This window comes from Coenobita brevimanus, chromosome 94, assembly GCF_032717465.1.
Source record: "Coenobita brevimanus isolate Jiangsu-jjx chromosome 94, ASM3271746v2, whole genome shotgun sequence".
Classification (NCBI taxonomy): Eukaryota; Metazoa; Arthropoda; class Malacostraca; order Decapoda; family Coenobitidae; genus Coenobita; species Coenobita brevimanus.
Genome location: NC_137047.1, coordinates 3,219,798 through 3,361,948, shown reverse-complemented (window position 1 = coordinate 3,361,948; position 142,151 = coordinate 3,219,798). Strand labels below are relative to the sequence as shown.

The following is a 142,151-nucleotide window of genomic DNA, read 5'->3' as shown; positions in this document are numbered from 1 at the left end:
CATCTAATTGGAGACCGGAACTGAATATATAAATCCTGGTCACCGTGGTTTCAGACGCGGTCAAGTCTACGGTATGTTCCTTCACCACCGCCTCCTCATTAGTGATTTCTTTATGCTAACTACTTGCATTAAAGAGGGATAGACAGGCAAACAGGCCGAACGATAGACTGATAAGCAATTTGAGAGAAAGAGAAACAACAAGGATTCTAATATGTATTACATTACCCTCATCTCATCGACTACTTCTTTTGGAGGTTATTCTTCCCACCACCAGACAGTTTTATGCTATTTGTAAGAGATTTTTTTGAGTAGGAAGAGCCAGATATTGCTTTCACTGACCGGTTTACTACTAAGACATCCTTCTGAGCTCAGTATAATGGTTTGGCGGTAGCAAAGACACAACATAGTACCAATATGCTGCAGGGATTACACGATTGAAAGTAATTTTTAAAAAACAGGTGATTCTTGCACACTGGTTACACAGATCCGAAAAAAAGTGGAAAGCGATACCAATAAGCTTCAGCAGTATCGGTGCCTAGGGTGTGATTTATTGGCAGTATTTATCCCCTTGACGGATTCATCGACGTGTTTGTGTAGTGAGCGCGGGGGAGTGTGTCCGTCGCTCTGACCAGGACCCACCTATACCAGGTCAGCCAGCCAGGGGACGAGAATAAGCCCGTCTCGCGCAGGCTAGCTTAGTGACGTCATCTTCGCCTCTCCTCTCAATGAAGGGAGTTACAGGTTCCACACGCTCTCACTTCTCTTTGATCAGCTGTTGTTACTATCACATTTTTTTTTTTTTTAATAAAACATAAGGGTAACAAAAAAACAAGTTATTAATAAACTAATAAAATTAACAGTTTATGTCTATAAACTGAATACAAGGAAATGCAGTAAGAGAGTGAGACAGCCACAATGAACACTTAAGCTGAAACTAACCGTGTTCATTACTCATGGCTTATAAGACAAAATAATTTACAGAGAAAAAAATACACACAATATAATCCTGATAACTAACCTAAGAATGAAAATATATGGTCTAATAATAATGTGAGCTTGTACTGGTTAAACATAGCACAGTATTGATGCCGTGGCTCTGTGTCACAAGATAATTTATGACATTATTTTGCTCTTTTTTCTTAACAGGCTTCTACAGGCATCCTTTTGTTTGTTGAAGGTAATAATTTTATTTAAATGTTTCATCCTAAAGAATACTGATATTCTAGCAAAAAATTCAACTCCGTCTGATGGTAAACATATTCCAGTGCTTTCTATCTCTGAGGAGAGAGTCTTAACACACCTGGGACCTTCCCTCAGACCTTCACCTTGAGTAGATTTGAATACTTCTCTCATTATATGTAACTGAGAAGAAAACTCTTCTGATGGCATATAGAGTTGTCCTCTGCTAACCACTTCAGTCCATGATTTATCTTTTCCCCAGTCCCCTGCCCTATATCCTAAATGGGGATACTTGTGAGAGAATTTCCTAACAATGTAGCCACCTATATATAGCAAGGACTCATCTTCTATAACACTGCCAGTAGATATTGCATTTACCTTTCCAGGTGAGAGAATTTCATTATCTTCACTGATTTCTTCAGATATGTCATCATTTTCCTTATCAATATCTAACTCCAAATTCTTGAATACTAAACTCGTTAGGCAAATTTCCAGAGCCAGTTCACGGTCACTTGAATCAACATGTTTGGAGGTTTCACCTGGCAGAGTCTTATCAAACAAACATGTATCGGTCTCATCTCCTAGACTTATATTTTTTGCTTCACTGACCAACTGAATATCCCTTCCCAACACATACTTTCTCAGTCTATATTTAAAGTTGACTGCATCCGGGTGATCCTGAGGTCCACTCATTTGTTATACACCCAAAGAAATGTTCTTGGCAGTCCTGATTCAGTCTTCTGGTCATTATGAATTCAAGATTGTAGTTACTTCTCAACATATGGAACAGTCTTTTAAGTGAAAGGCTTGATAAAACTCTTCCTCTCTGAAAATTGTACAATGACTTTGAGTTACCTACTCTCATGGTTTCCATGACATCAATCATTTTATCTAAAATGTTTACCTGTGTTATTAAATTCATTCCATATGCACAACGCTCTTTTTTGTCACTGTACATAGACGAGTTCATCGCATCAAACCATTCATCTACCAATGAAATACATTCGGCAGTTGTTTTCCAATTCTTGCTTTCCAAAAGACCCTTGTCACCTAAATACTGTAGAGACTTTGAACAGGTCTTTGACAACAACTGTGCAGCATACTTAACTCTCTGCCGTTGCTGTCCATGTACGTTAAGATGAAGATCACTTAATTTATAAGCCAATCCATACTCCGTTTTAGTCTTTGCAAGCATTTCCCCTATGCATGCAACAGTAACAAAGTCTCCACTGTCCAAAACAAAACCAGAATCAAGAAAATTGTTTCGGACGAGCTTTATCAGGTGAGGCACATCAGCAAAAAGAAATATTTCCCTTTCAGCACATGGATTTTTGAAGGATACGCTCTTAGTTTTTATAGGATCAATACCAAATTCTTTCCATACCTGCATATTACAAGGTCCCAGATCATGCACTACTGCTACAACAGCGTATCCTGCTGACTCTACACTCTTACTTATTTCTAACAAAATCTTATGCATATTTGATTCATCAAATGCAAAATATATTGGCTGTTTCCATTTACTAGCTTAGCCTCTTAGCATGACAACTTGTACATTCTTGTACGGCTTATAGAGTGTGTCTGTTGCTTTATCGTAGCTCCACTGCTTAGCAAGGCTCATTTCATCAAATGATAAGATAGTAAGCTTTTCTACTGGGCTTAGCGGCAGTGCTGGTGGCCGAGAGGCGAAGCTGACGTCACTACACCTCACTCCCCCATTAATCCCCTGCGCGAACAGAGCAGGCTGGCTGACCTGGTATAGGTGGGTCCTGGCTCTGACAACACTAAACAGATGAACAGCCAGACACGGACAGATTAGCCAACATGCAGACCAACGAAGATGCTTCAGATACAACGAGTGACTGATTACTGCGTGTGTTATGTCTACCCTCCCCCTTCCCCTCCCCCTGGCTGGGAGTGTGGTAGGCAGGGGTGGTGGTGGGCAGGAGAGGTGGGGTGGTGGTGATACTTAGATGAGAGAGACAACGGGACAGTAAAGAGGGGGGAGGTGATGAGGAATGTTAGTTGGATGAGGAAAAAAACAGGAGAACTGAGAAAGAAGAAGAGGAGTGATAGCCTGATGAGAAGGCAGAAGGGAAGGGATGATGATTTTGTGATGAGATACAAAACTATAAGAACAGAGAAAGAAGAAGAGGTGATGATTATGTGATACAGTATAACAATAAAGAAGAAATGAGGACGGGGTGGTGGAAATAGTCACATGAAAGAAACAAGGGAGACAGTAGAGAGAGGAGGTGAGAGGGAGTGATAATTGATGAGAGTAAAGAAGGCAGGAGAAGAAGGATGATGATGGTTAGATGGGAGACAAATTAGGAGAGTACTGAAAGGTGTTGTGGTAAAGATTAGATGAGAAACAATACAGGAGCCTAGAGAAATCAGACGAGGGGGAGGAGGGGATGACGGTTGATCAGAAACAGAACTGGAGAATATAGCAAAGGGAAGCGAGGAATGATGATAAACGAAAGACAAACCAGGAGAACCGAGAAGGGAGGCAAGGAGAAGTGACTGTCAGATGAGAAACAACAGGAGACGAGAGGCGAAACCATAGAGTTGGTAAGTATAAGAGAAAGAAGGCAGAAATGAGAGAGAGAGAGAGAGAGAGAGAGAGAGAGAGAGAGAGAGAGAGAGAGAGAGAGAGAGAGAGAGAGAGAGAGAGAGAGAGATTAAATGTGCACGTACATTGTGCGATGGATATTGGTAGTGTTTAAAGAAGGAGAATTTTAGTAGTTCTCGAAAAGAAGATATGTATACAGGAATTGAGGTATAAATGAAGATATCCAGACACCAACTCATTCTTGAACCACTGTAGTAACCACCGCTGGGTCGTGATGTAGATAGCTATTAGGTTAAACAATAGATCGTTCAATGTTCTCCCCACTGCAGTTCAAGTCCTGAGTCAAGTTACGAATGGGCTCATTTGTGTGTATTAAGATGCTGCTTCGCGGTCACAAAATTTGAATGGAGTGTGTTAGTGGAATGAGAGAAGATAGACTTTATTCGCAGCGCTACAGTTTTTCAAAGTTAATGTATAATCCTTATTTATGATGCCGTTCCTTCGTCCACTTTCATGTCCTACTTCTGTTTTTCATCCTTATCATTTCATTTTATTGTGTGTGTGTGTGTGTGTGTGTGTGTGTGTGTGTGTGTGTGTGTGTGTGTGTGTGTGTGTGTGTGTACAGGATGCCTCACTCCTACCACATCCCAAAGAATGACTCCTTCGATAAGTAAAGATGAGGGCCGTGTCCTGAGTGGCCTTGGAGGTGTCGCAATACTTCCTTGTTGCCTATTATTCTGTAAATTTCATCTTTGCATCCCGTTGTAGGTTACTGATGCAAACTGTGTCAACACCAAAACGATAAAATTAACATACACGAAATATCAAAGTGTAAACATGGAAGGATAAATCGCCAAGGAAGAGGTGTAACGCAGCCTCCTATGCAAGGCAAAATATGGTTCTAAAGCCAGGGTACGAAGTGTTTTTGGAGTGATCTGAGGACCTGGAGTCGTATACGTAAACATTCTTGATCGTGACTCTTTCTGTGCGGTGGATTTATTTATTTATTTTTTTTTTAATAGGAATAATATCATCTATCGCAAACTGAAATGGAATATGAAGTACTTTATTTGTGTTGGCCGCCAGTATTTAGAAAACCTGATGTGTCTAAGGCTCCTTTTCAGCACGGCAAAAATGTGTGACAGTAACGAAAATAAAATGCAAAGTTGGCAGCTCGCATTTAAAGTGTAATTTTGTGAATGAGATATTGCGCTATGTATATCTTTACGCATATTTTTATCCTCAGTCATACAGCTACGACCTAGCAATCGCTTCACAGCAAAACCATAGCGAGTATTAAGTTGGAAATTTCAACCAAGAATACCGATTTCTGAAATACTGAACTGCTTTGAAGGCAATGAAGAAGGGAAAAAAAAAAGGTGATTGAGGTCCTGTATAATAGCTTCCACTGGGATTCATATTACTGCAAATCTGAGAAAACTCCTTGGCACCCCTTAATGGCTTAGTCCCACTTTGTTAATTTTCAACATATGTTAATATTCTTTTCTGTCACTTATGCAAATTTGTCAGCATTAATATGATATATATAAAATGTATTTGAATGTTGATACTAAATTACAAGAGGGTTGCCATAAACTAGATAAAATCGACGCCAAGAGCAAAATCTATAGCGTCTCCGTATGTAAAGTATTCAGGTTTAATGTGCAAAATAATCGCTTAGGAAGAGGTTTTAGACAGAGTACGATAAGTCCACGAGAATACGGACCCATTGGCGTATCTTCTAACACTTCCTCCTCAACATGTCGGCGGGAATGACGTACAAGCGAAGCATTAACGGGTGATGGGGGTTGGAAGGTCGTGGAAAGAGGTGTTAGAAAGCGAGAATGCGGCTTAGCTGGTGTACCTTCTAAGTACATCCTCACCAACATCTAGGCGGGAATGACGTACAAGGGTTTCGTTTAGCGTGTGATGAGGGTGGGAGGGACGTGGGAAGAGGTACGAGAAAGCCTCATTTAAGCCCAAGAGAATAGGGTTGTGTGTCGTAGTCTTGAGCTGTGTTTGGGTACTGTCTTTGTCATTCACGTTTGTATGTATCTGGAATTGTCCCCGACCCATAAAATATTCCCGGCATAGGTTAAGCCCAACACTTGTGCCTTCCCCTAAAATTCAGTTTCTCACCATCGTAGTCTTTCCGTTTCCCTTCCTCTTTCCAGCAGGTCCCACAATATTTTTCGATGTTTTCCTTGTGGTGTACACTCTATGCCTTCTCACCAACAACTGACATACAAGCAGAGCGTTAGCGGGCGATTGCGGGCGGAAGGAAGGTGTAGGAAGAAGTGCTGAAAATCTATAAACCGACGACAATACGTCCCCATTGGTGTACTATGAGCAGCCAGAGTTCCTTCGCCTTTCCTGTTTCCCAAGTCATGGTCTTCATAAATCATTCTGGTGAATCTGCAGCAGCCCGCACTGATGGCGTTGATTTGTGGTCAGATAAAGATATCAGTGTAGGTTGTCGCACATGCTCGAGGCCGATTTTCAAAGAGAACTGAGAGTACATTCCAAGCTCTTTTCACAAATGTGCAGGCGGATACGACGTAAGCAGCCGTCTCGTCAACGGTTGATGAGAGTGGAAAGATGTGCTTCTGAGTTGACTTTAAAACTCAATAACTACGAATTACGTAGTTTACCATTTTTTCAGGTTACTTCTGACCCTTTGATTTATTTTAGAGCAACAAAGCAAAGCAAAAAAAGGTTAAAGAACTTCGTGGACTGGCGAGATGGTCAAGAAGTTATATGCTTTGTATTATTTCTTACTTTCTGGACCCTACCACCCAATCCATAGGTGACATAAGACGTTGAAATGCTGCTACTGTTGCTGCTGCTGCTGCTGATGATGATGATGATGCAAATGATGTTGATGATGATGTTGAAAGGAGAATAATGGTGATGATGACGATGATGGTGATGTATTTGATCAAGACAACTCCGGACGACTTGGATTCTTCTCAGAGTAACCCCTCCGCACTCAAAGGCTTAAAACCCCTCAGCGCCCGGCAAGACAAAGCCCGCGATGCAATACACCACTGAGATTTCTTTTGTCAGGCCGGCATGTCTGTGTCAGGGGAGTAGGAATGCTCATTATTAACGGCGGGGGGATGGGATATGTACGCAGGACCAGATAACGACTGCATTCCTTGTGTCCGCCCCGGGTCTTTGGGTTCATCATCGTTCAGGCTACGTTGGTTCTCTGCATTGAGTTGGTCAGACAGTCGACTATACTCATTATACTTTAACTCGGCCCTGGTTTTCTTCCTTTTGCAGCTTATTTCACGTAGATCTGTAACAGAAAGTGTTAACGCTTCACGTATTATCCATAACACTTCTTTGTGATTAGCATTATAATTTACTGTTAGCCTATTCAAGCAACTCAATGTTCAAAGATTGAGAGATCAGAATTTTAGGTCCAGACAGAGAAAAAAAAAGAGCATAATTCCCCTAAAGAACACATATCTTTTATTGATCTTTTGACAACGCATAAACGTCTGCGTTTCGATATACTAGAGAAGAGTTTAATTTTGGTACCCTCTTATCGAAGTAAACAGGTTTGATGTCCCATATACTAGACAGCAGTTTCATCCTAGTGACCTCATGACGGAGTATAGTCGTTCGAGGATCGATATACCAAAGCATACCATTGTAGGATAAAGTTCGGGATTCGATATACAGCACTAGAAGACACATTAGGAATTACATTTGCTGTTCGATATAAAGGAGTTCTCTGTTGATCTGGTCAGGCTGTCCCTCTGGAGAACGTAATTTTAATGATGTAAGTATTAAAGTTCGCAGCTGGATTTACAAAAGATCACTTTCATATGAGTGGCCTGACAATTTTACAAAGCTTCGTTGCTCAAGATACTGTAGCTCTTTCACATGAACTTGACCCAGATTTTCCTTATTTTCCAGCTTATTTCATGTAGCTCAGTGGCTGGAAAAAATAATACAACGGCTCTAAAACCCTTCCACAACACTTTTTGTAACTAGCATCAAATTCTAGTGTAAATCTATTCTTACAACTCAGTATTCAAGACAGAGAGATGGCAGTTTTAGAGCAAGCTGGAGAGGTCAGGCAGTCAGTCCCTTTAGAGAACACTTTCATTTTTACTAACCTCCTGACGATGTATAAGATTTCACTGTTCGATATTTTGGAGTACAGTTTCATTTTATTGACATCCTGACAAAAAGTTCCCTCTTCGCTTTACAAAAGAACAATTTCATTCTGGTGACCTCCTGACAACGTAATAAAAGTTTCGCGGTTCGATAAACTAGAGAACTGTTTCGCTTTATTGGCGACCCCTTGACTACAGTAAAAAAAAAAAGAAGGGTGTCTCCATTTACCCCGCCTTTATTTCTCCACCTTTAGAGCTTTTAAATGTCACGATGGATTATATGTGGGCTGCACGCGTCGTCCACTGCTAGGGTGCCGTGTCTCAAAAACACCAAAAAAGGGAAGCCGAAAAACTATTGGCGTTAAGTGGAGGAACGTGTGGAAAATGTGGGTGAAAGTGAACGTGCGTGTCCACCGTGTTCGGAAGAGACCAAGAGCCACGACCCGACGCCGCTCCTCTGTCGGGGGGTTTAGAGGACAGGGGTTGGGGGGACAGAGGCGTGGGTTGGCTGGTGGGCAGTAGGGTTTAGGACAAGGGGTTGGTTGTTGTCTGATGGGGGAGGAGGTAAGAGGTTTGTTGGTAAATGGGGGGGCGGTAAAGGGTTGGCGGATGGGTGAGGTGAGGGGGCAATGGGTTTTTGGTTGGTGGGTGAACTTTAGGGTAGTGTGAGTCGGTGGGTAAGGGGTGATGGGGGGTGGCAGTGTAGATAGGGGTAAATGCAAGTCTTCCTCTTCCTGCTACTCTTCCCAGTTCCTGCAGTCCCCTTTTTTCGTCTCTTGACTCTTCTCTCGTACTCATCCCTCACCTCTTCTTAGCTCCCCTTGCTTCCTTTCTATAAGCGAGGGCTCAAAAATTCTCTCTTGTCTCGTAGATTCCTAGCTTCTCATTGTACTACATGATGCGCCGATTCTTACGACCGTAGTATTTTAACAGAGTGAGCTGAGGTGCAGGAAAACAAGTATTTCATGATTATCTGTTTCAAAATACCAGTGAGGACAAGAAATGCTTAGACTTCACTCCTTTCCATAACGCAGTCAGCACCCAGTTAGAAAATTCGAACATCATTTTTTCCCCACAGTGTATTTCAGTAGTTAAAGATGGAGAGTTCCCTTCCCGTCACGATTCCAGGTTTGATTATAATGTCCTTTAGAATCTACCTGAGTCCTCTTGGTGTAGTCAAAACAGATAGTTGAAACAGTCGCTCATGTAGACGTTTTTCTTTTTCAGCAACCCATCCTGAAAGTGTAAATTATATTCCTTTATATCCTTACTGACGCCCATATCCATCTCTTATTTATTTCCTTTTTTTTTTTTATTGACGACTTTCTCCGGGATCGACACATCAATTCGACTTTGCCTTCCCGTAATGCCTCTGATGATATCCTTGCAATGACAGAGGTGCTGGAGAGGGGCATATGCAGGCTCCAGTGTTGACAGGGCTGCCATCCTAAATATTTCTTTTGTCCTCTGCTGCCCTGAATTGTTGATGGTCTTGGTGTTTAATATGAGAGTTCTTTCGCTCTCTATAATTTTCTTGCCCCTTCCAAGCTAAAAATTTCAAATGTCAAATAATGTGAGAATGCTGACCGGTCCATAAAGAATTCGACTCTCCCCTTCGTTTTCTTTTTACCGTCCTTTTTGCTATACAGTACTTACATATATCGACAGAAGGTGAAATAATGTTCAAAGCAATCACACGTCCCAAGAAAACCCGTGAAAAAGGCAAGTTTGTCATATTACAATTTATTCTTGTTGCTTTTGGATAATTTTACTGACGAACATCCTTTCATACTGAAGAATTATCTAACCCTTCTTGTTCGAAAAGCCTCATAAGCTAAATAATAAAAAGATAAAAATCCATCCCATTATCATTCCTGTAGTGGAGCAGGAAGGGGCGGGGTGTAGGCTACGATGATTTGAGGCCGAATTACTGTAGTCCTGATCATTTGAGCCGTAGGAGACCACCCAACGTTTCTGACGGTGTTTCACAGATGGAAAAGCCTCCGGTCACCCATTGAATACGAAGCATGGAGAATTAGCTCAACCACGTAAACGACCGTAGCGAAGTGGTTAAGCTCACTCAGTCGCCTTCCTGAAGCCTCTACCCCGGGAGTCCCTTTTCACACGTAACAAGAATACGATTTAATCCCATCACCACCACCATCACATCCCTTCCAACCTCTGGAACCCTGGGAGTCACGCTGTCTCTATACTCATCTTCCTCCTCGTCACAGAAGCTTCATCTCCCCTTTTATCCAAATCCCGGCTTGTTTTTATCCACCCCTTTCTCGACTAGCCCGGGCACCTCAATGGGTCGTTACCTGGGCATTACCTGGTCGTGATGGCTTGGGGAGACGACCCTCTTCCTCCGCCACAATGCATGACTGGTGCTCCTCCAAACAAGATATTATGCCTTCGCCTCACGATCCCTAAATAAAACTCGCCCCATTAAGGATTATCTCGAGTGCCTTTTTGGGGGTCGGGCCAGGAGAGGGATTTAAAAGTCACGGGGTGGGCGTTCTTACGGTCGGTGGTCTGGCAGGGTGAGGGTGGAGTTTGGTCCCTGTGCCTGGCTGTATCGCTGAGTAAACCTGCACACTCATCAGCGTATCCATAACAGCCTCATTAATCGGTGGGCTGATGACTGACACTGATTGTTGGAGTGTGAATCAGGAGTGAGGAGATGGTTACTGTCTCACCCTTCTAAAGAATCAAGGCTGATGTGAGAATACATTTTTCTCTTGAGAGAATGGTGATGGTCAAAGGACGCAGCACATTTATTGAGACAAACTATTGTGTCTGTGTCGATAGCTTATCAGTGTCATTATGAGTCTATTCATGTAATGCCTAACATTTAAGTATTACGATTATGACAGAGCTCAAATCACAAACAGTTCATCCATCATTAAGTACCAAATATAATGATGAACCTACCTGACTTTAGTAAACGATGTATTCTCTGCAAATAATTACGAGAAACTGAATTCCCCAGCAAAAGATGAAAATTAACAGCTGTTTTCATACGACCAAATTTTGGTGCTTGATAATCAGACGTTTTAAGGACGCACAGAAAAAAGAAAATAATAATAATAGGCAAAGCGTAGAGTGGTCTTGTGGTCATTTATGTTAGTGAACAATGAAACGATGCAGGAACAACAAGGAAGGCTAATATTATCAGGAACTGTTCGTAAGGAGAAAGAAGGACGAGTAGGTTGGTGATTATCATTCCTCACTCATCCTCACCTATCGGAAGACCCTTGGAGTCAGTAACCTAAAAGATGTATAATACTCACTCAACTGAAATCTTTATTTATTTTGGTCTTCATAGTTTCAGAGCGTGAGTACAGTATAATTCATTCACGTGCCACAGTCCCTTGATACAATAAGGAGAAAGTGCATAATTTGACACCTCACTCTACAACTACCACAAGTTCTAATGATGATAACAACAACAATAATTAATAATAATAATAATAATTATAATAACAAGTCATCGACACCTAGATTTCATCCCTGTGTAATGGCGGATATCAGGTGCACTATGATTCAGTGACTTTCTTAGCTCCCCCACCACGAGAGGTTTGCCACAAGTTGAAAAAAATGTCTGTTGGTAACAAGCATAAAATTATAAGGCGTTATTATAGTGGAAGGATTAATGGCTTTTGTTTTAAGGATGATGGTTCGAAGCAGAGAGTACAGATAAGGACGGACGGACGGACAGCTGCCGGGGGTTGGAGGGCAGGGGTGAAGGGAGGGGGGGGCTTCGCGGGCCCGGTCGAGTCCTGATTGACAAGTTCGTTGGCTTAATTCTCGCCTGGTCGGACAGTTGTTGCCGGGATTATATGGGGGACCCTTTATATAGCCCCCTCCATCCACTTCCTCTTCCCCCTTTTTAGACCCCTTTCCCATCTCCCCCTTTTTAGAGTGCCCCTCCCTCTTTCCCTCATTAGAAACTGTGCCCCTAGCCCGCCCTTTTTGAGCCCCCTGCATCCCTATTTAGAACTCCCTTCTCAATATAGAACCCTCATTTCCTCTCCTCCTTTTTAGAGCACTCGTCCCTCCTTCCTTTTCGTGTCATTCCTGCCTTTTTCCCCTTATTAAAGTTTACGTCCTATCTCCCTCCTATTTTAGAATTTGTACCCCTCCCCTTTTTTTAGTGATCCCATCCCTCCTTCCCCTTTTAGAGACTGTACCCTCATCCTTCCCTTTTGGATTTTGCACTCTCCTCCTTTTCAGAATTTATGAGCTCCCTAGCCTTTGTAGCATCCTCTTTTCCACTTATGAGTCTTAGACCTTGTAGCCCTCTCCTTCTCCTAGAATTTGTGCCTATTTCCCTCTTGCAAAGCCTCTACCCCAGAAAGGAAAGCAAACAGCAACAGACCCGTTGGTCCTTTCGGGGCTGTTTGATATAGGTAAAATTATAACAAACAAAAACTTTTCTGTCAGCGAAAGACAAGGAAAGAGTTTGTTTCCCCCTTCCCTTTATATTACTTTTTTAAGCAAGAAAGAAGGAACCAAAGACCACCAGAAGACTGCAAGATTGTTCCCTTCAAGAAAATATAATAGTAAAATAACAGGGCCAAATTAAAGATCTGTTCATTTGGAGATGCCTGGACACACTGAGTTTAAAAGACTGAAGATCATAGGCAGTAAGAAATACAGACAGGGGAAGACAGCTCCAGAGTTGGCCTGTTGCATACATGAAGGACTGGGAGTAACGGCTAACTCCTGTAGTAGAGATTTAGACAGAAAGGGGATGAGGGTTTGCTGTTAGACGGGTGCTACGCGCCGGCTGTAGTGTTGGAGAGATGTACACAGACAGTTCAGAGGAGCAGTGACCATTGAAGTAGCGATAGAAAAGAGACAAAGATGCAACAGCGCGGCAAAGAGACACAAGGTGAAGGGAGCCAGTAAATGGAGGAGAGCTAATAAGACGAAAATTCGTTGATTCCACCTTGCTGAGAACAGTTGTGTGTAGGAAACCTCCCCATACATGAGAGTTCTACTCTACACAGAGGCGAATAAAACCCCTAATTAAAGTCAACCATTTTGCAGGGGTAAAGAGGGCGCGGAGTCGGCACAGCACACCTAATCTCTTGGAGGCAGATTTAACAAGAAGGGGAATACGATATATCCAAGATAAATTCCGAGAGAATGAAATCCCAAGCATGTTAAGAGATGATGCAGGATTGAGTTGGACGTTGTTAAAAATTAGAAGATACTCCTGCGGAAGATTCTGAGAGGTCGAAAGATGTAAGAACTGAATATTGATGCATGAAAAACTACAAGCATGTCCCCTCCTCCCCTTGATATCGCTTGTCGTCCCTTTATATTTATAGAGTTCATTCCCCTCCACCCCGTTATATCGTTTGTGTCCCCCCTTTATATTGTTTGTAACCCCATTCCCATTTATATATACAGTTTGTTCCCCACTTCCGCTCTACATAGATTTTCCCTCCCTCAGTTTACCTATAGTTCGTCCCCCTCTTCTCATTTAAAGTCTGTGCTCCTTCGTTCTCCTGTTACATAACCCCTGTCTTCTCTTTCCAAAGAATTTACCATTACTCTCAAATTTTCCGCACTTTCTCAGTTATATTTCTGTGCGTGTGTGTGTGTGTGTGTGTGTGTGTGTGTGTGTGTGTGTGTGTGTGTGTGTGTGTGTGTGTGTGTGTGATCAAAGTAAACCCTTTTCATACTTTTAGCACTTTCTCTGTTCCTAATTTTTTTTTTTTTAACATTCAGTCTGACGTGTGTTGATTCTTTGTTTTTTTCATATCCTGTTCTATCTTGCTTCCTTACTTCATTAAAATTAGGTAATCCCTGTCATTCATTCTCGTTCTTTTTTAATTCTCTCTCTCTCTCTCTCTCTCTCTCTCTCTCTCTCTCTCTCTCTCTCTCTCTCTCTCTCTCTCTCTCTCTCTCATTCCATACGTATTCCCCGTCTCCCACTCTACATACACACACACACACACCCTCTCTACACCCTACCATCCTTCCATCAACACCCACTCGGTCGTATTTGGACAGACACATTATAGCCGTCCTTCCCAGCGACACCCCCCGCCACCACACGCACCGGCGGGAAGTGTATAGCCCCAGGGAGGTGGTCTGGCTGCGTGTGTGTGAGCCATCCGCGGGGCCTCACCTGTGCTGGAGCTGTTACCTAATGAACCACACCACCACCACACTCACCGCAGCCCACCACAGCTCCTCACGGCACGCCACAGACAGTCACGGCTCGGCCCAGAACACCAGACCAGAGCATTTTAGCAAGTCGCCGTACATACCACAGCTTGCCACACTACACTGTATAACAGCAGAGTGCAATGCAAGGCTTTGCTAAACAGTACAGTGTAGTACAAAACTTCTCTGACAACACTGCACACACTACAGACCATTATACGGCTCTGCTAAGCAACACGGCGTAGTACAGAACATTACAGATCAGATGAAATTATACACCAAACAATATTATACGGCTCTGCCAAACAGCACATCGTAAGACAAAGCATTAGATGCCACATTACACATCAAAAAGCACCATACGGCATTCCTAAACGACACAGTGTATTAAAATGCTCTGCAGGCCACACCGTCCATCTAAAATATCATACGGCTCTACTACACAACACATGGTAGTACAAAGCACAAAACGCCCCATTACAGGTTAAAAAACATTTTAGAAGTCAGAAACAAAGTGCGGTCATGGCTTTACAAAATAATGCAGCGTAGCACAAAGCACCATAGTCCAGATTCCACACCAAGAACCATTAAATAGTTCGACAGAAAAATGCAATAACGATTTTAGACAACATAGTGTAATACTAAGAATAATTATCCAGTATTCTGCGAACCACCACATCAGACCACAGCCAACCACAGACCACTCCGTCACACATTTATTGTTGACCATTGCGACACTATCACTGTTTCACCCTCAGGCACATATATTTTTCAGCTATCGCTATCATCCTAAAATGTCACAGACAAACGAAAACATTTAGAGCATCGTAAAAATACCACAACGTCCATCCAAATACCAGTTCTCATATACCTTTGCCAATTTTAACCCATTCAACCCAAGGACGTATTTTTTTATATTGCCGTTATTGGACTAGTTTCATCAGTTTACGAGATAATTATAGGAGTGAAAAGGTTAAGGAAGGTTTAAATCTACACTTTCAGTTTAAAAAGACTTTCCTAAGGTTAATTAAATCGTCTAGAGACAACAGGTCTCCCACCAGTACATCTTGCCATCCTTTGCACTCCATCTCCTACTTAAATTCTTCAATACTGCGACGTCCTTTTACGGTTTATTCTTGCAGCCTCCTGACGATTTTACTTAACTTAGGATTAACTTTTCAAACTAAAGTCTTTTGATGTTGCCTGAACAATCCATTTCAGTACCCGAGAATTTTCCTGAGGTGTATGGAAGTTTCAAAAGTAAAAGAAGAACGCGTCACAGGCCTCAAGAGATAAAATCACCCATGCCGACACGATCTGTGACCTCCACTTTCTCTGCTAGCACAGTCTGTCCATCATCTTCATAATGAAAACATTTAATACATTACTAAAATGTGAATCGAAGAAGAACTGAACCCCCCACTTTAAGGAACCCTGACATAGCTGCAATAAATTCCCTCAGCCAGATCTATATATTCACAGGCATAAAACTAAGCAAGAGTGCTACCGCTGTTTGCACTGCCATTATTCCAGGCATGTGTATCAGGAATAAAGACCGTGGGTGTAACTTCGCAGCAAGCACAAAAGCAAAGTTGGTCGATGCTTGGCCAAGTGGTTGAGTGAAATAGTATAAAGTGATATATGCGCTGCGGTTGACTGAGATTCCAAGTCAATTTGAGCAATTGAAGCCAACGACTCGTCACCCGACCACGATGACTGCCGCTCCCCCCTTTCAGTGGTACTCTGAGACGGTCCACAAAATCCCCAAGTACTCCCTTCCGACCTGTATTTGAGAGCCAGACTGCCTTGTAATGATGCCGTGAATCAATCTCACGGAAAAGGGCGCCATGAAAATCGAGGATATGTTGTTGTTTAGGTCATAACTTTCCCGCAGGTGGCCATTTCTAAGTGCTGTAAAGCAGGGACTTCACGGATGGGGGACTCCGAAGCACAAAAAAGGTGCCATACTCAACAACTGTATCCTTGCATTTCTACCCGTGTTGCTGTCGTTTATGTGATCAACTGCGTGAAAGGCATGAAGCACATGGATTTTTTTTTTTGTGAGTGTCTTTGTGAGAAACCGTAGGCCTCTTCTCGTAACCCATAAAAGAGAAAGTTTCTTTCCCTCCCCAGTGACAGGACTTACTCAGATTCCGGCCACCCTACAGTTACCTCTTGTTTTGTTATGCTTCTCTCGCCTCTGTCTCGTTATCCCTTCCTCTGCCCTCGCCGTTCCCCCTCCTACGTTTATCCTCCCTTCATCCGTGCCTCTCACCCTCTAATCCTGCCCCTGTCCGCTCCTCCATTAATCTTATTTCACTCGCTTCCCCTCTATCCTACGGTTCCCTCCAAGCCCTTTCTTTCATCTCGGTCCAGTAGTCCCTTCATCTCCCCCCTAATCACGTAACCATTTGTCTTCGTCGCAACCCCTTCTACCTCCACATCTTCCCCTTGGCTCTGTTTCCCCTTTCTCTTTTCTCCTCATTTGACCCCTTATCTTGCCTCTTCACGGCTACCTTGTTCTCTAATGAGTTAATCACAGGTTTTTATGCAGTGTACCTGCCCCAACGCTGCCTCCCCTTCATTCTCCTGTTAAGCAGCAGCATTTTCTTAACTCTCGGTTTGCTCTCTTGTTATCAGACGTTTAACGTTCTTGCTACATGTCTTCAGTTTCCAGTGAGACTTTTGTTTTCTTGTAAATTATACTGTCAGAGATTTATTTGTAGTTTCTTCTTTAATTTTAAGTTTCGACACGTGATTGGACTGAGCCTTCTTGTGTATATTGTTCCGGCTGATGTAGTGCTCCTTTATCCCTGCCTCTCCAAGTTGCATTACGAATCTTCATAATCTCTCATAATATACCCTTCTTCACCCTGCCCTCTCACTCTTACCCATTTTGTAGTCGCGCCTTCCCTTTGTCCCTCCTAATTCCCTCTCATCTTGTCCCACCACCCACTTCTTCACTCTCCTTTATGAGACACTGAGTCCGCTCTTATTGGCGATTCGGTGTCTGGACGAACCCCAAGGTAGTAATTCATGTAATGCGCCAGATTACACCCTCCGTTCTAACGCAGTCCCCAGATATATTACCCGGCCATCCCCCAGCCAGCATGACCTCCTCTGCCTCTGCCTTGGTTAGTTGCACAGAGGGATTACAAGGATGGAGAAATAACAGGCTCTGGGGTTGTCACGACCTTACTTATCACCAAAACCGGGATTTGTAGTCCACTTCGCCCTGTCGTTGCTGGCTAGGACTCCTCGGAATAAGGCAGTTTTTGGAAGCGAAGTGGGAGAGTGCGTGTGAAGGAGAGAAGTCGCCAGGCGTCAGGGAGGCGGGCAACAACACCTCGCTGATCGAACATTCACAACAACAAACTGAATCTTGTTTGCCCAGCAGATTGGGGTGCAGTCCCTGACAGAAAAAGATTGGCGAATCGTGATTACTGGCCTAATTGTTCCTGGTTTGGACGATTGACGCTTTATTGCGACAGTCCCAGTGGTGTTGTGTCCCAGAATTCAACAGCTGATGGAATGCTTTTAGCTTTTCATTGACTGGGTTAAAGTCCTCCCTTTTGTCTGACAGTGACGGTGAATACGGCACTCGGGCCTGTCTGACAGCAGCGCGGGTGTTGCCCAGCACTCCCTACCAGCACTATTTACCGCCCATAATTGACCAGACGCATCAAAAACCACTAGGACTTACGAATATCGATGTTAGTCTTCTTTTACTGCGATGTAGCCATTCTTGCTCTTGTCTAATGTGGTCCGTAGAGTATTATTTCATCATTTCCGTTCTCCTGTCTTTGCTTATTTCGCTTCAGCCATCTCTACTTGCTGTCAATCCGTTTATGCACATTCCCTCTTTCCCTCTTGTTTTCTTCTCCCCCTCCTCTCTCTCTCTCTCTCTCTCTCTCTCTCTCTCTCTCTCTCTCTCCTTTTCTCAGTTTGTGCCCAGCTCATCCTTTTTCTCTCTTTTCCGTTTCTCCTCTTCTGTTTTAGTCCATATATTCCACACTCTCTTTTTTTTCCCATTTCTCTGTTTTTTATCCCACCTTCCTCCCAGTTTCACCTCGTTCTCTTTCCATTTGCCCCTCCCTCTGCTCCCTCACCTTTACAACACCACTCCTTCGCCGTCACTCTTTTCCTAACGCTTTATATTCTTCCATCCATCTATTCCTCCTTCTTCTTCCAACCATTTATTTTACACTTCATTCGCCCCCATTTTTCCTGTGCCTCGCTCTTCACTTTCCTTGCTTAGGCATTGTTCCATTTCTTTTCATCACATCTTTTTCTTATCTTCTCTAATGGTCCTTTGTATTTCACCCTCCACACTTCCCTTTTCCCTCTGTTCCTCTAGTTTCCTTTTTATAACCTCTGCATAGCTCTAGCTCCCCATCCTCTCCCTCATTCTTCTCTCCCTCTGCAGTATCTCCCTCCTTCTCCCTCTACCCTTCACACCGCCATCCCTCCGCTGTCACTTACCCCATTCCTAACATTTTCTTCCATCTCTTTCCTCTTCCCTGTCAGTACATACGCTTTATCCTTCCCCATTCCTCTTGGCCTCTATCTTCGTTTTCCCAACTTTTTCCCAGTTCTGCCTCTTTCCTTCCTGACTTTCTTTATCGCTGTTTGTCCATTACTCCCCTTTTCCTTCCACCTCTCTTTCCATGATTCAGCTCAGCTCCATTCCTTTCTCTTTTCCTTTCCTCCTCCCACTGATCCCCTCCCCTTCATACCGACACTCCGCCGTCATTCACCGCTTTCCTCTCACCTCATATTATTTCATCCCTTGCCCTTTCTTCTTCTTTCTCTTTGATTTCACATACATTAGTCCTCCCTCTTCCATTCTACCTGATCCCATCTTCTTTTACCCAAATTCTGTCCAATTTCATCTTTCCTCTTGCCCTCTTCCTCTTTCTCCATCACTCTTCGTATCCCTCTCCTTCTCTGTCTCTACCTTTTCCTAAATTCATGCTATTTTGACCCATTTTTCTCGTTTCTTTCTCGTCCCCTCCCCCTCAAACCACCATTTCTTCACTGTCATTCACATTATTTCTTCTCACCCTTTATTCTTTCATCTATCTCTGCCTCTCTCTTCATTTTTATTTCGCAGTACCCCCTCCCTCCTCTCTCTCTCTCTCTCTCTCTCTCTCTCTCTCTCTCTCTCTCTCTCTCTCTCTCTCACATCCTACCTCCCTTCCTTTCCTCCTCCACCCTTCCTATCGCCACCCCTCCGCTGTCACTCAAACCCTTCCTTACACCTCTCTCTTCCTCGCCTCCCCGTGTCCCTTGCCTCCTCCCTCCCTCCCCCACGCCCGCAGCCCTCCATAAACTAGGTGTGGAGGGGCGTGGGTGTATTGGAGGCCCCGGGCGAGGTGTTTTAGCGTGACTCAGGCAACACCTCGAGCTACATGTGTGTGTGTGTGTGTGTGTGTGTGTGTGTGTGTGTGTGTGTGTGTGTGTGTGTGTGTGTGTGTGTGTGTGTGTGCATAACATCACTTACCTTCACATGCTCAGTTTTACCAATATCTTTATCCACACCAAGAGCTGTTTTCTTTTTGTGTTCTTTACTGACTTGTTACGCCATCTGCACTTTGAAATTCCCACTTGGCATTTATAGCTTTCTGATATCGATTCCGTGGCTAATATACAAGAAAATATTAACTCGTAAGCTCATGGGAATACTATCCTTCACTGACTCAGGCTTACCCAGTGTCAGAGGATAGTATTCTAATGATATATCACATCCTGACTCCTGTACCCTTTGGAAGACAAATTGACGCAGGACATGCATAATAATGAAGCCACAGATAAGAGTGAGCTGTTCTGAGTTCGTATATCAAATGCTTTCACTTCCACTTCCTTCATTAATATTTCTTTCCTTCACACACACACACACACACACACACACACACACACACACACACACACACACACACACACACACACCGCTCGCTGGTGTAGTGGTAACGCTCTCGCTTGCCAACTGGTGGACGGGAGTTCGCGCCTCGCTCAGGTTGCGAAAAAGTTTCACTGACGAAGTGGGTGGTTACTGTCCCCCTCGAGCAAGGGGACGGGTGTGTGCGTGTGTGCAGGTCACAGCCTTGCCCTTAGATCGGACTATATGAGCTCCCAGCTCCCTTCCGGGAGGGTAAAAGCTGACGATCACGACCATCAAGTGATCCTGACCGACCCGGTGAATTACACACACACACACACACACACACACACACACACACACACACACACTTCCAGCTGACTCGCCTCGTAATTCCAGTGTAACATTAGAGCTCGTGATGATTTGGGTTGACTGACACACACATGAATAAAAGCAGGTAGAAAAAAAGCAGACACGAACACATCCAAAGGCAAAACAAGTACGATATCTGGTCCAAGTAAATGTTGACCTGTTGATGAGCGGGTTTTTATCACCCTTTGCCTGCGAGTGAGGCCGGCGGGGGTGGGGTGGCGTGAGGGGCCCCGGTGGGATATAAACCTGTACCATTATTTGGGAACATGGCGTGTCTCTGGAGGTGTGAGCCGGCCGCTGGGGAAGGTTGTGTAGGAACGAAGATCTAAAATGACCACTGTCTGTGTCTTCTGTCGTGTTTCCTTGAGATGTGAGTGTCGTGTAAGCAGGAAATGTAATAAACGAAGAATGTATTGCTGCATAAGACAGTATGTATGAGGCATAAAGCAGACGACTTTGAAATGATAATTGGACTTGCAATAATTTCACTGTTGTGAAACATACTGCGTACCTTAGTAAGTTTACTAGTATTTTTTATTTTCGCTTATTGTAACCTAGCGATTATTCTCCTAATATAACTATGTATGTTATCCTAGATGTTATATATATATATATATATATATATATATATATATATATGTAGAGAGAGAGAGAGAGAGAGAGATGCTTTTGTGGATTTCATGTTAAATCTACACACTGCACCCCTGATATTGTGAAAAAATGGCTGTGCGTCATCTGAGTGCATTTTGGAATTGAGTTGTAATTTGTGCGTTGTGGTCCGCAGCTGGTGGTGTCGTCGAGTGGAGGCAGCGCCGTGGGGAGCCCCTGTGAGCCCAGAGACCCGCCCCCCCTCCCAGGTGAGTCACAACCCTTCTTTGCTCCCTGACAGCCCCCATTCCCCCCCCCTTCCCTACTGCCTATCCTTCACATCCTCCACCTCTTCTTCTCTCACCCCCACTGCCCCCCCCCCTCCCCACACCACTCACCGTCCTCATCCTCTCTCCTTCCTCTATGCTTCCTTGTACTAATGCTTTGCCCTACTTTGTGCTGCTGTATCCTACCTGGTCTTTTTTTTTTTTTTTTTTTTTTTTTTTTTTTAGTCATTCAGGACAAAGCAGCTCCTTTGACTCAAATGAAATCGTATTAAGGTAGCAAGAAATACTTAAACACACACACACACACACACACACACACACACACACACACACACACACACACACACACACACACACACACACACGTATAACTTTACCTAATGGGTCCATGGAAAATACGTAGCCTTTTCAGTACGAGGCATCTTTACCAAAATGCATATCATTGAGAGACAGTTAGGAAAAATATATAGTAACCTCACTGACAATACTAACAGTAAATTTTGACCTAACCCTTTTCCTTCCTAATGCATCTCATGTCCTCATACGATTCTTAGTTTTCACAACAATTACCTTTTTTTTTAATATATCCCTCTACCACCAAATTATATTACATGATTTGAGGGTTTTCGAACTGGGGAATTGAAACATAGCCCCCGTTAACCTTTCATCTACATGGGTCCTCTAAACTAGAAATTAAATATTGTGGTTAGTAGAATGCGTAAAATCAGAGTGACGTCCTCGGGCTGCTGGGGCAAAATGAACAGTGCACAGTGACTTATACTCTTGGACACCATCCCTGTTTGCGCTTCTTTCTAGGCTATCTTTTGTTTGTCCAGGCTGGTGCATCCTTCTCTTTGGTTGTTCTTATACCAGACACAAGGACGTATTTTCGTCGGCTTTAGGCTCTTGGGCACATCTTCCTTATATTAATTTATATCAGCATAATGCATGTTGATATACCCATCCCTCGTGAATGATTAACACAATTTGTATCGATGCCAAGAATATAATAAACTGAGGAGTACTAAGGTGTAATACGTAAAATAATGACAAGAGGTGCTGGACAACCTATCAAGCCCACTAAAATTAAGTCAACCGTTCTACCCTGAGCGTTGTTTTACCAGCCCTAATTAGTGTTTAACGTGGTAATTACAGCTTCTCTCGGATATATTTTGTTACGATTATTATATCTGGTAACTTTACTTCTCACCTCCGTCACGAAGGTCAAAGGTTATGTGTTTATATTTTGTATGAAATTTTGCATAAGCGTATATACACTGTAAACCAGTTAATGATGATGATTAACCAGCATAATGACGTTAGTTTCGTAGGTATAATAATGATCGCAACGATACAGTGTGTCATAACCAGTTATTGTAATATCTAAGAGTATGAGATCAGTTATGATGCACTAACACAAACACTAATCATTCTCAAAATATTCTCCCCCATTTCGTCAGGTGGTATGGGCGTGGGCGGGTACGATCTGATGACCTACCAGCGACTAGCCAGCGCCCTGTACGCCCACCCTCCCCACGCCACCCTCGACCCCGCCACGCCCACCTCTATCCCGCCCACCGCACCCACCACCCTCCTCGCCGCCCACGACCCGCTCCTGCACGTAAGTTGAGCCCTCTATCTCAGCCCCTTGGAAGTAACCTGAACTGGGTGCCATCGAGTCTACCTCTCCGCCCACGCTTGGCTGATTTGCCTCTTCCTTTCACCTCCTGCCTTATTTGTGCTCAACCTTCTTTATTTCTTGGTATCTTCTCCTCTGTCTTTGTTATGTATCTTTTCTATTATTTTCTCGATAATATTCTGCTTCTTTTTTTATCATTTCATCAGTCTGTTGTATTTAATTGTTGCCCTTTCGTCAGTAATATTTTTCTTCATTTCTTCACTGAGTTTTTTCCATTCCTTCGTACATGTTCTTTAATCATCACATCTTCATTTTTATCTAACTATTTGCATATATGTCTGTTTTATTTTCTAGCCTCCCTGCAAAATCCTTCCATTTTCTTCTTATTCTTTCCCTCTTTCAATTCACGCTCGTCCCCTTCCTCTTTCATCGCGTCTTTCCTTATTGCCCCCCCTTCATACCTACAGTACTGTATATAAAGTCCACCTGGTGTGTCTGCCGGAGAATATACCCCACCTAAATGAGCATCATCCAAATCCATCCTCGGCGTTCAACCTTGTCTGTATCTCTTCTTTGCTTCATCATCAATAACGCTTCAGCACTCCATTTATTAATCCTTTCAGTATACCGTGACAGCTGTTTTATTTTAACTGTTATTGCCGCCGAACCTTCTTATTTTGCTGTGGGACCACCTCCTGTGCTGAAGAGTTAAGACAAATCAAAGTCCGTCCAGAAATACCCACAACGGGACTCATCCACTTTTTTTTACCCCAAGAGGTATATGTGGTGGAATTGGGGGTAATTTTGCCTATTATAACAGAGCTCTCAGGTTGGTTAACTTACTTCAGGTACTATTATTTCACCTTCAGTCTTCTCCGACCTGACTAGGGAGTCAGACATATTCGACCCTGAAAATAGCCTACACTGTTCGTCGCTGAAGGTTCAACAGTGTTCTCACTTGCAAACTCATGGCTCCACATAAATTATCATTTAGCGCTGATCAGTAATACAGTGCGCATACATATTGTGTTGTGTGTGTGTCCACATTTTACCTCCTCGGACTTCGACGCCAAAAGACGCAGAACGACGAGCTGACAAAGATGGTGTAAATTATAACTGCGTGCGGTCAGTTGTGCACATTTTAGTACCCGATTTCTCCCCAGACATTGGAAACGCTCTCCAGGTCATACCGCTAGGTGGAATGAGCCGAAATTTCGCATGGGCACGCCCGGTATGTGTGTGTGTGTGTGTGTGTGTGTGTTTTAATGAATATGTATGTGTGTACTAGTAAGTTTTGTGTAAATGCGTCTGTGTGTGTGTCCGCGTGTCCCGTTTTCCAACGAACCCAAATCGCGAGACACTGACAAGAGATCCGAGATGTCTGAATGTCCCCAGATCCCTCCTCCTTACCCCAGTGCATTGGCCGGGTCCTTCCCGATACATCGCCACTTTGGAATCAAAATCGCCTTCTACCCCGCCATCACGAACGGCGATAGTGGGGAGAGGAGGGGCTGGGGGTTCCGCGTTATTCGGGACGACTGGGGTTATGGTCGTTTTTACCGTGACGACCTTGTTATCTGACACTGCGGCGGTCCCCTGCGGTCGTCACGCCTTTTGTTTATATTCTCCTTGCCTCCCTTGGCGCCGTAACTGCATAGAGGGGTATCGATTTGTGTGTGTGTGTGTGTGTGTGTGTGTGTTCCGATCTATTTGTTATTTTTTCCATTAGTCGAATTGTTAGAAAGAATCATCTTGTATTCTCTTTAATTTCCTTTGACATCGTAATTGCATTAGGCAGTCCTCGATGTTTACGTTTTTATTTTCCTTTTTTTTTCTGGTATTTTCCCGTATTACTGAGCTGCTGACGTAAATGAAACCATTTTTATTTACTGTACCTTCTCTTTTACCTTCCTTTGTATCGTACCTGCATAGAGGGTCATCTTTTTTCTCTTTCTCTTTGCCGGTTTCATCCTGTGAGTCATATTGCTGAATTATTGATATGACAAGCTCCTGGCGTTTTCTTAATGATGTTTGAGTGTAAGAAAAACAGGAGAAATATTTAAGGGAAAAAAATAAGAAGAAAATAGTAAGCAGTCGTTCCTCTCTTATACCTTATTCGACTACTAATGCCTGAAGTATGGTAAGTGAATAAAATTTTTACAAACGCCTTTTTCTAAGTAAATGACAAAATTTAGTCAAACCTTTTTTCTTCTCCACCCTGAACACAACAAAGGGTTTTCCTGTGTGTACCCCCCGGCCTCTCTCCACCCATTAACCATTAGTAAAAATAACTGAGCAGCACTTGTTGGACGCTGACGCATTTATGTGAGTTGGTGTCGAATTGTCGTGAAATTCTGGCTTAAAGAGCGAGCCTACCCCTCCCCCGCCATGACACCCGTTCTTCTTTCACCACCACCACCATATCCACTCCTTTCACCATCACCACTACCAGCACCGTTTCACCCATTACTATAATTATCTCATTTCTTTTTCTTCCTACGCCTGGGCCACAATATTCATTCTGTTTCTCCTCGATCTTCACCTTTCCCTTTCTCTTCATTTCTGAATCTTATCTTTTACCATCACCATTGCACCCTTTTTCCCCAGCCTTCACCCTGCTCACTACACTGATTCATTCTCCATAGCATCACCACTGGACCCTTTAATCCAACAGTTTAATCACTACAACTTTCTCTTCAATCTCCTCCACCTTTACTAAATCAGCACCATCACTATCAAACCCTCCTTCTTCATCCAGTATTATCAACATCGCTCCATCTTGCTTCATCCTAAACCTACACTGTCACCATCCCCGTTCAGTTTGCTTAACACTGTCACCACCACAACCCTCCTCTCCACTTTCACCAGCACCACTTCACTCTGTCTCTCTTTTCCAGCATCCGTTTTTACTACACCACTTTCAGCACTTACAACCGACATCATTAGCCCCATTCATCTTCACTACGCGCAGTTACCCCACTTTCTCAGCCCAACATCTCTATCGCTCTTCTACACACAGCATCTCCTACTTTTCATCTTTTGCTGTACAGTTTAACCTCACCTTTCCATCTCCATCTAACTCCTCTAGTTCTTTTAATTCTCCACTATAACCATCTTTTTTCGTTACCATCACATCCAGCCTTTCTCATTCTCCAATATTTTATTCCTTAAATGCCTGCCTTCTTCACCACTATGACTACCACCTTCTGTAACCATTATATTATCCCTCTTTTTTCTTTTCTTTTTCATCTCTACCCATTCCCTTCACCATCACTGCCGCCACCTGCACCACATATCCCTACCCAGCATTTTTCCACCCCACCACCTGCCCCCTTATGACCACTACTGTCATCACCACCGCTTTTCCTATCCATTAATTATCATCTCCACCACGTACCACCATCACCACCACCATACCACCACCACACCATCTTTCTACTGTCCTCACCCATCGCTGTATCACCACCACCGCTTTCCCAACCCATTATGTTTATGCTTCCACTATCTGCTCCCTTCACCACAACCCCCTCTATCACCTCCTTTCTCCCTACCCATTATTTTTCCACCCCACCACCTGCCCCTTCACCACCACCATCACGCCCACACGCCCCGCCAACTCACCTTACCCAGGTCGTGTGTCACTGCCCTTGCGTAACTCTGGACCCTATACACTCCTCCCCCCTCCCACACCCTCACAGCCCATACTCACACCCTCACACTCACACCCACACCCTCACAGTCCACACTCTCACAGCCCACACTTTCGCAGCCCACTCATAGCCCACACCCACATCCTCCCAGCTTACGCCTTCACTTCCTACATCCTTATATCCAACACCCTTACAGCCCACGTCTTCACAGGCCACACCTTAACAGCCGTTTCCACAGACTAACAGCTCCACACTCTCACAGTTCACATCATCACAGCTCACATCTTCACAGCGCACACCCACCATCTTCACAGCCCACACCCTCTCAGCAACCACATCCGTAAAGACCACGCCCACATCTTCACAGTCCAAACCTTCAAAGCCAACACCTTCACAGTTAACACCCTTGCAGTCCACATTCATACCTTCACAGCCCATTCCTCCACAACTCTCACCATCACATCACACACTCTTCACAGTCCACAACCCTACAGCATCCTTCACACACAGCACACACCTTCACAGCGTACACCTTTACAAGCCACATCTTCACAGCCTGCTTTTTCAGCCTACCCACCCACACGCGTACCTGCACAACTAATAAATTCACCTTGCATGCTAACACCTTCACAGCCTAGTCACCAACTTCTGTTCTGAGTATGGGCGTTGAGTAGATATTTTATGTGTATGCCATATTATAAGAGAAATTTACCGTTTCATTATGTTACTGCTTTTTTATTTTGTTCGTACTGTTTATTGTTCGATTTCATATAGATTCGGAAAGACTTCTTGTAATGAAAGGGTTACCAAATAACTTCCATTAACTCCTTGATTACCATAACAGCCTTTTTATTTTGTTCGTGTTATCACAGGATTATTTTATTAAGTTTTGGAACGATCCTTCGCCGCATAAAGGGTTAGAATATTGGAGCTTTGTTGGATGGGATATAAATGTTGTACGAGTATATTCCTCCGGGTGGTGATGTGTTGGAATAAGCAGCCTAACCTAACAACGATTTTGCACCAACATTTTTCTTCCAGTGAACAGTGATTGACAATAACAGTAGGTTGAACAGAAGCAATAACAACAGCAACAACAACAGCGGTAATAATAATAATAATAATAATAATAATGATAATAATAAAAACAATAACTGAGTACTAATAATACCGACAGAAACAATGACTTAGAATCAGATTATGGACCGTACTTGTATATTTCCTCTTCATTAATGTTCACCTGATTCTATTCCTTCTAACCAAAACAAAAATATAAATGACAATGATCCAATATCGAATTTATGGACATCAATATTATTCTCCCATTGCATTCATCTTCACCTGACCCAACTACCCAGACCACAGCCACATCATCCCTTTATGAGCGTCTGTAATTGCCAGTAACACTAGTCACAAGAATCAGCCGGCATGCGAGGTCACAGGGCAGGGGTCAAAGGTCAAGCGTGTGGGGGTGGCACTCGGTGTGGGGTGACGAAGAGTGAGAGGCGGAGGGGTAGGGGGTGATAATGGCCTTGGGGAGGAGGGGAGAAGAGTAGTAAGAAGGGGAGAGATGAGAATGAGTGGGAGGGAATTAGTGGGGTTGGGAGGATGGGAGTAACAGGTGAGGGGATAGGGGATAGGGGAAGAAGAGTAATATGAGGGGGAGAGGGGAATAGCAAGTGGGGAAAGTTGAGAGGAGGGCTGGCACTCTCTGTATGATGGTGAGGGGAGAAGGGAGAATGTTGGAGGGGAGAGGAGAAGGAAAATGGAGGTAGTGAAAGAGAAAGAAGACACGGGAAGCAAAGGGGAAGAAGAAGAAGGGGGGGGGGAGGTACGAGAGAGAAATATCAAGGGGGAAATAGAGATGGAAAGAGGGAACCGACATAAAATAGCAAAAAAGAGATAGAAAGGAGAAAAGAAATATGGAAGGGGGTGGGGGAGGAGAAGTGAACCGGGAGAGATAGAGATAAAAGGGGATAGAACGGTAGAATGGCGGAGTGGGGGAGGAATATAGGAAAAAGAGGAGACGGGAGAGAGAGTAAAAGAGGATAAGTGAGTCAAGGAAAGTGTGTGTTGTGTTGCCTCCCTCTTAACACTGTGGGTCAGGTGGCGAAGGAAATATATCTTATGGTGGCTGACCCGGACTAGGAAAGGTCACTGAGGGTCTAAACTGGCATGGAAAATAATGCCTCTGAAATGATGTGCAGTGAAAGTGTAGGCAAAAGCATCTGAAGCGAGATGTGATTTTGCCGTTTCTTTTCCTCCCCTTGCGAGGAGGAGGAGGAGATGAGAGATGGGGAGAAGGAGGAGGAGTAAGAGAAGCAGTAAGAGTAATAGAAAGTATAAGTAGGAGGAGCTATAGTTGCTGAAGAAACATAACAGGAAAAGCTGTAGCACTAGTAAGAACAGTAACAATAGGAAGATCATTAGAAGTTGGAATACGAATACGAGAATCACTAATACAAGACTAGCAGTAGAAGTTTTGGAAGGAGCAGCAGTAGCAGTGATAGTACAAGTAGCAGTAATGGGAAAAGATACAGTAGCAGTGGTGGTAAGAGTAGCAGTAGCAACAGCAGTAACAGCAGAAGGCATCGAGAACCAGAGGACCAACTACGCATGCCTCTTAATTCTGTCCCCGCGTAACAGTGTCAGGTCTTTCTGCTCCCCTGTTTCCTCCCCTACCAACCATTCACTCTCTCTCTCTCTCTCTCTCTCTCTCTCTCTCTCTCTCTCACATACAATGTTTATCTCTCTATCTACCTATCTATTGCCAGACGCCTCAGTCCCTAAGGGGTGGCCAGAAACAAATCGCCTCCATGTCTCCCTGTCCCCAGCCTTTTCACTGCCCTGCTCCCACCTCACTGAAAAATGTAGTCCTTAACCTGTCATAATTTTTACCTGGATTTGAAGACAACAACCCTCATCAGAGCAGAGAGTCACCTGTAAGATCCATGTTCTACCGATCAGATTCCCTTGTGTGTGTGTGTGTGTGTGTGTGTGTGTGTGTGTGTGTGTGTGTGTGTGTGTGTGTGTGTATGCGGCGTGTGTGGGTGCGTGAATGATGCAGGCTCATGACACTATGTACGCCGCCATGCATAGTTTCATCAAACGCGTGTTCACACCTCCACCATCCATGTATATTTATCACTCTCCGCTTCACATGTATATTCCATTGATGGCTCGCCCGATTTAGAGTTTTCCGTGCGTAACGTTTTGGCTGTTACTGTTGCTTCTCTCTCTCTCTCTCTCTCTCTCTCTCTCTCTCTCTCTCTCTCTCTCTCTCTCTCTCTCATCGTTCTAAAATATCGATCCCATTCGTACTTCGGGTTACGGTTCAGATTTGTTATGTGTCTGCCTGTGCTGAGGGGGGTCCTGAGTACTGTTTACTGTTGCCGTGGTTATTGTTACATTACAATATATGGTGGAGGGAATAATGTCATTGCTTTTTAATGACTGACTACATTTCAGTGTTGAAGAGCTATAAATCTGTGTCTTTATCTATATCCCTATCAGTATCTATCAGTCTGTCTATTCATGTACATAGTGTGTGTATGTGTGCCATGATATTAATTTTAAAAGGACGGAAAGGCAAAAGAGTGCTGTATCGCTGCAGAACTGATTAGTAAAACTGATTTTGGTATGTCTGAAATCTATTATTTTATCAGTTTTCATACAGTGTACCGAAGCTGTGTTTATGATACTGCCCTCCTCCAATGAAGAACTGAAAACACGATATATATCCATCTCATCTAGGAAAGCCTTACACTTCTTATTTAAAGTATGAGGTTTTAGAAAGGGTGAAAATGCTAGCTGGGGAATCTGTCCGTCAGAGAACTCAGTAATTTACACATACACAAAAAAAAAAAAGAAAGAAAAGAAATATCATAACAATTTCTCCATTCTTTCTCTCTCTCTCTTGTGTATTTTGGTAAGTATGTAAGCATCTTGGCGAGTGCCTGTTGTGTACATGTCTTTGTGTAAGTATCTGTAGTGTAAGTCTCCCTGTGTAAGTGAATGTATGTGTGTGTGTTTGGTTGTGTACGTGTCTGTCGTTGCGGCGTCACGGCAACACAGACGTTCCTTCAAATCCCTCCACGACCTGTCTCGCTCTTCTCCTCTTGAGTGCCGAGGCCCCAGATCCCTTCAGCGCCTAGGGAATGGCTTTTGGTCTGATCCCTAGTGTAAACCTCGGCTTCTCCTGGCCCGTTAACTGCCCAGCCATCAATATACGACCTAATTGGACCACTTAGAACGACCTCCGGCGGGCGCGCACTCCCTAGTATACCTGAAGAAGAGAGGGACCTTTTTTTTCACCTCCGCCATTTCCCCGGAGTCACTGTGTTTGCCACGCGTCCCATAAATTTCAATAATGCAGAGCCGGAGGGAGTGGGGGGCCTCTCTTGACACCTCCCTCATAATATTCCACCTTCCTTATGTCTTCTAAGTAGTCTCGAATATTCTAAATAGCCCCAAATAGCCTGGAATCACACCCTGTAGCCCCTCAGCAGGAAGGGTGTGAAATCGGAGCGCATTTTTCAGCTCAGCCAGGGACTCACGCGGCGCCTAAACCGTCCCTTGTTGCTAGTTAGCCTCCTCGTCCACATGCTCACCCACGACTCCGGCTTTGTCTTTGATGTTCGGATGCCTTCGCGATTTTGACCCTTCACTCTCCCTCGGTCCTTCTCCCTGTATCCCTCCCTTCCTACCTCTCTCTCTCCCTCATGTTATATCTCTCCATCCCTCCCTGTCTCAGCATCCCCCCGAATCCCTCAACAGTCTCAGCATTCTGACACCACGAGAGAATCCCCTGTTCATTCTCCGTTTCACACACATTCTAGACGCTCAGAAAGAGTGTAGGGCGAGGAGGGGGAAGAAAAAGGAAATATGGTAGAGCCCCAGTCAATATTTCGTTTACATCGCTTCGCAGCCGTGTCATAACTCCGTGGGTTTTTGCTTAACTGGTCATCAATAAAATCATATTAGTTGGATTATCCCTTTATTCTTTCGACACCCTAAATTTGTAGAGGAATTATTGATTAGAACTGTCCATTCTTCTTTGCTTAGGTTCCTACAGTCAGTCTGACAGAAGAGAGAGAGAGAGAGAGAGAGAGAGAGATGACAGGGCCGCTACCACATTTTTACAGTATGGCTTAGTGACACTGTTTGGCACTTGGAAGAAAAACAGCCTTGGCGGGCACATACGCTATCCTTCTCTCTCTCTCTCTCTCTCTCTCTCTCTCTCTCGTCTCCAAGGTGCGCCGCCCCTTCTTCCGTATTAACCCGATCAGAGAGCCTCAAATTGAATCGGCCGTCATTAAAATCCACTTTACCGAAGCGGCAAGGGGGCTTCGTCAGGCATAAAGAAGGAGGAGAGGAGGAGGAGGAGAAGGAGAGAAAGAGTAGGAGGAAGAGGAGGAGGAGAGGGAGGGAAAGAAGGAGGGAGGTTGGCGGATTGTTTATACAGTAGGAAGGCTAAAAAGTGGTAATGGCGGCCGAGAGTGAGTTTTATTGGCCCGTAGACGCTTGTTAGGTGAGGCACGAGAGCGGGTCACGGCGAGAGGGGTGAGGGAGAGAGTGAGAGGAAAGGATGGCTTTATTAACTTTTTTACCATGAGACGCCACTCCTGGACTGAATAAAATCATGTGGCGTTAGAAAAAATATATTTATTATAATTCCTTTCGTCATCATCGAATTAGTGGTTGGTTGGATGCAGTGCGGTGGAGGTTGGATAGAGTGGAAGTGGGTGGGTGACTGACAGGTAATATGGAATGAAGTCAGAGAGATCTCCTGTCCTCAATTATTCTTTCCTGTGGTCGCCTGAATGAAAAGGTAAACACGTGCTCTTACTGAAGTAGAGAACCCTTTGGCCGCAGTACACAAACGACGGACAATTTGGCTTACTGTATATATACCCTCTGTAGCAATAGGAGCTGTATATATAAACACTTTGACTGGGAATTACGAATTTTGCATGTGCTTTGGCAAACCCTTTTGGGATTAAGGCGTCTGGCTAGAAATAGATAGCATTCGTTTCCCGGTAATATCAGATCATATTGTGTAGCTAAGAAGAACACACTCTCTCTCTCTCTCTCTCTCTCTCTCTCTCTCTCTCTCTCTCTCTCTCTCATCAAGAGCGCCTCATTAGCACTTCCTTTAGCGTCGTAAATAATTTTCTTGCTCTCGTGGCCCTATTTTTTATTTCCCTCTCACCCCTCACGCCTTTTAAAGAAGCATGATCTAAATACCAAAATACCGTAAACCGGGGAGGAAACATCGTCAGGGCAGACACAGAAACCTTTTAAAACTTCACGGCGTAAGATTGACCCTATAAATCGTGGTGGTGGTGGTGGTAGAGGAATGGTGGTAGGAGAGGGATGGGGTGGGATGGGAGGCTGGAGTGGTATGAGGGGCTGGTTACACTCCCTGCACTTTCTGCTTACCCCATTCCACCCACTCCTGTTGGTGAGGGATGGTGCTGGCAGAGAGATGAGGAGTGGGGCAAGGATGGATGGGTGGAAGACTGGAGAGAGATGAAGTAGGAGAGAATGGAGTGGTATGGGGGACTGTATACAGTATACACTTTATCTGCTTCAGCCACTCCTATTTTTTTTTTTTTTTTTACGGAGGTGCAGGGGACAGAACAGAGAGGCTGGAGTGGTGTGGGGAACCGGATAAACGCCCTGCCCTTTACGCTTTCATTTCAGTTCCCCCCATTTCTGTGCCTTCAGTTTTGGATGTAAGAGAAATATGGGAGTGGACTGCAGGAGTGGGAAAGTGAGGGATTAAACATGTGCCCTCTCTGCTTCTCCCGCTCCAGTTCCTCCCACTCCCGTGCGTTTGTATTTGGAAGGAGAAGGATCGGGCTGGGCAGGGATGAGAGTGGGAGGAGAGGCTGTAGTGGGATGTGAGACTGTTCATGCACTCTCTCTGCTTCTCCGACTTCACATCCTACTGCTAATGCTGAAGGGGGATGAGAGAGTCTTATCTACTTCCCAACGCCACTTCCCACCCGTATAAGTTCTCTTTTGAAGGGGGAAGAAATGAGTTGGAGAGGAAAGACGGGTCGTAGTATGTCCATCGGCTTCCCCCACTCACGTATGATGGAGGTGGGGGAAGATTAAGTCACTCCCCTTCCCCATTTCCCACTCATGTACGCCCATATTTGGAGGGGGAGAGAGGAACTACTGAAAGAGAGGGACAGGGGTTCTATTCCTCTACTCCCATTTCAACTTGCAGATTTATTTATGGGGAAAGAGGAGGGGGAAAGAGAGGGAAAAGCGCTTGTAGTGTGGACTAAACATAAACCTCCATCAGTCATTTCCACTACATATTTAGAAAAGAGGGAGAGGGGTTGGAGGTTGGAGTGGGATTGAATGCATCGCGTATACTCTTCCACTCGCTCCAGTACTAGCTTCCACCACTTGTCTCACTCATATTTTGCTCTCCTTCTTTCACATCCCCACTAACACTGTGTCATTTTAGCCGATGATTATTTCATTTTTACTCCTTTCCACTCACATTGTTCCATAAGACTGTCAAGATCGTCTCCACCTGTGCTCACAGTCTTACTTATACTCACTCAAATTTACTCAGTTCCTCCAGTCTGCCTACAGACCCACTCAAATCTACGCGCAGGTGCACTCAAATATACTCGCAAAATCATTCAAATATAATCACACTCTTACTTAATAGGACAGACGCCACATGTGACGGGAAAGGGAGGAGTGTCATAGTTGAGGGAAAGGTGCCAAAGTGGAGGGAGAAGAGATCAGTGACACGGTGGAGGGAGAAGTGTTATAATGGAATGAGGAGAGAGCAGTGTCAAAGTGAAGGGAGAAGTGGCACAGTGAAGAGAGGAGGGAAGAGTGCCACAGTGGAGGGAAGAGGGAGGGTACAGGGGAGGGGTAGAGTGCCACAAAGAGGATCCGAAGGTGCCATTGTTGGCATTCCTTTCAGCCTTGTTAGCCACCGAAGGCGATAAGTCGTGAGGGAGAGATGGAGGGAGAGTGAGGAGGTGGGAGAGAGGCGTGACGAGAGGAATGTAGGGAAGGAGAGAAGTGTGGAGAGGCGGAACAAAGTCTTACAACAGGTTATTGACTGGAGAAGGGTAAAGAAGTATGGAGTGTAAAATAAGAAAAATTAATATTTATAGTACTTGGGCCTCACATAAGCACCATAAAATATGAACATGGTAAATTACTGCACCTATAAAGTTGGAAAGGTTTACTTCTGTGGTGGGCTTCACAGTTCCTTTACAAAAAGTTTAATGTAGTTTTAAGAAGTAGCATGTGTAGGTGCGTTTTTGAGCATTATGAATTATATGCATACATATATATATATATATATATATATATATATATATATATATATGTGTGTGTGTGTGTGTGTGTGTGTGTGTGTGTGTGTGTGTGTGTGTGTGTGTGTGTGTGTGTGTGCAAAAAAAAAAAATCACGACGAGTATGATCTCTTTTATGATGCACCTAAAACATTGTGTCTAGTCAAAATCACGCCTAATAACGTGGTGCTGCACTGTTACCCGGCAATTCTGTACGGATTTCTTTTGGCTGGAACTAAACCTACCAGGGATGGTTGAAAACCGTGGAATTTTAGATAATAATGGGAGAGAGAGAGAGAGAGAGAGAGAGAGAGAGAGAGAACGTGAGACGTGAGCGAGTAAATGAGTATACTGAAAATCGGGTGCTAGAAGAGAGCAAGAGAATAAAGGGTAATAAAAGCGAAGGAGGCGTTGGAGTGAAGTGAGCAAAAGGAGGGAGAAGTGTAAACTGAGAAAGCAAGTACGGGGCGAGAGTGATTGTGGGTGTGAGTGGTGAGGGTGAGTGTGCGTGTGAGAGTGAGGGACAGACACGTAAATGAGTATGTGAGAGGTGTGATAAATGAAGAATTGAGGTAGTGAAAGGTGAGTAAGCTACAGTGAATAAGGGCGTAAGAGGTGAGGTGATAATTTAAGAGGTGAGTTAGTGGGGGAAAAGTAAGCTGAGCTAGAGAATATTTGTAAGAGGTGATGAGTGAGGCGTGGAGTATGCGAGAAGTTGGTGAGTGAGAAGGTAAGGATCTGAGAATATGGGAATAGAGGAACAAGAAATGAGTGAGTGTGTGACGGAGCGAAGTAAAAGAGGATTTGAGGGGACAAGGAAGTGAACGAGTGAGAATGTACTGAGAACATGAAAGTGGAAGTATGAGAAGTGAGTGAGTGAGTGTACGAGAGAGCGAGGTGACGCAGGACCTGAGACAGCAAGAAAGTTAGTGAGTGAGAATATGTGCGAGATGGAAGGTGAGAGAATGAGGGTGAGTGAGGGTGGTCTGAGTCAGAGGAACTGATTTGAGAGTGAAGGGATGAAGTGAGTGAATATGAGGCTGCCAGAAGAAAGAAGATCTGAGGGAGTGGGCAAGTGAGAGTTTGAGAATCCGTGGGAGGTTAGGGGGAGAGAGAGAGAGAGAGAGAGAGAGAGAGGGAGCGAGTGCGTGCCAGAGTAAGACTTGTAGAATCAGAGGGAAGCGTATGTGAGACGATAAGTGTAAGAGAACCAGATGAAAGAAGATCCAAGTGAGTGAGAAGATGAAGGTTTTAATGTCGGTGCGAAATGAGAGGCGTGAGGTGAGACTGGAATGAGAGGGAGAACGAAGTAACGTTATTATTTTTTCTTATATCAAGGCTAGTATTTTTTTCTCTCACACCTCATTTCAGTTACATGAGCTCAGGACGGTAAGTAAAAAATTAAGTGGACAGTGGACACGCAATGTTTGTTTTTGTATACAGTATTAGTTATCTCATTGCAGAAGATCAACTTTTTTCTTCTTAAAAAAATGGGTTAACTTGAGAAGTGAGCATGAGAGCGCCACACGAATGAGGATCTAGAGGAGTGAAAAAGTGAGAGTTGAGGATGAGTGAAGATGAAAAGAGTGTGAGGATTGGGGGATGAAAACTGAGTATGAGGGAGCCTGTCGAATGAGGATCCAAAGCAATAAGATAGTGAGATATAATGGAAGAGTGGGTGATGGTGCAGTAAGTACATGTTAGAGAGTAAAAGTGTGAGAATCTGAGAAAGTGAGAAAGTGAAAGGTTAGAGGTGAGGGCGTGAGGGTGGGGTGAGTGAGGGGGCGGGTGTGGGGCCATAACTCAGGAGGGAGGGGAGCAGGGCGGCAGGTGGACACAAGTCGCCCACATGTTCCTCTCCGCCGTGGGATTCCAACACCAGACTTCTTGTTTCAGGGGCGCCCTTCTCACCCGTCCTACTTCTTCAGTTCTGGGACACTGGATCAGGTCTCTGCACCGAGTTAGATTTGTGCACTGAGTTGAGCCTGTGCACTGAGTTGAGCCTGAGCACTGAGTTGAGATTGTATGCTGACTTGAACCTGTGCACTGAGTTGACTTTGAACCTGTATGATGAGCTGAGTCCGTGTGCGGTTTTCAGCCACTTTAGTAATTTTCAAGAGATTTTTATACATTTTAGCGAATATCTGGAGAATTTAATAGTGTTTTTGCGATACTCTAGAGATTTTTCTGTAATTTAGCAATTTTCAAGAACAATTTTGCTACTTTTTCCATAATTTGTTCTTATTTTTATTTTATTTAGTGACATTCTATTGTTTTTTAGTGCAATTTTAGAGATATTTGTGATTCTGGATTAGGCTACACCATAGCCTGTGGTGTGGACTGGACATGGGCGCCTTGGTTCCCCAGGTCCTCCCAAGAGAGTTTTTATCGTTCTTTGTCAGCGGGTGTGGCAGCCGCTTCTGTCAGACCGAGACCCCTATCGTCATTGGTAGACTCTCTTACATCTTTTCCTCAGTCACTTATTTTGCATGTTATACTTCGATAGTTCATACCATCATCATCATCATCATCATCATCATTGCGACTTCTTTTTCCCACCCAAGGATGAGGTGAGGCATTATCGACACGGTTTGCCTCAGTAAATTAAAGGAGGATAAAAAGGTGTTAAGTAAACAATAAATCACCATTCTCGTCTGTTCAGGAGGTGTTCTCGTACCTCTTCCATAGCGATTTATTATCCATATCTTGCTTTATTATTCTTTTATGTGCTGTTTGGATCCGCCTAACACCGATACAGTTTGCATCATTAACATAAGAACATCGACAGAGGCAGAAATAAATTGGTAAGGAAGAGGTGACAGGGAGCAAAGGTCATATTGTTTTAGACCTAGGAGGCTTTAGAGCACCTTTTCCATACGGGTATATTGTACTTACTCTACCTTTGTACTTGTTTGTTAGTCATGTAAAAGAGATGATTAACGTGATTACTGGTATGGGAGAGGTAAGTATATCATCCCCATGATATCACTTGCCATCTGTTATACGATTTTTTTCCCTAGCTTTAGAGAGTTTTTCATACTGCTGTTATGGGAAGCTTTCATTAACTCCTGCAGCAAAAGGGGGTCTTCCTTAAGTACCTTCATTTTTCCGAAGAAGTTATAATTCTGCTTCTAGTATTAAAATTGTCATCAATCAACCTTGAATTATGCTCTGCATTAAGAGAGTAACGCTAGAATATGATGCCAGTAACAAAGAATTCTGCCAGTTAGTTACGCGATATAAATTACCAAAGAATGTCACTCCGGGTCAAGTTCAGGAGAAAGGAGTATTACTGAGGAGAATACGTCCACGAGTGTTAGAGTAAGTGGCGGCTCCTCCCGACTCTCGAGACACGGGGACATCTTTCATGAGGCATCGGCCGCTTTGTCTCCCCGGCTTTGTCTGTGTGGTGGTGGCGGAGTTTCGTGTGAATTGCTTAGTGGGCGATTTTTTACGATGGTGAGTGGCACGAAGGGGCTGTTTGGCGCCGTGTCCCGTTTGATCAGTGCCTTTTGTCTGACTGACGCGGCAGATATTCTGAGTAAGATTGACGTGCTAACCCTTCTCTCTATATTACTGGCCGTCTACGTGATTGATTTATTGATGATTTATTGACAATTTGACTAAATGCACATGGGAAACACGAATATGACTTTCGGCGAGTCTCTTAATTTGTCGAGCAATTTGTTACTGTCTAAGACAGTCTTAACCTGCACATTGGTGTGGTTTTCCCTGTGTTGCTTTAAGACGTTTAGCATTAGCCAAAATAAAATTCTTAAGTGTACCTCGACAACTGAAACTGTTAAGAAAACTGAGTTACTCTTTTCTCATAATATGACGCACTGATAATATGCTCAGGACTAATAATATACGATACATAAGACAGATTTGAGATTACCGCATAATGATAACGAGGCAGATGGAAACGTCCCAGTTCCACTCAGCCATATTAAGTGATTTGATATGATTTCCACCACTGGGCCGCAGCGAAAAGCTTAAACGAAAATCAGAGAGAAAAACAGAGAAAAACAGGAAAACACTGAGCACAGACCACCCAGTTTCAATAACCTTCGTGTTCAGCAGGCGGGGTAGCGGTGGGGTGAACATTTGGGGTCGTTCCGGGAGCCAACAGACCTGAGGTGCGAGACAAGATGCTCCCTAACACCGGCTGTCTCTGTCCTCTTGGAAATTATACGCTGCTCTGGATCTTAGAGTTATGGTGCCCAGGATCCGACTTTCGGCTCTATGGTCCTCCTCCCTAAGACTCCTATTGCCGTGCTGGCGAGGGTGCCGCTGGGTGCGTTTGTCAAGCCTCGCGGAGAAAAATCGCAAATCACGTCGCAAATATCAGGATTCGCGATTGATCTTGGTGGTGTTGAGGGTGTGTGTGAGGGGGGTGGGGGGAGACTGAGAGAGAAAGAGAGAGATCAGGTGACACGTGTAATGTTACCTATAGAGTCACGAAGGTTCTAAGAATTACCAGAATAAATAATACCGCTGTGGATAGAAAAAAAGAGGGGGGGGGGAAATACATTGAAGGCGAGCACGGTCAGTATTTCAGTATCCTAAATAACACATGTAGACTGCTATTGCCTGTAGGGTCACGAGGGTTCAGAAAGTTACTAAAACATAATTTCTCTGAGGTTAGAAGGAAAATAAGGAAAACAATATATTCGAGGCAGGCAATTCAGTGTTCTGTATCCCAAAGGACGTATGTTGTAATGCCAGTACAGTCACGAAGGTCCTACAGATTATACGAACATTATTCCTTTAAGGTTTGGAATAAAATGGAAAAATATATTGAGGTGAGCCAGTTCAATTTTTTTTTATATTCCGTCACCCTCCCTTTCGTTCTCCAACAAATCACTTTAAAATATTCATAAGCCCGCAGGATATACAGCGCACATGTATCCGCACACGTTTTCTCCCCCATCCATGTATACCGAATCCATGGGTGAAAAAAATCGCTCTGAATTGAACAGCACCGTCAGGTTAGCAATGCATTAGCCGTTGTGAAAAAATATGTGTAGGTGAAAGTGGTCAACCAGCGATGTGAAATATTGACTCCCTCAACCAGAATGTCACCCGCTGCAAAGTCTGAAATGTTTGACGGTGGTAGAGTCGTGCACAAAAGAAAGAAATGGGCGAGCAAAAGAAAAAAAATGGGGGGAGGGTGGGAGGGAAAAAAAAAAAAAAATAGGGTCGACCGATAGAAAAAAGTCTTGTGTCACGAAGCCTGGACATCGACACGGAGGTCAGGGTGGGAGAGAGAGACGGGTGAGCAGAGAAAGTAAACAGTAGAAGGGAGCTGGGGAGGCGAGTGACAGCAGACAGGAGGGTGGAGAAGGGCTGTACAGGGTGGGGGGAGATATAGGAGGGGAAGGCGTATGGAGGGGTGGTAGGAGGGGTAGGAGAAGGTGACAGGAGGGGTAAAAGGGTGAGAGTATTATGGAAGAGGCATGAGGCGACAGAGACAGCGTAGAGTTAGAAGTGACGGCTTTGGAATGAGAGTAGAAGACAAAGGCCTGTTTTTTGTGGTCATAGGATGCCCCTGTACACTTTTTTTTTTTAGATTTGTTTCGTACATAACTCACTAGTGTTTTCTTTTGTGTTGTTCGTATATTATCTTTCTTTTTATTGATATGGTTTGCATAACGAAGCGTACCGTGGAATGCAGCCGTGTCATATGCAGAAACAGTTTGATAAGAAAAAGATACTGGAGAGCCTTATAGACTGCAACCAACAGAGATGACAACAGACAGCAGAGGAAACAGAAGGAGGTACACAAGACAGCGAGAACGTAGGTGACAGAGGACAGTAAAGTGGCGGGAGTAGACAAGAAAACGATCAGGTGAACAAGAGACTTACATGAAAACAAGGAGTCGGTAATGCAGTCGACTAAAGAAAGAAAAAGATAGCATGAGAGACAGTGGCGGGATACTGGTAATACGTCAGACAATATCAGTAGCGGATGGTACAACAGAAAACAGTAGGAAACGGGTATTGCAGCAGACAACAGTGATGATATGGAATTTGGTGAGTATTAGAAGACAGAAAAAATACACTACCAGGAGAAGCAGCGATCGAGAGAACTGCACGTGTCACCTGTACTACGTCGCAATCAGAGCAGTTGCAGGCATCATTACAAAACTGATATCACCACTAAGCTATCATCACAACTGTCACCGCGAAATCGTCACTGCCACCACCTAATTACAGTCATCGCTGACGCCATATGATTATCTCCAACACCACCGCCACCACCTCCACCACACAGTCACTACCACAACAGTCACCATCACAGTTAATGTCGTAGCAGCCACCACCACCAGTCACCACCACCGACAAAAGTCATCACTATAACAAAATCACCACAACAGTACAGTCACTACTACCAACACACAGTCACCACCATAACAAACCCCAACACACAGTCACCACCACCACCACAGCAACAATCACACAATCACCACCACAGCTACAAAACATTCACCTTCCAAAAAATCGTCATGCCCACACAGTCGTCACCACCACACCACAGTGGCCACCACCACCACCACATAGACACTACTGGCACTTCCATCATCATTATTACCATCACCAAGAACACTACCATACCATTACCACCTTCACCACCAAGTCATCACCAACAGTAACCCCACCATTGTCATCACCATCACCATCAACAGTCACCACCCCCACTACCACCAGTCACCACCCCCACTACCACCACCACCACCACTACCACCACCACCACCACCACCGCCGCAACACAGTCACCAGCATCACAGTCACCACCACCACTGCTACCACTACAAAGTCATCACCACCACCACTGCTACCACTACAAAGTCATCACCACCACCACTGCTACCACTACAAAGTCATCACCACCACCACACAGTCACCACCACCATCACCACCACCACACCATCACCACCACCACGGGGCTGCAACAACAAAATGGGTAATGTAATCTCAGTCGTATGCCATTAATTAGCGCCACACAACACTAATGGAAGCAATTTCATTTTATTTCACCCCAGCTCACATTCTCTCGCTCCACCTCCCCTCTCCTCATACCCCTTCCCTCTCCCATACCACTGACATCCCCCGACCTCCCATCCTCTCCCATCCTTGACCTCACTCTCCTCTTCAATTCCCCTTTCCCCTAATTTTTTCCCATTTTTTCTACTATCCCTTCCTCATCCTCGGCCTCTACAGTAATTCGAGTTTCCTTTCCTATCACTTTCTAACATAATTATCCTGCCATATTAACACTTCCATCCACCGAAGGTTATTTGCATATTATATTTATTATCCACATTCGTCAGTTAATTTTTTTATCTAACCCACACTGTTTCCATATTTACTCCCATATATATCCACTTCTTGTTTCCCTCTTTCCTCATATCCCCCACCTATTTCATCCACTTCAAAAATTCCTCTGTTGACCTCTAAAACACTCCCATTTATACTCATCATAAACCGCATCTACTCATCAGCTTCCTTATTCGTGTAGAGAGTTTTTTCTAATTCACCCAAGGATCCATGCTACATATCCAATACCAATTCCCACTTAAATTCCTCCAATACCTTCATTCAGGTACGAACAATCTCTTTCAATAGCCCGTGTTCCATCCACTGCTTATCCACTCAGATCACCGTATAATCCACATGCTCTCCTCCCTTTCATGTGACTAGACCACTTCCACCTTCACCTATACTCCCCCTCCACTCCCTTCCAGGCCTTCCATTCAAGCCCACATGATTCCACTTTTTCCACCTACACTGATACCCCCCTCATCTCCACCCTCACCCTCCATCGTACTCTGGGAAACCACCGTAAACACCAAGACCCAGCAAAAATATAAACAATACCCATCGACCAGGCAGGCAAACACAATCCTATCCCATTGCAAAAACATCTATTCCCTCCCTCTCTCTCCCCTTCCCCCATCTCGCGCCGCTGGATAGACCGGCCCGCTTTATCCTTGAAATATGCCCTCACTTGTGAAGCTCATAACCAATAGAGTCGCATATACAGCAACTCTAGGCGAAGTGATATCCAATATTCAAATGTCCGATAGGTTCCAAATGGAGCTTTACAATGGCAAATATATTGTTTCCACATGTCGCCGCGCGCTCGAAAATGGCCCCGACATATGTTTGGCCAATTGGAAAAGTTTAAAATTGTGAAGTAACATGGATATAAATCTCTGGAAGCAATAACGTACTGGGAGCGAGGAGGAGAGGATCACCCCCTCGTCCTCACCCCTCCGTCTCTCCCCATCACTCCCTCCAGCCACATCCCCCCTCCCTCTCACTGTTTCTCTCCCACTCTCCAGCCTCCATATTCCCCACCCCACCCCCACCTTCTCCCCAACCTTTATAGCTTTCACATTCTCCCCACCCATCCCGCTGTTGTGCCCTCAATTCAGTGTCTCCCTCCAGCCTAACCCATTACATCCATCCCTACCCTCACACCCTCTTCACCCCACGTCCAATGTACCTTTTCTCTTCCTCAGCAGCATCTTTATACTTCTTTTCTACTTCTGACCTCTCCAGTACTTACATCCATTCCTTTTGCTGGCATCGTTTTTTTTCTCTCTCTCTCTCTCTCTCTCTCTCTCTCTCTCTCTCTCTCTCTCTCTCTCCACTGGAGCCCAGCTACAAGTGTTACTCTCATATTTATGTTACTCTATGAGTGTTTATTGTTGCCGTGCTTCCTCATTTATTGTTGTATTTGTTCTTGCATCCATTATTTCTGCGTTCCTCCTCCAACTGGGTGAGCCTGTGTGTCGCCGCGGCCATCACAGTGTAGTCTTGGGCTAAGGACAGTGACAGAGCCAACAGCTTTTGTAACTGCATGTACTTATTAGATCAGTAAATGACTTTTTATTCATATCCTACACATTTATAAAGACGGACAGTCTTCCCAAACGACGAACTGGTTCTGAGCTTCGAATGTTAGATTTCAGCAGGAAAAATCCAATGTAGATTTATGGACGAATGAGATTATATATACATATATATATATATATATATATATATATATATATATATATATTTTTTTTTTTTTTTTTTTTTTTTTTTTCGACAGAAACAAATATATATATATATATATATATATATATATATATATATATATATATATATATATATATTTTTTCTCGACAGAACCAAAGGCAGAAAGCTTAAAAATGTTGTCCTTCAGTAAGGAAATTGAACGAAAAGAAAGCTATAATAATAATTCGTTCATTTTGAGATGTCACACACACACACACACACACACACACACACACACACACACACACACACACACACACACACACACACACACACACACACACACACACACACACACACACACACACACACACACACACACACACACACACACACACACACAAGTATTTGTTGCTAATAGGGCAATGTGGATTCTGAAGGAGACATTGCTTCGATCCCTTGTCTCGTTGAGGAAAGAAATGTAAAAAAAGAAAAATTCCCAGACCCATCTTTAAAGTTCGTCACCAGTGTTTAGATAGTTTTGTTACCCAGGTTTAAGAATGTCTCCTAATTAAGGCCACTTGTTTATCCTCCATTTTATTGCAACTCAATTTCCCAGGCAATACAACTATCAGAATCGGTCAAAAGCTGCGCCGCCACCTCTGTACCCACGGCGCTCCTGACAGCTTGGCCATAAATATTTCGGCGCCTGTATCCCTGACAGCAACGACACCAAAGGCAGTATAAAAAATTTGAGAACTTCAGCATCAGTCACTAGCAGGAAAACAGTGGCAGAGACGATAGCCCGAGCAGTCTGGCCGGCCCGGAAAGTTATATATGACCTTTGACTTTGATGCGACAACAACACTAAGAGAAAACAATGCTTGGAGAGTGTGGCATGGGTTGAGTATTTTGCTATTGCGATAGTGTTGAATTTTTTGTCATTTCCTCCTGATATTGTGTAAATAAATGAAGTTATCAATATTAATAAAACAAAGGGAAGGAAGTTACGAAGTTAATCATAACAAGGAAAAAGCGTAGGTGAATTGAAGGAATATCTTTATGGATACCAGAAGGATCAGTTGTTTGAATAGAAGCAGAGTGTTTAGAGTAATACTGAGCAGGATTTGGGGTAGAGTTGGATCAGGAATTATTGTTAAGGCAGTGGCAGTAATGACTTCACTGGAGACGGGAGTGAGGTTAGGACTAACTTTGGAAATGATAATGGAAAAAACAAAAGGAAAGTAAGACAGAGGACGAAACAGGAACGTAAAGTATCGGTCGGGTGCATTCATAGAAGCACCAGTTAAAGAAAAAGTAGCAGTACCAGGAAAATCACCAGAAACAAAGTCAATAACTGCATCAGGAACTAGAACGATGCTCAGTAAAACTCGTACCTCAGCCATGCCTCAGTGAACTGGTATTTGATTAATGGTACCCCTGCCCTTGTCTTTTAACGTCGCTTTCTTCACCATATAATCATAATCATCTTTGAGCCAATTGGAGCACATCCCAAAGTTTCAGCATGATCTTCCTATCAGTTTCATCTGTGATATCGCTGGAAGACGTACAGGTAAAGAAAGGGCATACTTTTATCGAAATGTAATAAAATTATCTCTATGTCATTAGGAACATTTCAACAAACTTCAGCATGATGTACCCTCCCTCAGCTTTATCTGTAATACGGTATACAGATAGACAGGTGAAATAAAAATAGCATGCAATTTCTCCAAAAAGTAATTAAATAATCCATAGGTCAAGAGGAATAATATTTGTTAAAACAATTAGACAGACGACAGATAGACTGGAATGTAAACATCACAGTAGCAAAATCAGGAGTATAATCAAAGCCAAAGCAGCGACTGAAGTAGACACAGAAGCAAAAACAGGAGCAGTAACAGTAACTAGAATATCCCCCCCCCCCCACACACACACAGGAGACAGCAGACGAGAGCAGCAATCGAGGCAGGTGCATAAGACGAAGGCAAAAGCAATTATGTGAGGTAATATCTGAAACAGGGATGTGATCAGAAACAACAAATGAAACAAAAACAGAAGCAGACTGAAAGCAGGAGCAGAAGACGAAACTAACAACCCTTCAGAGTGGCATTAACAGAAGCAGGAACAGCAACAGCGACAGAGGAAGCAGAATCAATAAAGCAGCAGAGTATAGTAATGGCCATAAGACGAACCCAAAAACTTAGTAGCAGGAGTAGAAGCAAAAATCATCTTCAGGGACATTATCAGTAGTAAAATAAGTAACAGGAGCAATGATAGAAGCAGGAGCATAACACAAAGACGAGTCCAGAATCAGTTAAGAAGTAGTAAAAGTAGGGATGTGAATAGAAACAAAGGAAGTACAGAGACTTGAAGAAGAGGCAGGAGGAGGACCATAAGATGAAACTAGAATCAGTTCAGAGTGACAGTAGTGGAAGCAGGGAGGTGAGCATGAGAGAGAGAGAGAGAGAGCAAGCCGTCCTCCCTGCTTCTCCCTCCGTGTGTGGCGGTGGGGCCATAACGCCGGCAGCAGGGCGCCAGTAAACATCCCAACAGGAATATTACCAATACATGTATGCACGCACCAGCCAGCCGGGAATGACAGTCACCAAAAAGGCCCTTTCAAGAACCCTCATACCGAGCAGTGAGAGAGGGAAGGAAAAAAATAATAAAAAAGTGTCGTGCCCGCTTCCTGATCGGCCATAGATTAGCTCCGCCGACACCCCCGTCTCCTGGAAATGACAACCGAAAACTCAATTTTAACTTTGGAAGGTGCCGATGGCCATTTCAATCGCTGGCAGAATTTAATGACGAAGTTTACAACGGACCGAAACAACTTTTATGTAGGTCCTAGAGAATATATAAACATGCTTCTGGCGTTCCCGAGAATTTTTAAGGTGGTTTTATTGCGCCCTGAACCCGCGTGCCGCCGTCCAGCCTGGGGGAGATATGGAGGAATAATTTTTGCATTTCCACGATGACAATTAAAGTTTAGCGCGACCTCCTGCTGACTTTTAGAGCTTCCACGGTAGATTAAATCTGGTGGATGGGTTTTCGCTCTTACCTTTGCCACTTCCTCCCTGCCCCCTCCCTCCCTCCCTCCCCTCCTTCTACCTCTCTTCCTCACCTCTTCTCGAACTCCATCCCTCTTCCAGAAGTCTCTCTTTGACATACCTTCTTATTCCCTTGACTGCCTCCTCTCATATTACTTTTCCTGCGTTTACCCACCTACGCCTTTACATTCCCTCTTACCTTATCTATCCTTCTAACCTCTTTCAGTTGCCTAGCATTTTCTCTTACTCATATATTGAACTTCTCTGATATATCTCTCACACGCACTTTCAGTTACTCCTACACTTTCTGCCGTTTTCCCATTTATCTTCGTTTCCCCCCTCCATTTTGCCTACACTCCTCTGTACATCCGTTTTCTAATTCCTCTCATACCTCTTTCAGTCCGTCCTACTGCCTTGCCATCCATTAATCCACACAATCCTCGTTTTCATCCCTCATTTCTTAAATCATCCGGTCACACACACACACACACACACACACACACACACACACACACACACACACACACACACACACACACACACACACACACACACACACACACACACACACACACACACACACTCTCTCTCTCTCTCTCTCTCTCTCTCTCTCTCTCGCTCTCTCAACAGTTAGATTATGTCACGTCTGAATTTATGGTTACTACAAAGATTACCTTGATAGAAAAAAATATATGTGTAGGGTTTTCGAAAATATGATTGTCCAAGTCTTCAAACTGAGGGTTGTAATAGAAAATATGAACATGATAGTATTACATTATGATGGTCCGATGTTATATACAATCAGGAACGTCAAAGATTTCAATATAACTTGTTCTTAAAGTCTATAATTCTTCTAACACTGCAGTGAGGCGGTAAAGAATGCTGTTAAATGCTGGTCTTTATTAACAGGACTTTTTGCATTCACTCAGGAAATTACAATGCCATTATATAAATACTTAGTTAGGCCACACCTTGATTATGCTGCTTAGTTGTAGGATTCGAATTTACATAATGGTGTTGTTAAATTAGATGCAGCGCAGGTAATGGCTACCAGATTAATTCCATCACTTCGAAATGAGCCTCTGAGGTAAATTAATAGAATGTTTGGAAATCCCGGGAGAATTTAACCCTTTCGTTTGCTTCGGTCGGATTTTGACATCTTATTCACACTAACTTCAGACAATATTATTCCGCAAACAGGTACCATTCATCGTCAAAACGTTACCTAGTGTCTCTGAGTTTTTTACTAGCTTGGAAGAAAATAGATGTTTTTTTCCTGTAAACTTTGGAGGATTTTATTCGACAGAGATAAGCCATACGCTGTTAGGGAGTTGTTAAGATAAAGATAGAAAGCCTGCATGTCTTGCCTCCTCATCTTTCCATTATTGGTAGTGCACGAAGATACTATTGCACTAACCTCAATCCCTATTAACTTTACTGACCAGTGACATAATAAAGAAATATAATACTGTGAGTGACCATAGCAGTGTTTAACAATAAATTAGATTCCTATGTTTTAGACTCTGCCATACTGCGTTTTTTTTGGGGGGGAAGGGAAGGGGTAGGAAGAAGGGATAAAGACCACCCAGCCCCTCATGGCAAAGCAGTTCATCGTGCTTCAAGGTGATTGTAGGAATTCCAGTGAGTAGAGTAACCAATATTTTCACAGTCTATGCAGCTGTATTGTTTTCTCCACCCTGCTAAACAGAATCAGGATGCAGAAGGAAAACGAATATGACAGGAACCAATATTGTGGTGTCACGGCTCTAGGTTGTTTATAAGTACACTGAATAGCAGCAATATTTTAGTGTCAGATTTAATTGACGGCAGCACTGCAGTTCCAAATGGAAATCTGTTTGGCGTTGGTCATATACTAATTAGCCTTGTAGATTTGAATAGTTTCTGTATACAATTAGTGGGGTTTAATCGTGCTAGTCTCTCAGTGGTTCGTTTTGGTGGTGGTATTTCCGTTGTAGATTAGCCTGATGGTAGATTAGACTGGTAGCAATATGATAAATAGTGTGTAAAGAAAAGTGATGACAGCATAGTGTTTGCATAGGTAAATATTTTTGTTTGCCTCCCAGCTTTCCCACAAAATGCCCCATCAGGAAATTTCTCTTGATTCTGAGTTGTTTCTAATCTGTTTTTTAGGCGCGTCCTTTCTAGCGTCAGATGTGAAGGAAAAGCTGTCGTTCTATCATTTTCTCGGTTTGTAAAGCTTTCTTCGTAGGGCTTCTCGTTAACTATTGGCGTTGAATTATCTCGATAGGTCAGGGTGATCTGTATAAAGCACGCTCTCTCTCTCTCTCTCTCTCTCTCTCTCTCTCTCTCTCTCTCTCTCTCTCTCTCTCTCTCTCTCTCTCTCTCTCTCTCTCTCTCTCCACACTTCTGTATTCCATTGATTGTTTCATTTATCTTCCATTCTCTTCCCTTCCCCTCTCACTCTTACTCTGTTCCTCCCTCTTTCTCTCTCATCCCTCTGTATCCTTTCTCCTTCCCTCTGTTTCTCCCCCTCTCACTGAGTGTCCCCTCCCCTCCTTTTCTCTCTCTCTCCCCACGCCCCCCTTTCTCCTTCTCTCCCCTTCTCTCCCTCCGCCTCTCCTATCGCCTTTCCACACCCTGCGTCTCTCCTCTCCCCTTGTAGAGCCCTCATTTTCTCTTTCATTTTGTGGACCCCTCTCCTTATCGCCATCCTCTTCTAGTTCCCTCCGCTCCTCATCCTCTTTTGTTTGCCTTCACAGCTCTGCTTTGCTCTGCTCTCATTTTCTTTCCCAATCTCTCCTTTCCCTTTATCTCTCGTTTCCCTCTACCGCCGCCTGTCTTCTCTGTCTTGTCACTCTCCTCTCCTTCTCCCTTCTCTAGCTGGTTTTAATCCATCCATGCCTTCCTACTCCCTACCTTCTTTCTTTCCCAGGTGCTCCTCCTACCTCTCCGCTATTCCTTCATCCCTCCAGCACCTTCTCTCACTTCCCTAGCCTCACCCTCCCTCTCTCAACCTCTCCACTCTTTCCTCACCTCTGCCTTCCTTCGTCTGTCATCTTTTCTTCTTCAGCTACTCTTATGTCTCCTATCTCTTCCTCCATTTCTTCTTTTTTCTTTCTTTTACCTCCCCTCTCATCATCCAGCCCTTCTCTCTCTTCTCCAGTCCCCCCAATGCATAACTTACCTACATTCTCTTCCTTCGCCATTGTTTTTCCCACCCTTTCTTCCCTTTTCTCACCATTCCTATCTCCTACCTTCTCTTCTAGCTACTCTCCTTTATTTTTTCTCCTCATCCACTTCCCGTCTCCTCTTTCTCTCAAGCCTTTCCCCTTCTCCTCTTCTCTTCTCAGTCTTCCTCAACCCCTATACCTCTTCATTTTCATCGTTTACTCCTCGGTCTCTCTTCTCTTCCCCCACCCCTCAGCTTCTCTCTTTCTCCCCAGCCCCTCTTCACGTCCCCTCTCCCTCTCAGACTCCCTCTGCCTCCCTTCTCTCTTCTTTCTCTCTCCCCCACACTCTCCCCGCATCCCCTCCTCTCCCCTGCCCCTCCCCGCGTCTCCCCCTGCATATATCGACTGCGAGGTGTTCCCTAGGGCACAGTGGGATATTGCCTATGACATAAACAACGGCTGGCCAGCTTTATCTTAGCTGCTTTTTAATATTCATAGCTACCTTTATCTTTTTTGTGCTCGCTCTCTTGTGTTATCCGCAATATTATTTTTTTTCGCACCGGCCTTGGATGGTAAGAAAATTGTAATGTGTCCAAGGAGAAAATATTAAACAGAGGAGAAGTTTGGTAAGATGATGACAAGGAGGAGGGGAAGGGGAGGGGATGAGAGAGAGATGGGAGGGGAGGGAAGAGGGGAGAGGAGGTTGAGAGAGGATGAGAGAGAGATGGGAGGATTGGGATGGGAGGGAGGAGGGGAGCGGAGGTTAGGAAGGGATGGAAGAGAGATGGGTGCGAAGTAGGGGAATGGAAGGAGGCAGACTTAGTGGGGAGAAGACGGGAGTGAAATGGGACGGTAGAGAGAGGATGGAAGAGGGGAAGGGGTGGGAGGGTGAGTGAGGGGAGAGGGGCGTAAGAGTGATCACTTCTGGGGACCGCTACTTGATAAGATTGGCCTGTGTTGAGGGGCTGCCAGTGTGTCCTCTCTATTAATACACGGGTTTCATGTGTCCGACAAGTGAAAAGCAGACGACGTTAGGGCTAATAGCAGGAACCGGTCTCTTGTCACTAGGTATCGTTCACTCTCTCAGTCGCAGGATACATTTTATCATTATATTTAATTTTATATTCACAATAGAAGTGTCTTTACTAAGCCGAGAAAATATGGAATAACAAATTATGCCGAAAAAACAAAAGTATAACAAGGACAAGGAACAAATATAATCAAAATTTGTATTATCACTGCAAAAATGTTTTCTGTATAGATTTGTTAAAACTAGATGCTAAGTAATGTTGATGTTATTTTAAACAATTGTGAATGACAGTTTCCTTCAAGATTCATAGTTTTGTATGATAATTAGTTTCCTGAATGTTAACTGCTCACTGCACATCCCACATAGCTAAGGGCACACCACCGGCATATGCTGTAAATACGAACAAAACCCGGCTTATCATTTTGGGACACTGATACGTAGATTCCCACGTACAGTTGACCAAACTTGGAATAAACTTGTAGCACATTGAAGGCATCCACGTCTTAAAGAACATCAAACTGCAGCAGACAAATTCTCAGGCCTCCGTTCAGTAAAGATGTACAGTATGTTGTAAATGTCTGGTCTTACTACTTGAAGTATACAGTAAACTTTTGTGACCACTGGTAGGGGAGACAGGTGGGATGGTTGCAGAGGTGTTTTGTATTTATCTTTTTAATTTACAGTAATATGCAGGAATTCCTTGACAGACTGTATTGATACATGACTGTTTTCTGATCTATTTGTTTTCATTTTAAAATCTATGAATTAAGTTGGTAAAAAGTGCTATTACATGCTTAGAACTGGACAGAAATAAGAATTTGTGAATTTAAAGGTCGTGCGAAGTTCCTGATAGCTTCTTCTCCTGTCCTCGAATATTAACCGATTTGGACCACAGGGTTAAGAGAATGTAAAACAGGGAGCGAATTATATTGCCATAGTGTCTGGTGATATTCCGATGACATTCAGGATATTGGAACACTGTAAAGAATTCGGCAGGCTTGCTTTTTTCTCCTTCGTTCCTTATTTTCTTATATTACGGGACATGTTGCTAAATATGATAAATGTATGTATAGCCTTCGTGGTACGGGACCTGATGTTGATTATTTATTGCGTATATTGCTGTAGACAGTTATAATATCGACTGTTCCTGAGACGTATGCTTTATCATTTGCTGTGAAGTATATGTTAGTCTAGTGCTCAACTTTAACTTTGCCCATTTTTGTGTCTGCTTACTTTAAAAAAAAAAAAAAAAAAAAAAAAAAAAAAAAAAAGGACCTGGAGAGTGAGATTTGGATGCAGTAGTAGCAAAAACGATTTTTCCTCTTGGGAACAAATATTATTTTTTTTTTTGTCCACTTCAACCATGAGAATATTATAAATTAACATAAGTAGCACACAGTTCGGTATCTGTTTCTAGTATTCTCTCTCTCTCTCTCTCTCTCTCTCTCTCTCTCTCTCTCTCTCTCTCTCTCACACACACACACACACACACACACATTGCGTTTGGCTTGGGACATGAACATTCGTTTTAGATCTTCTTTATTGGTTTAATGGATTTTTGCCGCACTCTCTTGGATGAAGTAATGACAGTGAAACGGCGAATAACATTAGGTTTACACAGAAGGGTTTACGCAAGAGCTGAAATAATACGAAAATGGGTGACGTAATTTTCTCATACACGTCTTAATCGAAGATGGAGAGGGAGACGAGAGCGAGGTGGAGAGACATGGTTGAGTGCTTGTGAGGGATAATGGTGCATCATGGGAAGAGATATCAGTACTGAGTAGTGGCAGAAACGCCTGGAGGCCATTTGTCGATGGAACTCCTCACCGGATGCGGCGTTAGGAAGCAGATAAATAGTTTGAATCGAATGTATATAGCTTGATCTTTGTCTGTGTGTGTGTTAGTAGCCGAAAGTGTAGGTGCAACATTGACTTTACTGATTTCTACTATGTTCTGCATTAAATGAGAGTGTCTGTTTCTTCCTAAGCCTGTGCCTGTCCATCGTGGCCTAACCATGTCTTCTTCTTCCCCCACAGAGCGGCGGACTGGAACTGAAGGAGGGTCTGGGGGGCCTGGGGGGCGGTGCCTGGCCCTACCCCATGTACTACCACTATGATACCCTGGCAGCTTACCCATTCTCGCACGGGTGAGTCCTGAGGAGAGAGAGAGAGAGAGACTGTTTGTGTGTTATTATGTGCCTCTGTGTGTGTGTGTGTGTGTGTGTGTGTGTGTGTGTGTGTGTGTGTGTGTGTGTGTGTGTGTGTGTGTGTGTGTGTAAATGAGTCTTGTATAACAGGTGTTTTGTTGCAATATGTGTCGAGGAGAGAGGTACTGTTAATGCATATACTAAAGTGCACTGGGAATAAAATGTGTACACTGTATACTTAGTCTTGTGAAGGAGGGGATGTAATTGTTTAAGTGTTTGTGTCTGTGTACTCCTGCGTCGATACCTCCTGACACGAGTATATTTATGTACGTTGTAATCAATTTCTTTACTGAAGGGAAGGTGTACAGTTCTGAATATGCTACGGGAGGTACGGTATTGAAATGAATATATACGATAATATTATGTATACGATTGTAATAACTTTCGTTGTTGAAGTGATTGATAGATACTTTTTATCCTCTAGACGATGAGGCCATTCCACAGCTGAATAAAACTGTCTGGCGGTAAATTAAAAGTGAATTTTCTGTTGTCGTAAAGGGCTGATGAACACTATAATCTTTGGACAGCGAGAGACTATTTCCAAACTGACAAAACTCGTATGGAGGCAGCTATAATACAACGAGTTAAGATTTCTGTCGTTGCTAGAAGGCTAAGCGAAGTGTAAGTATTTGATAATTTGTGAAAAGGGTAGGAAGATATACTTACACAGATCCTCCTATATTCAATGATGTCCATCGATCCTAATATCTGTCAGTGTTGAGGACGTCCATGATTCATCCCACCTTCCTGTCGCTAATACCCGACCATTGACTTTTTTGTTTACATTATGAAATACCTATCGCTGGCGCATCCACCTGTCGTTTATAGCATTTCCTTGTTCCTTGCAAACTATATTAGTCAGCTCAGGAGGGTTCCCTGTTAGAGAGCATACCGTACCAAAAAACGGGTATATTGGCTCCTCCAGTTTGAAAGATATCCCTTGAACCGGGTAGAATTTTCAGGGAGCAGCAAAAATATAATGTAAATGACGCCCCCGGGCTGGAGTACTCGCCATTGGTGCGTCAAACGTCACCCCATATCTACATGACGTTAATATCGACCTAAATTGCATTGTCGAGAGAGATGGAGGGGGAGGATGGGGGCTGTAGTAACCAGACGATTTATGCTGAACAATCACTGGTCACCATAAATCCTGTGTAACTCTATTTAGTATACATCGATGTGTTTTCCTGATCGCCCCGCTAAAAATGCATAAAACATCCCGTGAAAAAGAATAGCGGTGTTCATTATAAAGGCATCCCCCGGGGCAGACCTGAGATCACACTCCCGATTAGCACTCGCATTTACAGTTTTAATAAGTACTAAACTGCGATTGGAGTAAATAATGATTTCCGCAATTATCCCGTTCAGCTCTTGATACCTCTTGGCGTTTTTACTCAGTTTTGGAGAGAATTTTCGGACTGGGAGGGTTAGATGTACCCCTCATTAATCCTTTCAGTTCAGACGATCTTCCTGGAGCTGATGCAATTAGTTTAGGTGTAACAAGAATCAAATAATAATTACCCTTCTCGGGATCAAAGGGTTAACCTGGCGACTTTTACTCTCCTCGCCAAGTACGTCAAGGTCAATGGGAAAACTGATAATCCGTACAGAATCAATTGTTTGCACAGATCCGACAACAGACTTGCAGGCAAGGGTATCAACATGCATAATGAATCTCTGCGAAAGTTAGTGTGTGTGGCCTCGCGACCGTCGCCATGCAACATTGATCACCAATTATCTCTTTTTTTTTTACCTCCGCCCCTGGGAGCCCCGCACACTGTCACCGCACCGACACACCACCCTTTCTTCCTCTGCATGGGCTGAGGGAAATTAACCCGTTTTAGTTCGGTGGCGCTATTTTTGTTCTCTCCATTTTTGGCTAGCGAACACACTACTTAATGCAGCTTTGGGTTGAGGTATGGTAGTGAAAGGGTTAGTAAAGTCAGTATCTAACCCATCAAGCTTTAAAATTCTCTTATCAGCTGCATAAAATCAAGTGGTACTAAGAACAGATTGCAAAATATGTCTTCGTAGTAAGAGGTTAACTCGGGCAATGGGAGGTTTCTTATGTTAGAGATAATCGTCCTGCACAAACCAGAATAAATTACTTGATATGTTCAGCCCCTTCTAGAAGCTAAGGCATTCATTACTTGAACATTCGCTAATATTGGAGAGGGAGTTTTAATTGTTCAACGTAGAAAGGTAATAAGTCCCGCTAATATAATAAACAGGTTGAGAACAACATCATCTGAAATGTTTAAAGAAGTTCTTTCCCTCAAGGAATGTCTTTAATAACATATTTATCATAATTGTGTCATATCCTGAGAGACCTTATCTCATCACACTCTAATAGTTTAGTAATTGTTCCTTGTCCCAGAAACAGCTGTCTGATATTCGATATTCTTCATCGCTTCATAATCAACTGTCAGACCTCACCCAAAAGTATACTATCATTTCGCAAAACAGAACTACAGTAGGTATCTGAACGAACAGATATTTTCCCTATCCTGTTATTAATACTAATAGTCTGCACCCTTTCACACTTCCAATAATAGTGTCGTATCCATAAAACACCTATCATATTATCATAAAAAAAAAAAAACTGGCATCACCCATTAATATATACTTTCATAAGTTTTTTTTCTCCCTAAAATACTGTCCTCTGATCCATGAAATAGCCAGGACTCAACAATACTCTCATAATCGTTTCGTACTCCTAAAGTATTCCGCCAGCATAATACTTTAATATCCGTTTCGTGTTCCTAAAATCCTGTCCGCTCAGCCCTAAAAAATAGCTAGCATCCATTAATACAGTCATAATAGCCTCGCGTCCAAGGAAAACTATTATGACCATTTACAAGCCTTAAAAATAGCAAGCACGGACTAATAACTTTCCTAATCGATCCGTACCCTTAAAATACCTATCTGATTACCCCATTAGCCCAAAATATAGTCAGCACCCTCTACTTTTTTCCTGTTTGTTCCACATCCCTAAAATACCTAAAAACAGCTGCGGTCCCTGATTCTTTCCTAATCGTTCCGTATCCCAGTATTACCTACCTGCTAAGTCACTGTCTTTAAAAATAGTCCCGTATAACTGTGCTGCGGTCTGAAAACACACACACACACACACACACACACACACACACACACACACACACACACACGTTTCAGGAAGACCCGGCCATTCGTCAGAGCAGAACCGTCCGCCTCCTCTGCGTCGATTATAGGGTGAGAAAGGTGGAAATTGTAGAGGATGTGTGGCTGATATATGTTGGAGGAACTTCCGGCGCACCTCTCTGTTTTCACCCTAGTGTAAACAGATGACAGGACACGAGCCTATTGAAGGAGACGCTGAAGGGATGAATAATTAGGATAGAAATACTGATAATGGTAATGGTTGTAACAGTGTGTATATTTCTGAGAGATTTCAAGCTGCTCTTTTTCACTCGAGTGTAAATAGGATGTAGGACTCGAGACTACTGAAGGAGACGCTGAATGGATGTGTCAATACTATATTTAAAATAAGAAGTGTGATATGTTGAGGGGATTTTGGCCAGCATTCATTGTTTTCTCACAGTGTAAACAGGGAACACGAGCCTACAGAAGCACGCGGTGAGGCGGTATGTGATGATTGTGATAAGTGGAATGATAGTAGTAAGTATAACATGGGCAGTGACAAATATTTTAATGATAATGATGATGGTGATGGTGATGATGACAGCAGCAACAACAACAACAACAACAACAATAATAATAATAATAGAAATAATGATGATGATGATGATAATGATGATGGTGTGTGAGATTGTGGTCTTAGTGCCGAAAGGACTAGTACTTGCATGGCATCTGCTACTGTTCTTGCTCCTATAATGATGATAGTACTTATTACAATCACAAAACCGACAAGAACAATGAGAATATTTGTTATGATGTTACTACTACCACCACTACTACTACTACTACTACTACTACTACTACTACTACTACTACTACTACTACTACTACTACTACTACCAACAGTAATAATAACACGACAGTTCACAGGAAGTTGAAAAGTTCCCCAAACAATAATTACTGCAACCAATCAACACCCGTACAGACACAAGCAATCATTTCGGGAGTACAAGTGATACCATCCCTTCTTTTTTCTTCTGTAATTGAGTTGTAGGACATGGCTCTCCCGGACGCCTTGTTACGTCCTTATTGATTCTAGGTAATGATGGCATGGCCGGACGTCTCCACGGGGGACTAGGCTGACGATGATGGAGTGGGGTGCTGTGTTGTCATTACTGTGGGGTTGTGTTGTGTGTCAGGCTTACACTTTCCTTCCCTTCGTCCATGATTTGGGTGTCTTGATCACTTACATCCTCGTGTTCGCTCTCACTTTCCCATACTCACCCTCTTTCACGGACAGTTACCCCTTCCATCCTTCCTCTCCCCCTCTCTCTCTCTCTCTCTCTCTCTCTCTCTCGCAGCATCTCCACCACCTCTTCTTCCATCCAAATCGCCCCGCTTACCTTCATTATCCGTTTTTATAACCATTTCCCAATTTTAGGGCTTCTTACGCCTCTCTCGGAGTTTTTTCCTCTCACTCACTCTCTCTTTACGAAGGCGGGCGAGTGATCCAAATAAGACCATTTCCCGGCGATAAATAAATATGTAAATCACCCTAAAATGCGAGACTAATAAGCCCGTGCCGCAATTTATAGTCAAATTCTGACATAGCCACTTCGTCTCCCAGCCCCGCCGCATAAGGCCGCCGGGGAGTTGTATCCAATCAGGCGGCGGGATGAGCGATTTGTGCTCCTATGTCACGTGGGCGTTGGGGTCGTGGTGGGGGCGTGGGGAGTCAATGCGGGATGCGCCTGTCGCCCTGTGTAAAAACGCCCAAATTAAACGGTTTTCGAGAGGACTGGGGGTGCGAAAAAGCCATCGAATACATAATATATGAGAAGGCGAGAGAGGGGGGATCCTGTTGATAAAACTTTTATTCAGATTGATTCCAAATGAAGAAGAGCTACTTTTTCCCCACTTCCCCCCATCCAATACTCCTTCTCTCTCTCTCTCTCTCTCTCTCTCTCTCTCTCTCTCTCTCTCTCTCTCTCTCTCTCTCTCTTTCTCTCTCTCTCCTTAGGTAGGGAGGGTAGACATGACAAGAAATCAGAGGAGACGAAGAAATGTGGGCGGAAAGAAAGTGGAGAAGGAGGAGAAAAATAAGTTAAAAGAGGAGAAAGTGAAGAATATATGGATGAGAGAGAGAGAGAGAGAGAGAGAGAGAAGACGAAGGCGATACGGGGGATGAAGACAGTGAGAGAGTCAATAATCTCTGGGAGTCACTGGGTGTAAGACAAACTCCGCCCACCCACTGAGAATGAGTGGGGAGGGAGGGGAGGCGATGGGGAAATTAATGGGAAGAAAAAGACTGCTGGCTGTGGGATGTGGAGAGAGAGAGAGAGAGAGATGGTAATATCGAGAGGAAGGTAATGGGGAAGTTAATGGGGAGAAAAAGACTGCTTGGCTTTAGGATATGAGGAGAGAAACGGGAGCAGAGAGGAATATCTGGAGGGGTGAGACTGAAAGACATGTGGGGGGATGTATGGAAGAGTGAGGTTCAGAGAAATAGAGGCAGGAATTATGAAGGGGTGGGGTTGAGAGAAATGGGGGGGGATAAAGGGGAGGGTGAGACTGAGAGAAGGACGGGGAGGGGAATATGGGGACGTTGATGGTAAAGGGAGGGAGGAATATACGGAGGGGCTGTTAAGATTATGGAGTAAGAGAGAAAATAAGTGGATGGGTGGGTTGAAACGGGGATGAGGAATAAATGAAGAGGTGGACTGAGAGGAGGCGGGTGTGAATATACGCAGAGGTGTAGAAGAGTGGATGAACGTGGAGAATGATGTAGTGGGTTGAAAAATTTTAGTGGAGGTAGCTACATTAATTATACATTGGTAGTCCACTCAACCTTAAGGCCCTTTTGAGGAATTTACGCCTTAACGCTATCACAATGATTGGCTTCAAATATACTGAATATGGAGGTTTTCAGGGCAAGGCAAGCAAGTCTTCCTCAGCCTCCAGACACTTCATCAATCCACCATACAGGAAAATTGGCAGAAGAAGCACCTTGCTGGAATGAAATGCCCGAGGGAAATGTTTGGGAACGGCCGAGAGTAGCTTTGAAAATTGGAGAGAGAGAGAGAGAGAGAGAGAGAGAGATACTAGAACAGATCGAAGTAGTTAGTTGGTGTAGAGCATCAATGTCCAACCTTCACACCATTTTTCCCTTTAAGAACCTGATAAATGCAGTGGGTCCCTTTCACTTTTCCGCACCTAAAATTAATCACGCATGAAAGTACTGAAGACACGTTTGAGTTGTCTTATCAGATGCAAAAGAAACCAGCGTCTTCATGTTTTAACTGGCAATAACATCAGTACTGCTGACAAAATCAATTATGGACAGTCAGTGGCCCTTCTCACATTGTTACAGGATTTCGTTCATTCAGATTTCAAATAAATATGGCTACAGCAAGCCTGAATTAGCCTAGAATGAAAGGACCCAGGTTCACAAATCTCACTCGGCCAAATCGACACAAGTTCAGAAGTCATCAGGTATTTTGTAAATTTCTCATTAGAATATTTAACTTTCCATCGTCTGTCGTGAACCCATGCAAATCTTACTGTGGACCCCTTGGGTTCATAACTTCAGGTTGGGAACAGCCGTTGTTGAGGGTAAGAAGTGGATGATGGAGAAGGAGGCGGTGGGCTCAGAGAGTACGCAGTCATTGGGGGACCAAGAGGGATTAGGGCGAAGGGGCGAGGAAGGGAGAGTGGGACTGATATCAAGGAGGTAAGGAGAAGAAGGTGAAGAAGGAGGAAATGAGGAGAGAGGATGGATCAAATGGGAAGGAGTGGGATGGTTGGTTAGAAGGCAGAGAGAAGGAAGGCAAACAGGAGAGAAACAGAGAAAGAACAATGGGGATGGGGTGAAGGTGAAAAGGAGATGAGGACAGGGTATGATAGGAAACGTGAAAGTATAACGGAGAACAAACTGCAGCAGACCCAACAGCCCTCTCGATGTTGTTTATTACAGAGAAAACTGTATCTGCTTTGAGTTTAAAAGAAGGACAGTAAAGCAAGATGACGATGGGGAAAATGAAAATCAATAAGAATGATTATAGTAAAGGGATGAGTGTGTTATATGGTAGGGGAATGTGAAAGAAAAAAAGCTTATAAGAACGGAAATGAGAAATAAGTAAGGTATAAGGAACGGTCGGAAATGAATGAATAAGAGGAAGGTCAGAAGAGGGAGAAGGTGTGAATCAAACATTACTGAAACTCTAAAACAGAACGCCATTACGATTATCAACCAGCAGCATGATTTAAAAAAAAAAAAAAGAGAGAGAGAGGTGTTCGAACGCTATCATGTATTTTCCCGCCGTGATTTATGAGGCACCTCTGCAAATAAACACGTATGAATTGCATTTAAATTTGCGCACAATACATCGGCGCGTATACGAGCAGGGAACATCTTCATATCATACGTTTAAATATACACATGCCATGAATATTCAAATGCGCATATCATATATTCATTGTCGCCGCGGATTACACCAGGAATTCAAAAGCAAATTTCGGATAAGGTTTATTTGAATTCATCTATTTCAGCGCCCGCAAAAAAATATAAAAAATAAAAAGCACGCATTAACTGTAAACACTAACATTTAATTTAATCCTAAAATACCTTTCACCTGCACCGCCCAGCCCAATCCTGCCCTCCTCCCCTCCCCTCTTTCCCCTCTCCCCACACTTCTCTCCACTTCCCTTTCCTTCCTTTTTCCCTCATCCCCTTTTCTTCCACTACCTTATCTGTCACTCCTTCATGCGTCTTTGTATTTCCACTGTCATCTCTTTCTCCCTTCCGCTTTATTCCTCTCTTGCCTCATTATTCTCTCCTCCATTCCCGACCCATTTTCTCCTACTCTTTTCTCACTTCCTTTTCTCCCCCATTCCTCTGATCTCCCTTATTTTCAATCTTTCATCCGCCTTTCTCTCCCTCCCACTCCCACTCATATCCCCACCCTATCCCCTGCTCTCTCCCTCACCCCTTCCCCTCATCCCCTCCCCTACCAACCCTTCCCTCACCCCATCCCCCAACTCTCGTGTCCCCCTCCCAACCCCCACCCAGTCTGTGTTGCCCGGAACTGTGTGTCGGATTAACTAGCCAATCATGAGTAATTAACGCGCTTTGTCCCTCCGGATCGACCAATGAATACCAAACACGCGCTGCATCCCCATTGGTCCGCAGACTCATATTTCCAACCAATCGCCAGTCGAGTTGTTGATCGGGAAAATCGGCCGATGGGAAAGGGTGTTAGCGTAGAGAGCGCAAACTTTGCTTGTTCGATCGTTGGCACCTGTTTTGTTGGCATGGCGGGCAGGCAGGCGGTGTTTGGCGTAGTTGTGTGTGGGTGTGGGTGTGATTGGAAGTGTCTGTGTTTTTGCTGGGGGTGTCTTTGTGCGTGGATGTGTTTGTGGATGTGTATCGCAAGTGTGTATGTGTGTGTGTGTGTGTGTGTGTGTGTGTGTGTGTGTGTGTGTGTGTGTGTGTGTGTGTGTGTGTGTGTGTGTGTGAGAGAGAGAGAGAGAATGTTTGTGTGCTTGTGGGTGTCGGTCGACTGCTGTAGTGTATGCTGGTGGGTGTGCATGTACATATTGACTGTGTGTGTGTGTGTGTGTGTGTGTGTGTGTGTGTGTGTGTGTGTGTGTGTGTGTGTGTTTTAAGTTCTGTGTATATTTATGTGTGTGTCAGTTAAAGTGTTCTGAAGCTCCAGTCTGTCTACGTATGTGGTGAACTAGAGTAAGGAAGGCGACATGGAGAGGAAGTAAGAGACTCTGGCGCAAAGGAAGGCATGGGGAGATGAGGCATGCTGTAAGTGAGGCAGGGGAATGAGTGACGGGGAATCAGGGGGGTAATGAGGTAGGGGATGGTAGAGGGGGTGAGATGAAAGGAAACATGGGGGATGAGATGAGAGGAGGCAGAAGAGGGAAGAGCATGAGAAGTTGGATGAAGTAAGAAGAGGAGTAATACAAGAGGGAATGAGGTGAGAGGAAGCAGGGGGATGAGGTGGGTGAGGGGGATGAGGTAAGGGGGAGGCAGGGGTGATGGGGCGTAGGGGGATGGGGGTAGGTTGTCAATTAGGCAGTTCGTGAGTATCATTAAGGGGCTTTGTCTGTGGCCCCACCGAAATCCCCCCTAAGCTGAGAGGGTCACAAGGCCACTAATGTCGACACCAGCCAGTCACTCTGGTGGGGGAGCTGGCGAAGATGGGGGAAAGGAGGAGGACGAGGACAGAAGTGCGGAGACGAGGAGATAAGAAGATTGAGGAAGAGGAAGAAAACTGAAGAGGATAAGGTAGAATAGGATGTGGCAGGGTGAGATGGGAGGAAAATGGAGGAAGTGATGCTGGGACAACAGAGTGAAGGATAGGTCAGAATAGGAGGAAATAGAGGAAGAGAAGTAACAACGCAGTGATGGGTATAATGGGGTACGAGGAATAAACAGGAGGAGGACAACAGAGTGCAGGACAGGAGAGGATGGGAAATGTAGAAAGTGAACAACAAGTAAGAGGGTAAGATAGAATAGGAGGGATATGGAATAAGAAGAGGAGGACAGAACAAAAGAAGGTAGAATAGGAGGAGGAGGTGGAGGAGATGAACTGGTGAGGGTGGAAGACAACAGTGAAGAGTGTAGGACAGGAGATGAGGTAGAGGGGGAAGAATGAAGAAGAACAATAGGAAAAGATTACAAAATGTAAAAGAGAAGAGAGATGGAGCAATGAGGGAGGAGAGCTCCTTTTAATCTATCTATTTATTTATCTAGTGTGTATATACAGGTGTATATATATATATATATATATATATATATGAACAATAAAACTGACAAGGAACAGTAAGGCAAAAAATTGAAAAATTTCTGTTGATTCTTAATGAGAGAGAGAGAGAGAGAGAGAGAGAGAATAAGACATCTTGACATCTTGCACTGAAATGTACAGAATACGACAACCCAACTGAGAAAAAGTTTGTATGGAACTCTTGTCATTCATCTTTGTTTGCTCTTACCTGCTCCTTTAGTTTGACATTTAACCTTTGTGATACGATAACTTTATTTCACTCTGACTGTCTCTGAACTATTTCTTTCAATTCGCAAAGGGCCTCAGTGACTGAAGGAATATTAATCTGTCTTCAGTAACCCCTTTATTATGATGACGACTGTTGTTTTTATCAAACTGAGGAAGGAACTCATGGAGTGAAGGGGTTACAGAGCTCTCGGGCAGAAGTCCAAAAAATTATGTCCATTTATATCCTTGTATTTACGAGACTTTTTTCATGGAGACTGTTTCTAACCCCATTACTGCCAGGAGTGTCTCTTAAGCTGCATAAAGGCTGGTAAGAATAAATTAAAAGGGCTCATTCTACTGTACGGGCGACACAGGTTCTTCACCTTCACTAGGAAGGGTTTCTCCCAAACTTCATAGAAAACATCATCCGGAAGTAAATTATTAAAGATGGTATACTAAACGTGTCAGTGTTCTCTAAAAGATTCCCAAGAAGCTGTTACATCAGTTTTTCTTCTCCAGTTGCTGCTTCGAATCCTCTTTTCCCCAACCTTTTTTTCCTTTAACTTTTTTTTCTCTCCCTCTTACTCCTTCTATGTCTTCAGTTTCCCCCCTCATCTCAGTTACTGTATCCATTTCTTCTCCCTCATTGCTCCTCGGTGCTCCTCACGTGTGCTCATGTCCCCTCCTCTTCCGTCTGCAGGTACGGGATGGCCTTCGACGCCGCCCGCCGGAAGAACGCCACCAGGGAGACGACGGCGACCCTGAAGGCGTGGCTGAACGAGCACAAGAAGAACCCGTACCCCACCAAGGGCGAGAAGATCATGCTGGCCATCATTACCAAGATGACACTCACCCAGGTACTGTACGATAAAAGAGTTAATTGATTTGCGCAGAGCTGCAAACACACCTCTGTCACTCTTTCTCTGTCACTTATTGCTTTGTCTGTATGCTTGCCTTTCTGTCTGCCTATCTCTCTCTGCCTGTGTGTGTCTGTCTCTTTCTGTCTGTCTTACAACATATCCTATCTCTCATACTCTTACTGTTTATCTCTTTTCATCTTCCTGGCATTATATCTCATTATCACTGACTTGAGGTATCTTTATCTCATTATGTCGTATTCTCGTTGGCTTCAGAGATTTCCTAACCCCTCTTCCTCGGCGACTAATTTTTTTTAGCCCTGGAACATCTATATTATTCTTGCTATGTCCCCAAAGCTAAATAAAAATCATCAGGTGGTCGCAAGAACTAAGTGAAAAGTGAATTATTGGACCGAAGGACTCAAGGCCTCTTTACGCTGAGGTTGGAATAGGTCATTTTCAGAAACGAATTATCCGATCGCCTACGTCGGGTAAAAGTTAAAAGAAGACAACCCCGTTTCAGAGTGTTAGATTCTAGAGGTTGCATTTTCATTGATCGCATCGTAAGTATTTCGTTTTTCAGTGACGAACATAATGTATACAGGCGACAGTGAGAGGAGGAATGGCAAGAACATGATCTTCTGAAATGGGGTGTTCTTCTTCCATCTTTTACCCCAGCCTACACGAGTGAAAAATTTGCATGAGAGTATTATGTTCCATCCGGACTTCAGTGTGATGAGACCTAAATCTTTTCATTTTTATTCTTGCTCCGTCTCACCATCGTACACAACAAGGCCAGCCAGTTGCACGCTAATCCCACTGGTTCTTGTGTGTGTGTGTGTGTGTGTGTGTGTGTGTGTGTGTGTGTGTGTGTGTGTGGTTGGCTTATCTCGTAATCTGTCCCCACCGCAGACTCTCTTTTCACACACACACACACCTATACCTGAAATTCTCACAAGTTTCCGGCCCCGATAGCATTCCAAGCTTTCCCGTGGTCACTGTTTACCTCCCCGCCTTGTTACGATTTTTGTTTCCCCTACTCTCACAAGCCATAGACCTCCCCTATTTCGGTCACTTCCCTTTACATCGCGGGGTAAGAGCCGAGATAACAAGATGTCCGGGCCGTGGAGGGATTCTGTCATGGACCAGTGAAACCGCGCAGGGGAATCTCAAAACTGCGCAGGGGATTCTCAATAAATTAGTTGGTTCTGTTCCTCGGCGCTGACAACCCCCACTTTATTACCTCCCTGGCTTAGCCCACACAGAAGACTCGATGTAATCTCCCGGGGTAGAATTCGCTGTGTTTATTCAAGGGGGATAAGCGTGATTCCTTGAGGTTGCTGTTTATTGCGACAGCCGGAGCCTTTCTGCCACCAGCGAGGAGAGGCAGGACCATCTGATTTCGCCCAGCAACCTGAATTTTCGTTCTGGTATGCGGCCGAATCATTTACTTATAGCCTCTTTAAATATAGGTACGCCCACCCACTCTTTCTTTAGCCATAGCACCCCTGGCAAAACGCTAATTCTCGTGATATGATCAGCACCTTTCGTCTGATGCCAAACGAAAACAGCGTAACGTGACAATGTTAATCCTCCTCCCCCCTCCCCTCTCTCTCTCTCTCTCTCTCTCTCTCTCTTTATATATATATATATAGATATATAGATATACCGGTATCTGCATGTATGTATATCTGTATGCATATACAATATATGTATTTATTTATTTATTAACTGCATATTTTTTTGTGAAGAGTTGGATTCTCTTTTATCCTGCAACTCATCCCTGATTTCATATCTCTTCTGCCGCAGGTGTCGACGTGGTTCGCCAACGCTCGCCGGCGGCTGAAGAAGGAGAACAAAATGACGTGGGAGCCAAGGAACAAGACCGACGACGACGATGATGACGACGACGACAAGGACGACGACCATAACGACGGTGAGAAGACGAAAGGTAAAGGGTGACGCTGCCCGAGTTACCTGTATCGTTGTTTTGTGGTTCTGTTTTGCGTGATTTTGCTCCGTCATTTCACTAAGGAATTTGAAGGTTAACCATGCTTCTTCTGCCACTTTTCTTCATTAACCGAGTCTTTCATCATCATCTGCCTAACTGCTTTTCAGAGTTCGTGCACTGACTTCTTCGAACCAGGTACTTACGACGACGTTTTTTCTAAATATACTGTTGTCCTGTTGTCTTTAATCGATTTTATTGGCGGTAGGAGAGAATTTCGAACATGAACAATTAGATACAGTTTCCTTTGATCCCTTGACTACTAGATCGCTCTCCTAATCTAAATGCATTTTTTTTTATACAGACGAAAGAAAAATAAATAGCAAGACAGCATCGCAGGCTTAATAATATACCGTTCACAAACTGCCGAACATTCCATATTAGCGCTTTCTTCTTTTCTCTGTTCTTTAATCGTGAAAAAAAGATAAGACTGAGAACACCGGCATATCATCAGTATCACCATAATGGAATCCTGTGCGTTTACTGATAGTATGGTCTACGCATTTTTGATAAAGGGGCATGATCCAGTGTGTGTCTAGAGTTTCCTCATTTCATTTACAGCACACAGACACACACACACACACACACACACACACACACACACACACACACACACACACACACACACACACACACACACACACACACACACACAGCTGCCACAATAACAAGGTAGCAGGGACTCATCAGTACTCAGTTATCACGAGAAACCTTTTAAGCTATCGATGTTATCTGGCGGTATCAGCGGAGCCGGGGAGATGGCTGATGATGGCAACACCCTCACACGCCAACTTGGTCTCAGTGAAACCACCAGGTTCTCCGTCACACGCGATAAGAGTGGGATGCGAGGGGAATGCGGTAGCGGCAACGATAGTCACTCAAATTTGAATACTGTGTTATGATCGCCATTAACGATTTCATTCCGTCTCCCGTCGCTGTTTGTTTTATTTTCATAGTTTCGTCCTGTTTACATGTTTCTATCTTGCCTTCCATTCATCATTCAAAACCTGTCTCCTTTCGTATACGAGCGGCCTCCAGTGACGGCAAAGTCACTTGAGATTCAGTGGAGTATTGTGACAGCCATTTGCGGTTCCCTACAGTCTTCTCTTGCAGTAGTCTCGTTTCTTTGTAAATATTCCTGCTTGTCTTTCCATTTACCATTTAACTTCTGTCTCCTTTCTTATATCCATTTATGATCCCATTCACTTGATCTCCACGACCGTGTTACGACATCCATTTACGATCTCATTCCACCTACCCTTCACTTTCGCCGTAGTACATTCTCACTGCCTTTGTTTTCTTCCTTTTGTTTCTGTTTACCATTTCCCCCTTGTTTCCTCGTGTATATCCATTTACGATTCTGTTCCATCTCACTCTGCGTTCTTTCTTCTCATTTCTTCTTTACATCCACTTAATGATCCCCTTGTCTTTATCTTTAGTGCTACGAATTTACATCCATTTATGAGCCCAGTCCTCTTTCATATCTGTCTTCTCTTTCCTCATAATACGTCCTCTGTACGTGTTTGTGTTTTTTTCTTTACACCAAACATTTAACTTCTGTCTACTCTTTTACATCAGCTGTCCATGTGTCCTTCTGTTCGTGCTGTCCCTCCCTCCTAACAAGGAAATAAAAGGGTAAATGTGTCGGGATGTCAGCTGCATGGACTGGACATGGTTTAGCTTTTTGAGACGCGTTGTCAGGATGCGTTTTTGCTGATTCTGATGGCTGTTTAATGGACCGAGTTCCTCCGCCAGCAGGATGTTCTAGAATAATGTTACGGCGAAGTGGATATGCATTGTAGAGGGTGCGTGGGAAGACTGATGAAAAGGTGGAAGCTAGTGAAGGAAAAGATACTTAGGATGGCATTATTGGTAGAAGAAGGGAAGTAGAAAGAGACTTGAGATAAAGGGTTAATGGAAAAGTGACAAGGAACAGGATGGAGGGTGGAGTTGGGGAACACGCAGGAAGATGAGAAGCTGAAGATGTTAATAATGCACACTTTAGCAAAAGAAGATTAAGGAAGGTGAATAAGATGATGAGACGACATGTGTTTGTGGTCGGGATATCTACAGGACGTGCTGTAGGTTAGGGGAGTTAGATCGACAAGATGAAAGAAATGAAAAGATTATGAGAAATTTTATGACAGACGGACAGGGAAGAGGAAGTGCAAGCGATAAAGCAGATGGCAAGAAAAAAAGAAGACCATTAGACGCACAGTCGGGAGATGAATATGAAATAAGCCGGAAAAGGGAGACAAGGAATTTAGTTGCGGTGATAGGATAACGAGTATTAGAGAACTGATGATGAAGGAAAAGGAGAAAAATGACGTAAGAATCATGTAGTGTAAAAGACAAGCCGAGATGCTGGAGGGGCATAATAGTGGATGGTGATGAGATGGAAGAAAAAGGCGAGAAAGAAGAACCTGTATTATAAGATGGGGAAAAGGAGAAATATGACTTAAGATTCGCGGAGTATTATCAACAAAACAAGACGCCGGAGAAGTACGAGGCAGATAACGATAAGATGATAGAAAGATGGGGAGTAGGAGATCAAGTATTAGAATAGAGAGGAAAAGCAAAAAGATAACTTAGTAATCATGGAGTGGACAAACTAAGATGCTGTTAGAGTACGAGATAGATTACGATGAAATGAAAGAGAAATGGAGATAGGAAAGCCAGAGGGAAAGGGGGAAAGATGACGTAAGAATCGTTGGGAATAGAGTGGACAAGTCTAGACGCCGTGGGAGGTAGCGGCGGCCATCATGCGTTTGTTTATTCTAACCTGGTGGCCGAGGGAGTTCATGAGAGAAGAGGATGGGAAGGATGGACAAGAGGGAAGAGGGAAGGAGAGAGGGAGAGATGGGTGATGTAGGGAAGTGAGAGGATATGTGTGGGGGTGTGTTTGGGTGTGTATTTGTGTGTGTGTGGTCGGGAAAGGTGAATGAACTGAGATAGACAAAGTGAAATTAAGATACGAAAACAGGAGATGGAGGAGTATGGATGATGGGAAGTAACAAGAGTGAATGAAATTGATGATCTGAAAGAGAAAGAATGTGTGTGTGGGGTCGGCAGAGGTGAATGAAGGTGAATGCGTATAGAGCGTGATTTTTATACAGAGAGAGGAATTACAGGTGTGTGAGGAAAATAAGTAATATGAAAGTGAGGGAGTATGTGTATGGATGGGAGAGTTGGAAAAGGGGAATGTCAGTATATTATGATGCGAAAAGAGAGGAAGGAGGGAGAAGGACGGGACGGTGTGCAATACTCCTAAGGTGGATGATGGATATGGATGACAAAATTGTGATAGGATGTGTGTATGGCAGGGAATGGTGAAAGAAGCTGAATTTCAATAAGACATGATACCAAGACTGAGGGTAAAGGGAGAGGAGAAAGGAAAGATGGGTGGCTGAAACGACTAATAAAGAAATAAGAGGATGTGTGTGTGTGATGGGAGGTGATGGATAAAGTGAATGTCAGTAAAATATGATGGGAAGAGAGAGAATAGAGGGAGAGGCAAGAAGAAAGCTAGGCAATAGTTAGGTGAGGGAGACAAGTTAAAAGAAAAAAAAAAGAAAAAAAAGAAACAGGAGGCTGCGTGTGTATGTAGTTGGGAGAGGTTAGTGATGATGGATATAACAAGGTATGATACGATGTGAGAAAATAAAAGAGGAGGTAAGAGGAAAGGTGAGAAATAAAGCGTAGGGGGGTAGATATGTGACAAGGTAAGTACTGAGACGATATGCTGTGTGTGTGTGTGTGTGTGTGTGTGTGTGTGTGTGTGTGTGTGTGTGTGTGTGTGTGTTTGGTCGACAGTGATGGATGCTTATAAATATCAAGGAAAAGACGATGCGAAGAAAGAAAATAAAGAAGGTAGATGAAGAAGATGGGTGGCAAAGAAGTGTGCAGAGATGTGGGTGTCGGGAAGAGGTAAGTGACGAGAATGGAGAAGGCAAATGTCAGGGAAAGATGATACGAAAACAGAGGATAGACGAAGAGGGAAGACGCGGACGATAAGATGGGTGGGTGAGGTGGGTGTTGGTGAAGGGAGAGGCGTACGTGTGGTCTGAGGGAGTGGATGGAGGAGATGAATGTCAGAGAAACACGATACGAAAATAGAGGATAAAAGGATAGCAAGGAGGGAAGGCGGGTGATAGGGAGAGTGAGTGATATGGGTGATAGCGCAGGGAGAGGACCTGTGTGTGTGTGTGTGTGTGTGTGTGTGTGTGTGTTCAGAAGATAGCCATAACATGAAGTAGGTTAAGTATCCTGGATGGACAAAATCGTACAAACCATGAAGCGAGAAAGACAGAGAAGAAGAACAAGCAGCAATGAAACGGATGTCAAGGAGTGTAGAAGACACGTACAGTTATGAGTTGAGTGGAATATGAAATAGGTATAGGGAACGAGGGTAAGCCACATCAACGCAATACATAGACGAAGAAAACTTTGATGTATGTGTAATGAAAGCTGAGGAGTAGTGAGGGAAGTAATTCGGAAAGCGGAGGTCTGGGGTTGCGAGATGCACAGTAAATTACAATAATTTCCCACTCGAAAATACATTTTACTTATTTCTTCAAGAAGAATAAGACATATAGGAATATTCTACACTGGCTTCTTGTTATTCCTACAAATTTTTTTTTTGTGTGTGTGTATGTGTGAATTTTGGTTGTCAGAATATGAATTATTTGTGTGTGAATCACAGTCGTAAAAAAAAATATATATCGAAATTATCTTCATGAGTCTTAGTTAGGAGACACAGTTGATGGTAAACTTGTTTGTAAATATTACTTACAACAAGTCTGTGGATCAGCATTAAGCAGTCTGGGGCTTACAGGAGAGACAGGCGGGGGGATGTGAGAGTATGAGGGAAAGCAGCGTCAAGTATGTGGTGGTCAAGGGTGAGGATAAGAAGTGCGTCGTGGTCAAGTGTGATATGTATTTAGAGTGTCAAGGTGAGGGTAGGAGGAGGAAGCAGAGGGAAGTGTGTGGAGGGCAAATGTGATCTGTGCTTAGAGTGTAAGGGTGAGGCTGCAGCGTGTCCATAAACCGCGTATCCCCAGATCTTTGCCGGGCGCCTTTGAACCTTTCTTTCAGCACGGCGGTGGAGTCGAGTTCCCCTCAGTCGGCCCACTCGCCTTGACCCTTCCTTCTCCACCCTCACGTCTTTACCTACTCACTCATTTCCCTTGCAACCTGCCGGCGTTGGTTCACTTTCCACTCCCTCTGACTCTCTTCCCACAACCCATTCTCCCTTTTCCTCTCCCCTAAGTCCTCTTCCCTTACCTTCTTCCCCAGCCTCCTTCCTCGACTGTCTCTCCTTGGATCCCTTCTTCCCTCTCTTCTTGGTCCTGTCTTCTCTCCTATAGACCCTTTCATCTTGGAGCTCATCCTTGGTTCTTTCACCTTTACACTCATCCTTCAAACGTTCTTCCTCCCCGACCTTCTCTCTATGATTTTCCTCGCCCTTTTCCTCCTTTCCCCTTCCCTCTTTGTACCTCCTTGACTCTCTACCGTCTGTCTTCATACCTTGTTTTTTTTTTCCCTCGTCCTTAATCTTCGGTCTTGTCTGCATCCTCTTCCCGGTACCTTCTCCCTTCGATCATCCCTCTTCTGTTTCCCTTGATTCTTTCCTTTCACACCTTGTATCTGTCCTGCCTCTTCCCTCCCCCTCCACGTCTTTCCTGCTTGGTTCATCTTTCCTCACTAAAGTTGACTCTGACCTCACATTCGTCCCTTTACGAAAAGTAAAATGCGAATGACCGTATGGCTTCCTCATATCAACGACAAAAGTATTATGAAATTATTCTCTGCATTTGTCACTCTGTTACCTTAGGTGTTAGGTAACAACAACAAATTCCTTGATATTAAAAGTGCTCGGTTAAGACTAGACTATAAGTATCTCTGGGTAGTAGCAACACCTCTTGATGTCAGTAGAGTGAAACTTAAACTGTACCAAGAAGACTAGAATATAAATGTCACTCTTATGCATTACACTGCAATGATAATATCCAAAATTAAGTCACGTCAATAAGTAGAAAGCACTCAGAGAGCACATACCTCCGTCAGCGCCAGTAAAACTTGTGACTTGCTGCTGTAATGCCTCTTTCCTACCAGACGAATACTTTCACTATCCCACAGAGCGAATTAGTCCTACGGTCTTAGTCTTCCCTGTTACATAATATCAGAGAGCGCATACCTCCGCGAACGCCAACAAAATTTATCATTTCCTGCATCTGGATCCGGTTCCACATCAAACTCTAATAACCTCTTCCCTGACCCACTACCCGCCTATCCACCAAATTTAATTGAAATCTGATAACATACACTTGCTATATCTTGTACACAAACAGACATACACAGGTGAATACATAACCTCCCCCATCTTCGTAGGCGGCGTCAAGAACCACTTCAGGTATGTCTTGAGTATCTTATAAATAACGACATCTTGCCGCCAAAAAAAAAATAATAATAATAATAATGTACTAAAGTACCAAAACATGCAATTTGGGAGCAGACCGGGATGAAAGCATCGTCTCTAACGTGAGTGCTTTTTTTTTTTTCTTACTATGATCATGTAGGCCTAATTCTGTACAATTAACTATTATGTTTCACTGTGCGTTTCTGGTTTCTGCCCACAAGATTGGTATGTGGCGAGTAATTTGCTAAATTAGTTGTTATACTGTTGACTCCCCTTCACTCTGCCTCGGCCGTCTCCTCCTGGCCCACCCTCTTTGGTTATTCCTTGTAGGTTTTGCTTCAGCTCACTGTTTCTTTTTTTTCCTTGGTCCACTGTCTCCTCTCCTCTTCCATCTTATCCCTTTGGTCTTCTCCCCTCCCGTCGCTTCTCTCAGTCCTCTCCCTCGGCCCCTCCTCCCCACTCACATCTCCTCCTCGACCTTCTCCCCTCGTCCCTCTGCCCTCGCACGCCCTCACTCAGAAGCGGTGTTGTCTGGCCACTCTTCTCTCGAGGGTAAGATGATCTCCGACTCTCAGGTGAGGGACAACTCTAGATGCAGGTGGTCGCTGGTGGAACTTAGGTGACTGTATAATATCTGATGTTTCGCTCTTTACATCAGTATCAACAGGATAGTGGCTTCTTTAATTGCAAACGATGTTCAGAGGGCATATGCAGATTCGTAGATGTATCTCAGTTTACACCGTGTTGTACTTTCCGTACTAAATGTAATCTTTTTAAAATGTATTGTGACCTAGATGAGGATGAAGATTAGCTTTGCGTACTTTTTGGTATTGCATTACAACGAATAACGTTGTTTATTATATCCCTAAGTGTGCGCGGTGTCAACATACTCATTTTTTATGAACTTCGCTTGGAAAATGAAGTGTCATGGCAGACAGTCTAAGGAGATGCCGGGCGAGGCTCTCCTAAACCCAAGATGGTTGCAGGAGCTGACAGAAGAAGGTGGCGGGAAAGAGCATCAAACTGCGGCAGATGGCAGGTTAGGTTGGCAGGAACGAGCATACGGCGGCAAGTGGGGACAGGTTTAGGTGGCAGGGATAAGGCAGCGGCAGGTGGCAGGTGAGGGTGGCAGGAGCTAGCACGGGACGGCGGTAGGATAAGGCGGTCATCGAGACAAGTGTCGTTGTGAGGAAACATGAGTCTCCACTTACCGCCCGTCGACCCCGCTACATGAACCCCACCATCCCCTCCCCTCCCCTTCCCCTCTCTCTCCAACTCTTCCCTCCCCACCACTCCACCCCTCCCCTCCCCATCCCTCCTTACTCCTGTCTTCCTCACAAGTCTGCCTCCTACCTTACTTTATCCCTCTCCACCTTTTTATCTCTCGGTCTTGTATTCTTCATGCCCTTCCCTCTCGTTTATTCTCGTGTTTACCAAGCTTCGCACTGTCACCCATCTTTTCAGCAGTTCAGAGCTCCTTATTTTCCTCTCCTTCTCTCACATGAAGTCTGAATGCCTCTCTATACCTCCATTCCCCGTGTCGCACCGTGAATCGACGCTGTCTCCTCCTCCATTAAGAGTATCAGAAATATGCAGCAATAATCTTACATCAGACCCGAGAATGACATCTTCCAACCCAACAGTCCTTTACACAAAACTCGAAGTGTTGCCGAATTTGGCATTACAATGTTCAGCTGTCCGGGTTCCGAAATGTAGTGTGCGATTTTTCCTAAACTGAGCGTTAGGGGTGGCATGCATAAGGTTTAAATTCGGGGACCTGGGCAAGAGAGACGGTGTTACTCGCCTCATAAACGTTCTGGAATCTTTGGCTTTACGCACTCTTGATAAGAACAATATATTAGGCAATTCCCGAGGTATGTACACGGTGGCAGTAGGTGCTTATGTTTGTGGTGTGTGTGTGTGTGTGTGTGTGTGTGTGTGTGTGTGTGTGTGTGTGTGTAATGGGGTATTCGTGCCAGTGCCTTTTGTCAGTGTGCGAGTCTGGTGTATGATGTTTGTGCGTGCGTTTCTTAGCTGTTGCGTGTGTGACTGGGGTTGTCAGTATATTTTTATGTGCTTCTCTTGTGTGTGTGTGTGTGTGTGTGTGTGTGTGTGTGTGTGTGTGTGTGTGTGTGTGTGTGTGTGTGAGAGAGAGAGAGAGAGAAATCAACGTCTGAGACTTAGATTATATATTTGTTTACTGGGTATGTAAATATGTCTGATCGTATAATAAACATTGTGCTTGTGTCTGTGTATAATCGATCACCAACTGCATCTCGGTGTTGATCAGTATCTTCATTAATATATCCTGAGGTAGATTCGTACCAAATAAAAGTGCGTTGGTGTGGATGAGAGTATGTGTGTGCGTGTTGGACGTATGTGCAGGTATATGCAAGCGTTACTACGTGTGTGTGTGTGTGTGTGTGTGTGTGTGTGTGTGTGTGTGTGTGAAGGTGAGAGGAGAGTGGAGAGGCTGGTGAGAGGTGTGTTGAGAGACGGGGCGCGGGAGTGGCGTGTTGGAACCAGGATGTTTTGATGTCCTCGGTGAGAGGTGAGAGCGCGGGGGGAAGGGAGGTAGTTTGTCGGTGTCTCCAGTTACGGGGTCGTCATGATCGGAGAGAAAGTTGGGGCAGGCGAATCCACAGGCGATAACTACAAATAAGAAGAGTTGGAAGTTTGGAGTTTAGTGAGGCATTGTTCCGGAAACTAAATGTAGATTTAAGTGCCTTGAAACAAATATCTTAAATGAGAAATGATAATTCGAGAAATGGTTGTCAGATTCTACCTTTTGAGAAATTAAACATTGTGTGATGAGTGATCATGCAAAGAGATATCACAGTTTGAGGGAGAAACCCAAATGTAAAGATAGTATGGATTTGAGATAGAAGGAGAGTGAATGAAAGTTTATAAAGCTGATGACCATAGGTAAAATAAGAATCAACTAAGCATGGAATGAGGTTTGACAGAGTAAGGTGTCTGGTACCCGAGTGCAAGCTTGGTACGTAAGTTGCATAGGCCGTGACAGGTGGTATAAACAAACAGGCGTTCGTCCCCACCATACCTTCACGCCCCGACGCTCCCGACAGCCCGGTAGTTCGTGTCCAATTACTTTAATGGCCAAGATATCGGAGGCCCCAACTGGTGTCCCCAAGATAGCGCCTCGCAGCCTGACACGAAGTTATCATGTAAAAGGGACGGCGCGGCGGAGTTGACTGGTTTTCACGGAAGGCGGGAGGGCGTTGATAGCCCCGTCCTTAGCTAGCAAAAAGTGGATGTGTTTAGAGGGCGTGATGCTGCTGCTAATTTGACTATTTTAGGGACGCGAGTCATAACATCCACCGGGCACACGGAGAAGAAATCGACATATTTGTAAAGTTGATGGGAGTTAAACGCCTCCGCTGCTCCCTTTGTCCACCTGTTATCGAAAGCGTTACGGCCGGGGTATAAGGTCACGGTGGAAGGTTATAGCAACGCCCCAGTCATAATCCTTTCGAAGACAACCAAGCCCAGAGCGGAACAACGTCCAGGCCTCCGCCCCTCGTCCGCCATAAAAATACCCAACATCCAAAGTTATAATCGGGAACCCTGAGGAGCGGGCAGCGTGTCGCCTTAATGTCCCAGATAACCAACGTCTTGTGTGCCCGGCGTCCCGATACCAATACGACCCGCTCCACCGTACCTGGCGATACCGGAGAGATACCCGGAGATGCCAACATGCCCGGCAACACTGGGATATCGTGTCTGCGGCTACCCTCATGCCTAAGAAAGGGAGGCAGGTGATAGTGCTGAGGCGTGAAGACAGGGAGTGAGAGAAAGAGATGTGAAGATAGATTAAGAGAAAGAGAGAATGAACGTGTAATAGATATATTTGCTAACCAATGAAATTTGACATTTCAAAGATATATATATATATATATACTTACTTGAAAGAAGGGGGGGGTGTTGGTGTACGTATGTGCTTTATATGTGAGTAGCTACAGAAAAATTGTTAAGAAATGTCAGACCTTTCAGAAAATCTGAGCTACATTAGTAATGTATTAAATCAGTGTGAGAAACACATCCAACTGAATGTGTCCGAAAACTGATACTGGTGGAGAAGATTGGCAAATTATTCGTCCTGAGGCAGGGTAATAAATTTTTCTACCTGTTCGGCGGCACATGTTATTCACAAGAAGTTGATACAAACTTTCTGGAGAAAACACAATTGCAACACAAGGCCAAAATCGCGCTCATTAAGTTTTACGCGAGCAACACAAAAGCCTGCTTCTCTGACAACTTCAATCACGGCCAAATCATCCTCCTGTTATGTATTCAACGACCTAGATATTTACGAGCAACGAGAGTGGAGGCGACGCTAACGAGAGGTCGGGCGGGAGGGCGCTAAACAGACAGTCAGAGCGGAGGCCAAAGGTCGTATTATAAAGGATCCTATCCAGTTTACAGGATAAGTAAGTCTCCAATAAGGTTAAATGTCATCTCTGATAGTTTTGTTTCTCTTATATTCCCCCACTTTAATATGCACATTAATCTGCATGTGAAGTGTTCAGTAGTTGCATAAATGAAAGACATATACAAGCAGTCTTATACACAACGTAATCCTAGTAGAGTTTATATATAGCTTACAGCCCTAGTACCCTTATTCTCCTTATCTCATAGGTGGGTCACTAACACCTCTCCCTTATCAATTTATTTGTATATATGGCACGTTAATAGTCCTTTATAAGTTATTTATGCAGTGGGTGTCGATATCAAGAGGCTATAAACATGGAAAGGAGTACTGAGGTGTAATATTCAAGATAAGTAGCTGAGTTGTATGAAAAAGCCTTCTAAGTTGTCGATAATACGGAGCCAGGACGAAGAAGGTATGCTGAAGCGACAGTCTGTGGGTTTGGCGATTGTGGGAAATGAAGCGAAACGAAAATGTTAGCTAACCTGAGGGAAGAAAAAATAGTTTCCCATCTCTCTCTCTCTCTCTCTCTCTCTCTCTCTCTCTCTCTCTCTCTCTCTCTCACGAAAGCATTTTTTTTTTTTTTTTTTTTCGAGAGGAAAATTATCGTACAGGTTTTGCAGTACAGGTGTGTTTTCTGCAGGAAGGTGAAGGAAAGGAGATTACAGATATTTCCCGTGTCTGCTACTTCCTCCTGCAGACAAAAAAAAAATCAAAGTTACAACAGGTATTCGATTACAAATATATTTCTGATTCCCTCCCTGGCCAAGTATGTACAGTGCAGACAGATTATTATTATTACTTTTATTATTATTATTATTATTATTATTATTATTTTATCGGACCGGTCAGACTTTTAGATACAGTTCGTCTCGCCTAGTAGTGGAATTTGGTACCTGGGGGCAACATTGGCTATTACAGGTCGTATTCCATGTGAAGATGGAGATTTAGAATAAATTGATTGACTGGTAAAATGGCCCTCGTGCTGTTGACAGGCGTTCATCGTAAGCCATATCACCTTCATCTCGGAGACTTTATTTATTTTTTATCCTTACATTCTGCCTATGTTTTTATTTGGCTTAGGAAAGATACATGTCAGAGTGGAATTATGGGTAGGTCACAACTAACTCCTTACTCCTTCATACCAGGGGCTTTCCTATACCTGCATAAAATCGTCAGGTAACAGGAAAAATAGGCAAAAAAAAAATATCATTGTAGAAAAGGAATTAAAACATGAGATTACGGAGAGGAAAGCAAACTCCCCATTTTTTTTTTTTTTTTTTTTACGTCGTTACTGAAAAACATGATGGCAAATGAAAGAAGTGTGACCTTTTTGCCTCGCTGCTGATTGCGTTATGTAAAGGGGAGTGCAGTCTAACCACTTCCTTACCTCACAAGTGTTTTAAAATGAACGATCATAAAATGGGGCCTGGCCTTTACCTTCGCGCATTCAGTTTTAAATAACACTCCTCAACCTCTTCAGCGTATTGATTTCTTCTTTTTATTCCCTCATACCTACTGCCACCTTATACTAACTAACTACAGCTACTGCTTTATAGTAAGAAAGAGGCACTAGGGAGCATTCTAAGCCCTCTCGAATATAAACTGAACTGGATTAAAAGTGCCCAGAAAGCATAGCTACCCCGCGCTCAAACTTTGACCTTGATTTATGAGTTTGTATTTTGCACGGTCTCACCGGAATTGATTAACACACACACAAAAAATTCCTATACTAATTTTGATCTCCGTTGGATGAGATTTTCGTCAGATTTGATTTCCATACATACATATATACAAAGATAAGAACTCGATCACAGTAGTTACGCTTTCGATGTCACGATTTAGTAAGGAAAAGATGCTAGGGAACTCTCTAAAACTACAAGAATATAAAAATAACTGGTAGTGAAGAGGTGCTAGAAAGCCGTGTTCACCCACGGAAATACATAAATAAACTAATAAAGAAGAGATCAATCTAGTAAGGAAAAGATGTAAAAGGGCCGTCTAAACCCACGAGACCACGGCCCCGGAGTCGCATGGAAGGCCCTCAACACGACATTACCGCAAATGCTGTGAGGAAATTGCTGCCCCATAAAAAGAGGAATTGTTTGTGACCACAACAGTGACGGAACACCCACAGCGCATTCACTCACCCCTCCACACACACACCCTTGTACTCCCCTCCATCCCCCTCACGGCCCTCTTGTTTCACTTACTTGATGTGCGTCCTACTCATCACGGCCGCTGATCGACATGGCTCTCACTCAGGCCAACATTCACTCATTACGACCACTTTCCAGTGTAACTCTTATTCTCCTTAGTCTGTTCGTCTTATCTCTTGCTGTATGCATTTAAATTCCTCCTTCCCCTCCCACGGGCCCTCTTATTCCAGTCACCCACTCACTTACTCGCCCACTCTAGCTCAATAGACTCATCCTGTCATAATCATCATAACACTCACATATTACCCACTCACTTCGACCCTTACTCCTCATATTTCGCACGGGCTCCCTGCCCTCATTTATACACATTATTTACCTCAGTTTCTCAGTATTGCTCTCACCCATCTCGACCTGTGTTCAGAGTAACTCCCAGTCACTGATCCTGTCTCAGCTAGTTAGTGCTCATGATGACAGACTCTCATCATGAATCCTACGCACAATATACTGAACATACCACAATTCCACTCACTGATCCAGTTCGACTATCATTTACAGATATTTACATTCATTACGTTGCCCCTTGCCAACGACCCACCTCAACATGACACTCGGTTTTCACGACCTCGCCCTTTTCACGACATCTTCTCTGTCCTGTCACCAGTCTTACAAATCACCACTATCGCAGTTCATCACTCTTACAGATCACAATTTTCACAGATCATCGGTCATAATACCACTGACAGATAACGTCATGCAGAATACCACTCACGGATCACCATTTTCACAAATCACCATTAACAAATATACTTCTCACAGATCACCATTTTCACAGATAACACTCAAATCACCACTCACAGATCACCACTCTCACAAATCAGTACTCATATACATCACCACTTTCACTCAGAGATGACCTTTCTCACTGAGATCTTTGCTCATTCATTATCACTCTCACAGATCACTACGTAGATAATTATATTCAGAGATCACCATTTATATCACCACACTTCTATCATCACTCACAATTCACTATATGCGTCAGTACTTTCACACATCACCACTCTCACCTCGTAAAACAAAGCTGGCGATCGTGTGAGTAAATCCCCAATTTCTAGCAATCATCCGTACACTCCTAGATGCGAGAAAAACATGGCTGGTAACACTAACTCATTGTGGAATATACCTTGTAACGTAGCACCCACACTAACACTATCTGATGCTCACAGCTGTTTGGCACATGACCGTCAGAAAGTTGGGGCTTGCGTACATCTCTGCCTTATCAGTTTTCAGCATACGACCGTTAGTTTTCGCCTGTAAAATGACATCCTTATTACCAGACGGTTCCTAAAGTAAGGTGGTAGGGCACGATCTCCTCCCCAGTAGAAAGTACTGCTCCTACCATAAATTAGCCTTGGATTAATCAGGGACAGTCACCGGTTATTCTCTGCCTCAGGGCTCGCCACATCCACTACACACCATAACCTAACTTCACCAAAGTCCACTCGTCAAACAACTGTGCTTCTTTCACCTTAATTTGGCCTAGATTTTCGTCCTTTTATAGTTTACTACACAAAGCACAGTGGTTGAAAAAGACTGTTTTGGCTCTGCATCGTGTCCATAGCACTTTTTCGTGACCAGCACCATATTCAAGTATTATAGTCTCTAGTTACAGTTCAGCTTTCGGGATTGACACATGGCAATTCAGGCATAAAAACAGTATAACTATCACGTGCCCTAACGCCTCCTCACAGCAGTCTCCACTCACCGCTGTCCACTTCAAAGATTTCGTTGCGCCTCTTCCTTAATGTTTGATTCTGCACTTTGCACCTCAGTATCCTCATGAATGTTAATGATGCAATTCATACCGATATAAAAACGATAAAAATTTAATAAAAGATAATGTTTAGGTCTTACTTGCAGAATAAATCTCTAATGAAGAGGTGTAGTGAAGCCTCCAGTACCACTTACAGTACGGCCCTAAATCTCATCATTGTGTTATACCTCGATTTTTTTTTCTTCTTATCTCCTCTGAGGCATATAGGAGGCGGGGGGGGGGGGGCAGTGCCTGATTTTACATTTTTCTCCTTATTCATGAACCAGAGAGATCAAAGAGCCGTGTTTTGGATCTCCCTATCCTACGTGAATGTCAGAAAAAGGATTATTGACTTTTACTTCTTTTACTGTCTATTTTGAATGTTATTAATTAATCTGTCTTTCAGCATTAACACCGTACTGTTTTAGGCTCAATTCAGTACTTTTCAAAATATCAGCATTTCCTCAGCATTACTCAGAATTTTTTGGCATACCTTATTTGATTCGCCTTATCTTTCGTGTGATGGTCTCCTAACTCACCAAAAACACCTCTCCGTCTTTATGACATTTCCTAAACCGTCTGTGCTCTCTACTCCATGGAATCCCTCCCCCTCCTCCTTCCCTCGTAAGCTCACCCCCCCTTCCTGATATAGCAACTCCCCCCCCCCCGCGCCAGAAAAAAAAAAAAGACGGAGGAAAAACAGGTCAGGTCCGCCTTGCGATACACTGGAAGGATCCATAATTAAACGGACGATAGGTAGATAGCGAAGTGATTAGCTGAATGTAAGAAGCATGTCGGGTGCTGGCGTGATAGTGTTGACGCGGCCGCCCCACTCTCAGGATTGGCCCCACCTAATGGCGTGTAGTGACCCTTCCTCTCTAACCCCCTCAAGCCCCCTATTCCCCTTCCTCCCCCTCACCTCTTCCCCTTCACATTCCCAGTCACCTTCCTCCCCTTCTCCTTGCTCCTCCTCTTCAGCCTGCCCATTTCCCTTCCTCTCCCCTCCATTCTTACTCATTCCCCTCCCTCTCCACCTACCTCTCTCCCTTCTTCCCCCTCCATTCTTTTTCCATCCATCCCCTTATGCCCTTCCTTTTCCCCATCTCCATTCATCATTCTGTGCCCCTTAATTCTCCCACCTCTCCCTCCATTTGTCTCCCATCAGCCCCCTTTCCCCTTGCTTCCTATCTCCCCATTCACTTTCCTGCACCTTCCTATTCCTCGTTCTCCTCATATCCCACATTCTGTTGTTTCCCCAACCCTATTCTCCATCTTCCCCTCATTCCCCTTCCTTCAACCTCCCCGACCCCCTGTTCCACAACAAAATACTCGCCGTTCCTGTTGCTGCATATATTCCTCGTCAAATCTGCAGCATACCTTACTCTTGTCTAATGTTTTCACGCCTACTCCTCCCGTTGACATCATCAAAGCAACTGCTTGATTAATGTATTATTAGTTTCCTCCATGACAAACGCTTTTCCTGCTGTATTTTCTTTTTCGTATGCACCATCAAAGAAACTCGTTTCTGGGCGTATCTCTGATTTTTTTTTTTCTTCGAATTCATCGTCAAAGCAAAAGTTTCTCCGATAATTTATTCCATAGTCACCATCAAGTAAGTCTTTCCTTTAGTTATTAGTTTTTCTGTATACATAGTCAGAGCAAGTCTGTCCTTGATATATTTGTTCTCTTAAACGTCATCCAAATAACTCACTGTGATTCTCTCTCTCTCTCTCTCTCTCTGTCTGTCTGTCTCTCTCTCTCTCTCCTGATCGCGTACTCTACAATTTACCATAGATATTGTTCGCTCTTATCGGAAAAGAGCAGTTAGTGAGAATTTTCCTGTTATCATAATATAGAAAAAAAAAATATCATTATTGATTCTGGCTTCTCTACCCAGTACTGTACTTATAAATTTGTACAAATTTTCTATATTCATGTTTCGATATAAAGTAGTCTTTTATCTTTACCCATGCAAGATTGCCATATCGCGTGTACAGTACGTTAGTTATTCAGCCATCTTCTCATAGCCCACCTTTCACACCTGAGCAAGATACAAGTGCACGGTAGCTGGTCAGCAGCGCTGGGAGTGAGTGCTTGTGGGGGTCATGGTGTGGGAGGGTAGGAGGGAAAGAGTTATGAAGGGAGGGTGGAGTGGTGGGAGTGGGAGTGGGATGGAGTCAGGGCTTTAATGTATACATAATCACTGACAGGTACACGTGTCTGCATTATTATTACTCCGCTAATAACCACCAACTCACCTATGCACCAGTAGAAAGCCCACTTCATACTAGCTGCAAAAAGTGGTAATGAGACGCTACACATGGAATCATTAGTGGTATGTAGCTTCGGAATTACACCTTGGCATGAAACCCGATCTCACGGTGGTTGACCTTCCGAGTACCCAAAACAGAAACGCTGTATAGCACTGGACTTCGTGTTACTCTGCACACGTATGGTCTTATCTTTGTCAGCAGGAAAAGTGGTCCACAAGGTCTAAATCATCTTGCAAAAATGAGTAGGCTATCAATAAAAGTTTTGATTATGAACCTGCCTAGCAATTGTTGCCTGTAATTAGTATCCGTTCCAACAGGACAAATGTGATCGGATACCATGTTGATTTCCTTTGTTCTCAAATACCTATACAGAAACCGGAATTCCATTACAAGGTTGTTTTCAATATCTTTCGTCTCACCCTTCGTCATTGTAGTAATTTTTATTTATAGGGAAGATTTAGCCAGCTTGCTCTGCTCTTCGCACAAACATTCTCAAACTGATTTTGTAATCGATTTTGTGTTAATATATTGCTCGGTGGAGTGTGTAAGAAGGGGAGAGGGGAGGGTTATAGAGAGATCCAGACACCATCAACTGCGTTATTGCTTGTGGCCGTCCTAATAATTTCATTTCTTTGTCAATTTGATGAGAGCATGACGAGACCTTTACGATCACTGCATATCGTATGGTCTGTGTCGGAGGATAGAGTCTGGTAAACAGTATGTGGTCAATGAAAGGTGTGCAACAAAGCAGCCATTGAATAAATCACATTATAGGAACGGTAAAAATACCTCCTGTACGAACCCACCATCCACCAAAATAAAATTCCATAGTTGATAGAGAGAGAGTTTTTAAAAGGTATATCCAAAATGTCAACGTACGTAGAAAAACTAGGGGAGAGTTATGTATCTGGCTGTGGCGGACGAGGCTCCCTTGATTGCCAGGTTGTCCCACGATTGTACCCAGTGTGAGGCAGGGCCGAGTTGACGTGTTTGGGAGCCAGCCACACCGTCCATACACCCGATCACCCACAACCAATCCAGTCCTCAGGACGCGCGAGGTGTTATTTCTCACTATAAAGCTTCGCCAGACCTCCCCATTCCGGCCCATCCACATTATCTTTATTGCCGTAATTTGAGTCTCGGTACCTGCAAGTGCTCAAGATGCCTGTCGGTTGCGCCTCGCCTCGCCTCCTCCGGTTACGTGGCGTGAGATAACATCTCCTTATCTATAATAAATCTTGCGTTGCTCGCAGGTGGCTTCTGTGGTTTGGCAACGTGGACACAATGAGGCCGAGTTGAGATGTCATTTTACCTAAACCGGCAGACAGATGTTTACATATTGCTTAAGTTAGGTTCCAGTTTAACTACTTTGGAATTTCAGACATTCTGATATTATGATCTTAGTGGCAGAGTAATGTTTGATTTAAGAAATACAGAGTTCTATGTTAGGACAGTAACAAGAGTGATTATACATATCATGGATACTTTTCTTTGGAGGAGTGTTTAGCCAACAATAACTTTCAATGGTCGTACTCTAGAGCTGAGTTCGTGTTTACCGCTGATCGCTCGCTCTCCACGGTCGTTATGAAGATGTATAGCCGTGAGATATCTCGAGAAAGGAGAGGAGGAGGAAGCACGTCCACAGAAGATGGAAGGTACACAAGGTTTGAGGAGAGGGGACGCCACAGAGTGGGAGAGCTCATATGTTCCTGCCTCAGTCATCAAGTTTCGGAGTCCATCAGAATCCAATGTAGCTTCTTAGTTCCCAACATGTCCCTCGCTGATAAAGTCCCTGACGTCAGCGCCGAGGCATTATCACGAACGCCGTTCTTGAGGCGGGTGGCGGCCGCGATATCCATCAGCCGTGCTCTCAACAGGCTCCGTCCCTCATCCCGACACCTGCTCCCTCCCAACCACCGACCCGGCCTGCCTAATAAGCTGGAGGTGGGAGGCGTAGTTTCTGCTGTTAGGGAAGGCGTAAATCAACCACTTTGCATTTCGGTTCATGTGGCATGTGGAATATAAATCAAATTAAGGAACAGGATGGCAGGACACGGTCGCAGTCAGCACACATGCATTCGAACGCCAGCTAAGCCCGTTTTCCCGCCACTCCCCCGAGAGAACAAAGCCCATCCGCCATTACATCATCTGTGGCTGTCATCTCGCTCCTCCTTCTTCATTTTCTACCTGCCCACGATAGGTAGACTCCGCCCAATGTTCACATATCGTTAGTCAAGACGATCAGCGAAGTTTTTGTGGCCACCATGTTCCAGGCGTACAGTGCCGGCCAGTCGTCCATAGCCAGGGTCAGCGCTTGAAGGGAAAGGGAGGCCGCGGCGGGGTCCTGGCCTCTCGCACCTCGATAATAATATTCAGATTTTTATAGGGTATTTATGCACCGTTGGTTTAATTCAGCTTGGAGTGATATATAACGTGTTAATGTGGCTCCGACTTAAGGCTGACTGATGGCCGCCGGAGCCTTTTGTCGTGTGCTGGAGGATCAACCTGAGTCCTTTAAAGAATCTTCAGGTCAGAATGCTTATTATATCTAAACTTTCTGAAGACAAATGAGAGTACTGACGAATTTTCTTTCACGTAAGTAACGTCTCTGAAAGTTATTATATTGGTATCTTTTGTCACGGTGTCAACATTGCAGTTATCGCTTACGCTTTTGTCAAGAATATTTCAGAGTTGTCAGAGCTCATGTCTTTCTTTGCCATATTTTGTAAGTGAGAAGTAGGACAGGGATGATGATGATGATGATGATGATGATCAAACTAATCGGTATTTTTTTTTTTTTTTCATACTGTTCAGTATTGGCAAGAAATAGATAACGGCCCATAAGATGACCTAGTGGTACTGGAACAAAAGATTTTACGTTCACAACTATACTGCGGTACATTTCAGTGAAGCGGAGTTGTTGTGTCATTTGCCTGCTAGTGGATGCTTTATGCCGCGGTAGTGAGAAGAATGGCCCCGACGCATATTGATGGAGACAACACTGGGGAGGGACGGTAGTGCACGGCGAGGGAGGGGGAGAAGGGCTGGGCGGAGCGGAGGGGAGGAGTGGGATCTTTTAAACAGAGTAGGAGGGTCAGGGAGAAAAGAAGTGGGCCTGAAAGAACAGAATGGAATGACGGAGAGGAGGAATTTCAAACGAGTATGAGTGTGGCACCAGTGGAGGCAACCATATGTGAGTAAACCGTGGTCACATTTGATAGCTCATTTATCAGTACAACCTATCTCACCAGAAATAATATGCGAGAGAGATGGGCACATATTAGTGTTCTGATGTTCGCCTCTGAAACATGTAGCCTATCGTAACATTTAATCTCTTGTTACTTATAACTTTGTTACTCCAAGGTGCCTTTCGTGCATTGTTATTGTGTACTCTGTGAACTGCGCAAGGAGTTCCTGAATAAAATATTACCTCGAAGTGTGGTAGTAAATAATGCAGGAAATTGATGGTAAAGAGAGTGAAACAGGTTGATGACACAAGCTGGAAGGAAAGCGCGCGCGCACACACACACACACACACACACACACACACACACACACACACACACACACACACACACACACACACACACACACACACACACACACACACACACACACACACAGTAAAGGTAGTTGTTGTTGTTGTTGTTCATGGGCCCTGGAGGTACAGTACGAGAGGTCCAGGTGCGTCTGGTTGGTAGTATCTGTAGAGGAGATGGATGTCTCTTGTCCAACACTAATGACTCTACGGCTCCACTCACTCTGCCACTCCTCACATGACATACAGCCGGGGTTACATGGCAGTTCCTGGGTATATTATAGGGGACATTAGCCACGAACGTGCCTCTGTAGCATTCAATTTAAACATAAGAAGCGGTCATTGTTCTGTGTCTCATAACATAGAGCGTGACTGGTGAAGAAAGGTTACAGACTCTGGGTATCTTATGTTTATCAGTCTGTCGCTCACAGGATCTGACTTCAGCCATGCATCTTTTTAAAACAGATAGTATTAGCATCATATAACATCGTGCCATATTACAAATTTGTGTTTATGCAACCATCTGTACGTCTACGCTAGGAAATCCGTTTCCGAGGTCAATTATTCCATTACAAAATACCAATTGAGGGTTGATCGCTGGCATCCCTCGCGCTTGACTTGGTGGTATAGTATTAATGGAGGCATTTTTATTACTTGCCGGTGGGGAACGTGGAAGACAATAGTGATATCGAATTTATATCCACAGTTTGTTCCCTCTAATAGCCTGCACGAAACCGCAACCACACAGCTCCCCTGCCTATATCACCCTGTCCACTCCACCACCACAGCGCTCACATCATGAACTCTTACGCGCATTATATTCCATATCCTGGGCTTAATTTGGTAAGATGGTTTGTCGAAGATGCAATCGAACTCAAGGAGTTAAAGGAAATGGTATTAGATTTATTTAATACGATTGAACCGTCTGGGGGCTGCAGGATGTGTAAAAGAAAGACATAGTAGTGAAGAAGTTACTGAGGATCTACAGTCTATCGGTGTCACACTAAGAGCAGGCCACATTTGCAGAAAGAAAATGCAGTGAATGTTGGCTCACAAGCTTAGTCATTTCTCTGTCGTAGGTAAGATTTAGCTTTGCGGGAAGGACAGGGAAAGGAATCTTAAGAGTCTCGCTTTGCAGCACTTGAGATATAATACGAACGACATCCTCTGGCTGAAGGGAATATCATATTAAAGAAAGCTATGTATGTACCCCTTCCATTTAAATAATATTTCTCAAACTGAATAGAATCGTTTGGAGATGGTAAGAATAAAACGGAATTCTATGTCCTTGAGATGAGGGTGTCCTTGCGTATAATTCTCAGCCTTAGTTAGCAAAGTCATAATGGTGGAGTGTATGGTTTTGAAGTGTGTGTGTGTGTGTGTGTGTGTGTGTGTGTGTGTGTGTGTGTGTGTGTGTGTATGTATGTGTTAGTCTTGTTTCACTGCCCCGACATGGTCTCTTTTGTGTGTACGTATAATGGAGAGAGAGAGAGAGAGGGAGAGAGATAGAGAGAGAGAGAGAGGACGCAGGCAAAACAACACGGTCATACCTTACCACAACACTGTTTATACTTACCTGTCAGATTTCAGAACGCATGCAAAGAAGTCCTGCAAACTCCTCCATTTAAAATTAGCCTTAAACTAGCACTAAAAAAAAATAAATAAAAAAAATAAAACTAGTGTCAGTCTAATAGTAACCCAGCTCTGTAGAAATAGTAAACTACGATAAACTTGCGTAAAAATAACACTGAACTCGCTCTAATCTAATTCTGAACTGCCACTAAATCAGCACAGATCTAGGACAAAATTAAAAATGAACCAACACAAAAATTGCAAATCTAAAACTGAACACCAAAGTGAAATGCAACTAACAGGAAAAAAAAAACAAAATTAGCACAAAATTAACACTAAACCGTCTGTAAATAAACACAAAGCTAACAGTAAGCTTACAAAAAATAACACAAACTAACACTTTAACTAACACTACATTAGAACAAAAATATGAGACCAGCATATACCATACAAAAAATTAACAAAAAGCCAGCACGGAACTAAAGAAAATCTGACACTGAAAAGAATTAAAAAAAAAGAAAAAAAAAGCTAAGTATGACATGTACAGCAAGAAGGAGCGAGGAAGTAGGTAGCGGTGGCAGGGAAGGGAGGTGAGGTGATGCGACTGCCACATAATGACTGGTTATTGTGATGGAGATGACGAGGTTAGGTGGAATTTTGATGGACGGTGTGCTGGTGTGGGGCCAGAGGGGGTTACACTGCTACGAGATGTGTGTGTGTGTGTGTGTGTGTGTGTGTGTGTGTGTGTGTGTGTGTGTGTGTGTGTGTCTAGCTGGCTGATGTGGGTGTGGAAGAAGAGAGCATTGTGTTAATTTGAGGTTGAAGGCTTTAGAATATTAGCTTAAGAGGCCGGGTGCGGATGAAAGAGCTGAAGAACAGTATGTAAATAAGAGGATGAAAAAATGGCAGGTCGAGGTGTGAAAGTGACGGGGTGCGGGAAGGTGAGATGAGGATGGTACGAAAATAGGAATGCATGAGTTGAAATTTTCACTGGTGTGCTCGTAAGTTTGCAAAATTACAGTAATTGAGCGACTTCATGAGATACTACACGGATGTATTAATTATTTATCTTTGACATTATTAGACATCATGCCAGTTTTTCATTACTCATGGCTTAAGGGTCAAAAATAGGGATATATATAGTGTACTTGAATGGGTGAATAGGCGAGGTATGAAATCTTAAAAACTACAAGCATTAGCATAGGAGAGAAACTGATGGATGAAGTATGTATGGAGATGCACTTGACACATTTTTATTTATATATTTATTCTTTATTTTTTTCTGCAACTGTTGGCTTAGTTTTATCTCGCAGGGGTATGTGAAGCTCGTCTAAAACGAGAAAAAGAATTTTTTTTTTTTTTTTTACCTGTGAGGTGGTGCCAAAAATTTCGAAGGCTTGAATAATGAGTGAATGGATGTGTGGCCCATTTCATTCTTCTTTTATTATCTTTTTTTCCGTATCTTCTGGATCTAACCCGCCATTTTTTTTTCCTGGGAAGTAGAGTTATGAATGTGATGATGATGGTGATGATATTAAATATTCATTCTGAAATATATGCTAACACCCCTCTTTTTTTTTCTATTGCAGCTGCTTCGGATAGCTTAGGTAGGTTTTGGTGGCAGTTCGAATGAAAAATAAAGTTACAAGGTATAAAAAAAAAAATGCAGTCTCATAAATTTTCATAATTATGATTAAATGGGATGGTGAAAAAAAAAAAGTTTACTCTTGCTTGCAATAAACTGGGGTTACTAGTTTACACCTTCACCGTTTAGTAGATGTTGTTAAAAATTCAAGAGTTGATGGATGTAAGAGAATTGGTATGGGTGCAAGAGCTAAGAGATGAAGGAGAGTTGGTATGGTTGCAAGAGTTATGGGATGAAAAGGTGGGTTGGTATGGGTGCAAGAGTTAAGGGGTGAAGGAGTGTTGATATGGGTGGAAGAGTTAAAGGTTGAAGGAGAGTTATTATGGATGCATGTGTTAATGGATGAAGAATGGTATGAGTGCAAGCGTTGAGGGTGGGTTGGTATGTGTGTAAGAGCTGAAGGATGAAAAGGGGTTGATATCCGTGCAAGGGTTAATGGATGAAGGAGGGTTGGTGTGGATGCAAGAGTTGAAGACTGAAGAATATAAGCAGAACCACGGGAGGAGAGGGTTGAAGGATGGTAGTTTGTTATGTGAAAGCTGAAAATTTCGAGAAGGTAATGTAGGTTGAATAATAAGGACAGGTTCAAGTGGAAACTGAAAATCGAGAATGACATGAAGTTGAGTGTGAGAGAGAGGAGCGCGAGAGTTAAAGAGATGAGAAAGTATGTTTTAGGATTGTGAGAGTTCGAAGAAATTGATGAAGGATGGGACTGCTAAGTACACTGTAAGGGCAGAGGTTGAAACAAGGAAGGGATGGGTAGCATCCAGGAGCATGGAGAAATATGCGTGGCAATTAACAGAGTTCTCAAAGAAATGTACCATATATCCTTTCATTCTCCAAAATCTTACCTTTTGATACGAACAGAATGATATGAATTTGATAAAACTGGAACTAATGAGATAAGGTAGGTCGCAAAGGATTTATACGTAACGGTGAATGACGTATTATGCACTACCTGAACAGCTCATGTTACCGTGTGTGTAAGGTGAGGGAGGGAATTGGTTTATGTTGAGGGGCAAACCCAGTGCTAACCAGCGACCTAATTTTATGAGACTGTGTTTTAGCATTTTTTTCACGCATTTTCATGTTAGAGAAAGTCCAACTTAGAATATCATTTTTTCATATTAGACCCTGAGAGCATCCCATGGATGAGACTGACCTTATAAGACTTTGCTCGTATTGTAGCCTGAATGACGTAGGAGACGTCGCAGCTTTTCTTTCTTAGCGATTTTTTTTACATAATACACTTTAACGTATTCTTGTTTACGAACTTACTTATATTGTTTTAATATCGACATAGTTTGCATCCATAACATAAATCGGGTTACTGGAGTCAATGTGCAGAATTAATGGCTAAGGATGAGGTGTTACAAAATCTCCAAAATCACTTAGAACACGACCTTAAGTTACTTCCACTGTCCCTTTCACTTACCTTCATTTCTGTTACAGAAGTTGACGTTGGCGGCGAGGGTCGTGTTGAGGACGGTAGTGAAGGATCACCTCTGCGACCCCCCTCTCCCTCCAGTACCACAGGTGGGGGTGATGGCCCTCATCATGCCCCTCCTGCCCCCGCCTCACCCGTCAAGCCCCGGATATGGTCTCTTGCTGACATGGCTTCCTCGTCCTCGTCTCCGACATCACCGTCATCGACTTTGGTTGGAGCGGCGGGCAAGATGGGCGTTCACCGACCACTGCACCTGGAGGCGTCGCCTTACGCCCGGCCACTACCGCTGGCACCTCGCCTACCATCACCTCAGGAGGCACTGTTACAGGTGTACGCCAAGTCCTTAGGGCTGGCACCACACCACGCCCCCGCCTTCCCGTCCCTGCCTCACGGCCTCAACGGTTTAGGGTCACATTTATCCCCACCAGGGCTGGAAGCACCCCTACCCGCCACTCTAGGGGCGCCACCCTACAGCACAACTGCCTTGCAGCCGCCCACCGTTACCCGACCCGTGGCCACCCGCCCCCTACCACCTGCGTCACCACCGTCAGCTCTGCCTACTGTACATCACACGCTGCCGGGGGGCGCTAAGATCACCCCAGCTCCGCCCCCTGCCCACCGCCCAGAAGGTTAACCTCCCTCGTTTAGCGGTGGCCTCTCAACTCCGCAGCTGCTGACCTAGGAATAAGTTATATAATCGTGACCCAGTGGCGGTCAAGCTTTAAGTGTGTCAACAGGGACCCATGGAGGTGATCCAGGCGGCGGCCCGACCCGCTTGGCGCAACGTGATGCTAACGGCACGGACGCGCCTCTGTACCGTAGGATATAAAGTGTTCCAGTGCCAAGGGTCTGGCAGCGGCACTGGCATGAGGCTGTGATTCTTGTCACGGCCACGCGCCCCTAGCCGCCGCCGCTGCCGCCAGGACTCTCTACCACAGTGTACTGTTTACTGCACGCGGCCACTCTGAACATCCCGTAGCATATCATTTTTAGTGAAGTTTATAGTTGGTGATGTGAAGGCCGCGAAGGGGTGTAGGGGGCCAAGGTTGCTCAGGGGGAGCAGGCATTGGTGGACTTCCCGGTGATAAATCCGTTGAGACGAAAACAGTGAAATTTGGAAAGGAAGTACTGTACAAAAATGTGATGTGATGAGATGTGCGAGTATTGCGCGACGTTAGTGCTGTGTCGGGATAGCCCCATCCCTTCCAGCGTGTGGTAAGCGGGCCACCCTCCCCCGTGCTCTGTATAGTCCATAGCTCTACTTACTTATCTGCCAAAGTCATGAGACGTGTGACCTTGTGTCTGTTAATGTTATGTCCATCCCGGTGTCCGTAAGAGCAGTCTACCCTCAACACCTCAAACGTTTTTGTATAGAGCATCTCGTGTGTGTGTGTGCGTGTGTGTGTGATCCAGGAACATGGTGATCCCGACCAGTGGGTGTATGCGATCAGAAACAGTATCTCGGATCAGTAGTGTTTTGGTCCCTTTGAATAAAAAAAATGGTTATGTTTAGAGTGCTTATTTTGCATGACAGCGTATTTATGTGACAGCTAATGTAATAACTCAAAAATTTACTCTTCCATTTAGCCTAATTGAGCACTCATGAAAGCGCTTCTGAGAGCTTGCAGGCACTAAATTTTACGTATGCTTAATTACTTTGTTATTTTTTTCCTCACCTAAGTACAAAGTTTGTTTTTATAGCGTGATCACATCAGTAACCTAGAGTTTTTTTCCTCCCTCAGTGCTCGGTCACCTTGTCATCAGGAACCCGGGGAAGTATTTATAAACTTTCTTGACCTTAAAAGTTGGGTATAAGATTGATTGTTTATATTTTTTTCCTTCACTCATACAGCTTCCAGTCACTTCACAAGCAGACACTTCACTCCTTCGGCTACCAAAACTTCACAACCAAACGCTTCTCTCATATATCTAACAAGCATTTCACAGCCAGACTAGAGTGAAAATTAAAGTTTAAAAAATGCTAAAATAAATCTACTTCTTACAGTGCAATTATGATGTTTACCTGGCAAATTGGTCAAGATCCTTTATAAAACACTTCTCTCGGTGCCCCCTTACTGCTTCTCCCTCAGACAGTCGCACATAATATCACATAGGGCAGCCTCAAGTGTGATATTTATATATTTATCATCAGTGGCGGATCTTTTTCATTCCCGGCAGGTTTAAAACTGTGGTTTTTCAATGTGTAAAATGGCCGTTTGTTTAAAGCTTAAACTGCGAAGGGAAAAGAATATTCTCTCTCTCTCTCTCTCTCTATTCTCTCTCTCTCTCTCTCTCTCTCTCTCTCTCTCTCTCTCTCTCTCTCAATACCTGTGATTAACTGTGATCAAATTGCATCCCACATTACAGAGTTTAGCCAAAAACAGCACTGAGAGGCCTGTCGCGTTTTGCCATCACGTGTACCAGAAAATACAGTAAAATATTCTGGGAAGACCTTTCCCTTTTGCAGTTTAAGCTTTGGTCATATGGTCTTAAGATTTGCATTAGTACGTGTTTGTGTGGGAGCTGTGTCTGGATCAGTGTATTTTCTTGGTTTGTAATGGTGATAGAGAAGTATTTTATTTTTGCAATTATTTCAGTTCGATGAAATGTAACTAAGAAAGTTTTTAAAAGTCAGTTACACCAGAATATTTCTGCAGTGGCTATAGTTAAAGTTTCCAGGTGAAGATGCCCCACCTTCCTTTCAGCTGACTGGCTGATATTACTGCAGGAAAGATAGTGCTACGATTCTGCGTTAATTCAGTCAGTTTTATTTGACCTTTTAGTATTACCGTCAACCTCACATCACCCAGTCACTGTTCGGCATTCAAGTTGGGGGCGTGACTCAGGTTTGTCAGGTTAAAATGAACAACTGTTGTATCTGCTGAACTCACACTTGCACACTCGACCAACCAATAGTACGGCATTATATGTACTCGATATATGGCTACCTTCTTGTTTGCAGTGTTTTATTTCAGACGTGGTAATAGTATGAATTTACGTGGCTCTGTTAAAGAGTGGATTTTTTTGTTATTGATTATTTATATAGGACGCATCATATAGGCGTGTTTTATTTTCGGTTTCCCCGTGTTGGGTCTGACTCCGGCGACGAGTAGCCTGCTGTACAGTCGAAGTCAAAAGTTGTGTCTGAGAGTTTGTAGTGGAGGATGTACAGCCATGGTCAAAACCTGTGCTAGAGAATCAGTGGGGCTACGTACCTCCGATACCACTGACTCTTATGACAACATTTGACTTCCGACTGTTCCCCGATCTGACACAACTACGAGCATTGACCCCGACTGACCCTCCATCTGACACAAGTATCGACCCCGACTGTACGTGGTGTCATGTACAGTATAATGGATCATATTCTCGCCAGCTTATAGGAGGCTTTCTGGCACCACTTCCTACGTTCCTAAGCGATTTATTTTATTTTTTGGTGTGTTCGATTCTGGGGATAGACTTGAATGTCCTTTTCCTGAGGACTAGCCAGTTGTCTTCCTTGCCACATACCGCTGCATGTCACCACGTCAGCACTAACACTCGTCGTCCATATTGAATACATGTTTGGTCTCTCATTCAGGACTGGTGTTATGGTATTAGCGGGGGTGTTTTGATTCTACATCGGTGGGTCATTTCGAAAATCAGTAAAATCTTTTTTAACAAAATTCAAATAATCAAAATTTTCCCTGCCCTACCAAAGGATTAATATCGCGTCAGTTCGAATAGCAAACCACTTACCTATCCACTTAACCCAGCCCCATATTCAGTCGCTGTTTATATCGTTTTATTACCGACATAGAGTGTATAAGTATCACATTCGAGAAGTTTCACGTACCATTTGCAGAAAATATAATGCCTAGGAAGAGGTGATACTGAGCCTTCTAAACTCACAAGAATTTACGGCCAAGAGTCAGTAGCAGTGAGAGAGAGAGAGAGATAGACAGAGAGCACTTATTTTATCACGGTAGCACGATTTATTCAGAATTAATCATCACTGGTTTCTGTTTATAGCCCTCAGGCTCCTGTGACTCACTCTTGGTTGGGTAGAGTCGTCTGGTGTTGACCCAAATGAAATACTACTGTATAGTTGCACCACCAGAAGAGGGTTACCGGAGTCAGTGTTAACGCTTAGGATCTGGTAGCTTATCCTGAAGTTAACTAAATCGACCGTGAGAGGGCTAATGCTTCACTGTTGGACCCAATTCTCTCCGTAAAAAAAGAAAAAATAGAATAACACCACTGAAGAAAAATTTGTCATTCAGGAAGACTTCAGTTAGCTGTTACAGTTTCGTGAGGAAGGCAAAACTGATGTTGCGAAAGTAAACCCCTTCATTTACCATTCTTTCTATATGGAGCTCATTTATGCAGTTTAGGAGCCATTTCTAACTGGATAGGTTAGATAAATCCTTTAGTAGCCTCCTCACAACTGACTGGTCTTGGTAATTTGAATGAAATCGTCTGGTGGTAGCCTGAATCAAATGAAGAATGCGTCATCGAAGTGAGAAAGTTAACATCTTCAATCCCAAGACGCGTTTTGTATAATCTTAGTACTTGCCGGCGATTTTATTCAATTTGGGATAGCGCTCCTAGACTGAGAGAGATAATGGAGGCGAAACATACCTCCTCCAGTCTAATAAAAAAAACTCTCTCCCGAGCTGAATAAAATTTCATCTAGTAGCGAGAGTAAAAAGAAGAAAATACATCATCACGCTGAAGTGGTTAAATGAGAAGGTTGTTCCAGCGTTGAAGGGAACATTGTAATTTGCATTTCCGTCGGACAATCGGCCAGAACAGTTTGGGTGGAATTCATCGGTGAACAATTTCATACGAGCTGTAAAATTTTTTATTAATGGGTGGATCCTACAAAATCACGCCGACATGTAATTATCAACAGAATTAACGTAAATTGCCATTCGGACAGCGGCGCCCCTGATTATACCAAATACCCTTTACACGCATTTTTTTTTTTATCATTTGGACTCAATTAACACAGTGGAATTAATGCTACGCGGCCGAGCCAGAGGCAAGCTGTGTTTTACCTCCGCTCTCACAATCCAGCCCTGCAGCTTCATCATATTATAATTAATTTTATTATTTTTCTGCCGAGATCACTGAAACGGTTATTATTATTATTATTATTATTATTATTATTATTATCATTATTATTATTATTATATTTTTATGTATTATTATTATTATTATTTAATTTCCGGTCGTAGCAATTTAGTCGATCGCGCTATTTGATAAAATTAACCCCTTCAGTACGGCGACCGCTTTTTATATTTTGTTATTCCCGCCAGGAGACGATTTTTACTCATTTCAGGGAAGACTTTCTGTTGTCGAGGGGTAAGATGCGGTCTTAATTACTAGGGGATCTGCTGAGCTGAATATAGCCTACTGTTTGTGAGAAGACTAAAGAAGAGACGTCACCTTCAAAGAGATGATTTCAGTATGGTGACAACTCTTGTATTTTTTTCCATGTTATTCTCAGGCGATATTACCACCTAAAGAAGAATCCCTCAGTAGTAAAGGTGTCAATAAAGTCTATATATAACCCCTCCAGCGCAAGACAAGGACACTACCCTGAATAAAACTGACGGTAGCAAAGTATATAATATGAAAAGACGTCACTGTATGGATGACGTTAATATTCCAGATCCTTTTCGTAGGAGGGAGGTTGATGTAATATTCTGATCTGTGTTTGGGCCGTATTCTTGTTGACACTGGAGACTTTTCCTCAGCGATGTATTCTGCATATTACATCTCAGTAATATGCATGTGTGTTATTTATGCGAGTTTTATTATTAAACGACATAAGTAGCACACAAAGGAGTATTGAGGTATGATATATTAATTGCTAAGGAGGAGGTGTTACGAAGTCTGCCAAGTAACGAGAATATGGCGGTGAGGTCAGTAACGAGGGTCCTGTTTCTTGAGTATTTGTTCAGAGGAAAGAATTATACCCAGGCACTTCATTCCTTCAGTCTGAGGACAACATTTTCTGCTTTATTTTTACTACCATCGAGCAACTTTATCCATCCGAAAAGGAATGACTACTGATGAGAGGACCTACATCTGGCCGCTTCAGCTGGGTAATTATCGTACGGTTAATTAAGTTATCTGGCTGTAGCAATTATAAGATGAAGATAAACATCCTCTGGCTGCTGGAATTAAACTTTTTTTATTGTGGAAACGAAAACAGTCACGGCCCGACTTGTACCCTCTACGGGTATCTTCACAATAAGCACAATATTAGTATGTGGATATGATTCCTGCATTTCAACATAGGTACTTCTGCCACGGGTGTTTACGGGTCATATCAGGTAGCACTCGTGACCTGTAATCAGCTGGTTGACCCATGGGGCTGTGTTGGGCACTGGTCACACAAGGGAACACGACTGTGGGTCTTGGTTCGTGTCTGCCTCAGAGGTGTCATTACGTTATGTATATTTTATCTCACATGAACATTTTCCTTTCCTGCACTGCATTTGAATTCCACCGTAGCTTACAAGCCAGCGAAAATGAGCCTTTGTGATCCATTCGAAGGTTTTGTTGTCTGATAAGTGACCACATATCTCACATGATTAGATTAAAGTATGTACATATATACTAAGTAAGCCATGCAGAGTGAAAGGTGAAATTGAACAATGGGGACTCTAGCTTAAGGCCCACAGTCAAGTGATAAAGGTGCGTATCGTCTGTAGGAGAAAATATACAACCTCTTTGCTGTTCAAGTTTATGTCATGTGATATCGAGTGTAGGGAACCTCTAGCCAGCCACTGTATACCCTGACGGGGCTCCACAAAGTCATATTGACTCACTTTATCAACTTAGGCTATTGTAATAAACATATTTCCAATCTAAACTTATGTGTTGTTTCATAATAAAATGTTTATAGTACATGCAGTGTTTGATTCTGTTAATGAAGGACTATTTACCACCCGTCATTGTTAACGAACTGCATGCATCATGTTAAAAATAGATACAAAATATTTTTCTTTTTACATTTCTTCGTTAAACAATAGTCAAAATACAAGCCTGCAAACTTATTTCCAGCTTACTGCCCGAGTTTTAACCCCATCACTGCCTGGGGTCTCACTCCGCTGTTGTTTGAGGTGGAGAGACGAGTAAAAAGTAGGAAAAGCCACCTTGAAATAAAAAAAATAAAAAAATAAACACAGGGAAACAAGCAAACAAACAAATGAACACTAAGGATGAAAATTTCGCTCTCAAGTACAATTATCATAATGTTTCATAACGTTCCTGCTAAAAATTTATTAGATAGTAACGCGGTGCTTCGTTGCTAAATAGGTATCCTCGAGTATGATGACGTGGCAGAATTTTCAGAATCGGTCACCAGTTACCCGGAGGAAGGAGGCTGGTCACCACGGCGTCCCGGCCTTGAGCTCCGTGATTTGTGATTTTTCCGCGAACTCTGACCATACTGAGCATATTTTATTATAAAGTACCTGCGTACAGTTTCGTGTAACAGGGCGTAATTATGTTTAGATAAAGCGTGGTAAAGCTTGCTGTAGTGATCATTAAGCATCAGACTTGACTGTGGAGCGTATCTATGCCTTGTGACAGCCGTACGAGAGTCCAGATGTGGTGTTCTGTTGATGCAAGTGATACCTATCAAACGATTATTTTAACTAGTGTACGTGGCCTCACTGTTACTCCATCCTGCAGAACATAAGGAACTTATTCGGATATTACAGGAGGTGATGGAGGTGACGGCGCGAGACGGAAGGAGATACGCCCGAGGTAAGTAAAGTTCGATGTTTTGTGAAGCCTCGGACTGAAACAGATTCATCCAGGTTACAGAGTAGGAAACTTTGTCCCATACTGAGGGATGAGGGTAGTCGTTCGTCTGGCAGTACAAGCATTCAAAGAACTCGAGCGCATACACTTACTGTATATTCTGCCTCACATTTTTATTCAATTCCCAAATTCCATCGTCCACATACTTATTCGTACTCCATTTGCGCTCTGGCTTTTGTCTCGTCCTTCACATCTCAGTCACCGCTCGTCACACACTCCTCATCCTCTACCCTGCTCCACTCCGCCTCTCTCATTCTCCCCCATCTTTCACTCTTCCCCAACTCTCACACTCCTCCTTCCCTGCTTTGCTTCACCTCCACCACACTTACCTCACCCACTCCATCCCACTTCCCGCGCTCCACCCTACCTTACCAACTTCACCTCCCCTCTCCACTCCACCTCACCTCCCCTCTCAATTCCACCACCATACTCCACCTCACCTCCCCACTCAATCCCACCCCCCCATACTCCACCTCACCCCCCCACTCAATCCCACCCCCATACTCTACATCACCTCCCCACTCAATCCCATCCCTCGTGCTCCAACTCACCTCCCCACTCAATCCCACCCCCAGTATTCGACCTCACCCCCCACTCAATCCAACCCCCATACTCCACCTCACCTCTCTACTCAATCCCACCCCCCATATTCCACCTTACCTCCCCACTCAGTCCCACCTCCCATACTCCACGTCACCCCCCCACTCAATCCCATCCCCCATACTCCACCTCACCTCCCCACTCAATCCCACCCCCCATACTCCACGTCACCCCCCACTCAATCCCACCCCCCATACTCCACCTCATCCCCCACTCAGTTCCACCCTCCATACTCTACCGCCGAGCCCTCTACACACTTGTCTAACAAATATCTCGTACAATGGAAAGAGAAAGTTACATCGTGATTTTGTCCGAAGAATAAGAGTAATACCGTAAGTGAATCATTATGAGCGCCCTGCCACAGTTACATACTCGTGACTTCCTCCAGCTTCGTCTCTTATGCTGATGAGATAACGGTACTAATGAACCCAGGAAATTCCGAAACCTTAACATCGATTCGCGAGGTTTACAGCATCCGGGTGTCGTATGAGAAACTATATGTGAACCATATTCGGTCAGACAATGATCGCCTGGGCATTTCATCTAACCCTTTACCACAAAATGTCAAGCAGAAATACAATACACCTTGGTATGGAGGGGACAAGCAACATTCATCCAACTACTCGTGAGATGTGAGGTGACATTATCTCTCTTTGTTTAGAGGGAGAGGGTCCTGAACAGACAGCGCAAACAATGGCGTAAACAGAACCGTAAGTGTGTGTGTGTGTGTGTGTGTGTGTGTGTGTGTGTGTGTGTATGTGTGTATGCAGTCTAAGTGTATATGGGTGTGGGTAAGGGAGTATGATGGTGTTTATAGAGTAAGGGATTAAGGTGAGAGGGATGGAGGGGATGTTCCGGGTCGGCTTCACTAGCAATCCCTTGTTCAACACTACACGAAGCCCCACAAAGGTGACGCCGGCGCTCTGACCCACTCTCCCTGGCTCTCACAACAGCCCGAACCAAACACAAAGATCCTACGTGGAAGATCAGAAAGCAATGTAGCATGTGATTGGCGGCCAACGTGCCCATAGTCATATTTCGCCTCCAGCCCTTTCATTCCTTGAGCTTGTTACATTCCCTCTTGCGATAACAAGATGAATTTTATGCTTTGCTCGACGTGTGTGTGTGTGTGTGTGTGTGTGTGTGTGTGTGTGTGTGTGTGCGTGCGTGTGTATGTGTGTATCAGTCTGTCTGTCTGTCAGTCTGTATGTGTGTGTCAGTCTGTGTGTGTGTGTGTGTGTGTGTGTGTGTGTGTGTGTGTGTGTGTGTGTGTGTGTGCAAGGTGAGTGCATGTGTGTAGGAATTGAAGGCTGTGTGTGTGTGTGTGTGTGTGTGTGTGTGTGTGTGTGTGTGTGTGTGTGTGTGTGTGTGTGTGTGTGTGCGGGCAGAAGTGGGTGGGCAGTAACAGTGGGGGAACAATGTGTTGGTTGTGCGGGCCACGTGCCCTAACAACCTCCACTTGAGCCACATATACACAGTTTCATAACAATTGTTGCTTTCATCCTGACCTCTTCACCACGGCTCGGGGTCACGGATGGCTTGACCCCGGCGCCTGAAGGACACCAACGCGCTTCTCTCCCACAATTAACGAAGATTACCCTATCATTTGTTATCTAGAGGACGGAAATGTACACCATACTTTCATGCAGCAATAAGAGGGCTTTAGGAGTCGTGCTCTGTTCATTATTTCACTGCTATGACGCATCTGTAAAGTCTGTTCTTGCTGCTGCCGGACGATTTTATTCAGCTTAGAAGGACTCCCACTCATAAAGCGTTAATGAAGGCTGTATATAACCCTTCGTCAAAAATAAAAAGAGGAAACTATAAACCTGACGTCCTCGAGCTGAAGGAGACAGCACAAAACTTACCTTCTCTGTATGACGGAAATGTACACCATACTTCCAGGTGGCAATGATAGAACTTTAGGATTTATGCTTCGTTCAGCGCACATATGTAAGCTTGTACAGTACGACGTCGTCACCTTTTATATTCTTACTACCAAATGACCTTTACTGAACTTAAAAAGGATTAGGTGAGTCGTCTAGCAATGAAGGTGTTAATGAAGGCTTTATATAATCCATCCAGTTCGTAAAAAAAATCTACCCCAAGCTGAATAAAATCTTTAGCAAGTATCTCCAATAAAATGAATATACGAATCCTCGAGCAATAACTTCAAAATTTGGCCCTCGTGCTTCAGTGGTTAAGCTCTTACCCTGTTGAGATGAGTATATTGATTAGCTTTTTCAAGATGATGATTCCTGCATCGTATTATTGCTTCCTACGCACAGTTATAATTACCTTAAGAGAGACGTACCGTAATTGTTGTGGCATCTTATTTAGGTTTCGATGTTGCGATTACAGATTATAACTGGATAGTATTCAGTCTGTTTTGTTTCAGCCTTTGTTTATTTTCATTTAATACTACTTTAGGCTATACATTTAAATTTAATGCACGTTCATCCTAAGCACAAACTTGCGATGATTTCCTAGATACTGAATGAATTGTTTATCTGTAATTTTTCTTTTTATTAGACCTTCTCGCTCTCCCTTTCACTTCCCTTCTTTTTTCCTCTTTCCCTCTCCTTGCCTTGACTTCCATTCCTTCCCTTTGTTGACCTGTTTCTCCTTCTCTCCACTCGTCATCTTTCTCTTTCATCATACCCTTCTCCTCTTGCCCCCTTCCCTCCCTCCCTTCCTTTCCCTTTCCTCCCTTCCTCTCTACTTTATCCTGCTATTATTTTCCCTCCCCTCCCCTCCCCTTATTTTCCCTTCCCTTCCCTTCTTTCCCCCGCTCTACCCTCACCTTCCATCTCTTCCCCTATTTCTCCTTACCACTGTCACCTCTCTCATCTTCCACTTCTCCCCTTCTCCTCCCATCTTCCTCCCGCTTCCTCCCCTTCCTCACTCCCAACCTCTTCAGTTTCTTCCCGCCTTCTCTACCACCCCCTTCTCCTATTCCTTACTTTTTCCCTCGTCATCCCTCTATTCTATCTTCCTCATCTCTTTCTTACCCCATCTTTCTTTGTCTTTTTCATTGCATCATTCCCATTTTCCAATCTCTCGTCATTTCTTTCTGCCATCTTCGCCTTCTCCCCTTCTTTCACTTTCTATTTCTTTTTCTTCTCTTCTTTTTCTTTCTCCTTTCCCCTTCTCTCTTCCCCTCTTTCCCATCATCATCCTTATCTCCCATCTTTTCCTTCTCTTCCTTTCAGTCCTTCTCCTTTCTCCCTACTTTCCCCCTCTTTCATCGTCATCCTTCTTTCCATATTCCGTCCCCCTCCCCTTCCTTCATTTCCCCTCCCTTCCCTCCTCTTCAACTGTTTTTCCTCTGCCTCATTTTCCTCCCTTTACCCCTTCCTTCCTTCTGTTCCCCATCATTTCCTCCCCCTCTCCATTCATACTTTTTTCCCCTCTTCTTTACCCCTGTTAAGATGTTTTTTCTCATATGTTTTCGTCACCCCTCTCCTCCTTCCTCCGTTCCTTCCTCTTCATTCACTTCCTTCTCTTCTCCTCCTCTCTCTTTTTGGCTTCTCTAAGATCTTTCCCTCTTCTCTCTCAACTTTCCCTTCCTCCCCCTCGTTCCCCCTCGTCATTCCTCCTAATACTCCCCTCATACTTCTCTTCTCTCCCACCCCATCCATAATTTTTATCTCTTCACTATATTTTCCTCTCCCCGTATCTAACTTTCTCTTCCCTGTCTTTACTCTTCTTCTGGGTCTCCTCCTCTTACCTCGTCCCGTTCTCTCTTCGCTCCCTTCCCTCTTTTCATCCTCTTCCCTTCTCTACTCTTGCCTCCTGTACCATCTCTGCCCCTATTTCTTTCTTCTCTCGCCATTCCTCTCTCCCATCTACTCCTTCCCTCCCTTGCACCTCTTCCCATCTCTTCCTCCTTTCCCCGCTCGCATTTTTCTCACGTATACTCTCTCCCTCTCATCTTTCCCTTCCCCTCCCTTCCCTTTCGTTCCTCCACCCCCTCTCCCCACCTTCCCCCTCCACCTCACCTATCTAAGAGTCGCCACATCAAAGGGGCCCAACTTGAACTCTGTTGGACGAGGCGGAACAAGTGGGCTCGGCTTGTCTCGCGCCTTCCCCGCTTTGTCAACATCTTCGACAACCATCAAAGAATCTAAGCGAGCCGGAAAAACTTTGAATATCTAAGAGGGCGCGGAGAGATGCCAAAGGGAAAGAGAGGGGAGACGGAGAGGTACCGTGAGGGGAGAGGGGAGAGAGGGGAAGAGAGGGAGATGGGAGGGGGGTGTCGTTCCCTTTGCTCGAACTCACCTGTCAACATAGGGAGCCTGGGACTCAGAGTTGCCAAACCCTATTCACACTTGCTGATAAACTTACAGTACTCTCAGAAAGGTCTTAGAATATCGTTCACACACACACACACACACACACACACACACACACACACACACACACACACACACACACACACACACACACACACACACACACACACACACACACACAGTGGTAACGTTCTCGCTTGCCATCTGGTAGACGGGAGTTCGCGCCTCGCTTAGGTTGTGAAAAGTTTCACTGACGAAGTGGGTGGTTACTGTCCCCCTAGAGCAAGGGGACGGGTGTGTGGGTGTGTGAAGGTCACAGCCTTGCCCTTAGATCGGACTATATGAGCTCTCAGCTCCCTTCCGGGAGGGTAAAATGCTGACGATCACGACCATCAAGTGATCCTGACCGACCCGGTGAATTACACACACGAAAATTACTAAGAGATACAATAAGATTGTTAGAATACTGGTAAGTCTTTGTAAACATTTTCAGAAATATTGTCACGTTTTGGAAAAGTATACCGTATATCGCCAACACAAACAACATCAAGAAAATCGCTGAGACGTAGATTAAAACTGCTAAACCATTCTTATATCTTTATCATTATTTCCCCCCAAACGTTGTCCCAGAATAGAAATAAATAATGCCAGACGAGAAGCTAATGCTAATCTCCGAGAAACATCCAAAAATTGCTCTCCTGTCACTAAATCTTGTTAAATATCTATATAAAAAACTGTTCCTAAGTTGAAATAATGTATCAGTGACAGAGATCTTTCAACAATATCCCAAAGAAATAGGCTAAAATTCCTAAAATGCTTATCTGTGTATTGCCCGACACAGCATCTTTATGGGGTAGCTTCGATAAATGGATCTCCAGGCGATTAAATACATATTCCCTAATTACCCCTCTTCCCAAGCGCACCACCCTCCTTTACATAGACCTACTGTAGTACCTCATATCTCCATCTTGTTCGTGGTCTTCCCTCTCTTCATTTTCATCCATTTTCTAGTCAATCTTTAACTCATCATTCGTTCTAGGTGGCCACCCAGCCTCAGAGTTTTTCTTTTTACATTTACAGCATCGCCCTTTACACCACAATTTTTGCGAGTTTTCCTTTGCCTATCCCTCCCTCCACGCCACTCAGCAAGCTACGCAGGAATACATTGCTGTACTGTAGATCTATCAGTAAAAACCGCTCTGGCAGCATCGAGATCTTGGGCATCATGGTGGCCAAATGAGGGGATGAGATGATTCTTCCTGCACATTTTTCATCTCGAGTGATCTCGAGCTCAGAGTTGCCACATCATAGTGTTAGTTTGTCGCTGTTTCACAAATCTCCACTTATCACTAGAGAAATAACAATAAAACATTTATAGTTTAATCTAGATTGCTGACAAAATCCATAAACTTGGTAGCACACATAACTCACCCCAAGAAATAATGCTAACGTCTCACGGACATCGACAGAATATTGAAAAAAAAAAAAAAATGAATATGGCTACCCGTTGCATGTCAAAGGGTACGCAGGCAGCAGAAATCACCAAAAAATGACCAAAATATCAAAAACATCGACAGACTATTGACACAGTCATTACAGCACCGTTAGTTTTTATATTTTGGTATTTACATTTGCCGCTAAATATAAGTGAATATCTCTTGATGATAAAAAAACAAAGTAAAGCAAAACTGCCAATATTACGACCCTCAGCGCCGCTCGTCTCCCCTCTAGATCAACCTACAAAATCGCCGGAGCGTCAACTTTAGCCTGGGTATCGGGGTGGCAAAATGAGGGGAGGACCTCGACTATTCCTGCATATTTTTCCCCTCGAGTGAACACCACCATCGCCTCTTGTTCCCCCTCAGCGCGTCCTTTGGGTGTACAAACTTTTTTTTTCTTTTAAATCCCGTGAGGTTATTTTACTCAGTTGAATGAAGGTCTCCCTTTGTGAAGAGGTTAAAAATTGCCTTTGCTTAGCTCACCCAAAACAAAGGTGACATTTCTGTTTCATTCTGGGTACCGTCATATGATTTTATTCAGCAGAGGTTAGACCCTTCATACTAGATGGGCAAATATTAATGCCGCGGTGCATATATGAACGGCTCAGAGTACGGTCGTCTCTGATGCTGCAGCGTCAGTGTTGCCAACATAATACTTTTACGTAACTAAAATTACTTTGAAAATAATAAAGTACAGCAGTGCACAAAACTCGCGTCAGTCAGGAAGAAATATGCCCAAAATGTGGAAGAATATTTAAGAATTGGTAAAGAAATGTTAAAACATACCCACTAATTGGTAGTAAATATATCCTGACATAGCTATATAACTGACTAACTTGGCTTCTGATGCCGCCTCTCACCCGCCAGCCTTCGTCAACACGTTCGACAAGGCCGGGAATATTTAAATGAAGCTAAACACCTGCTGGTAATTAGCCTGGGAATTATAAATGTCTCTCCACCTCGGCCAGAACCCACAAAGAGGCTGAAGCTTCACGATCACAGGCCAGACATTCAACTTTAACTGTGAAGCTTCAAAGAGAGTAGATAAGTGCATTCACACCCCACGGTACTAGTTCCACACCCCTTCTCCACAGTCCACACACATCCCCATTCCTCCACATCCTACCTTGCTGTCCTGCACACGTTTCTGCACCCCACCTTGCTCCTTTGCACACCCCTTTGCACCCCACCACACCCTTCACTACTGCCCTCATATCATTCCACATCCCTTAACATCCCACCACACCCTTCTACCTCGCCCGCAACCATCTACTCCCCTCCGCATATCTCACACCTTACACATCCATCTTGCTTTCCTCTACCCTCCTTTCACACCCTTTCACACCTCACCACACCCTTTTTAATCTTTCCACATCCCTCCACATCTCACCTTGCTGTCCATTACATCATTCCAAACTTTCCACACTCCTCTATACACCTCCACACCCTCCTAAAACTCCTCACACCCTTAAACATCGCTCTTTACTCCTCTACAGTACACCCCTCTACACTCTTTCATAACGCCCCACACCCATGTACACCCCTCTACACCCCTCCACACCATTCTGCACATATCCACGCCCCTCTACACCCCTCCACATCCCTCCACACCCCTCCTCACATCTCCACACCCCACTTAGCTGCCCCCACACCCCACACTGCTTGCTGGTACTCGACTCTGGCAAGCTGCGGGTAAACATTTGGAGCCCCTGGGATCAAAAGCACGTCTCTCTTTCCCTTTCTGGTGTTATGGAAATAAACGATACCAGCCAATCCCATAGTGTCCCGCACGAGAGGAGAGGGACAGAGACTAGGCTACTGTTGTCCACAAAGTACTGTAACTAGCACTTTTGACCCTTTGGCTGAGATTAATTCTTTTCGGCTAGATAAAGTCATGTTGCGTTAGCCAGAAAATGGTATAACCCTCTTAATTTCTCATTTAAAAAAGAAAGACGTAATAGTTTTACAGTTTTAGCCACGGTAAATAACTCTGAGGCAAATGACAAGCAATGGAAACTTCAGGTTCGCAGTTAGCAGTCAAAAGGTTAACATGATCGATAAACTTCCAAACACCTCTCAGATTTTCGAACCCGTGAGGGCAAAGGAGGGCCATCACATCATATCACATCACATCACATTCCTGCGACTGTGGAAATAAGACTGTGTTATGCCTGATGTCCTTGGTGATGCTGGGAGGGGGTCTGGGACGAGGTGGATCAAAGGTAGACACACTCGCACCGCACTCAGCGAGAATTTGTTGAAGGGGAAATATTGTTATCGAACCATCAAACGGGGAAGTTAAAAGGGTCGCGCCGTGTCTAGTTTTTTATTACATATTTTTTTATAGCCTCCCGTTCCCTTGTGTCTTTCTCTCCTCTAATCGTTTCTCAACCTAATTTTATTTTTGTCTTGGCTTTTCATCCCATTTGTTCATTTTCTTTATCTTCCTTTTTGTTTTCTACCTCGTGTTTTCTTTGCTCTCTTATTTTGTTAATCTACTTCTTTGACTTTCCACTTTCGATTATTCTTGCACTGACTATTTTTTTTAACCTCGTTACCCTGATGGATCTCTTCTAATTTTACTGAAATAGTTTATTCTGAGCCAAAATAAAAAGCAGAGAGCGCCCTCGAGCGAATGGCTAAACTCATTCTTCCATTACCTCTCTTTCACTTTCTCTCTTCTAAACTTTCCTTATCCTCATTTGATCTTTTTTTCCATAGGTAATTTCTGCACATTTTTTTTCTTCTTAACCGCTCCCTTCTTTTATTTTATTCCTTCTTCCTTTAATCTTTTATCTTCAAACTGCTTCTTTCCCTAATCACACGCCTGATTCCATCGCCGTTTCCAAAAAGTTCTTCACTCGTATTTACTCACATAGTTCAACCCACTTCTCTCATCCAATGGCCACTGCCTTGTTCAGAATTCCCTCTATCAATTCATATGTAAGTAGACCTGATTAATAATTCTCGTATTTGTCTATGTGGAGTGGTTGGGCGGTGAGTGTGAGAGTGAGAGAGTGAGGTGTGTGTGTGTGTGTGTGTGTGTGTGTGTGTGTGCTTAAGAGTACACAAATACTGTATTAGATTATAGTGAGCTGTGTGTGTGTGTGTGTGTGTGTGTGTGTGTGTGTGTGTGTGTGTGTGTGTGTGCTATAGCATATCTGTGTGGCTCAATCGGTAGAAAGTTGGCCTGCAGTCCTGACGGACCCGAGTTCAAATCCCGCTGAGGCAGGGAACAGTTTAAGGATTTGAATTTCATAAAATCAGACTTTACTAATCTACCAGAAGGCTCGCCGACATGTCGTAAAAATACCCCCGCTAATACCAATACACCAGTCCTGTATGAGACAGCCCTAGCATGTATTCAGTATGGACGGTGGGTGTTAGCGCCGAAGTGGTGACATGTAGAGGTGTGCGGTACGTAGGAGGACTACTGGGCCTTGAAAGCAGGCTGTGAAGCCTATGCCCCGAGTCGGTCGCATAAAAAAAAAAAAAAAAAATAATATGAATGTATATATATATATATATATATATATATATATATATATATATATATATATATATATATATGTGTGTGTGTGTGTGTGTGTGTGTGTGTGTGTGTGCTATAGCATATCTGGTGCAAACATATATGAATGTATATATATATATGTGTGTGTGTGTGTGTGTGTGTGTGTGTGTGTGTGTGTGTGTGTGTGTGTGTGTGTGTGTGTGTGTGTGTGTGTGGCGTCGTGTGTGTGTGTGGGTCCCGGCTCATCAAGTATTCTGGGTAAACAGGATTTGGTTTACGTGGGCTGAACGCATACCTGTGGTCACCCTCTGCTAATTGTCTACCTGCCCGCCTCATCACCTCACCTGTCCTGCCTCCACACTTCACTTACCTGCCTCAACATTCCGCTTAGCATACTCCACCTGTCTGCCCTCCGCATTATATTCCACTGCCTCATATGCTCACCGCATCAAATAGGGTATACCTTAGTTGCTTCCATGTTCCACCTGCTTGCCTCCACATTCCATATTCCACCATAATCCTCCCTGCTTGTCCTCCAGACTCCACCTTTAGCTGTTCTGTATACTCCACTTAGCTGCTGGCTTACACCCCTACCTGCCCTCTTTACCCCTGCCACAGGCCAATTTGCTCTTCTCCACATTCCACGTACCGGTAGCTGCCGCCGCACTCCACTTTACCTCCACAATCAACTTACTTTTTTTCCACACTCCTTTTAGTTGCCTCCACACTCACTTAGTCGTTTCCATACTCACTTAGCTGTCTACATTCTGCCTTTAGCTGTCTCAACACTCCACTTACCTGCCTCCACACTCACCCAGTTGTTTCCGTACTAACTTAGCTGCCTCCACACCCACTCAGTTGTTTTTGAACAGTTAACTAGATTCACTCCATTCCCACTGAACCAAGGGTCTCTGTCACATCCTGTTAAAATGGTTGCTTAATAAGTTTTATGTTATCAAACAGTTTAACTGATTAGTTTTTATTTACTCTGTTGCAAATTTTTTGTTTTAATTTCTTCTATTTCCTTTACTAGTTAGGAAAATGCAATCAGTCTGATTATTTATTTGAAACTGATTTTTTGAAGGTAATGAAGGCTTCTCTTTTTTACTATAAAGCTGGTGTTTTTTTAAATAGAAATATTTGCAAGTCTCTCCACTCAAATAGTTCCGTCATCTCATTTTTAGAGTATCATATATTCTTTTTCTGTAGTTAACCACGCGGATATTCACAATTTTCTACAACCATCCTGTCCCTTTCATCTCCACGCTCAGTGTTTATAGTTTTCTCAGAGTCCTCCGTCACCTCCTCGTGCCGTTTTCTCTTCAGGTCGACGGGCGCCATTAGTGCCTTCAAAAACACAGCTCCATTTCTCATGTTTGTGGAGGAGAGGAGCAGCAGCGGCGTGGGTGGCTAGGCTAGGCTGTGGGTGCTCCTTCCTTCTCCTTCTCTTCCTCCTCCTCTTCCTCCTCCTCCTTTATACTTCTCGTGCCTAATTACTGTAGTGCGGCATCTTCTCTACTATCCATTTTAGTTATCCGTATGTAGTGATATTCTCTTTTCGCTATGTCAGTCCCACTTTTTGTTAGTCTTTCTTCATTACTTCGTCATGTATCCTATCCTGGCCTTAATACTGCATTGGTATTATTTTGATTGACATTCTTTAATGGTGCACTGATGTTCTTTTAACAATGATTAATCTCTATAGTATTCGTGAGTCATATTTCGTTTTTCGTGCTTTCTCCTCCTCCTCCTCCTCTTTTGTGCTCAGGTTATCTAATTAGTGTCTTTTCTTTCATTCCTCTTTATTATTACCGTATTTGGGTTTTGCTTTTCTCTATGTATTTATAATTTCTTTATGTTCTTTTTGGGGGTTTCTCATCTGCAATGCAATTCTCTGTCTATTTTTGGTATCTTTGTCTTTTCTACTTTATCATATTTTCTTAATTATCCCTTCTGTTACGGCTTCATGTTTTTGTTCATGTTCTTTCTTTAATGTTCTCCTGTAGCTCATTTAGTTATGCATTTTATACCCTTACTGAAGTCATTCATGGTTTGTTCATGAATTGTGCTCACGCCATTGATTTATTTTTGTTTTCTCTGTCTGTCATATGCCTACCCTGTCTCATTTCCATTCCCTCCTTTGCTTTAAGCCTTTCTGCAGCTCCTCACAAGACTCCTGTCACTGTCTCCCCTCCTTGCCTCTCCCTGCGTGTCTGTCATTCGCTTTCCTCCTTCCCTCCCTCACTCATCATAACACCTCGTGAGTCATCTTCCTGTCTCTTTTTATGTGCTTGTGTGTGCGTGTGTGTGTGTTTTGCTCTTTCTTTTTTGTCTGTATTCTTGTTTCATTATTCCTTCTTTTCTGTCCTTCTCTTTAGTTGGTAGAATAGTTTCATTACTTATGACCTTTCCTATAGCAAACAGCCACGAAAGGAGCAGCAGGACTTTTGTGGTTTGTTTTTCTTTTTATTCTTTTGTGCTCTAGTATAATTGATGGAAAGATTAATGAAAAAAAGTGTCTATAAATTGGAATCGCGAGTGCAGTTCGATGGTAAGAAAGACTGGATTGTACGGTGATCAAGGAAGGAACCTGGTGTCCGAGAATGTGTCAGTGGCATTATAGAAGAGAGATAAGGCTGAAGAATGGAAAGATAGTAGATGCTGATAACGTATACCCTAATGATGAAATGATTAAATACAGTAGAGAGAATGCAAAGAAGTGTTTGTGTAAAATTTGCCAGAAATCCTGGATGAATGGAACTGTATAAGTGAACTGGACAGAGGCTGGCTGTGAATTTGTGTATAAGTTAAAGCGACCGAAGTTAGTATAAACATAACTGAGGAGTAAGTCTGCTAAATGCTGTGGAAAAGAGATATGGATAGATAGTGAGGGAAAAGTGAAAAAGTGAAAAAAGAGAGATAAAAAGTAAGGTACGTGAGTGATGAAGAGGATAGTTGCCGGAGTGGTATGGGATGTGTAGAAAAACTTTGCAGTAAAGAAAATAATGTTTAGCATATTTGACGGGAATGAAGTTATGATTAGCCGTGAGGAGTGCAGTATGTCAAGTATCATAAATGCAGTGCTGGTTTTGTTGTGTTGTGTATAGATTAGTGAGTGATTGTAGACGGTTTAAAACACAGCTATGGGTAGGCCACCACACACATGTACATATACAAATTTTTCGAAACCTTTTTCATATCTGACGAGCTTAAGTATAAACACAGAATTGCTGGTAATACACAGTTATGTACTCTCTCTCTCTCACACACACACACACACACACACACACACACACACACACACACACACACACACACACACACACACACACACACACACACACACACACGACATGCATAAACACACAAGCGCATTTGCATCAGGCACAATACATTCAGCTTTACCCCTCATACAGGAACAGCACTGCATCATGCACAATGCCCACATATACACAACTGCCTTTGACAGTCACCCCACACTGCCCTAATCCATACACACACACACACACACACACACACACACACACACACACACACACACACACACACACACACACACACACACACACACACACACACACACACACACACACACACACACACACACACACACACACACACACACACACACACACACACACTGACACATACACACCTTATAAACCGATAGCATCACATATACATATATCACTGTACATTGAAATCCATACACTTTGGAACTATTACACACTACACACTGTCACAAACTTCACTTCCAGCCTTACTTGTGATATGAACATCATACTCGTCACAAAGTTCACGCTCAGTATCCGTGCCCCTTAACACAAACCATCACATCCTCTGACCCTCACGCCATACAATCCAGCAAGTTTCAGCTCACTTATTACGAATCAAACCGTGTACCCAGTCCCTCGTATCTTTGTCCCTCACAACAGACATCTCTGTCCTTCACACCATACTTCCTTTACATAATGGGTCACATAACCTCATTCTACAGTTTCTTGTCTGCAGGGTTACGGCATATTTCCTTGTCCCTCACCTCACACACCTGTTCCTTTCATCAAAAGCCTTTGCTCAAACACCAAACCCCCATACTCTACACGTTGCACATCCCTGCCCCCAAGACTGTACACACACACATCCTTGCCCCTCATACTGTATACCACACATACACCTACTCCTCGCACTTCACACACCATCCCTTCAAACCACACATCCCTGGCTCTCGCACCCCAGATCCCTGCCCTTAACACCACACATCCCTGCCCCTAACACTACACGTCCCTTCCCCTCACACTGCACCCATGTCACAGTGCAGAGGCACACATGCACTCTTACCCATCACACCACATACCCCATTTCCTCACACCACACATCCTTGATCCTCAAACCAAAAACCCTTGCCCACACACTACACAATCCTGTCCTTTATAAACTTGCATCCCACACTACTTACCCCCATCTTCCGCATCGCACACCCCTACCCGTAGCCCCACCCTACCAGTTCCCATACCTCAGCCTCACCCCTTCCCCTGACGTCCAAGTAATCACCCCAGCTGCACCCCATTTCCCCTTCACGCCCCTCCACCTGCCGCCCTCACTAATCTCTTTCACACGGCGGCGATCAGAGCTTGTTGCCTTGGGAGTGGGGAGAAGGAGGTTGTTCACGGATGGTAATATCGCCTGGTACACGTCCTGTCCCTTCGACGTGGGAATCTTTGGAGCTGTTCGTTTAGGTGTATGTTTCTGAGAGCTGCGTTAGGAATGTGGGCTGCCATATAAATTACTTCGTTGTACATTGCCGACAGAGGATGTGAATGTGTATATACATAAATATGTGAGTGTGTGCGTCGAGGAGGATTCATGGTGAAGGTACTTTACTTTATATCGTTCAAGAGATATCCTATATCAACAGCATATATTGTAGTCAGACTTTGATATGTTGGCTTGCATATGGATAATCAACATCTTTATTTTGCAAGTAATCTGTTTCTCTGCGAGATTTTCAGAGCCTGTTTTAACCAGTAATTCCTTCACTTCTTCAGCAGTCCAACAGCCTTTTCGTTGGTCAACTTTCCTTTAACCATCTACGGTACAGCTTTATTCACTTTAGTTCTAGTCTTTTCAAGATTGCAGGTTTCTCTTTCTAGCATCTCTTCCATTCTTTTGCTTATTCGCCTCACTCCTCCGTCCTCCCTCTCCCCGTCCATCTGCCTCATTCCCCTCATCCCCCGTCCGTCTACCCCCTCCCCCTCGCTCCCCGTCCGTCAGGCCAAAATGAGCCAACACGGGGAAGCCACAAGTCCCCCAGGGTAATAACGAGGTCTACAGCTGCCAGAACCATCCCACGTCCCTCTTGTCTTTCCTTAACCTCTCCACCTCGCCTCTCAACTCCTCTCTTTTTCGTCAGTGCCGCCTTCACCTCCCATCATCTCCCATCCCTTTTATCCCCTCCTCCCTGCTGCTGGTACAGTACCCTTTGTGTTTCTCTTTTCTTCCCTCTACTTTTTCTATCTTCATTTACCATTCTCTTAGTCTTTCATCTCTTCGTTCTCTCTGCAAGTATTCTTTTTTATCCATATATTGTTTATTTCTTCCTGTGTACCTCTTCCTTCCTCCCATTCCTGATCTTTCGTTCTGTTTCTACCAAAATGTAAAACTTTACGGAGGAAGAGAAAAATGAAAGACAAAGAAAAAGTTGGAGACAGACCAGGCTGCGAGAATGGTATGGTGAAATAGACAAATCAAAGGTAATAGGAATGCCCGAAAATGACAGGTGACCAATAAATGGGAATGGAGTATCAACTGTAAGTAAAACTGATAGAGTTGGAAAACAGAAAAAAGACAACTCAAACGGGAGCGCAACGAGAATAAAGATGGGTGGGACAGGGTAGATAAAGGGAGAACAATACTGGGAGAGAGAGTGAGCGGGGGGAGGAGTAGGAGGAAGAAGAGGTTATGAAGGCAGGAAGGGCAGCAATAGAGACTCAGCAGCCGGTAGGAGGAGGAGCAGGAAGGGGGGAGAGGGAAGGAGAGATGAGTGCCAGAGGACCCACGTAAAGACGCCAGTTTTATGACAGAGGCGTGACGCTGCTCGTAGATTTCTGGATATGAGGTTCCCGGAAGTCTCGAGGGAAGGAGCGCCCCCTGGTGGTTTTAATGACCCGAGGGGGGCAAGGAGGGACATTTTTCAAAGAGCATTTAAGGTTTTGGGGGGGATCAGGGCGACCTCAGCGGTTCTTTTCGCATATTTTTTCACCCATCTTTTTCGTATATATTTCCGGAGGCGAGAGGTGTTGGTCATTTTAGAGCCTGTAATCAGATTTATAAAGTAAAACAAAAAGCAACAGACCTAATGGTTATTTAGGGGGTGTTTGTTGCAGAGAAGTCTGTGACTATGATATAAAAATTTAAGAGATGAAAAAAATGATAGCAGAGTAAGAGGGTTTTGACTGAAGGACAAGAGATCATTTTCAAAGAGATTTAAGGTTTCAGGTGGCTCACTATAATTTCAGCCGTTATTTTCTCACAATTTCTCATCTGTCTATTTCATATATGTTTCCCCAAAGCGGTCACTGGAGAGAGAGATATGTCATTTGAGTGCCAGTAAGCAAATCTGACCAAGGGGTGGGTGCGGACGGGTTCGGAAGACATTTAAGGTTTTCGTGGATATCAGTGGTTCTTTTCACAATTTTCCCCCCATCATTTACGAATATATATTTTCGGTGGAGAGAGGGGTATCGGTCATCCGCGAGTCTGTAAGCAGATGTGACTGGGGCTAATGGGTGTTGAATGATGGTATGTGGACGAGCGCTGATGAGGTGGCAATTAAGGATGATGGAGGGACGCTGGCTCAGGTGAACTCTGGGATGTGATTGAAATTGACAGGTGTTGCGGTGGAAGTGTGAGGTGGTGACGGTCCTATGATAAATTAACACTTTTGGCCATATATTATCTACTCGCTTAATGAAGGTTTTTGGTAGACTGTGAAGCGTTTCGTTAGATCGAAGAATTCAGGGTTACTGTCCCTCGTTAGCCGACCATTTTCTCGCACTTCATAAAACCTTTTTCCTTTCCCAACCTCCATTCACTCATGTCCCGCAGCCGCTTCTCAGAGATTGATCTTCTTAACTGAATAAAACTGAAACAGGTAGCAAAAATAAAGGGGTCTGACTTAAGCTTAATAATCGTTTGAGAGCATCAGGAATGAAATATAAACTAAGTAAAAACGGAAAATGTTATTGACTCCCTTCCTGAGCTAAAGAAAACGTCCGTCTGCATCAGCAATAAAACATAATTGATGTCATGGTAAAGAATTAAATAATATCGTGTGGTTTCTCCTCTCTTGATCTTTGACGAATCCTATCTGCCCAGGCCTTCCTTCCCCTGTACCCTTACCCAAGCCCCATCAACTTAATCCCTTAGATCCTCAGTGTCCTTTTGCAGCTATTTCGTGTTTCCACTGCATGATCTCTGTTACTTTATCGGCACCCACTTCTACATTTGTTCGTCATTCCCTGATCCTGCATCTTGTGAGGTGTGGCATGGACAAAAGAATCTCCAGGCATTTCTTACCCCTACTCAGTAACGATCTCTCTGTCCCAGCCACCCACTTGTGTAATATTATCCCATTTATGGATCACATTGCCTAAACATGTACGTCGAGAACTTAGCATTCCTCCCCCCCCCTCTCTCCGTGCACACACGCACACACACACACACACACACACACACACACACACACACACACACACACACACACACACACACACACACACACACACACACATTCTATCCCTTTGCCTCCATTCCCCAAAACAATTTCAATACGTTATAGGTCGGACTTCGAAACGGCGCGAACATGCAATTCACAGGTATTGCAGAAAGTCGTACTAATGTCAAACTATTTCATTTAAGTTGCCATCTGATGCATAATGAATTCTGTGTGATGTGAGGCGCAGTTAGATAATATATTCGCACTCAGGAGCGGTGTCAGCGAGTTCATTTCCTGCAATCAGTGGCGCTGTCAGTGTCTGTATACTCTTTTGCCCTATCAGACGAGAGCAGGTGGAAGCAGCGTTAATCCCTTCACTGCCATGACGTCTTTTATATCTTATTCTCGCTATCATCAGGCAGTTCTGAATTAGCTAAGGGGAGATTTTTTGTTCCTTTTAATGGTGGACTTGCATAAACCTTTCATTAATCCATTCTTAATGAGGAACCTTTTCCAAGCTGAACTAACGGGAACAAGATTATACAACAAAAATACGTCCTCTAACCAAGTGATGAAGTCTAGCACTGGCCCTATAATGTTTGTTGGTTTATAAAGATATGAAATACAGACTTTTTATTTTATTCTAAAAGCAATTACATTTTTACATTCAATGAGTTTATTAAACTCACTGATATTCAGGATGCAAGGATAATTTTTGTTTTACTGATTTCCCATGGAATATATATATATATAATGACGATAATGTCCTTTAGTCAGTCTCGCTTCTTAGGGAGATGACGTTTTGATCTGCCTTGTACTGCCTGGTATGCAATAAATACCGGTATACGCATTTAAGTGGAACGTTAGACCGCTTGCTTACCCAGTAGCTTTAAAAAAAAGTATAGATCCTCATTACACGGTACTTCAACAGGATGAACTTCGTGTATCTCTCCACCTTTCAAATATGACCTATTCCTCCTGACCAGACCGCTTCCTCATCAAACACATTTAACTCCTCTGCTCCTTTACCAAAGCCACCAGATTATCTCTTCCCTCATCAGGATTTCCCCTCTTCTTCTAATAGACAAAACTCTCTCCTGTTTGACCTCATCCAGTATCCCCCCCACCCTCTCTCTCCGTCGTCGGCCATCACCAGTGCCGGTGGTGTCAGGAAGGTGCCATCATGGAGCGCCACACATCCTGCCGGCACACGCTTGGCTCCCCTTCCTATCCTTCTTCCCTCCATTCTCTTCATCCTTTCGCCCCTGCCTTCCTTCTCTCCATCACTCCGTTCTATTCTTTTCTTCTTGTACTTTTGATCCTTTCCGTTTTCTCTTCCTCACTCCCTCAGCCCCTTCCCTTCCTTCCCTTCCCCTCTCTTTCCGTCTCTCCATCGCTTAGCCTCCCTTCTCTCCCTTCCTTTGCCCTATTCCTCCCCCCTCCCTTCCTTTCTGCTCCCCTCCCTTCTGCCGCCTCTTCCCTTCTCCCTCTTCTCTCCCTTTCTTTCCTCCCTCCTTTCCTTAGCCCCCTTCCTTCCTTCTTTCCATCCACCCCTCTTTCTCTATCTCGCCCTCCGTCTACCTACTTTTAACTCTCTTTTTCTCCTCCCCATCCTTCCATCCCTCTCTCTGCCCCCTTCCTTCCCTCCCACTTCACCCCTCCGCCTCTTCTTGTGGTTTGTTTGTGGGGAGGGCGGCTAGATAACGATGGCGCCACATCCCAAGCACAAACAATTACACCCGTTTGCTCACCCTCTCTCTCTACCCTCTGTTTTAATTTCACCTGGCTTGTTTTTTGTCCGTGTTTAGATGTATATGTGCTGTTTGTTGCCGTTTGCTCGCCCAGTCTCTCTCTCTATCCTCTGTTTTAATTTCAATTCCGTTTGTTTTTCTTTCCTTGTTTAGATTTATATATGTGCTCCCTGTTGTCTTTTACTCACTCTCTGTTTTAATTTTACTTAACCATTTTTTCTGTGTTTAGATATATAGGTACCGTTTGTTGCCGTTTGCCCACCCTCTCCAAGCCCTTCAGTTTCATTTTCACCTGGCCTGTTTGTTGATCTGTACCTGCGTGTTCCGTCTGTTGCGTGTGATGCTTTCTGTTTACATGCTCTGTTGCGTGATCTGTTCAGCTATCGGCTTGTTGTTACTTTCCATGTCTCCAAGCACAAGCACTTACACCCGTCTGCATACTGATTTAATTTTTCCTGAGATGTCTGTCGGTCTCCGTCTCTCTGTAGGCGCAGACGGAAGGCAGAAGGACAGGCAGACAGACAGACAGAAGTGGTGAGTTCCTGGGAGACAGCCGTGACCTTTTTCGTGGTGGGTCTGTGGTAGAAGTTTTGTGGAAATCTTGACTTCCCCTCAGGCTACCCCGGGGAATGCTGGGGAGGAGGGAGGGAGGGAAGAGAGGGAAGAGGGAAGAAGAGATGGATATGAAAGAGAGAGAGAGAGAGAGAGAGAGAGAGAGAGAGAGACTGTGAAAAGGACGAATGGAAGGAAAAGAATAAAGGAGGGAGGAAAACTAGGGGGAAAGATAAATGGTAGAAATATAACAGAGGATTATGTTAGGCTGATATGTAGAAGAAACAGAGAGAAAGAAAGGTGAAAAGTTAGGGACGTGTTAATGAAAATTAGAGAAAATATAGAGTAGAAGGGGGAAATAAAAGAGTGAGGAAGATAGAACTAACGCATAAGTGGATGAAGACGAAGAAATAAGACACGTGGAAAGAGGAAAGCAAATATGGAAGAGGAGGAGAAGAAAAACAGGTGAGAGAGCATAAGTGAGCACAGGTGGAAAAGTAAGGAAGAACTGAATGAAAACTGGGAAAGATAAAGGGGAGAATAAGGCAGGAAATGGAGAGATAATATCGAGAAATGAGAATAAAACGAGAAATGGAGAGGAGATATCGAGAAATGATAACTAGTTAGCCTCGTTGCCGATAGAGGTCTCTGGTAAGCGGAAGAAAATCGTCTGGTGGGAGCGAACCCTAAATCTAAAAGACGTGAAAATACTAATGGGGTTGAAGCAGGCTATTTTTTTCTTCTTTGCTATAAGTCTTAATCTGAATAAAATCGTCTTGTCTATATAAAAAAAACTAGTGTTAGATACGTCACTGTACTGGAGAGACTGTTTCTGTTTCGTTCATTGATATCTCGCAAGATGAGTAAAACCGTCTAGCAGTAGCAACTCTAAGACATTAAAGACGAGACCCTGTGAAGTTGTTAGTGGAAAAGTGTGTGTGTTTGTGTGTGTGTGTGTGTGTGTGTGTGTGTGTGTGTGTGTGTGTGTGTGTGTGTGTGTGTGTGTGGTGTTTATGTGCGTCTCCTTGGTTAGGATAGCGATGAAAGATAAACAAAAAGCAAAAAGTAAAGGAAGTCTGAGGTTCAGCCGAAACCAATAGAAAAAGTTGATATACAGGAAGAAAAAAAAAAAAAAAGTCTACGGAAGGGGAATGGGGATGAGTGGAAAATGAAAGAGAGGAACAGAGGAGGAGGAGGAGGAGGAGGAAGAGGAGGAGGAGAAGGCGAGGAGGATTAAAAGAAAGCTGAAATAGAACAAGACACGGAGAGGAAGAAGCGGAGAGAGGATTTTGGAGGACAGGGAGACGAAGCTAAACAGAAAAAGCTGAGATGAAAACCGGAGACAGGAGAGAAATCAAGAGAGGGGAACAAGTGAAAGGAGTGGGATAGAGTAAGAGCGACAGCGCGAGAGAAAAGCAAAAGAAAGCAAAGATAACAGGCAAAAACAACACTGGGGAGAGAGAGAGAGAGAGAGAGAGAGAGAGAGAGAGAGAGAGAGAGAGAGAGAGAGAGAGGTCTAAGTCAGGAGCTAGAAAGGAAAGGGGAAGAAAAACCCTTGTAAAAAGAGGCGAGGGAGAGGGCGCCGAGGGAGGGGAAGGCGCAGAGAACACAGGTCACCACAAATATTGCATCCCCGACAACATCGTCTGTCATCCCGCCTCTCCCCCGGTGCCCCCTTGCTATATTGAAAACTCCTATGCAACTTTAAAGTCAGGGAGGAAGGTTAAGAGGAGAGGTAGGGCTCGCCAGAAAATGCTCGTATATTTAAAATCTAGTAGTTATGAAATTCAATATATGTCTGTCGGTATCTGTGCTGAAGTTCCATATGAAATTTTAACCTCCTTATCTCTGCATCTATTCTATTTTATTCTGGCTGACTCCAGAAAATGTTATTTAGTTTAGGAAACACATTCCTGGGTGAAGGGAAGAGAAACAGTCCTCATTAAAATGGGGTAAAACTGTAGGAGAAAGGTGGAAATTGCCATTCACTGTTCATCCACCAAATCTCCATACTAGTGACAAGGAAGCACTCGAACAACTATATATCTTACTATAGAGCTGGAAAGAAAGTAGACAGTGAAAGGAGTAAAACGATGAGGAACTGAATTTACGGAAAGAAACAAGTGCGAGGCGGCATCCATTTCAATATGCTTTAAGAGTAGTTGTGAAAATGTTTTTAGCCCTGTGATTGAAATATAATCGAAATTGGAATTTCCACTGATCCCAAGGATGCCGATATTGTGCAGTGCAGTTTTTGGAAGAGATTCCTACTTCATTTAGAGCTCACTTGGCAGGAGACAATCACAGACCCATGCAATCGACACTGTCAAGGAAAGCGCCCAACTTCTTACCAAGATTACAGCATGCAACGGCCGGTTTAGATTCAGTCATTTGTTCACTACTATATTGGGTTTTAAGTTTCCAGACAAGGATATACTGTACCGGTACTACTATTTTTGCAGCTGATCAGTTGATATTGCTGCTGGAAAGGCAATGCAACGTCTCTTCCTCATTTCGTTACATTTGGTATTCCGTGTCACCTTCATCCTAATATCACCCAATCACGACTCAGCATTCAGGTTGAGGGTATGGCTCAGTTTTGTCGACTTACACTGACAATAACTGCTACATATTATAAGCAGGTAATAAAGGAAAAAAAAAAATGTTGGTTAGCGAGGCCATCAAACCTTAGTTCTCATAGCTGTGAGCTAAGAGTGTTTATGGTTATAAATTTTAATATGTATCAATATTGACATCCCCTAGGTAACTTTAAAGCCAGGGAAGATGCCAAAAGGAAGGTAAAAATGTCAAGATTTCACATATATTTGACCTCCCTACTCTAGTGATTTTAAATATTGCCGCATACATGTCTACTGAGATCCCGAATGCAACTTTAAAGGCATGGAATATGGTGACCCGAAAAGTTTTATATATTTACCGTTTTTGCTTGAGTGTCTTAAAAAGGTCAAAGATCCTCATATACTTTACCATATTACCCTCAACACAAGTACAAATATCAGAAAGTGACCATTAGTTTCTTACCCACATATTCATCGATTATAATTGGGGTTCTTACACAGAGGCATCTTATTTGGGGTTTCCAGCAATTGGCTCCGGGTACATTTCATCCCGGCACAGGTACGCGGCCAGGTGTTGGATAGAGAGTACTGCGTGGATGATTGCAGTACTAGCGGCGGAATGACACACCTGACCCCGGCACCTTGGTATTAGTCAGGTGATGCTCGTTTATTAAGAGCTTTATAATCAGGGAGAACGGGAAGAGAAGGAGGGCATTATGGGGCGGGTCGGCATGATATGGTGGTGGGAAAAAAGACAGGATTGATTTTGGTCAAGCTTGAAGGCGTGAGAACCGAGAAAGGGAGGGAGAGAGAGAGAGAGAGAGAGAGAGAGAGAAAGGAGGGAGGTGTACACGTATGTGTGTGTGTGTATGTGTGTGTGTGTGTGTGTGCAGCAGTGTGTATGTATGTGTTTTTGTCGTCATTTGTTGGCTTTGATGTTTTTATGAACATTCGGGCTTTTGACTCTCTCTCACCATGGCAGCTAACACATGGATGTGCCATTTATCAGCGATGAGTGTGTGTGTGTGTGTGTGTGTGTGTGTGTGTGTGTTAATGTGCGCGTGTGTTTGTGAGTGTCGGGGGAGACATTAGACTACGGCCGTTTGATCTGTTCGCTCCCCACCCACCCGCCCACCTCAGAAGCCGCCCCTTCATCGTTGCTCAAATTAATTTTTTCGAGGCGCAGGGCCGACTTCAAACAGGGAAGGAGTGTGATAATGAGTTGTGTCTGCCGCTGGCGTCACTCTTCTCGCTCACACTTCAAGGGTTACTTAGTCTCTTGTCACTCCTCTTTTATGGAAGGAAAGAATACGCTGATGGTCTGTGTTTTTGTGCCTCAGAGAGTAAGATACAGAAGACTGATCTCCATCATGAGTGGAAGGACTATGCATGGGTGTCGAAGCTTATATGTGCCACAGAACTGGATACAAAAGACTGATTTTCCGGAAGCTGGATACAAAAGCCTGAACTCTATTACGAATGGAAAGATTATGCTTAAGTGTGACAAGAAGCTGGTCCAAAAGACTTAATTATCTTACGAATTTTTCTTGCACGGAAGGAATTTGCTTATACTTGTTTTTGTTCAGATATGTTGTTTAGAGTCAACACCACAAGATACTGGTACTGTGCTATAGTTACCCTTAGGTTTGTAACAACTAAAGCCATTAATCTCTTAATTCCATTTTGAGCAGCACATGATGTCTTCAGTCAGATGTACAAATAACCACCTTCGATGAATAGGACTCTCACTGTAAATTAAGTTACCGTAGTCATATTGAAGAGTAGCCTAGATAATAGCCACCTCTTAATACAAACCAGTGTCGAGACTGTATTATTTATCTGTCTATACCACACACACACACACACACACACACACACACACACACACACACACACACACACACACACACACACACACACAACCTTAAGGACGTTATATACAGTACCCATTTCCCACTCCACCGCCCAGTTATCCCCTCAAAATCCTGCCTAAAAAGAACGGTGAATGAAAAAGACTGTGAAAGGGAAAGAAAGAGAGCGAGAGCCGTGTAAGATGGACGGGGCTGGCTAATCGAACAAACAGTGATGGCGGATGTTAGGCAGCCTCTCCATGCATAATTACCGCCGCAAAAATGACTGCCTCTTGAAACACTAGACTGGACGCAAGACGGATGTCGGAACCTGCAGATGGACCAGCCCTTGTGTACAGACGAGGCTCCTGTGGCCCCGGGTGTTGGAGGAGATGGAGGAAGGAGGGAAAGAAAAAGGAACTGAAGGAGGATGAGGAAGGACAGGAAACGGAAGACGAAGGAACGAAGGAATAGGGGTAGAAAGGAGAGAAGGAAAATAAGGAGGAGGAGGAGGAGGAGGAGGAAGATGAAGGAGAGAAGGAACTATAGAAAGACGAGGATGAGAAACGAGTACAGAAGACAAAGATGAATGATAGGGAGGATGGGGGAAGGAAGGGATGAAGGATTAGAGATACTGAGACGTTTACCATTGAAGATACAGGCGAACATTAAGGGGTGAAAAGAGTTAAAAATTCCTGTTCCAAGTACATTTCAGTTGCCCTTTTAATATCAGTGTTCCCCGTCCCTCTGTTATCTTCCCTTCCTGCCATATCCTTCCCCCCTCTCCTCCATCCTCCTCCTTACTTCTTCACATCTTTCATCCTTTGCCTCCTGAACTGAACCCTACACCACTTCCTCTTTTGCTTCCTGTTCTCTTCACCTCCCCCCATCACCTTCTTCCTCTCTCCTTACCCCACCCACTGCACCGTCCACCTCATTCCTTCACCTCCTACCTTCAGTTACTTCCCTGCCTCTCCTCCTCCTCCTCCTCCTCTTCTTTCATTCACCTCTCCTCCTACCCCCTTTACTCCCTATCCTCTCCTCCACACCTCCGAAGCACACCCTTCCTTACCTCCTCCTCCTCCTCCCTCTAACTTCCTTTTCTCCTTCACTTCCTTTCCTTAATGCCTTACTTTCTTCACTTTCCAGCACCACCCCCCACCTCACATCCTCCTGATTCCTTGTCAGTTTCCACAATCGCTTCCACCTCGTTCCTTATCTTCATCTCCTTAATTTTCTTTACTCATTTCCTCCACTTTCTCACTTCCCTCCATCATCTCTACCTTCATTTCCTTTCCTTATTTCTTCCTCCTTCTCATTTTTCTCTCTCATTTCCTCCTCCCTCACCTTCTTCCACCAAGCATCCCTCCCTCACATCCCCCTCCCTCTAAGTTTCCCTCCTTCAGCTCCTCCTCCCTTCTGACTTTACTCTCTCCTTTCATTCTTCCTTTCAGCACATCCTCTTTCCTAACCTCCCTTCCTCCCTCCATCACCTACTCTTCCTTCACTTCCCTCCCTCACCTCCCCCATCTTCACTTCCCTCTGTCACCACCTTGCTTACCTCCCTACCACGATTACGTCCATTTACTATTTCTCTCCATCATTTCCACACACTCACACCTATCAATCACTTCCTTTCTTCATTTCCTCCCTTTGTCACATCCCTGCCTACCTTCGCCCCCTTCACTTTACTCCCTTATGTCTTCCTCCCATCACTTTCATTCCTCATCTCCTGCGCCATCATCTCGTCATGGGTTTAGTAAGGCTGGAAAGGAAGTAAAGGCAATTGAAGGGAGGCGTAGTAAGTTAAAAGAAAGATAGTGGTACAGAAGAGGTGCATGATGTTTACCCCCACTTCCCTCCCCAACCCCCATCCTCCCCATCTTAACTCCCCTGTTTACTTATAGAAGCATACATAGTATAAGAACACACACACACACACACACACACACACACACACACACACACACACACACACACACACACACACACACACACACACACACACACACACACACACACACACACACACACACACACACACACACACACACACACACACCGCCCCCCCCTCTCTCTCTCTCTCGTGGGAGTAGTTTTTTCTGTAGCGGAGAGGAACCGAAGGCTTAAACTGTGCAAATGTGTGTACTTAGAAGTTTGGCTTGTGTGGTCTGGTGTTTATATTCTTTTCTTTTCAGTGCTACATGAAACTATTCGTTTCAAAGTGCAGTGTTTTTTATATTTATTTATTTATTTATTTATTTATTCATTTACTTATTCAGTGCACTTGTTTAATTGTTTTGAGAGAGAGGGGAGTGCCTACTTAACGTTTTAAAATGCCCTGCTTGCTAATAACACATACTTGTTAGCTACCGTGATTTGCGTTTAGCGTACTTTAGAAGATCGCCGACGCTGCGGAATCCCTTTCACTGCATTATAAACCTGGTCTGAGTCATGAACTGGTTTGTATTAAGCAACATAATCATTCATTCGAGTGACCATCAGACTCCTCAGATAAACGTTTTATTGTTTCCAGAATGGGTTTGCTTGCCGTAGTGGTCTGAAACACTGAAAAAATTTAGTCAGCCAATCATCAAAGGTAACATCTGACTACATTATGCTTTGATCAAACGTTTGTTACTGGAAATTCGTCCTCCGGGCCTTTCGCTTCTTATGCTTAAACTATCCTCTTGAGACCCTTATTGCCTTCACCCTCGCATTGATCTGGGTTATATCCTCGGCTGTACCACAAGAACGCAGACACTGGGACACACACGCGCCGGGAGGTATCGCACCTTGGACATTAAATTGTTGTCTTTGGTATTTTATTTCCTGTGGCTCGGGGTTTGTCGCATTATGCAGATTGTGGTGCCACTGTGTGGGGCTTAAGCAGGGAACACCACTGTTTAGTTGTTTTACCAGCAGATTACTGAGCATTTGCCGCTTTTATGTATTGCAAATAGACTATCATTTAAGTCTTTCACTGTGGTGGTCATGCTTAGGTATTTTCTCATACCAGTACCAGACAGTTTTGTTCAGGTTACATAAGCCTCAGTAGTCAAAGAAGTAAACCTACGAGTATGTTGCTTAAAAACATATTCAACTTTGTGTCCGACTCTGGGCGAAAACTGGACAGTCCATTCCCTAACCCCCAATAATTCTCATGCGTGTTACACTTTTTCATATGTCATCACTTCGGCACTAATTCCCACCGTCCATATGAAATGCATGCAAGGACTGTCTAACGTTGTGACATTAGCGAGGATGTTTCTGTGACACGTCGAGGGTTTTGTGAATGATTAGTAAAACATGATTTACAGAAATTCAGATACTGACAAATACTAATATATATATATATATATATATATATATATATATATATATATATATATATATATATATATATATATATATATATATATATATATATATGTATAAGTTACCGGAAGGTGATACAGAAAAAAATTAGGAACAAAGCTTTCTCCCTGATCGGTTTCGCAGATGAGTTCATTTGGGAAGACTTAACAGAAATGAGTTTTGTTCCTAAGTAGCGTTTCTGTACATCACCCTCCAAGAAACTGAAATCTTCAGACTTCCCTACCCCAGGCAAGGGTCGACCTTGCGTCTTTTTGGACAACAGATCACTTCTCTAGTTACCTTACGCACTTAGGCATTAGATGGGATTAACACTAGAAAGATTTGTTTACCTCCGAGTAATCCCGATAGTTAGAAGGCTAACTTGTGTTGCCTATCTCTCTCCTACCTATTTTTTTTTCCTTTGTGTTTCGTGTGTTCATTACCTGGCTACCTGTGTTCTCTCTCCTCAAGCTTCGTGTAACGCTTGTTGTGGCTCTGCGATCACGGTGGCGTCTAGGCTGCTCGTTTAAGTCTTTCGGTAAAGCTTTGGGGGATTTTTGCGTGTTTTTCGTATTGAGAGGATTAGAGTCCTCGCTACGCTAAGTGAAAGATTCCAGTAGGATTATGTAGAGATCTATGAAGTGTGGTAGGGAGAGAAATAAATGACTGGAGGGTAGGCAGGATGCAGTAGGGGGGAGAAAAATAATGAGAATTTCAAAAAGATGGAAGAGACTAGACAATGAAATACTAAAAAACGGAACCGTCCATAAAACCCATGAACCCACTGGCCAGATTTCTTAAATGACCACCTCACATCCTCCCATTTCTGCGCCCCGCTTCTGAGCATCAGAGAAAAAAAGGCTTCGTCGAAAATAGCAGCTATATCTAAGTTTCAGTTACAGAACAAGCAGTCAGACAGGGCGATTAAAGTCGACAGCCTCAACGTGGCATGTTTAATGGTCAGTGTTACGAGCAGTGAAAAACCTGAAATTGGAATCCACTTAATCTTCAAGAAGGCCTTGGATGTTGGAGGGAGGAAGCGCCTTGATCACCTAGAGTTCTCTTATTTATGGATTTTGATTATATCTGAGAAAACACGAACAAACAAACAAGTAAGCCGGGGTCACTGCAACACCGTGTCCCTTTCGGATATTCAGAAAATGAGTACAGTCATTGCAACACGCTTTAGTAACTAACAAGAAATTCTTAGACAAGTGTTCCTAATCAGAGTTACCGTCCCTCTTAATTAAGGTAGCATGTATAATCACAGGTGCCCAGCCCTGTTTTGCATGATTAACATTATACCCATTATTATTTATTAGTCACAAACACTGCACATTAAGCCAGACCTAAGGCCACAGTACATGCATGTCATGATTGCAAGATCATACAAACTCTAAACTAACAATCTGTCACTGCACTTTGTACAGGTACGCGGCACATAATATCCTGTTCTCTTCTTCATTACCACCGAATGTCCCTACCGCTGGTGGAACACTATGTCCTTCATTCATCTAGGTCAGGCATAGATAAAACGAGCACCATCTAATCATAAAATTGTGGAATTTGTGAAGATTTCTGTCGTCCCAATAGAAGCTAAATCATTTCACCGTGTGTTTGGAGTTAATGCAGGAGAAAGTAAAGACAGGGGTTTGTATTTAAGCATATTTATTGTTTTAAGGTGGAAAAGGGTGCTCGATGGACGCTTAAAATACTACCTTTCTTGCCGCTTCCCTACACTTCTCCCCTCCTCCCATCTCCATGAAACATAGAGGTTGCATCTATCTTGTCGTTAGGAAAGGTAAGCAAGTGTCGTTTAGGTGGAGGGGTGGGAGAGGTGCTGTCACCGAAAGCATCACACACACACACACACACACACACACACACACACACACACACACACACACACACACACACACACACACACACATATATATACACACACACACACACACACACACACACACACACACACATACACGGCCGACGGCGTAAATAAAGAAAGAGCAGACATAGCAAAAAGAATTGGAGTGCACACGAGAGATCAAGGAAGTTCCCTGTGTTCCACTGCCAAAATAAAGGACAGTACCAGGGAATGGGACTGGGATAGGGGTCGAACGGAGGAGTGGGAGTAGGGGTCTTTAGTGGGTGTGGATGTATAGGAGTGAAGGAGTAATAGGAGTGGAGGGGTAATAGGAGTAGAATTGGGAGTGGGGGTAGGAGTGGAAGTAGTTGTGGAGAGAGAGAGAGAGAGGTGGATGTAAAAGAGGAGGGACATCATACAGACATCGGGATAAACAAAGAGAGGGAGTATCGGAGGAAAGTAGGTGTGTGCGTGTGTGTGTGTGTGTGTCATTGCAGTGCCGTGGAGTGCCAACAACAGCAGATCAGTGCCACTTACAGGCCCCTCTGACGCTCAGTGCTCATTATACACAGCATCCCACACGGTCATATATTTAATTACCTTACTGAGACGCTACCCTTTATATCCTCTATTTGCCAAACGATTCTACTGTACGACTGCTCATCTTAGGGGAAACCAATAGAACTGAAGAGGTTAGATATGCCTGTCATTAACCCCTTTACAAATTCGATTCCCAGTTAAATAATATAGTCTGGTGGTGAATTAATTGAAATAAGACATAAAGCGTCATCATGTTCCAAGCGTTAAGCATTGCATATACAGTGATAAATAAAACAGCAAGGAACATCAGACAGACTTCATGAGAAGTAAGAAGGGAGAAGTATCAAGAAAGCAGGGTAGGTGAGGCAGTGTGTGTGTGTGTGTGTGTGTGTGTGTGTGTGTGTGTGTGTGTGTGTGTGTGTGTGTGTGTGTGTGTGTGCAGTGCCAATGGAGTGCCAACAACAGCAGATCAGTGCCACTCACAGGTCCTCTCTGGTTCTCACTCACCCACTATGCACAGTGCCACACACGTCCATGCATTTAATCTCTCCACTGCAATTAGGTCTGAATTATTGCCTTGCCATCTCCAGACGACTTTATTCAGATTAGTAAAGCCCCTTAGTACTCAAGAGGTTAGTGAAGGCAGAATCTAACCTCTCCAGCTCTGAAAATCTGTCTAAAAGTAAAAGATCGTTTGGAGACACTAGAAGTCACACACACACACACACACACACACACACACACACACACACACACACACACACACACACACACACACACACACACACACACACACACACACACACACACTCAACCTATTTGATCATGTACAAGCAGGTATGAACACGCACACAAACACGCATATACACGCAGCGTCATGCATAAACATTCACGCAAACATGCAATCACACTTACAAATTAATGCACAGCAGCCTCACACCAGACGCACTAACATGGGTACACGCATTCATGACCACTCACCTGTAGGCATGCATACACACACAGATACACGTAAGTACATACATACATACATACATACATACACACATAAATATAGGACCTGCACGAATAGAAAACCACAGACAAAAGCTTACATCACGTTTACATGCATAAACTCACATACAGTACACTTGCATACGAGTACATGCGCAAACTCATATTCACACACACACACACACACACACACACACACACACACACACACACACACACACACACACACACACACACACACGAAAATACAAATCGATGGCTATATTGGAAAACAAACATATTTCAGTGGACCTAGTCTGAAAATTGATAAAAAAAAAAGAAGTGGAAGCATAAATGGCTGGGGAAACAAAAAAGCAGGTACGTTATTCTGTACACACCGCTGTAACAATTTTATTTTTTTATGCCAGAGATGTAAAAACAGTTCACACAAAAAAAAACTGAAACTGTTCTGTAAATGATGACGTACTTGATAATCAAGGTATGTCAACTTTGATTCATAAAACTCCCTGCAAGCTAAGTCCATTCAGGCAATTTGATATGCGTTCATGATCCGTCTTATTTAGTCAGGTTGTCAGATGTATCCTGGTTAATTTGGGGGCAGTTTAAAGAAAGTTAGGTTCATTTACGTCCAGCAAAATCCAGTCAAATTCAATATCATGTCAAGCACAGTCTGGCCCTTTACGTATAGAGGCATGGTCAGATAATTCCAAATCAGTTTAGGTCATTCAGTTCCAGTTAGTTCCCTTCAGATCCATTTAGGTTCAGTCGTTACTTTGGTCCAGTGCTGTTCATTTTGATCACGTAGATCCATTCATGTCCTTCACACTCATGCTCAGTCAGGTCTGCTCAGGTGCGTTCAGTGCCATTCCAGTCTGATTTCATTTAGAGGCAGGTCATGGGCAATACACTTTGTGAAGCTCTTTCGGTATGGGCATATATAGTCATACCTTAAATCAAAACTTTCTCCAAGCAGTACAGAAGAAAAAAGCACAAAAAATTTATCGGCAAACGAAACATACGAAAGAATAAAGTACTTATAACCTCTGCAACCCGATGTATTTAGATATTTATTTTGGCATGCGTCATGTAATTTTACACAGCTTTGAAGAAAGCCCTCGGATTGAAGGGATCAAATGATGCATTTCACACTTCGAAATCAATACAAATATAAAAATCCAAAAAAGATACTGAGACAAAAATCACACACATGCACACACACACACACGTACGCAGGTGTCAGGAACGGGAAGCTTGTCAGCACGTCAGTTTCCCAGTAGGCCGCCTTGTTCTGTACGCTGTTTGTGTGTGTCAGCCAGTGTGTCATTGTTAGATTTCCACCGGTCTGGCCCTTCTTTTTAATAGCCGCCACCGTCCCCCCCCCCCTCTCTCTCTCTCTGGTTCATGTTTTGCCCAGTTTTGTTTGCATCGAGGCCATTGTGTTGCGTGTCATTGTATTTTTAGTCTGGAGTGTTATTGTCTGTTGTCTATATTGGCCTGTGTTTTATGTTACACTTATTTATTTTAATATAATTACCACACCCACCTTTACCATCACCACCACCTCAACCACCATCACCACCACCATCATCATCATCCTCAGTAACAGCAATTACGACAAGAACAACAGCAACAACAATAACACCTTCATCATAGCATTAACATCTTCAGGAACATACTCTTCTTCCTGGTATATTCATCTTCATCATCGTCGTCTTTACCTGGAGTCTCATGTTCATGCTTAACACCAGTTATTTTTTGCGTGTCAGATATATTGCAATTGACATAATATAAATAACTATTGCTTTATCTAATTCTTTTACTTCCCATTTTGCTTCACCTCTGTCATGTCAGGCCAACTGCTGGCTTTGTTATTTTGCTTAGTGCCCAGTCGCGCTCTGTTTGCCCTCACCAGCACCCTCATAACTCCATGTCCCTCCAGCCTTTCCTGTATTCCCTACACTGTACTCGGACGTATTCTACAGTGTATGTTTTATCCAGTTTTATTTTGTATGATTTGGCTTTGCGCATGAAGACAACTATTTTTGGTACCCTTATGTGTGTATGAGATCGTGTTATATATATATATATATATATATATATATATATATATATATATATATATATATATATATATATATCATCAGCCGTTTGAGTATCCACTGCAGGACCGGCCTATCCCGACCGAAGTCGGGACGATACAGCCAATGTATCTCTACCAAGTGGCTTAGGCTGTCTAGTAGAGATTGTATGTAGGGTGAGAAGTGCTTGTAAGTGTAACTGTAGTGTTGGAGTGGCTTTGGATGTGTGTGTAGTCTGTGAGCCAAGTGTAATCGGCCCGCGCAAGCCGACTGGGTGCAAGCGTACTTTACAGTAAGCGACACTGGTTCAACCACAGCACCCCTTGTGTCCGCCAATGCAGTACGTGGCCGGGTGAACACTCCCAAAGTTTATTACCCTGGCGGGGCGCGAACCCTGGCTCACCCGTGTACGAAACGCACACTCTACCACTGTACCACAGAGGCTCCATATATATATATATATATATATATATATATATATATATATATATATATATATATATATATATATATATATATAATATTCAGCTTAATCCTGCATCATCCTTGAACATGCTTGGGGTTTCATTTACTCGGGACTTATCTTGGAAAGATCATATTACATCTCTTGTAAAATCTGCTTCTAAGAGATTGGGTGTGCTAAGCCGACTCCGCTCTTTCTTTACCCCTGCACAATTGTTGACTCTATACAGAGGTTTTATCCGCCCCTGTTTGGAGTACAACTCTCATGTGTGGGGAGGCTCCCCACATACAGCTCTTCTCAATAGGGTGGAGTCAAAGGCTTTTCGTCTCATTAACTCTCCTCCTCTTACTGACTCCCTTCAACCTCTGTCTCTTCGCCGCACTGTTGCATCTTTATCTCTTTTCTATTGCTACTTTAATGGTCACTGCTCCTCTGAACTGTCTGCTTGCATTCCTCCACCTCTACGACGGGCGCGTAGCACCCGTCTGGCAGCAAACTCTCATCCCTTTTCTGTCCAACTCTCTAATGCAAGAGTTAACCGTTACTCCCAGTCTTTCATTTATGCAACAGGTCAACTCTGGAACTGTCTCCCTCTGTCTGTATTTCCTGCTGCCTATGATCTCCAGTCTTTCAAACGCAGTGTGTCCAGGCATCTCAAAATGATCGGATCTTGAATTTGGCTCTCTATTGTATTTTGTTTTTCTCTTGGAGGGAACTGTTACTGCGGGCCATGGCCTTTGGTTCCTTCTTCCTCGCATAAAAAAAAAAATATATATATATATAATAAAGTTACATTTGGAAAGAGTAAATTTCATAAGCTAAAACGGCTGCCACCCTTATGCTATTTAGTTGCCAGAGAGTTATCTATAGTGGGTAGAGAGGGGGTTTGGGATCTTACTAGATTATCATAACATATTCAAAGAACATATTTAGAAAAAGTCAGAAATACAAATATATTGTTAAAGCTTCTTGATGTTACCAGGGGAATACAGGATGGTCTCCACACAGCTAAATAAGGCCCCGTGTTACCTAGAAATCAATAATACACCTTGCCATCGCTGAGCTGTGATAATTGCCTCTAGAACTGGAATTATTGTTGCATTGTCTTCTGGGGCTTCGGAGGTGACCGTAAATAATTCTTCCCCTCCCTCTGTGTGTGTGTGTGTGTGTGTGTGTGTGTGTGTGTGTGTGTGTGTGTGTGTGTGTGTGTGTGTGTGTGTGTGTGTGTGTGTGTCTAGTGCTTCAGCGGTGTCCAGCATCCGCAACTTGTATCGGGAGAGACGAGCACCAACACACGTCTGCCATTAGCCACCGTGTGCTGCCCGACCCCGCAACTTTTAATCCTGATATATTAGCGCGAGCTGGAGTGTGGGAATTAGTTTATTCTGTTTTTCTTTCTTTTTTTTTTTCTTTTTTTTTTTTTTAGTTTTCTTTAAGTCTCTCTCTCTCTCTCTCTCTCTCTCTCTCTCTCTCTCTCTCTCTCTCTCTCTCTCTCTCAATTTGCAGCGTGAGTGTTTACAATTTTCGTGTTTTCCAGCCACCTTGTTTGCATGATACAACCTGGCCTGTTCGTATAATTTGGCTTTGTTCTCGGCTTACTAATTCCACCTAGACTATACTGAATTGTTTTTAACCCCTTCACTGATGAGATGTCTTCTAGTCTTTCTATATAATGACAGCTTATTATAGCTTAGGAGAGGTTTTTCTAACTGGAAGGGCAATATATATATCCTTCAATAAGTTCTTCACTGCATAAGGCCTTTCGTAAGTTGAACAAAATTGTCTGCAAGATCAAATCAAAGTAAGACGTCATCATGCTAAAGAGGCTACATTATGATTAGCACACTACGCTCAACTACAAATGAAAACGGAAAATAATTAGAATATAAAACAGCCGCTAAGTTGCGTTGCGATTATAAACAAGATAAGCGTGAGAGAGAACACATCAGGTCCTTTTGATCAGCTGCAGATAGACTGGGGGCGTGGGTTTGGACACCTGCACGGGCTCAGGTGCTAAAGTAGGTGCCATGAAGTGTCGGTGTTAATTTTAGAGCCATCCGTACAACCACGTTCGTCATAATAGTGCAAAAAGGAATGGAGGATAAATGTGCTAGATGCTACACTAATTTCTAACTCTCTTGTGAAATTGTTGCTCTACCTAATTTCCTCTCTCTCTACAAGCTCATATTTTTCTTGCGCCTTATTCTTTTGATCTCTTCTCACTTCATTTATTTTGTCTCTTCTCTCTCCCACTTTCCACGCACTTTCTCTCCTCTTCCCCTCTCTTGATTCACTTTATCTTTTCTTCCCGTGTTCTCATTCACTTCCTCAGTCTCTCCTCATCTCTGTCTCCTCCTCCCTTCTCTTCATTCACTTTGTCCCCTCTTCCCATCCCCTTACATATTTTATTTCTTCCACGCTGCTTCCCGTTCAATGTGTCTACTTCTCCTTTTTCCTCCCTCTCTTTGTCTTTTCTTCCCCATTCCTTTCACATTGTCTCCTTTTTTCCTCACTCATTTGGTCTCCTCGTCTCCTCTCCTCACTAACTTTGTCTCCTCTTTCTCTCTCCTCTCCCAACATGCCCCCTCGCACCCTCTCCTCACTCTAGTGTCTCGTACCTCTTCGATCTTTGTGTCTCCCCTCTATTTTTCACCTCCTCCCGTTCTCTTTGATGCGGCGGAAAATATATGAAGGGTACCCTGGTTGTAAATACACCCTTAAATGCTTCTCGCCTCGCCTTGTTGTGACAGGGTGCGACAGGGGAGGTGGGGAGCCAAGTAAACGGGGCGCTCACGTCTGTCGCACCAACGCCTCTTCGGAATATATTGCCGCGGGTGGGGAGATCGGGAGTTGATGATGATGATGATAATGAAGATGATGATGATGAAGGGGTGGGGCGATCGGCAGAGGGAATGTATTAAAGAGGGAGAGATTATTAGGGGATGAACTTTTTTTTTTCATTTTTTTACTGAGTGTGCTGAGGAGAAATACTTAGATGGTGGGGTGCCAGGGCTATTCATTTTAGGGACGACGTATGGACTGGGAACAGATAATTATTTGGATAGAGTGTGGACAAAATGCACTTGGACGAAATGTGCTGGGGAGGAAATCTAGAGCAGGAGAAACAGGACTGGAGGCTGCGAGAAATATGGCGAGGCAGTATGATAACTGAACTGAAGAGATATTGAAAGCAGGTTTTCAGATGAGCGTAGAGACACCGAAATCAACACGCAGTTCAAGGGGTAAAAATCTGTCTTTATAACCTGTTCACTACTCGAAGTTATGTACAGCATTGTTGCTATTGTCAAGAGATTTTTTTTTCCACCTGAGACAATCCCGACACTGCTAAAGAATTTGGTGTTTTTGCTGCGAATAAGGATGGGTTCACGGGAAGAAAGGAATTTTAAAGAGAAACCTTCTTTTAGTTCACGCGGCATAACTTAGCGGAGAAAGTCGCCCTTTTGCATCCTACTTTTCGTGACTAGCACCTTATTCCGATGTTAACTTCGTGCTGCATCTCAGAATTCAAGATGGAAAGACTAACAGTTTTTGGCCACGATAAACTGAGCAGAGTATAAGTGGTAGTGTCGTGGCAGAAGCAGATGTTTACCTTGGTGTAGCTAGGATAGTACAGAGAGAGAGAGCTGGTAATATGCCTACTAACTGAGATGAAGGAAAACAAGAGGAGAGGAAAAAGAGAAAGCTCTATAGACTGTATAGACTTGAAAGAGGAGTTGTACGGGAGGAAGGAAATGCTAGAAAGAAACTACTGTTTACTAAGCAAGAAATGCTGTTGTTGTAAGAGGAGGTTTGCATTTTAGTGCATTAAAATGGTATAACGAAAGGATGTAGTAGCTGCGATGGAAGAGAGGAAATGAAGAGGAAGAGAAACAATCTTCTATGGAGTGGAGACAAGAGGCATTGTACGGAAGGAAGGGTAATCTGGAGAGAAATATCACTTAATAGGGTGGTCCTGTTGCTGTGAGAGGAATGTAGTTTGGTATAGCTAAGATGTAGGAAAGCTGGGAGAAACAGGAAAGGAAAGAAAATGGAGGTAAAAGGTAAGAGAGGAGAATGGGGCAAGGGAGAAGAGAACGAGATGGGGAAAGACGGAGGAAGAGAAAGCAGAACGGAAGGATAGCAGAAAAGAAAGATGAGAGATGGAGGACGACTGGGAGGAGAGAGAAAGGGAGGGAGAACGGAAGTGAAGAGGAATGAAAGGATATATATGTAGCACTGCTAAAGAAAGAATGTTCCATTGTGGATGGAGTGGACTAGTGGGAAGGTGGAGGAGCGTGAAGTGTGCACAGTGTAGGAAGAGGGTAAGCGATAGCCTACATTCTGGCCGATGATGGAGTGCTTGTGGGTCGTCTGGATAAATATGAGAAGACTAGCAGAAAGCACCATCATTACCAACCATAATGGCCAGAACCAAGATACACAGCCAGTCTGCCAGTAACTCTGACATTAGTATTATGATTTGTGATATTCCTCCAGCCTTCTACCCCCAAAAATGTTTTGGCTGTGAACTACAAATCACTGTTAACAACAAGTTTGCTCTCCTTCGGCCGCTCTATTAAGCAACAAATCACACCGACAAAGTCTTGTATCACCCAACCTGCCCGTGGCAAAAACGAATAAGAAATCTTTATCAGCGTCCCATCTCATAGTTCCTTTGTCTGATAACGCTGCGTAATGGCGACATCTATCAAGGAGGGAAGCTATCACAATCAGCGACACTGATGAAAGTGTATCAATGAAATGAATATCGAATCACTGACTTGTGCCTGAGGTGTGCAAGGTTTATCGTCCTATAAATTTCCTCAACAATGGGGCAGCAAACAACCCACTACCAATTTAGCAACACAACAAGAAAACTGTTATCTTTATAGCCCAATAAGTAAGGAGTAAAACCAACAATTAGCCCTTGCACCACAATGAACAAAGCAAAGCAAAATAAAAACACACACAGCCTTTGTCTTGCCCCGTGTTAGATATCTCGAGGACACACTGTCAACACTCAGTACCACCCATCCCTCCCCCCCCAACCCCAGGCTACTTGCTCCCTCGGCAGTATCACATAACACCATTGGCACAACACTGCTAAGCAACCTCTTACTTCGGATTTAGAGCTTTAGTGAGCTTAGCTGCTTGGAACTCCCAGTAATTGCCTTGATATATTAAATTAACAGTGGTGTTCCCAGCTACCCCGAATGGTGTAAGATAATAGGATTGGAGGATGAGAGCGAAGGTAATGACGACGGTGACGGTAATGGTTATTGCTCTTCTGCCTCACCACTCTTAGCCACTGTTCCCATCGTCAGAAACAAGCTGGGAACTGTTCAGGGGGCATTCTTGTTTTTGAGACCAGTATTTTCCCACACAGATAAACACACACACACACACACACACACACACACACACACACACACACACACACACACACACACACACACACACACACACACACACACACATACACTCAAAGGAGGAGGAGGAGGAGGAGGAGGAGGAGGAGGAAAGATTGTCAAATGGACAGGAGATATTTGGAGGTAAAGGGTGGGGAAGGGAAGAACTGAAAAGCAGAAAAAAGAGAAGAGAAACATAGAGAGATAAGGGAAAGATAACAGAAGAAGAGGTAAGCACAGTGAGTGAGAATGACAGCAGAAGGACAATGAATGAGAGTTAGTAAGACAATTCTCAGGCATGTGGCTGACATGGATTTCAGCCAGAATAAAACTGTCAGGAGTTAGCCAGTATATAGCGCTGTGACACGCTGGTGAAAATCTGTGCAACACAAGATGGAAGAGGGGGAGAAGAGGTGGGAAGAATAAGGATGAAAAAGACTAGGGGTGAGTAAAAGAAAAATAAACATAGATGGGGAGAATAAGGATGAAAAAAGAGGTGGGAAGAATAAGGATGGAAAAAAGGTGGGAAGATTAAGGATGAAAAAAGACCAGGAATGAGTCAAAGAAAAACAAACCTAGGAGGAAGGTTATAAAAAGGGGGACTGAGCAGACGAGCGGAGTAATAGGAGGGGAAGGGCGAGAGAGTACACAGTGTAAGGCGTGACGGGGGTGAGTTATGTCTGCCATATGTTGTGAGGCGAGATGGAGAAATGAGGAGGCGAGTTATCACGGCTTAGTAAGAGGTGATCCACGTCACAGATAACAGCTATCAGACGGACCGAGCCAGCCGAGACCGCTTTTTGTTTAGATGCTACTGCCGGACCGATGGAGGGGGAGGGGACGAGGAGGGAAATGGGGAGGCTAGGAGGAGAGGGGGAGGGAAATAGAGAGGAATGGGGATATGGAGGGAGATGGGATACTAGAGGGAGAGAGAGGGAAATGGAGAAGAAGGAGGATGGGAGAAGGATTGGTGGGGAGGCTGAGGGCAGAGGGATGAAACTGGGGAGGAAAGATGATGGGAGAGGGATTTGTGTAAAGGAAGCTGGGGAGGAGGGAAAAGAGAAAGAGGAAACAGAAAAAGTGGAGAGGAAGGAAAGGACATATATCGATTAAGGGAAAGGGTTTGGGGGAAACTTAAGAAAAATGGGTAGACTGAGGGAAAAGGGACTGATGGTTGGCGAAATAGTCAGAGAGTCCGGAGGGTGAAAGATAAGTGGAAAGATAGATAAATAGATAGATGGATATATATAGATAGATAAATATTGATAGTGATAAAGAACGATAGATAAATAGATAGATAGAGATAGAGTAAGTGAGTAAGTGAATAAGTTTGTGAATTTAGGAAGTAGGGTAAGGAGAGAGGGAGGAGGGAGGGAGAGAAAGAGGGTCAGAGAATCAGTAGGGATGGTTTTAGGGAGAGGGTAAGGAGGAAGCGAGGGAGGGAGAGGCAGGATGGAGGGTGGGGGGAGAGGGAGAGAAGGGGATAGGATGGAAGGAAGAATGGATAGAGAGTCAGTATGGGGAGTGAGGGAAGGGGGCAAGGGGTGAGGTGGGGGAGTCAGGAAGGAGGATGGAAAAAGAAAAGAAGAGTAAGAGGGATGGAGGAAGAGAAGTAGGAAGGAGGGAAAAAGAAAGAGTGGAGGGAGGGATGAGGACGAAAATGGTGAGGGAAGAGGAGAAACAGGCTGAGTAAGAATGGAAAAAGAATGAAGAGTGAGAGAGATGGAGAAATGAAGGGAAGAGGGAGGGATGGAAGACGAAAGAGAAGAAAAAAAAGATGAGGAAGGAAGGGAGGGAGAAAGAAAAAAAGAAAAAGAAAAAACAGAGTGGAGATAAGTGCAGGAAATGAGAAAGATAAAGAAAGAAGACTAAGCACGAGAGAAAAGAGAAGGGGTGGATGATGGAGGGAGGGAGAGAAAGAAGAAGGGAATGATGGAGGAAGGGAGAGAGATAGAAGAGAGGAATGATGGTGGGAGTGAGAGAGAGGACACGAGGGATGACGGAGGCCGGAAGAGAAAGGAGAGGAAAATAATGATGGAGGGATGGAGAGAGAGAGGAGAGGAGAGGAGATAGATGATGAAGGGAGAGAAAGGAAAAGGAATTGAGGGTGGAGGGAGATATGAAGAGACATAGAGTGAGGTAAGTGGAGAGTTAGTGGGAGGCAGAGAGAGAAGGGATACAGAAAACAAAGAAAGGATGATGCAGAGAGACCTAGAAAAGGATGGAGGGGGAAAGGACGATGGATAGAGACATGGAGTGAGATGGAGGGGAACAGTGAGGGATGTGTCGAGATAGTGGGTGGGGAGGAATGATGGAGGGAGACATAGAGAGAGATAGAGGCAGTGAGTGGGGGAGGTGGAGAGATAAGGGGGGGAGGGGAGGCACTTGTCAACGCGATGATCATGGCGTTTGGTTTACCTTAGCCTTTTTTTTTTTTTCCTTGGGAGCTATATTAGTGGCATGTGTATGGCCCCAGAGGTGAACACACACACACACACACACACACACACACACACACACACACACACACACACACACACACACACACACACACACACACACACACACACAGAACACAAAACACCAACGCACTCACTCTCTCATAAACACACATACACACTCCCAATGATCCACACCCCATCCTCTATACAAGGTCCCCCCCACTCCTTCCCCCCACCGCATAGTTCAGTGACAGAGTACCTGCCGCGTCACACCCGCACGTCACATTCCCCTGGGCTGTTACGACCGTCACTATAAATAACACGGCAGTCACACGCGGACCCGGACACCTCTCCTTCATCCCATTTTCACCCTTTGGTCTGGCTGATGTAAGGCTGATTATACGGGTGTTATGGGGAGTCTTTGGGATGATAAAGTTTAGTGATTTATTCTTCCCTATTTGGTATATTTTACAGTAACCTCATCTTTCTCAACCAAAATTCACCCTATGGTTTAGTGGACGTACGGCTGAATTCCTGTACTTGTGATAGGGGTAGTACTTAGGGTGATAAAAATAAGCGATTTGTTTTCTCCTGTTTGGTGTATTGTACGATAACTACGCTACCGTTATAAAGTGGTAAGGATACATTTTATACGTGTGGACTGTGTGACTAATTCGTGTTGCTTATTCACTGGACGATGCTGTGACTAAGGGTTGGGTATGTCGCTGCTACTCCTTCCATGAAAAGAGTACCGTATATATATATAACCACGAGTTCATGTATCGCTATCAAAACTACAAGTATATTCAGTGCGGCACAGGGCAACGTAGTACAGAATAAACATTTCAAAACTTCAGAGACCTTAGGGAGGTTTGCCAGTGGAGAGTAAAGTCGTTTAGCATTAACCAAAGTAGATTGGATTAGTCGTCAGTCGAGATGGACGGGTTAAAACGTGGAACAGGTTTAATATCAAAGATACTTAAATAATACATATGACTCCCTGACTGCTGTGCCCTGACTTTGGGGTAGAATCCAGTCGAGGCGGACATTACAGTGGATCTTGTAGCATGGTCTTTCATATATTATTATGTGTTCAAACTCTGTATAAGTGCGTCTCTGGCCTGTGAAAGTGGCAAACGAGACGGGACTAAGTTTTCTGCATTCTGAGTAAGTGCGACTACTACCTGGGAAAGTAGTAATCAAGGTTGGTTTAAGCATTTACGTGTTGAATAATATCTGGCGGTAACTGAAGTAAAATTATATTTGCATC

The 142,151-nt window shown here is 43.8% G+C and overlaps 1 protein-coding gene across 1 annotated transcript; it reads left to right on the top strand.

Annotated features, from left to right (window-relative positions):
* Positions 1-20,583: 20,583 nt before the first annotated feature.
* Positions 20,584-92,199, top strand: LOC145412977 (uncharacterized). Its single transcript, XM_080282800.1, has 7 exons — positions 20,584-20,628; positions 21,102-21,174; positions 22,653-22,813; positions 53,098-53,207; positions 64,089-64,245; positions 66,055-66,196; positions 91,571-92,199. Exons 1-7 carry the CDS (start codon positions 20,584-20,586, stop codon positions 92,197-92,199), a joined length of 1,317 nt encoding a protein of 438 aa, XP_080138926.1.
* The last annotated feature ends 49,952 nt before the right edge of the window (positions 92,200-142,151 follow it).

Bases quoted from the DNA above. Each gene is read 5' to 3' on its own strand.
- LOC145412977 (XM_080282800.1), top strand. From the start codon at position 20,584: ATGGCGTGTCTCTGGAGGTGTGAGCCGGCCGCTGGGGAAGGTTGT. The intron at 20,629-21,101 runs GTAGGAACGAAG...TGTGGTCCGCAG, and splicing joins CGGCCGCTGGGGAAGGTTGT to CTGGTGGTGTCGTCGAGTGG. The intron at 66,197-91,570 runs GTAAAGGGTGAC...TTTCTGTTACAG, and splicing joins CGACGGTGAGAAGACGAAAG to AAGTTGACGTTGGCGGCGAG.